This window comes from Miscanthus floridulus, chromosome 4, assembly GCF_019320115.1.
Source record: "Miscanthus floridulus cultivar M001 chromosome 4, ASM1932011v1, whole genome shotgun sequence".
In the NCBI taxonomy this organism is placed as follows: Eukaryota; Viridiplantae; Streptophyta; class Magnoliopsida; order Poales; family Poaceae; genus Miscanthus; species Miscanthus floridulus.
Window position 1 is genome coordinate 11,684,727 of NC_089583.1, and position 144,179 is coordinate 11,828,905.

The window sequence follows — 144,179 nt, forward strand, 5'->3', positions numbered from 1 at the left end:
CACGGCGGGGGAGTCCCGCGCGCATTGGGGCTTTTAAAAAAGGGCCTCGCACTTCTCCCAAATCATAACTAAGTGCTAACACTATTTCCCCCTCTCTCAGATCTTCTCACTTAACCCCCCTTCCTTTCCCTAATTCACTCGCGCACCCCCGGTGGCTCAGTGCACGGCGGCACGGCGGACGACGACACAACACGGTCGCACCAGTCACCTGGGACATGCGCCGGCCCACCTATCGGGTCGGTCACCATCCCCGATCCGAGCGGCTACGCTAAGCGGCAACACGAGGCGGTGGGACTCGCTAGAGCCAACTATGGTAGCACGCAGCCGTCTGCGGTGGTGGCGCAGCTGCCCCGGTGATCCAGAGCACCTAAGAACCTAACTGGCTAGCGAGGAAGCATCAGTAGACTACCGTGGACATAGCCGAGGTGACGGTTGGGGTGGAGGATGGTGGAGGAGGTGTGTCCATGTGTGACCGAGCCATGCGGCGGCGCACCATGGTGGTGCGGTTGCATCAGCGGTGATGGGGAGGCGGCAGCGGTTCCACTGGCGTGCGCAAGGTGGAGAGGGAGGCAAGGCGAAGCTAGTGGTGCAGGTGAATTGGCTCGGGAGGGACGGTAGGAGGGCTGACCTCATCCACGGCCGGACGTGGCCTTATCGGCGCGACGGCGGGAAAAACACCAAATTAGAGCTTGGCGGTGCCTTCTTCATGGCTAGGTGGGGTCGGGCAGTGAGAGAACTTGATGGTGAAGCCACAGACGTGCTGAATTAAATGGAAGTGATCACTTGGTGGCCAATTGGATGACGCGGCTCGACGACGGTAGCAGAGGGAGAGAGAGAGATGGGGCACTATAGGTGGGCTCAGCTCAGGCTTACCTTGGCAGGACACAGTTGGCGTGATCGAGGAGGCGTGCGCACAGATGCTACAAATAGGAGCGCACGTCCACAACTGGCATGGTCCACGCGGTCGTAGTGTCATAAATGGCATGGCGACGGCAAGCTGACCATGTGCACGCGACATCTAACCGGGCCAGCAGCAGGGCAAAGGTACAACGGATAGGCGTGGATATGATGACGATGCGACGACAGTGGTAGTGGTTGCGTCGTGGCACGAGGCGGGTCGGCAGAGCGGCAGCGCGGCGAGGTAGGTGGCTGTGTTGCTCGACCGTGTGAGCAGTGGCAGCAGCTCCACGCGACAGGGCCAGTGGCGGCCAAGATAGGGTAGTCGCAGCCGACCACGTACAACAGCACACGTGTACGCATAGAGGGAGCCGGCGTGGCGATGTCGCGCCCCCGAGGCGTGGTGACCGCGCTCACCCGGTGAACTGACCCGAGAACGTGCTCTGCGTGAAATTTAAAGCGCCTATAATAACTCACCATGCTCAAGATGGCATATGAGGCTACCAAACCGAGGTAAAACATGACACCACCTCCTAACTCGATTTCACAAAATAAATTGTCAAACGTGGCATTGTCTAGCTGTCAACATACTTGAAAATATTCTAAGTCTTTGAGCTGAACTTGATTCCAAGTTGCATTTCTAGGCTATTAGAAATATTAGCTAGCAAGGTTATTTTTCAACAGCAAGTATTTCATTGTCATCTACAAAGTTCATATTCCAAACTTTATTTAAGCGCCACATATATGTTCTATAGCATTTTTGTTCAATAAAAATTGGTTTTCAACCCTACTTGATATACATGAATTATGGAGTAGCTTTTCATTTAACATTTTTATTGATCATTTTAGGTTACAAGAAATTGATCTACACACTTTATCACATGCTTTATCACATAAACATGATGCTCATGACATGTTTTAGTAATTTGTTTAGGGTGTAACACTGAGGGTGTTACAGCACATCACTTACGATTGAACGGAAAACTACATGAGCGGATGCATATAAACTTTGGATAAAGTGTGTTTGGATGTATGGTTCCACTGTAGCTGCTTGCATCCACTCTGCATTTGCATCCCCAGATGTTGCATCCACTCATACGACCATTTGAGCTTCACTACCGAGGTAGATCCAGTGGATGCAGGGTCTATGCGTCAGTCTCACGGGCCAAACAGATTGCATTCGCTCATGTAGGCAACCAAACAACATCTCAATCTTTTTTTGCATCTGCTCATGCAACTTCACCAAACACTATCTTTTCAAAAAATATGGTTCCACTCAGTCGGCATCCCCTGTAGCCATGTTATACAATGCAACCTTCATCCGACAACGTAACACACCCTAGACCAATACAAGTAAGCGCGCCACTCGATTCGCAAAGTTTTTGCACCCCCCCACCCCCACCCCCACCCCCACCCTCGTATTTTCTTTGTATTGTGGCAATAAGATGCTTCTCCTCTTGATGGTACATGAACATATACCATTATACAAAATGGCCACATTCTTCGTTTTCCTAACAAAATAAATAGCCACTTTCCAAGGACCTTTATGCCCTGTTTAGCTAGAAATCCGTGCAACATGTACAATACGTACCACCTTTGTGTCTCTTTTAGATCTCCTCATCAGGAAGGAAGGATGGATGGAGAAATGTTGGTTCATCTTGTGCTGATAGTTTATACGGTGACAACAGAGAAGGGATCCTATGCCCTGGAATTCTGGTATTTCTTGTAATATACTAGCGACATATTCTAGGACAGATGCATCATGCATGCATGGGGCCGGGGCAAGACGGAGAAAGGAGGAAGAGGGGACAAATGGGAAATCAAGCGGGTGATGGTGCGAATTGAAGGAAGGAAGCAACTGCCCACCCACCCTAACAGAGACGTTTGCTAGCACTCGCACTAGCACCGTGATATCTAGTAATGGCGCCGCCCGCTCCCATTCCCATTCTCTCAAGCGGCTCCATGCAAGCATTTCACACATCGGCAGAAATATGTCGCAAGGTGAAAAGGGCTGCAAAATCTATTTTTCAACTAACAATAACAAATTGCAGTAACTTTTGTTTCTTCTCATGGTGAAAAGGTGTAACACCCTAAAATTTGCAATAATTTTGAAATAGGATAAATTGATTTATTATGCATTTTTGTGGGCATTTGAATTTTGGAAAATAATATTTTTTATAAAAATAAAATCAAATATAAGGTCACAATCATGTATGTGCATTCATGCCGCTGCATAATAATTTTTGAGTGGTGTGATTTGAAATCAAATTTCAAATTGCTTTGAATTTGTATTTGGATTTGCTTTGGAAAATTAGAAAAGGAAATAAACGAATTTCCCTTCCTCCTTTCTCCTTTCCCCGTTTTCGGCCTACTGGCCTGCTTCTCCTCCACGCCAGCCTATCTCCTTCGGCCCGTTTCCAGCGCTGGTCGCCTCACTCCCTCCCGCGCCCCACTCCTTCCGCATGGCCCAACAGCGCGCGCCCGGCACAGCCAGACGCCTGCGCCGCGCATCCTCTCTCCGCCCCGCTGATGCACCAGGCCCACCCATCAGGGTTATCCTCTTCCTCGTGTCGTGTCCACCTTAGACACCACCACGCCGACATCACCCGTGTCCGGCTCCGCCACGAGCCCTGTGTCGTGCCTCCCAAGACGTTGGCCCTCATAAATACTGCCCGAGCCACCTCTCTATCCAAACCCCCAAGCAAGCGCCGCCCCGCTCGAGCCGAGTCTGCCAACCCTAGCACCGCCGTAAGCTTGGAAAGCCGTCGCTGTTTCGTCGAGCGTCGCGGCACCCTTCGTTGTTCCCCGCCCATTCCTTTTGGTTTCGGTGAGTTCTCCAACCTCTCCTCTCTCTCCTGGACCTTCCCATTCAAAAAAACGAGCACCGTAGGCCCTAAACCATTGTCTCCAGCGAGCTCATTGCCTCACCGGTCATGGCGCCGCCGCGCTCATCCTGTCTGGCCGGCCGCCGTCGCCTCTCACTCGCCTGAACGAATCTCGGCCGTCTAGATCTAATCCAGCGGTCGTGGATGGATGATACCCCTTCGCTACGAGTTTTGCAAAAACCTCCTTATAATTATTTGAGGCTTAACCCGTAGTCCAAAGCGTTTTTCTAGATTTTGTTTTCTTCTTTTGAAAGCGTACTTTGGTTCGGTTAGATCTAAAATACGTTTTCAGTTATTTACAGTTTTGCCACTAGATTTGTTTAGGCCATAACTTCTTCGTTTTAACTCCGATTTGGTCCATTCAAGTTGCGTTAGGTTCATAATTAAGTATTCTACATGTTCTTACTACTGTTGAACATGTTTTCAACATTTAAAATTTGAGGTTAGATTTAATCTATTATTTTACTAAAGAAAAACTTGTTTAATTCATAACTTCTTCGTTTTAGCTCTGGTTTTTGTGATCTTCGTGTCTGTGTGTTCGTAGCGAGACATAGATTCGTTTTTCAAACTCTTCATCTTGATTTTATGCTGTTGGTGTACTGTTCTAATATATAGCTTTTGTTTGCTATGCATGATTGCTTCTGGATGCTTGTTGCTATGAATATCGAGTATAGACGATGAGCAGTTCGTGGGTGACCAAGAGTATTACTTTGACGTGCCGGATCAGCAGGAGTACTTTGCTCAAGGCAAGTATAGCATGGGATCATCCTTGTTTTCTATTCACTTTAATACATTAAATTCATATTGCATGTGTCGACTTGATAGGGATTCCCTAGAATTGAACTTTTACCTTGTCACCTATGGGATATGCATTGGGTAGCTTTCCTAGTGCTCAATTAAACCATGATCTTATAACTTAACTAATGATATATGCAATAAACATTAAAATATGACTTTTTAGCAACTTGGAAACATGGGGCTAGAGTGTTTAGCTACTTTCTAAATGCTTCAGATTCCTCTCCGTAAGGACTTATCTGTAAGTGATCATCCGAGACTTATATTACAGCTGTGAGGGCTACATGGCTCTGGCTTTAGCTTAGTATGAGGACCTTTTCTAGCTTGTTAGTGGTTACCTTTATTGGCGTAAGAATGGCTTGCTGAATCGGGTATAGGACAGCCTCTACTCTTATGTGTATAGCCACGATGAAATTGTGCCATTCGACAGGGGGGTTCCTATATCTATTTGTCAAGTGAATCTAATGGCCCTAACTTGTTAGATGAACCTTTGAAAGGCTTCATAGTGACCCCTGGCTTCTCACCTTGGAAGTGTTTTGGGAGTTACAAACTTGGGCAGATGGGTATCATGACTCACAGTGAAAGTATACAAGCTCTGCAGAGTGTAAAACTGGTATATCAGCCATGCTCACGGTCACGAGCGGCCTTGGAACCCTTATGGAATAGATGAACACTAAGAATTATCTGTTTATGCTATTCATTACTCATGTTTACATTGATCATGTGTTTAGCATTGGGAATTGAAATAACTTGTTGCTACTCTTAAGCTAAAATTGTGACAACTCAAAGCTGAATGTTGTTAAACCTGTGTCAAGCCTTTTGAGCCTCATGAACCCCATGTTACACTTGTTGAGTACGACATGTAATTACGCTTGTTTATTTTCATTATTTGGATAAAAATCCCGGATGGGTAACAGATGGCTATGGTAATGACGATTTCCCTGAAGATTACTAGACTTGTGGTCAACCAGTTGATGTCCCTGTGATGTGGAGCTTCCATGAGAGATCTTTTCTTATTTCTGCTACATTTATGTGAAGACTCTATCTTATTCGTGATGTAATAAACACTTGTGATGATACTATTCATAATTTGTCGGCTTATGTGTCTGACTGATCTCCGGGCGCACATAAGATTTTGCATCCCATTTTATCCTTAAAATTGCGTGTGATAGATTTATATCAGAGTTGTGTTGACTATAGGACGCAAGCCTAGTTAGCAATGGTCGTTTTAGCTTCTTTTGCTTCACTCATTTCATGCTTTCCATCTCACCGTTGTTATTTGCTAAAGTTCTATGCTTCTTTTGCCTTACTCTATTATAAAAATTATTTCTTCTAATCTAACTAAATATAATTCTGTAGATGCCTCATGCTAGTAAGACTGCCCGCATTAGCACCGGAGAGTACTACCTGCCTTGTGGTTTGTCCATGGAGCCTGAGGAGGAGGAACCCCAGGAACAAGAATTTGATTCGCCAACACCTGTACCTACGCTTGAGCCAGTCTAGGAGGAACCCAAAGAAGTCGAGGTCGTCCAACTGTCTGACGATGATGATGAGGAAGACGTCGTTGAAGAGGATGAGCCGATCCCTCCCCTAGGATGGACGACAAAGGTTTGGTATAAGCCAGGGTGTGAATCATTCGTTTCGCACCACCGACTCATGGGCATTCTCTAGACCTACTACGGTGATTGAGATGTCGCTGTGGAGTACGTCTGCAATGAACATACGCACCCTCTAGAAGACACCTATTGGAAGACCAGGGTGTGCATCTCCATCAAGGATGAACAGAAAGGCACATATCAGCTGGATTCAAACTATGCGCATCATGCTCACTGTGCCACCATGGAGGATAGCATAGAAGATGCAGCCGTTGAAGCTTGCATAGGCCTCCGTGGTCATCGATTCGAGGATATGAAGGATGACCAATATCGATTCCTCCCTCACCAACACCCAAAATTGGGATGGGCGATGATGGACCCGCAGGGCATGGATCCAACAACCCAAGTGATTGTACACTTTGGCTATGAGTCCATAGCAAAGATTCGCCGACTGGAGGATCAGTTGAAGGCACAGTAGAAAACCATCAAGAGACACCAATAGGTGATAGATGAACAAAGGGTGTGCCTCAACCTACCAAAGATGTACAAGGAGCTTCCCCATAAACCTCGCACATAGATGTTGGAGTCCCTTTTATGTAATAAAACTATAGTAGAACGAGTCAAGTTGAGTCTAGTTGAGTCTATTAGTGCGGTGTGAACATTGGTGTGCTTAGTTGATTTGTTATTATGTTTATATGTGAGTTGGATTTTTGTAATGTGTGCTAGAACTTTGTGGGCATGTCCGCAAGTTCCATAGTTAAGAATATTAAAGTTTGGGTCAATAAATAAATAGTTGGGTTTGGTGTATCTTGATCTCTTGGAATCTGTTTTTTTGAGCAGTCTGCCCTTATCTTAATGCCAATTAAAATCTACTTGACCAAAAATTATGAAATTTTTATGGGAATAACTAGACTTAAGTATCTTTCCAATACCTCTGGAATCACTCTCATATCTGATTTGGTTTGTGAGATATCGCTGTTTCAAGATAAAGTTGCTGCACAGTCTGGAATCTAGGAACAGTTTCGGTTGTATCCTATTTTTGAGTAAACTAACGACAGAATCTGGGAATGTGGTCTGAATAAGAGTTGTAGATAATTTCTTAAGATTTCCAACCATATAATGTATGCCTCTTTTGGATATCTGGAACTCGAGATATGACAATTTTACCGAGCTGCTGATGTTGGGACTCGTCCAGAAAATTTTCAGAATGTATTCTAACTTGGAAATTTCTAAATTTTGAATATTTGTGTTGGATGTCAGATGTCCGAAAGAGGAAGAGGCCGAGGTCGTGGAGGTGTTCCCCCCACATCCACCACCACCACCACCGCCGACAATTGAGCAAATTCTAGCAATGCAGACACAACTCATGCAAGCGTTGGTGCAGAATCAGCAGAACCATCCAGTTGTTGGAGCACCGCGTGATAAGCATGGTGAATTCTTGAAGGGCCATCCCCTAGTGTTTTATCATGCCACTGATCCACTGCAAGCATATGATTGGCTTCGTGTAGTGGAAAAGTAACTCAACATAGCACAGTGTGATGATCAACAGAAGGTGTTGTATGCTTCAGGATAGCTCTAGGGAGAAGCTCAAGACTGGTGGGAGTCATTCGAGTATGGACATCCTGCTAATGCTCCTGCTGTCAGCTGATAGGAATTTAGAGAGAATTTTAGATCCTATCACATACCTAAAGGACTGATAGAGCTCAAGCAGGAGGAATTTAGAGCTCTGAAGCAGGGATCTATGTCTGTGGTGGAGTATCATGACAAGTTTGCTTAGCTATCATGTTATGCTCCGAATGAGGTTGTTGATGATGCTGATAAGCAATGCCATTTTCTCAAGGGTTTGTATGATGGTCTGCAACTCCAGGTTATGTCCAATACATACCCCAATTTTAGACGTTGGTGAATCATGCTATTGTTATTGGCAATAAGCGCAAGGAGATGGAGACCAAGAAGAGGAGGTTTCAGGGACAGGCCTCTGGGAGCAATACTCGTTCGCGCACCAACCCTCAGCAAGGTTTCCAGCAGAGGTACCAGGGACCACCCAATCAATGGAATCATGGTCAGTACCCCCAGCGCAACTAGAACTAGCAGCAAAATGCCAATCAACGTCTTTAGCAGCAGAGTGGTCAGCATACACCATGATAGGGAACACCCAACAACACTCTCATGAAGACCAGTGCACCTAGTACCCCCAATGTATGTTATCATTGTGGAGAAGTTGGGCATTATGCTAACCATTGCCCCAGGAAGCAGAATCAACAAACACCCCAAGGTCAGCATAGTAATCAAAAGGGAACGCCGCAGAATCCAGCACCCAACACAGGAAAGGTGAACCATGTGTCTACCGAGACGGTGCTTGCAGAACCAGAAGTCATGCTTGGTATGTTCGATGTCAACTCAACCCCTGCCACTGTTCTTTTTGATTCTAGAGCTTTGCATTCATTTGTATCATAAGCATTTGTTAGAAACCATATCATACCATTATGTGCCATGTAAAATCCTCTATTAGTAAACTCACCAGGAGGTAGTATGCAAGCTTCATATCATTGTCTTCTGACTAGTCTATTCTTAAGGGGGTAGAGTTCAAAGTGAGCCCCATTGTATTGAGAACATCTGGCATTGATGTGATTCTAGGTATGGACTGGATGAAGCAACAACAAGCAGTCATTCAATGTCGGGAGAAGGTAGTTGTTGTGACCACACCGAATGGGGATAGAATCAGTGTTGATGTTGTGGTACAAGCATAACCGATAGCCACAGTGAACCAGCTTGATGATCGCGTCAACAAAGAAGACCTAGTGGTGGATGAATTTTTGGATGTGTTCCCCGATGATTTGCCAGGTATGCCACCTGACCGTGACATTGTGTTTATTATTGAATTATTACCTAGAACTGCACCTATAGCTAAGCATCCACATAGAATGGGGGTTAACAAACTGGAAGAACTTAAGAAACAAATAAAGGAGTTACAGGAGAAAGGTTTCATTCGTCCTAGTTCGTCACCTTGGGGAGCACCGGTTATATTTGTTGACAAGAAAGATGGTACTCAGAGAATGTGTGTTGATTATTAGTCACTCAATGAGGTTACTATCAAGAACAAGTATCCGTTACCTAGAATTAATGATTTGTTTGATCAGTTGAGAGGTGCTTGTGTTTTCTCTAAGATTGATCTTTGTTCTGGTTATCATTAGTTGAAGATTCGTGCAACTGACATACCTAAGACAATTTTTACTACGAGGTATGGTTTGTATGAGTACACCATTATGTCCTTTGGTTTGACCAATGCACATGCATACTTCATGTACTTGATGAATAAGGTGTTCATGGAGTTTTTGGATAAGTTTGTGGTGGTATTCATCGATGATATATTGGTATTCTCCAAAACGGAAGAAGAGCATGTTGAACATCTAAGGTTGGTCTTGTAGAAGCTCAGGGAACACAAGTTGTATGCTAAGTGAAGCAAGTGTGAATTATGGTTGAAGGAAGTTTCTTTCCTAGGCCATGTTGTCTCTAATGGTGGAATCACACTAGATCCAAGCAAGGTGAAAGATGTATTGAATTGGAAACAACCAACTGATGTGGGAGAGATTCGTAGTTTCTTGGGATTGGTTGGATACTACATAAGGTTTATAAAAGGTTTCTCTAAACTTGCCAAGCCTATGATAGCTTTGTTGGAGAAAAATGCTAAGTTTGTGTGGTCCGAGAAGTGTCAGTCTAACTTTGAGGAATTGAAGAAAAGATTGACTACAGCCCTAGTATTGGTTGCCAGATTTGAGCAAGAATTTCTCTATCTATTGTGTTGCATTTCATCAAGGTCTTGGATGTGTTCTTATGCAAGAAGGAAGAGTAGTGGCTTATGCATCCTAATAGTTGAGAAAGCATGAGCTAAACTATTGTACTCATGATTCGGAGTTAGCAGCAGTGGTTCATGCTTTGAAAATATAGAGACACTATCTTATCGAACATAAGAGTGATATTTATACTGATCATAAAAGTCTGAAGTACATTTTCACTCAGATGGATCTAAATATGAGATAGCATCGATGGTTGGAGTTGATTAAGGATTATGATCTAGAAGTACACTATCATCCTGGAAAGTCGAATGTTGTTGCCGATGCTCTTAGCAGGAAGAGTTATGCCAATGAAGTGCAAGTGGCACCTATGTCAAGAGAGTTATGTGCTGAGTTTGAGTGACTAAATTTGGGCTTTGTCACTAATGCAGTGGAGTTGGTGTTGGAGCCTAAACTGGAGCAAGAAATATGTAAAGGATAGTTACAGGATGCGAAGTTGAAAGAGATAGCGGAGAACATAGTGATTGGCAAGGCACTATGTTTCTGTATGGATGATAATGGAACTCTGTGGTTTGGGAAAAGACTATGTGTGCCTAAGAATAAGGCTATACGAGATGCAATTCTTCGTGAGGCACATGAGTCTGCTTATTCTATTCATCCTGGGAGTACCAAGATGTATTTGGATCTGAAGGAGAAGTATTCGTGGTATGGACTTAAAAGAGATGTTGCGGAATATGTTGCTTTATGTGATACATGTCAGAGAGTCAAAGCTGAACATCAAAGACCTATAGGATTGCTACAACCAATGAAGATACCTGAATGGAAGTGGGAAGAAGTTGGTATGGATTTTATAGTTGGGTTACCACGCACTTAGAGGGGCTATGATTCAATATGGGTGACAGTGGATCGGTTAACTAAAGTTGCTCACTTCATACCAGTCAAGACTACTTATAATGGACCGAGGTTAGCCCAATTATATATGGAGAGGATAGTGTGTCTACATAGAGTTCCCAAGCAAATTGTGTCTGACCGAGATACTCAATTTACATCTCATTTTTTATAGCAAGTACATAGTTCGTTGGGAACAAAGTTGAATTTTAGTACAGCATATAATCCTCAGACAGATGGGCAAACTGAGAGGATTAATTAGATATTAGAGGATATGTTGAGAGCTTGTGCATTGCAGTATGGTACAAGTTGGGACAAGTGTTTGCCTTATGCAGAGTTCTCATATAACAACAGTTATCAGAAGAGTCTCAATATGGCACCTTTTGAAGCTTTGTATGGACGAAAGTGTAGAACCCTGTTGTTTTGGAATCAAATGGGAGAAACTCAAGTGTTCAGACTAGATGTTTTAAGAGTCGCAGAAGAGCAAGTAAGGATGATCAGAGATAACTTGAGAGTGGCTCAGTCTCGACAAAAGAGTTATGCCGATACTAGGAGAAGAGAATTGGTTTTCAAAGTACGGGATTATGTTTACTTGAAGGTGTCACCTATGAGAAGTGTGAGAAGGTTTAACATGAAAGGGAAGTTAGCACCAAGGTATATTGGGCCATTCAAGATTTTAGAAAGACGTGGTGAAGTAGCTTATCAGTTGGAATTGCCTGAGAGTTTGTCAAGTGTGCACGATGTGTTCCATGTGTCTCAACTAAAGAAGTGTTTGCATATACCCGAGGAGCAGATAGCGTTAGAGGAGCTTATAGTTAAGGAAGATCTCACTTATGAGGAGTTTCTGGTAAGGATTTTGTAGACAGCAGAAAGAGTTACAAGGAGACGAGTTATAAAGATGTGTAAGGTTTAGTGGAATCGGTACACAAAAGATGAGGCTACTTAGGAAAGAGAAGAGGATCTACGGAAAATATACCCACAATTATTTGAGTAAGCATCGTCCGAATCTCGGGGACGAGATTCATTTTAAGGGGGTAGAATTGTAACACCCTAAAATTTACAATAATTTTGAAATAGGTGAAATTGATTTATTATGCATTTTTGTGGGCATTTGAATTTAGGAAAATAATAATTTTTATAAAAATAAAATCAAATATATGGTCACAATCATGTATGTGCATTCATGCCGCTGCATAATAATTTTCGAGTGGTGTGATTTGAAATCAAATTTCAAATTGCTTTGAATTTGTATTTGGATTTGCTTTCGAAAAATTAGAAAAGAAAAAAAATGAATTTCCCTTCTTCCTTTCTCCTTTCCCCGTTATCGGCTTGCTAGCCTGCTTCTCCTCTGCACCAACCCATCTCCTTTGGCCCATTTCCAGCGCTGGTCGCCTCACTCCCTCTCGCGCCTCGCTCCTTCCGCTCGGCCCAACAGCACGCGCCCGGCCCAGCCAGACGCCCACGCCGCGCGTCCTCTCTCCGCCCCGCTAATGTGCTGGGTCCACCCGCCAGGGTTATCCTCTTCCTCGTGCCGTGTCCACCTCGGACACCACCGTACCAATGTCGCCTGTGTTTGGCTCCGCCACGAGCCCTGTGCCGTGCCTCCCAAGACGCCGCCCTCCAAACACCAGAGCAAGCGCCGCCCCGCTCGAGCCGAGTCAGCCAACCCTAGCACCGCCGCAAGCTTGGAAAGCCATCGCTGTTTTACCGAGCGCTGCGCCGCCCTCCGTTGTTCCCCACCCGTTCCTTTTGGTTTCGGTGAGTTCTCCAACCTCTCCTCTCTCTCCTGGACCTTCCTGTTCGAAAAAACGAGCACCGTAGGCCCTAAACCATTGTCTTCGGTGAGCTCATCGCCTCACCGGTCATGGCGCCACCGCGCCCGTCCTGTGTGGCCGGCCGCCGTTGCCTCTCAGTTGCCCGAACGAATCTCGACCGTCTAGATCTAATCCAGCGGCCGTGGATGGCCGATACCCCTTCGCTGCGAGTTTTGCAAAAAAAACCCTTATAATTATTTGAGGCTTAACCCACAGTCCAAAGCATTTTTCCATATTTTGTTTTCTTCTTTTGAAAGTGTACTTTGGTTCGGTAAGATCTAAAATACGTTTTCAGTTATTTACAGTTTTGCCACTAAATTTGTTTAGGCCATAACTTCTTCGTTTTAACTCCGATTTGGCCCGTTCAAGTTGCGTTAGATTCATAATTAAGTAATATACATGTTCATACTACTGTTGAACATGTTTTCAACTTTTAAAATTTGAGGTTAGATTTAATCTATTATTTTAGTAACTAAAACTTGTTTAATTCATAACTTCTTCGTTTTAGCACCCATTTTTGTGATCTTTGCGTCTGTATGTTCGTAGCGAGACGTAGATTCATTTGTCAAACCTTTCATCTTGATTTTATGCTATTGGTGTACTTTTCTAATCTATAGCTTTTGTTTGCTATGCATGATTGCTTCTGGATGCTTATTGCTGTGAATATCGAGTATAGACAGTGAGCAGTTCGTGGGTGACTAAGAGTATTACTTTGACATGCCGGATCAGCAGGAGTACTTTGCTCAAGGGAAGTATAGCATGGGACCATCCTTGTTTCCTATTCACTTTAATCCATTAAATTTGTCGGTGCAAAAAGTGACCAACATGTAAATATTTATAGTTTTACCGTACGTTGTGATCGGATGTGGCCAAGCACTCAATAACATAGGGTTTATACTGGTTTAGGCAATGTGTCTTATGTCCAGTTTGAGTCGGTCGAAGACTTTATTCCTGAGCCCAGGTGATCAAAGTTTGTTGTGGGGTTACAAACGAGAGGGAGTAAGATGGGGAGTATCAGAGGTCCGGTCGGACTCCGGATCGAAGGGCCAAGAGTGATGGGAGCTCGGACATGCGCTAGGTGTTTGAACATATGCTCTGTATGACTTTAGAGTCAAGCAGAGAGAACCGTATGAATTGTCTAGGTGAATCGTTGGTTGTTCGAATCAATCAATCGATGGTTGTTCGAATCGATCGTTCTTTTGGAGAGAGCACATACCCTTTTATAGATGAAGGGGGTGGCTTTACAAGAGAGAGAGTGTGAGAGAAAGAGAGTGTGTGCGCTACCCAGTCTTGTTGCCTACCCCATCGGGTATAAGGTGGTTTGTTGGCACCTACAATACTGTTGATGGTTGGTTGCATGTGGTTGGTTCCACCGTGACCTTCTGGTATGGCAAATGTCGACGCCTACCATATTGTAAGATAAATGTCGGTGCCCACAACACTATTCATGTTCTGATATGTCTAGAAGGTTGTGGAGCATCCTTCTGACATGGCCTAACAGTACTGTCCTGCAGGTGTGCAGGGTACGGTCTTTGGTATTGTGGTTGACTGGAGCGCCCCGCCATACTTGCTCTGTCCGTTTCCTGGGTTTTCACCGAGTGAGCGTCCCCGGTCAGTCATTCCCTATTAGCTCTAGCCTCCCTGTCAGAGAAGAGCTATAAGTAGAGGTTTGATGTGTTCCCAGTCAGAGAAGCGGGTCAGAGTCGGAAGTGTGAGCCATTCCTCTTCAGCCAGGCCTTTCGGTCGGATAGGCAGGCCGAAGTCAGAAGCGAGCATCATTCCTCCTCGGCCAGGCCTTCTGGTCAGAGAGGTGGGCTAGAGTCAAAAGCGAGCGTCATTCCACCTCGACCATGCCTTCTAGTCAGAGAGGTGGGACCTAGTCAAAAGCGAGCGCCGTTCCTCCTTGGCTAGGCCTTTTGGTCGGAGAGGCGGGCCGAAGTCGAAGGCGGGCGCCATTCTTACTTGGCTAGGCCTTCTGGTCAGAGAGGCAGGCCAGAGTCGGAGGCAAGCATCGTTCCTCCTTGGCCAGACCTTCCAGTCGGAGACTGGATCACCCTTCTGTCCTATCGTTAGGTTTTTGGGCTAGCCCTAGAGTTGCATAACATTCACAACATCATTTGTTGGGCTGATCTTTTGCTAGGAAGTAGGTCCATGAGGGACCCTAGGTTTACAAACCCGACAGGAGCCCCCGAGGCCTCGGGCGATTCGGGTAGAATTGTCTGGGGGATTTTTTTGTCTTGATAGCGGGTGCGTGCGAGCGCACCCACCAGTATAGCCCCTGATCCCTCGGGTAATTCAGGTTGAATCGTCTAGAGGGTTTTTCATTTTGTCAGTGGAGGAATTTTTGGTTTTGACAGTGGGTGCGCGCGAGCGCACCCGTGGGTGTAGCCCCCCGAGCCTACGTCCATCTGGCGAGTCGGTCGAAGGCTGAGCATCTTGGTACTCTTTTCCTAGGGCCATAGACTATCATTCGAGGTGTTCGCCCGAGTTTGTCCTGCTCACGACCTACGTGGTTGGTTGATTTTCCAAATCAGTGTCGGGTGACCTGAGCCCCTAAGCCCCGTTGGGCTCGGTAGGGGTTTGGTCTAGTTCCATGCATTACCCCATCCGCGGTTTCCACAACCAGAGGGGCTGAGCTAACGTTGCTTGCCTTGATGGCTCTAGCGACACACTCGGTGAGCTCGCTAATGAGCACGTTTGAGTGGAATACGGGTCCATCATTCGTGACGGGGTCGGCATAGCCCTCATGTGGCATTCCATGGCTCCTTAACCCATGTCTCAGCAGATGCCCAGGCCATTCCAAAGACTGACCCAGCTGGCCCGCTGGCCTCCCCTCGATGGAGATTCTGTGGGCATGGCTCAAGGTTTAGGATTGAACAAGAAGGTTGAGATGACCTTGTCTGCTTCTAGGTAGATCGAACAAGGGCCGCTAGGGCTCTTCTATGTTTTCTTCGCTGGCTCTATTTGACATGAGGCGGCCTTGAGCCCTTCGTGGGTCAGCCTTCGAACCCCGGTCGGTCGTTGCTCATGTCGAATGAGGCAACTTCCGCTTTGTGATGCAACACAGAGCGTTGTGATGCATTTTAACTACATATGCGATGCTTCGGATGTATGGGATGAATGAATGAATGAATGTTTATGCATTTAGAAAATAAAATAAAGTAAGAGGGATTGGTAGAGTTACCTTGATGACTCGAGTGATAGGCTTGAGGAGTCTTTATCGGCTATGTCTGAATGGGATCCGTGTTCGTCGTTCATGATGGAGTCGGCATTGCCCACATGGGGCGTCCCTCTGCTCCTTACCTATCCCTTGGTGTTTGCCTAAGCCGTCCGATCGACTCAGGAGGCCCTTTGGTCTCTCCTTGGTGGAGATCCCGTTGTTGGGCCCTTCCAAGTCTTGCCTGGGAAGGCGGAGGGCCTCTTGTGTGCGGTTGCGCCTTATTTTCCGCACCCATCATGCGGTAGTGGTGGGCCATGCCTAGGCCATGTCCCATCTAACTAGGTGCCATCTCGTCGGGCAGGGCACATCCCATCGGTTAGGACGCGTCCCACCGCATCCCATCCGCATTGAATGGGGGAAGGGAGAGGGGTTTTCACCCCAATCCATCGCCTTTCCCCAACTGCTACGCCTCCTCCTTAAATAGGGGAAGGGAGAGGGCTTTCGTCCCATTCCTTTGCCTATTCCCCAGCTGCCGCCTCTCCTCCTTCTTCCTTCTCGCTAAGAGTGTTCATGCTATGATGGTTCCTAAGTGAGAGAGGGTAGAGCGAGGGAGAGGAGAACTCATAGATCTGTTTTGTGAATCCAGAGCGCAATGTCGAGCTGAAGGCCATCCACTGTGGACGTGTCGGTGCTGGCCACCTTCACCGGGAAGGGGCTGCTTTCCCTGAAGGAGGTGGTGCACTAGAGGGCTCCTACAGGGGAGGATTTCCTATGACCTCGGGCCGACGAGGTCATCTCCTTCCTCGTGTTCCATGAGTGCAGGTTAGAATACCCCGCTCACTGGTTCAAGCGTGGGTTCCTCAATGAGTGGGGCCTAAAGCTGTAGCACCTCAATCTGATTGGGGTGCTGCACGTCACCAGCTTCGTCACTGTCTACGAGGCCTTCCTCGGGATGGAGCCACACATGGATTTCTTTCAAAGGATTTTCATCGGGCGAGCTTTGTCGGAGGGCAAGCTAGCCAGGACCACGTCGGTTGGGGGCTTCGCCCTATAGAAGAAGCCAAGTGCATCGGTCTCCTACCCCGCATACACCCCCTACGACTCCAATCAGGGGTGGCATGGGGAATGGTTCTACATTAGGAACCTGGTGGAGGCATTGTTCTCGTCGTTCACCGGAAGGAGACCGAAGAGGCGGGAGAGATGGTCATGGGGACCCTGTAGCCGACAGAACAAGCTGGAGATCATCAGGGTAGAGCTCCAGAAGCTATTGTAGCACAGTCTCGATGGGGTGCGGGTGTTCCGCACCTTCTTCCACCATCAGGTCACCCTGCTGGTGGAAAGGACATGGCCGATGTGGCTGTACTCTAGCCCAATGGACCCCGACCGTGTGTCACCGGTGGAGTTGGCGAAGGACAAAGTCTAGAGCCAACTACATCAGGTGCTACAACTAAAAGGCCTGGGTGACCCTTGAAGGAAAGCCCGGACCTCTCCACGCTGGGAAGTTGCCCAATCTGGTATGTTCTCCTTTCCTTATTCTATGTCCCTTTTGATCTCGCTCTCCTGTGACTTGACTTCAAGTCGTCTATTTTGTTGGGACTCATCGGTTATAAATCCCGACCACACCTTCTGAAGGGGCCAGAGGGCATGGCCTGGTAGGTGGCCCTAAAGGAGACGGCAGATGGCAGAAAGAAGAAGAGAGCTGAGAAGGCTCGAAGGAGGCACCGGAAGGAGCAGGACATCGCTTGGTGCATATGGGCTAGGGAAAATAGGAGCGACGTCGAGGCAGAGCTCGAGTTGGAGGATCCCACGGACATTGGTGACAACATGATCTCCTTTGAGGATGAGAGGGGCTGGGAGGTCGTTGCGACCCCAGTGGAGCATCGTGAGCCTACGGCTATATCCGCTGCCGATGGGTGGGAGGCAGAGAGGCGCAGCGATGTTCCCGCGCCAAGGAAGCATGCCGCGAGCTCGGATGCCATCGGTGAGCAGGAGGCAAAGCGAACGCGGTCGCCATGCCCTTTGGAGGCATCACCGGCCTTGTCCCCACCTGGTTTGGGTGTGGTAGGGCAGGCCAGGCAGTCAGAGGAGCGGGCTCACACCCGCACATCTTCAAGGCTGGCACCAACACGTGACTCACAATAGGGGGATGCCCTACTAGCTGCTCCGGTTGATGCGCCCTGAGCTAGAGGTCACGGCGACTCGCGGGCCGCTTGGGAGCTGGCCGGGTCGACTCCCCCCCGGTCGAAGTTAGGGGGCATGGCTCGTGACCTGCGAGTGGCCCTCGTTCGGTGGGCCCATTGCTAGTAGGTCGGGACTTCGGAGCCCTACCGCTTGCATCCCGATATGCTTTCTCTGTTTCTTTTTCGATCTCATAGTTTGAGTTTTTGGAGTGCGACTGACCTATACTTTTTCGACAGTAGCCAGATACTACTGGGGTTGAGCATCGCCCCACCACCTATGTGGGAGGAGTGGAGGCCCACCTTATAGCATGTCATGATGAGCAGCGGGGAGAGTAGGGTGGCGGCGGTGCGACCTTCCCCTCCGAGGGCTGCGCCCTCCCGGCTGGTCGCAAGTACAGCGGCAGCGATGGCGATGGTGTTGGCGGTGATCTCGATGGCGATGGCTGAGGCTAGGTCAGAGGTGACCCTTGCGACCCCTCCCCCAATAGTCATGGTGGAAGAGAGGAGGGAGACCAGGCTCCCTATCTCACCCAGCAGCAGGACGTAAGGCTTGCCCTCCTAGTTGGAGCTATCGGGGTCAAGGAGAGACATGGCTAGGCTAGAGGCAGAACAACCGCCAGTGGGCTACGAGGTCAAGGAGGTGGAGGTCCCCTGCCCTAGTGAGGTAGGCACTAGGGTGGAGCCGCCAGCCATCCAGCCGCCTCAGGAGCTGGCGGTGGTCCGATTATTGGCTGGGCCTTCCAGCGGGTCGGGGGCGACCACCGACCTAGTGTGGCCCTTCCCTGGTGACCTGAGGAAGGTGTGGTTCATCCTTTGGGATGAGCAGGAGGTGCAACTTTGGGATGTTCTTGGGGGGGAGAGGGCTTGCCATGGAGTTTAATCTCACCCAAACTAGGGTGAAGCTCGAGGAGGCTTTGGAGCGGGTCAAGTCCATCCACTAGGCTGTTATGGTCGACCTACCCCACATCATAGAGGTAAGTCTTCCATGTTCATCCTTGATTCCTTGGTCTTTCACCGGTTGTCTCAGCATGCCTGCTTCTTGCTTTGCAGGGCTCGGAGGTGATGTCGAGCCACAAATCCCATTTCCTTTGGGAGGAGCATGCTCGGGAGGCCGCGATGTCATGGTGGGTCACCAAGCTTGAGCGCTAGCTAGATTCCACCCACCACAAGTCCCAAGACTGGGTGGCTGATGCGATGGAGGTGTGGGTGGTGGAACTGCAAGTGGTGGAGCGGGAGACCGCCGCTGAGTAGGGACTTGAGGCGGCGAAGGTCCACCAGGTGGAGACTGAAGCGGCGCTCCAAAAGTCCCTGGCGAAGACCGAGGCGGCACTCCAGAGTTCCCTGGAGGCCTAGAGTTAGAGTGGAAGGCCCGGTCGGAGGTCGACCAGGAAGTGCTCGTGCCCTAGGGTCGGGTGCTTGGGACAGAGGAGGTGAATGCTCAGCTACGCGAGCAGGTGACTCAGTAGGAGGAAAGACTCTGCATCCTCGAGAACACCCGCCTCGGTATGTACCTTTTCTACTTTTGGTTGATGTCTTGGTTTTTTCCTCTAACTTTCTTATGAGCTTGTCATCCTTCTTCCAGAACTGGGCAGAAAGGTTGGTTCTCTAGAGCAGGACTTGGAGACGGCCAAGGCAACGATTGGTCAGAGCACGGAGGTGCTGGCTAAGTCCCTTGAAGAGCGACATGCTCTCAAGGGGGAGCTTGACCAGATCTACAATGTCGCCTAGGTCATTGTCTCGGAAGTGTTCGGGTTGGCGCCAAGCACCAGCATGCCCACCATCCAACTGGTGGAGGTCCCGGACGAAGTTTGGGTGCTTATCTCCGACAAGATGTTCTATGGGACGTCGGTGGTGCTGACTTCGATGGTGACGCACCACCTAGACCTGGACTTCGCTGCCATCTATAATGGGTATGCCAATGGCTGGAGCCCGGACGCCATCCATGCGCTCAGGGAAAGCTTGCTGCCATACGCACAGTTGGTGGCCGAGCAAATCTCCGCGCAATGGGTGATGGAGGCTCGCCGCGTGGGCGCGGCCAAAGGCGTGCATCAAGAAGACATCATCCAGTCTATGGATGGAGTTGAGCCTAGGTTGAAAGCGAATGTCACCCCACCTATGACCAAGCCGAGTGTCGTCCAGCCAAAGAGCGAGCAGCCCCTACCTTCGCCGGTCGCACCATCAGCAGATGCCGCAGAGTGGCCACAGTAGTATTTAGAGTACAAGTAATTAGCACATGTAAAGGATAAGTTCATGGGGGAGTCCCCGTGTAAACATTTTTGTATCCATGAATACATTGACTTTGTTTTGTGATGGAATCACTTTGTGAGGGGAAGCTTTCCCTGTCCGTTCCTTATTTTACCCTAGCATAGCTTTGTTTTTTATTCTTTCTTTTTTGCACCTGCCTGTTTGAACCATAGGCTGCAACATTAAGAACTTAGGCATGGACTGCGAGGCTCAGCCGCTCATAACCATAGGTCATGGCGGGGTGCGATCAGTCAGAGTTTTTAAAGCAAAGTTACATAAGGTAATTAAAGGAACGGACTACCCTTTCGTTCAGGTGAAAAGTATTTACCATATGATAGTAAAAAAAGAGAGGTGGTATTGCACCCCCGTGGAGCCCCCGAGCGACCCAGGCCAAAAGTGTTCGGGCCGAGGTGCTTTGTAGGAGCAAACATTGAATGAAACAAAGCAGTAAGACTGAAATTTTTAGGGGAAGAAATGACATAACTGTTCGATGTTCCAAGTGTTGGTGAGAACATCATCGTTGTTGTCCTTTAGTCAGTAGGTGCCCGGTCATATCACTTCAGTCACCGTATAGGGTCCTTCCCAAGGCGAAGAAAGTTTGGGGTTTTTCTTAGTTGATTGAGTCCTTCGAAGCATGAGGTCTCCGACCTTGAGGATTCTCCCTTTGATTTTCCTCTCATGGTACCTACGGAGAGTCTACTGGTAGCAAGCAGAGCAGATGATGGTCATCTCACGAGCCTCCTCAAGTAGGTCGACTACGTCTTGCTGAGCCTTTGTGGCTCGGTTGCGATCGAAGGCCTTCACTCTTAGGGCTCCATGGTCAAGGCCAGAGGGGAATACTGTTTTAGCTCCATAGGCTAGGAAGAAGGGTGTGAACCCTGTGGATTGGTTTGGGGTCATTCTCAGGCTCCAGAGGATCGCTGGGACCTCTGCAACCCATTGTCCGGCATACTTGTTGAGTCAGTCGAAGATGCGTGGCTTCAGTTCTTGGAGGACAATGCCATTGGCATGCTCGACCTGACCATTAGTACGTGGATGTCCGACCGAGGCTCAATCGATCCTGATGTCGTATCCATCACTAATGTCTAGGAACTTCTTCCCGGTGAAGTTAGTTACGTTGTTAGTGATGATATAGTTAGGAATGCCGAACCGATAGATGATGTTGAGGAAGAACTTGACTGCCTCTTCTGAGTGGATGTTGGTGATGGGCTTTGCCTCTATCCACTTGGTGAATTTGTCGACCGCTATGAGTAGGTGAGTGAAGCCGCCCGGGCCCTTTTTGAGGGGTCCTACCATGTCGAGGCCCTAGACCGTGAATGGCTAGGTGATGGGGATGGTTTGGAGCTCTTGTGTTCGCAAATGAGTTTGTCGAGAGTAGAACTGGCATCCTTCACACCTACAGATGACCTCCTCGGCATCTCATAGCGCAGTGGGCCAGTAAAAACCTTGGTGAAAGGCTTTTCCAACCAGCGACCTTGGGGCCACATGATGTCCATAGATTTCAGCATGGACCTCGAGGAGGAGCTGCTTGCCTTGGTCGGTAGGGACGCACTTCATGAGTACTCCCGATGAACTTCGTTTGTAGAGCTCGTTACCGATCGTGATGAATGTCTTGGCACGTCGATCGATTTGTCATGCTTTAGTCCTTTCTGGTGGGAGAACCTCCTCGAGGAGGTAGGCGAGTAGCGGTGCTCGCCAGTCGGCTTGATTGAGTGCCAACACGGCGACGTCATCATGGAGGTACTAGGGTCAGAGCCCTCGAGCGCTGGGTTGGCATCAGGGTGTGTCTGGATCGGACCTTCTAGGATGTGGGTAGATGGTTCATGAAGGTCATTGATGAAGACCCCATCCAAAGATGGAACCTGCCTGACAGCCAATTTTGTGAGAAAATTGGCGGCATCGTTGTCCTTTCGAGGGACATGGTGTATCTTGATCCCCTGAAATTTGTCCTCGAGCTTACGCACTTCCTGAGAGTATGCTACCATGAGGGGGCTTTTGCAAGAGGACTCCTTCATGACCTGGTCAATGACCAGCTCTGAGTCGTCGTGGATGTAGAGCCACATAGCGTCGAGCTCGATGGCGATGTGTAGTCCATTGATGAGAGCCTCGTATTTCGCAGCATTGTTTGAGGTTAAAAAGTGGAGGAGGATTGTGTAGCAGAGCCTACTCCCATTTGGAGAGATTAGAACCACTCCAACTATAACACCTCGGGTGTTAGCCTTGCATAACTTGACTTGCATAACATGAGCATGATCATCAAGCATTCATAAACCAGCATTTACAATTGAAACATTGGATTGAAACATCTACAACATTTGCTTGTTATCGCATGTTTCTTAAACATATGCAACTTTTCTCGTTATTTCATGTCTCCATGTGTCTATGCATATGATCATGAGTGGACACATGTACTTGGTGGATGTGAGTCACACAAACATGTAGCAACACCTAGGTTAGCAAATAAGACTTTGTTCATGGTCACCTTTCATGAACCAACACTTAAGCTTTCATGTGATTACACTAACTAGCTCTATGAGTGACTACTACATGAAATGATTGAATGACCTTGCAAATTGCTTAAACATGTTTAGAGTATCATTATGAACAACTTTGATATTCATGGTTAGGGGTAAATAGGTCATTAAGCCATGCTTTGATGTGTATCATCATTTAAATGTGACATGTTTGACCAAGTTTGAACTAGGTGTTAGAGACCTTGCATGGAAGAGATCACTAAAGTAAAGTTGTAGTATTTGCTATAAGGAACAACTTTTATTTTTGGGTCATTGACTGATTTAGCTCCTAACATGCTTGAAGTGGGATCACAAAAATCAGCAAAATCAACATTTCAACACTTGTGAAATTTTCTAAGTCCTTGTTCGACTGACAGCCTGACAAACCCATCTTGGTGATGACATTACTCGTTATTGGTTGTGAATTAGAGCATACTCCCTTAACCAAAGTTGAAGCTAGTACATAGGGCTATGATTTTTGTTTAGACGGTTTATGTTTTGGAGCCACGGTTTAGCGGTGAAATGGCCAGGAAAACGCAGTTGTCAGGCTGCTCCTAGCGCGACTGAACCGACTGAATCAGTTGATTCAGTGGCCGACCGTCCACAGGCGCTGCTCGCCACGTGGTGGCCAGTGATGGCCGCGCGCACCATCTGGAGGCTGCACGCCGGTGCACGGCCCGCTCGTCAGGCATTGACGGCCAGCAAGCCACCAGCGATGTGCTTAAGTCACCACCGAGCTGGCCGTTCACTCTCACTCGCCTCCTCGCACTCCTCTGCTCACTATGCTCGCCATCGTCGTCGCAGCCACTCCACCGAGCTCGCCCGCGCTCACCGCCACCCCAGCCTCCAAATCAGCCGCACTCAAGCGTCGCCTCACCCTGCTCCACCCTTCCCGCCTTGCAGCGCCCACAACCACGCTTGGTAAGGCTGCCGCACCGCACACGACCTCGTCGGAGCATCATCGCCGAGCCCCATCACAGTGGCTGGGATGCCTCCGTCCACCATTGGCTGCGATAGCTTGTGATATAGGTTCGCCATGGTCTAGAGATGCTTGTCCAAGCCTTTGTTTGAGCCACCGTAGCTTCCACTGGCGTCTCGCCATCGTCCCGCACCACCGCTCCACCATGAGCGCTGCCACCGTGCATAGCCCCGACGAGAGGTCCCACCGAGTAGCTCAACCAGTGCGCTAGGTCACGTAGGTCACGCGGTGAAGACCTCACCGTCGGCGAACTCGCTGTCGATGAGCCGTGGCCACGCAAGCTTGCGCAAGCACGGCTGCTCTATTTTCGCGTCGCTGACACGTGGGTCCAACTGGCGCGTGGGTCCCTGCTGTCAGCGACCCTTTATTCTAAAGCTAGTTCAAATATTCCAGATTTGAGTGTGTTTTGTAATTTTTAGATCTCTAGTTTGGTAGCTTCAAAAATTGTGAAATAAATTTGGTAGTGTTCCTTAGGAAGTGTAGTATTTAGGAAAAATATGTTCTTGACATTTACAGTAGAAATTTTTGGAGATTTAAATAGAGATTTGAAATATGTTTTTGAATGCATGCAAACTTGTTTATTTTATATCTAGAGTTCCTGTGCTCCAAAAATTATGAAATTTTTGTGGTAAGCTATTCTTGTCATGTATGAACTGTGGTAAAAATTTGAGGATCAGTGCATGTGTAGATCCATAGTTATAGATTTTTCTTTTATAAATAATTAATCCTTGTATGAATTTTTATAAATTATTTATGAATCCAAAATTCATGAAATTTGTTGGAGGTAATCCTAGTACCAGAAGGATGCTAATAAAAATAGGAAATCTATTGCTTGACACTTTTCACTAGGATTTTCTATTTTTGCTATTGTAAGCCTTTGTCTTGTCATTTTTGTATAGAATGTTTTACTGTATAAAATGTCATGAAACTTTTACAGTAGTCTTTTAATAACCTTAGTAAAGCACTGTAAATTTTTTAGAATTTATGAAACACATCTGGTATATGTTTATTATTTAACCTAGATATCTAAATAAAATAATAAAGGTATTTAAATAAATAGTTTGGGCTTCACCATTATATTGTCTTGAATGTATTTGGTATGCTTAAACTGTTGGTAGGCTTTATGTTATCAAACTTTGAGTGATTACATGAAGTAGAAGTATTGTTGCTTTAAATTGCAAATTTAAAAGGGTTTCGGATAGATTATGTAGTTTGATAAGTTGCATGATAGGGATGATGTTTGCTATAAAAATAGTTAATAACAAAGTTGTAGATAATTTGATAAGCTTTCCATAAAGTCTAGGATCACTGCATTTGGATTAGTAGAACTTCAGTTATGAGTGAAACAAGTAGCTACTATTTTGTGATATAGTAGATGCATTGTGGAAATAGTTAATTAAATAATCGAGAAGAGATATGCACCTAGGATCGGAGGAAGAAATAACGTTGTTAACATATATGCATTCATAATACTTATGCCATATTCATGCATCTAGGATCGGAGGAAGAAATAACGTTGTTGGAATTCGAAGAAGCAGAGGAAGGGGACCAGCAGGAGAATCCTCAAGTCGTAGCTCCCGAAGGCGTGGAGCAGAATCCTAAAGAGCTTCCGGAGTGTCCTGACCACCGCCCTACATCTTTTCTGAAAGGCAAGCCCCGGAGCATTCTAAGTCTTCTAGTATTTTACAAATGTTTACTTAAGTACTTATGATTGATGCATTAGGTTATAAGAGTTGAAAGGAACCACTTGGTGCATGTACATTCCTTGTCCAGATATTACACCTTTAACCGGTATAGGTCCAGGATTGAATATATGCTTAGCCATGCTTAGACCAGTAGAAGTCGGGTGATATCCTGTCACCTGTGAGATATAGGTGGATACCGGAGCACGGTTGGCTATATTTGCTATCGTGGAACAGAACCATGGGGTAAAAGAAAATCGAGACCGGGCGGGAAGTCGATAGAGAAGCAACAGGATATGGAGGTCTTGGGTGTGGATCTATCCCCGTCTATGTTGATTAAGGACCGTACCATTATTGACGCTTCTGACAAGATTGAACGCATGCCTCTCACTTAGCTGGCCGGATAACTCGTTCCGACCACGAAGCCGAGTAATTCAACTCAGGCCGGGACCTGTTCTGTTGTGCGCTCCTTCCAGGGAACGATCAGACTGAGCCCAGGGGCAGGCTTGGCCTGAACATCCTGGCATCTGGTGTTCTAGATTGTGCGGCGTGGTATGGACCCACGAAATATAGACCTGAGTTGTACCAAAGGTGACCTAAGGCTATCGTGGCTGGTAGACCTGGGTTTGTGTTAGGAATAAATTCCTAGCTAGTTGAAATTGATTCGAATCGCCGTCTTTCCTGGATAGTGAGAAATTTGGCTAGTCCCAACATCATAGTAACTGTGTTATGAAACATGATGGTTCGGATGAATATGGAATTACAATACCTGCTATGGTTACTATTGTATGCTTTTAAATTGATATACCACATGTTTGGCACAGGATAGTTGCAAATCTAGAAATGGATAGTTATAATTAACTTAATAAAGGAATCATAATTATACAATAAGTCAATTGCCTTTATGCAAAATGTTGTCGAGTTACGTCTACTTATACAGCCTTGCATAATCCTTGGAGTCATTTTATTTCTGGTTCATGATGGGTAAGTCTAGCTAAGTACCTTCTCGTACTCAGGGTTTTATTTCTCATTGTTGCAGATGGCACTGTGTATCATGGTTATTGCAAGAGTTGCTTCTATCCCACCGTGGATGAGGAGTAAGCCTTGGGTAGGCTTCTTTATTAATCCCTATCTTTGCTTTTGTGGACCGTGATCCTATTTGGCACTGTATCAAACTATGTTGGAAACTTTATTTTCGAACTTATTTGCTTCCGCTTTATCTATCAAACTCGGTTTGTAATAACTTTTATTTGTACTCTGATGATAAAATGTATCTATGAACTTTATGTAATATGTGGCATGTATGTTGAATCATGTACGATCTTGGTTGTTGTAAATCATTTATCGAGACCCGTCGTGGTACTCGACGGACTACCGGGTTTATATGGGTTCAAGTATGATAGTGCGACCGCTTGTGGGCTGCCATTGTACTTGTACTCTTATAAATTGGTCGGTTCTGCAACACCAGCCCTTGAGCCAGGTGCCATTATGGACCCATCAAAGTACATCATCCAGTACTCGTGGGTGACATCTAGGGTTAGGTGCTGGACCTCCGTCCATTCGGCAAAAAAATCCATGAGAGCCTGAGACTTAATAGCCGTGCGAGGGATATACCTGATGTCGTGGCCCATTAGCTTGAGTGCCTACTTAGAGATTCATCCCACGGCATCACGGTTGCGGATGATGTCTCCTAGCGGGTATAAAGTGATGACCGAGACTTCGTGCTCGGTGAAATAGTGCAGGAGCTTCTGGGTTGCCATCAGCACGGCATATAGGAGTTTTTGCACCTGGGCGTACCGAACCTTGGGGTTGGTGAGTACCTCCCCGACGAAGTATATGGGTCATTGGACCTTAAGGTGGTGTCCTGGTTCCTCCCTTTCGACGACTAGGGCGGCGCTCACCATATGGTTGCTTGCCGTGACATAGAGGAGGAGGGGTTCTCCCTGTTCAGGAGCGACGAGGATTGGGGCCGACGTCAGTGATGCTTTGAGGCTCTCCAAAGCCTACTGTGCTTCCTCAGTCCAGATAAAAGCATCCATCTTTTTGAGAAGCTTGTAGAGAGGCATCCCTCGTTCGCCGAGCCGGGAGATGAATTGGCTCAGGGCGGCCAAACAACCGGTGAGCCTCTGTACGCCATTAACATTGCGTATGGGGCAAAGTTGGAGATGGCTGTGATTTTTTGGGGTTGGCCTCGATGCCGCATTCGGACATGATGTATCCTAGTAGCTTCCCCTTCGAAACCCCGAGAACACACTTTTCGAGATTCAATTTGATGTTGAACCTTCGAAGGTTCGTGAATATTGCGGCCAAGTTTGTGATCAAGTCACAAGCTTGAGCCGTTTTGACCACTATGTCATCAACATAGATAGTGATTGTTGGTTTTGGCCACTCGACTTGATCAGGTTGATCAAGTGGGTCGATTTGATCAGCGAAGCATTGCTACATGCACCGTTGATAGGTGATGCTAGTGTTCTTCAGACCGAATGGCATGGTTATGTAACAGTATGAACCATACGGGGTGATGAACGAAGTCACGAGCTGGTCGGACCCTTTCATCGTGATCTGGTGATAGCCTAAGTAGGCATCTAGAAAGGAGAGGATTTTGCATCATGAGGTAGAGTCGACTATCTGGTCTATGCGTGGTAAAGGAAAATGGTCCTTCGAACATGCCTTGTTGAGATCAGTATAATCAATGCACATTCTCCATTTCCTGGACTTCTTTTTAACAAGAATAGGATTGGTGAGCCAGTCAAAGTGGTATACCTCCTTGATGAATCCGGCTACTAGGAGTTTGGCGACCTCCTCGCCTATGGCCCTATGCCTCTCATCGTCAAAGTGATGCAGGCATTGCTAGGCAGGCTTTGAGCCCAAGATGAGGCGTAGTGCGTGCTCGGTGACCTCACGCGGTATGTCCGGCATGTTAGAAGGTTTCCATGCAAATACATCATGATTAGTGCGTAGAAAGTCGGCGAGCTCACATTCCTATTTGGCTGGGAGCTAGGTCCCGATCCACACCGTCTTGGTTGGGTCAGTGGGGTCAATCCCCACCGCCTTAGTTTCCTCGAGTGGCGGAAGGCAGTCGAGGAGGTTGGCTTGTTGTAGTCCGGGACTGCTAGGGTCGACAACTCCCTGAGCCATAGGAGCTCGAACGAGTTGATGACGGTAGTGGTGAGCTCGTAATGCTCGTGGTCGCATGTGTAGGCGTGCGAAAAGGTGCTACCCACAGTGATGACACCGTTTGGTCCTAGCATCTTCAACTTCAGGTAGGTGTAGTTGGGAACTACCATGAACTTAGCGTAGCACGGCTGCCCCAAGATGGTGTGGTAATACCCTGGGAAGTCCACCACGTTGAAGGTAAGCACCTTCGAGCGGAAGTTGGCTTGGTCACCAAATGTGACAGGCAGATCGATCTACCTGAGCGGGTATGCCTGAGTCCCCAAGATCACGCCGTATAAGGGAGAGCTCACTTGGTGGAATTTTGATCGGGGGGTGCGCATGGCGTCGAGGGTGTCGACATAGAGAATGTTGGGGCCACTGCCTCCGTCCATCATCACCTTGGTGAGGTGCTTCTTGAGGACGATGGGGTCGACGATGAGCGGGTAGCGACCCGGTCTAGCAACATGAGAAGGGTGGTCCCTCTGATCAAAGGTGATCGGAGATTCCGACCAGCGAAGGAAGGTGGGGACGGCCGTCTTGGCGACACATGCCTCTCTATAGCACACTTTGTGCTGGCACTTGGAGTAGATGGCATCGGATCCCCCAAAGATCATGATGCATCCCTCGGGGTTGGGAAAGTCGTTCCCATCCTTGCTTGCCGCGTCTCCTTGCTTGGCTGCTGCCTCCTTGCCCTTTCCTTCTTTCGGCCCACCAGCCTATTGTAGGAAGCACTTGAGGAGCTCACAGTCCTTGTCGAGGTGCTTGATGGGGTAGGCATGGTTGGTGCATGGACTATCCATGAGCTTATCAAAGTGGTCAAGCTAGCCCTGCTGGGGCTGCTTGCCCACATGATCAGCCGCGGCGACCAACATGGAGTTGGCCAGTCGACGCTGATCCTTCTTATTCTTTTTGCCCCTCTATGTGGAGGGCCCTCATCTTGATCCTCACGCTTGGCCTTGCCCTTGTCCCAGCCTCCGTTGAAGGCCACTCCGACCGCCTCCTCACCTGAGGCATGGTTCGTGGCGATGTCGAGTAGGTCACGGGTGGTACGAGGCTTCAGATAGCTAAGCTTGTGGATTAGGGACTCGTAGGTTGTCCCGAAGAGGAATGCACTGATGATGTCCACATCGACGACATTAGGAAGGGAGTTGCATTATTTTGAGAACCTACGAATGTAATCCCATAGGGACTCCTGGTGGCAGCTCTTGAGGTCCTAGGAGTTTCCAGGGCGGACATATGTCCCCTAGAAATTCCCAACGAAGATCCTCTTGAGGTCCGCCCAGTCGTGGATGGTGTCATGCAGGAGGAATTCAAGCCATGCTTGAACATGTTCCCCCACGTAGATGAGGAGGTATTGAATGATGAAGTGGTCATCATCCACTCCTCCGGTTCGCCTACCAAGACAAAAGTCTTTGAGCCATATACTGGGGTTCGTCTCCCTGGTATACTTAGCGATGTTGGTAGGCGGTCGGAAGCGCTGTGGGAACGGCGCTCTCTAGATGCGTCGGCCAAAGGCCCATAGTCCTGGGCCATCCAGGCTAGGACTTCGATTGTCGGGTCAGCGACCATGCCTGGGGTGTGTCTCGCTGGTCCCCTCGATGGTCCAGCCAGAGCCCAAGTTACCTGCTATCCCCACCGCCCGATGGACGTCATCATCATGCCAGGTCTGACGTTGGTTGTTGATGACGTTGTGAGCATCTCGGTTTGGCCCGAGGCATTCACGCATAGGCGGCCGGTGTGGAGCGAGCGCCGGATTAGGTCATGGCACAGCTATGGCCTCTTGTTCCATGCCTGGCGGCTATAGCGGTGAGCGGATGGAGCTATTCATCTGGTGCGTCCCCACTCCCCTAGTGGGGAGAGAGGCCATGAGTTGGTGTCGCGACGCGGAGCTCTCCGCCTATTGAATGGCGGTGGTTTCCACCAGCGCCTCAAGGTTTTGGTGGACCGCCTTCTGGCTTGCCCGAGCGAACTGTGGGGGATTGTTCCCCCTTCCATGATGTTGCGCTGGACCTAGCGGGCATGACCCTAGGGGCCGCTCACTGGGTTATGCGCACGGGGCATAGTGTGTTGTGCCGAGCGTGTTGACGCAGGTGGTGGTTGATTCTACCGCCTTTGTCGTAGCTCCTCGCCATGCTCCTGCGCACATGCGAGGGCCTCCGTGTGAGGGTCTAGAGGGGTGTGGGTCTATAGAGACTCCGCCACCATCGGTGGCTGTCCTAGGGCATCCGCCATAGCACACTCCTAGGACAAAGGGTGGCTAGGTGCCACGATGTCACCGACGCTAGAGCCGTCGCTCTCAACATCGTCATCCATGAGGTCGTGAAAAGAGGCGGGAGCATAGCCCTCCATCCCCATGAATTTGGATGCGAGATTGGGCGGCGCCAACATTTTTCTGAGCCCTGGGGTGTACGCGTCCGTGGGGGATGCGAGGCCGTAGGGGAACCGGTTGTATGGCGGTCGCGGCAGGGACAACGGGGTCCCTCCGGAGAGTCGGCGGAAAATATGAAAAAGCGCGGGAAACTCTAGCGAGCCAAAGCGAGTCGTATCGCTTGAGCCCGCCATGGCAAAGGTGGCGGAAAGGTGGGCCATCTGATGACCAAAAGTGTGAACATGCGGCATCTTCCCCACGGACGGCGCCAACTGTCGGTGCGAAAAGTGACCAACACGTAAATATTTGTAGTTTTGCCGTACATTGTGATCGGATGTGGCCAAGCACTCAATGACACAGGGTTTATACTAGTTCAGGCAACGTGCCCTACGTCCAGTTTGAGTCGGTCGAAGACTTTATTCCTAAGCCTAGGTGCTCAAAGTTTGTTGTGGGGTTACAAACGAGAGGGAGTAAGATGGGGGGTATCAGAGGTCCGGTCGGACTCTGGACCGAAGGGCCAAGAGTGATGGGAGCTCAGACGTGCGCTAGGTGTTCGAACATATGCTCTGTATGGCTTTAGAGTTCTAGAGCCAAACAGAGAGAACTGTATGAATCATCTAGGCGAATCATTGGTTGTTCGAATCGATCAATCGATGGTTGTTCGAATCGATCGTTCTTTTGGAGAGAGCGCAACCCCTTTTATAGATGAAGGGGATGGCTTTGCAAGAGAGAGAGTGTGAGAGAAAGAGAGTGTGTGCGCTACCCAGTCTTGTTGCCCACGCCGTCGGGTACAAGGTGGTTTGTTGGCGCCTACAATACTGTTGATGGCTGGTTGCATGTGGTTGGTTCCACCGTGATCTTCTGGTATGGCAAATGTCGGCGCCTACCATACTATAGGATAAATGTCGACGCCCACAATACTGTTCATGTTCTAATATGTCAGGAAGGTTGCGGAGCAACCTTCTGACATGGCCTAACAGTACTGTCCTTTAGGTGTACAGGGTATGGTCCTTGGTATTGCGGTTGACTAGAGCACCCCGCCTTACTTGCTTTGTTCGTTTCCTAGGTTTTCACCGAGCGGGCGTCCCCGATCGATCATTCCCCAGTTGGCTCCGGCCTCCGAGTCGGAGAAGAGCTGTAAGCAGAGGTTCGGTGTGTTCCCGATCGGAAAAGCGGGTTGGAGTCAGAAACGGGCGTTGTTCCTCTTCGGCCAGGCCTTCCGGTCAGATAGGCAGACCGGAGTTGGAAGCGAGTGCCGCTCCTACTCGGCTAGGCCTTCCGGTCAGAGAGGCGGGCCGAAGTCAGAAGCGAGCGTCGTTCCTCCTCGGCCAGGCCTTCTGGTCGGAGAGGCGGGCCGAAGTCGAAAGCGAGCGCCGTTCCTCCTTGGCCTGGCCTTCCGGACGGAGAGGCGGGCTGGAGTCAGAAGCGAACATCGTTCCTCCTTGGCCAGGCCTTCTAGTCAGAGAGGTAGGCTGAAGTTAGAGGCGAGCGTCATTCTTCTTTGTCCAGGCCTTCCGGTCGGAGAGGCGGACCAGAGTCGGAGGCAGACCGGAGTCGGAGGCGGGCCAGAGTCAGAGGCGAGTGTCGTTCCTCCTTGGTCAGGCCTTTCGGACGGAGACTGGATCGCCCTTCTGGCCTGTCGTTAGGTTTTTGGGCCAGCCAAGGAGTTGCGCGCCGTTCGTAACATCGTCTACTGGGCCGAGCTTTTGCTGGGAAGCAAGTCCATGAGGGACCCTGGGTTTATGAACCCGATAAAATTCATGTTGCATGTGTCGCCTTGATAGGGATTCCCTATAATTAAACTTTTACCTTGTCACCTATGGGATATGCATTGGGTAGCTTTGCTAGTGCTCAATTAAACCATGATCTTGTAACTTGACTAATGGTATATGCAATAAACATTAAAATATGACTTTTTAGCAACTTGGAAACAGTGGGCTGGAGTGTTTAGCTACTTTCTAAATGCTTCAGATTCCTCTCCCTAAGGACTTATCTATAAGTGATCATCCGGGACTTACAGTACAGCTGTGAGGGCTACATGGCTCTGACTTTAGCTCAGTATGAGGACCTTTTATAGCTTGTTAGTGATTACCTTTATTGGTGTAAGAATGGCTTGCCGAATCGGGTATAGGACAGTCTCTACTCTTATGTGTATAGCCGTGATGGAATTGTGTCATTCGACAGGGGGGTTTCTATATCTGTTTGTTGAGTAAATCTAATGGCCCTAACTTGTTAGATGAACCTTTGAAAGGCTTCATAGTGACCCCTGCCTGCTCACCTTGGAAGTGTTTTGGGAATTGCAAATCCGGGCATATGGGTATCACGACTCATAGTGAAAGTGTACATCCTCTGGAGAGTATAAAACTAGTATATCATCCATGCTCACGGTCACGAACGGCCTTAGAACCTTTATGAAATAGATGAACACTAAGAATTACTTGTTTATGCTATTCATTACTCATATTTACACTGATCATGTGTTTTGCATTGGGAATTGAAACAACTTGTTGCTACTCTTAAGCTAAAATTGTGACAACTAAAAGTTGAATGATGTTAAACCTGTGTCAAGCCTTTTGAGCCTCATGACCCCCATGTTACACTTGTTGAGTACGACATGTACTTACGCTTGTTTATTTTTATTATTTGGATAAAAATCCTGGATGGGTAATAGATGGCTACGGTAATAACGATTTCCCTGAAGATTACTAGACTTGTGGTCAACCAGTTGACGTCCCTGTGATGTGGAGCTTCTGCAAGAGATCTTTTCTTATTTCCGCTACATTTATGTGAAGATTATGTCTTATTCGTGATGTAATAAACACTTGTGATGATACTATTTATAATTTATCGGTTTATGTGTGTGACTGATCTCTGGACGCACATAAGATTTTACATCCCATTTTATCCTTAAAATTGGGTGTGACATAAGGTAACTTGTCAGCCTGGCTTATCAGTCATGGTACAACGTTTTTTCTCTCACAACAAATCAGTGAATAATATTTTTTAGCCTGACTTTTCAGCGAGGCGAACAGGACCGATATGGATTCTTGGATGAACAGATCGAAGCCAGCTTATGCTACATACAAATTTTAAGAAAGGACATCACCAGCCGTGCAAATCTAAATCTTACCTTTCTTTTACTTCTCAATCTTTTTCGAACTTTTGACCACTATAGATGTGAACATTGTATGTGCTCTTGTCGCGTGGAAATAAAAGATATTGCATGCCGGAATTGATGTGAAGAAAACATGTTTATTTGAAGGGAAAGGTTTATGTAATCTCACTTTATACTTTTTTTCTTGTCCTGAATCAAAGAATCGAATCGAGATTCCTAAAAGAATTCTATAATCCTTCTATGAAATTCCTGAGTTCCAAACATTAAGCATGCAGGGCATAACCGTTAAGCATGCAGAAATCCCCCAATGCAGGGCATAACAATGAGACCAAACATTAGTGCATCTCAATGTATTGTTGAAACAAAAAAAAAACATCTTGTTATCTCTCCATATTTATTTGCTCTCGGATTCTCAGTTCATTTAAAATTAAAAAAGTAAAAGGCTTTTATGTGCTCCCAGTCCGAGCATGCACCACCCCCACGTCCTTCTGCTGTGCACACAGCACACGCTCATGCATTGCAAGAGAAAGCTAGCAGCAAGGAATCCATTCCGGTTCACAGAAGTTGCGTGCTACATGACATGCACATGAGTGCTATTATTCTACTGTCAAACCATGATGCTTTAGGTTTTAGCCTCTGGGGAAGCTTTGCAAACACCATCATCAGGCTACCTTGTCAGCTCCATTAGCATCCACTGCTATGCGCTACCACCGTCACTGTACCATCAGCTTTGTCTCACTCACATAGTCACATGAATTGCCTCTGGATTCTTTCCAATAGGACATTTGGTTCTATATATACTGTAGGGTCCAATTAGGGGGGACGTATGGTGGTTGGAAAAATCCAGCAATTATTTATTGTCTGATGGATACAGTCAGTGTGTGGGCACCAAGGTCTAACAAACATCCAAGTCAATGTGGGAACACACCACACATGCTCTGCAGATTCAAAAGTTTTATTTCATAGGGATTCCGAACATCCATGATTTTTTTAAAAAAAAATTGTTTCACAGGGCAAATCTGTTATCTACATGTCTCTGTTATCAAATTTTACAGTGTATTTGTATGTATCTACCTAATAGTTGTGTTCTTTTGGATGTCTTTTGCCTGTGAAGTAAAAGGGTTGGTTGGTGCATGTTTGCCAATTGCCACCTAAGTGAAAGTGATGCCCCCCAATGTCTTCTTAGCTTTGTGTAAAGCAAACCGGTGGAACAAAGCAGGGACAAAAATAAAATAAAAATGAAACCAGTCAAATCAAAGGAATTAAAGCTACAGAGAAGTAGCCCTACCAGTGTGGAACAATTTTGACATGAAGATCTGGCTGATGTAAAATTTCAAGCTATTCGGCCACCCTAGCACCAAAACTTTCAATTTTTCAGGCAACTTGATCAATTGACATTTATAGTTCTTCTAAAACTCTTTTTTTAAGTGGGCACGAAATTAAACAGTGCCCATTCTGAATCTTCTCTGTGTCCCTATTGAAAGCTGGGATAGTCGATCAAATCAGATGCTCTATGTTCAGAACACTAGATAAACTATTCAAATGATTGAAGAAACCACTCTAGCTAAGATCCCAGGGTGGTCAGATGTTGTCATTCCACCGACTCAATTTTATATTCCCACTGATTGTACTGAAAATCATTTCTTTTATGAAAAAGAATGAAATTGCACTGAAAACATTTCTAATAATAAGTAGAAAAAGGTTGCACTGAAAAGTGAAAACGTTAACCTACCAGAAAACAACATGCTGTTACACCCTACCTTTACCAAATCCTCAGACTGAAGCAGAGGGAAAGCACATCATATACATGGAAAAGAATTACTAAACCTACAAAAAAAAAACAACCATTTCCCTGCCTGGTTCCTGCACTGAACTTTTGTATGATTGGGGAGGAAAAGATAGCCCTGAGCTCACATCTCCTTGTCCTTTTGCCAACCTCCAGCTTCCAGCTCAATCCTTGTCGCTTTTTCCTCATGCGTGCAGGCCTCGTTCGCTTCGCTGAAAAAAGCTAAAACACTGTTCTAATTGATTTAGTGTGAGAGAAAAACACTGTTAAAAAAAATAAGCTGAAAAAAGTGGATTATAAGAAAAACGAACGGCACCTCCATTCCAACTGATTTAGTGTGAGAGAAAAACACTGTTAAAAAAAATAAGCTGAAAAAAATGGATTATAAGAGAAGCGAACGGCACCCAGGCCCGTGATGCTCAGCGACAGTAGAGTAGTAGCCGACACACTGCGCATACGATTCCCTCCCTCGGCCTCCCTCCCCCACAAAACCCAAGGGAAAAATAATATGAACTGTAGATGCTGCAGTGCTAGCTCCATTCAGACAGAGAGAGAGAGAGCCCAGTTCATCAGTTGCATTGCATTCATCTGCTGCACATGCTCTCCCAGTCCCCTGCATTGCAAGCTGGCCTCTGCGTTTCATCAGCACTGACAGTGAGTGCTGTGCTGCTCCAGTAGCTGTAACTGTAAGGTAACTGAAGCTCCTGAACTTCTGTTTTTTTGGAATTACTACTACTAGTATTCAGTATTGAGTTAAAAACGGTAATTAGTAGTAGGTAACAGTGCTAACAATAATCTTGCTGCTGAGGCGATGCTTTGGTTTAACCTGACGATGCAATTGCCTGTGCTGTGCAGCCCTGTTTTTTGATTGCCAGTTCCTGAAGAAAGGGAGCAAATCTGGTGTGGTGAGGTTCCTGCAGGGGGAGGAAGAGGCATTAGCATCCAGTGCTTGCTTGCCAGGGGGTGAAAAGAATTGGTGGTCTACCACTCAGATCCATTCCCTGTGCAGGATTGGACATTTCTTTTCTTTCTGGTCGCCAGTAGCTATCTCCAATAACAACTGTGAGTTCCCAGTTCGTTGCTACCTTCATTTTGCTGGCTCCCTGCATTCAGAGCTCAGACGACAGAATTTTTTTTTTTTTTTTGAGGGAAACAGACGACAGAAATATTTTCCTATCTAGATGTGTTCTTGATTAACAAGGCTGGAGATTGATTGCTGGTCTCATTCTCTTCGATTCCAGCTTTAGATCGAAAAAAATCTTTCGCCATTTCTGATCATTTGCTCATCATTTCCGCGCTTGCTGTCCTCCATCAAGCTGCTGTCATCTGTTGCGCAGTAGTAGAAAGCTGGCAATCATCAACGAAGCATCAGAAGATTTCCAAGAAAGAAGAGGAGACGAATTCTTTGTGGCAAGCTAGAGCTAGCAAGCGTAAGTAAGGTCAAAGAATGGCTCGAGGAAGCTGCAGGCATCCTCTGCTCGTCTTGCTGCCGCCATTGCTGCTGCTGCTGCTAGCAATGGTGCCTGGGTCCACGCAGCTGCAGTCGTCGCAGACATGGTCGCTGCTCAAGATCCAGCAGTTGCTCAACTACCCGCCGGTGCTCCGCACCTGGGGCAACAGCACCGACTTCTGCTACGGCGGGGACTACAAGACCGCCTCCGCCTTCGTCGAGTGCTACGGCGACAGCGTGACGCAGCTCCACATCATGGGTCCCGGCGGCGGCCCGCTGCCCAAGACGTTCAGCGTCGACGCCTTCTTCACGACGCTGACGAGGCTTCCCGACCTCCGGGTGCTGACGCTCACCGGCCTCGGCCTCTGGGGCCCGCTGCCGGGGAAGGTGTCGCGGCTGGCGTCGCTGGAGATCGTCAACGTCAGCGGCAACTACCTCTACGGCCACCTCCCGGACGGCCTGTCCCGGCTCGGCAGCCTCCAGACGTTCATCGCCGACGACAACATGCTCTCCGGCGAGCTCCCGGGGTGGCTCGGGAAGCTGCCGTCGCTGGTGGTGCTCAGCCTCCGGAACAACTCGCTGCAGGGAGCGCTGCCAGAGTCCGTCCGGGACATGGGCTCGCTGCGGTCGCTGACGCTCTCGTGCAACAACCTCTCCGGCGCGGTGCCGGACCTGAGCGCGCTGACGAACCTCCAGGTGGTGGACCTCGCCAACAACTCGCTGGGGCCAGCGTTCCCGCGGCTCGGGCGGAAGGTGGCCAGCGTCGTGCTCAGCGGCAACCGCTTCGGCAACGGGCTCCCCGCCGAGGAGGTCGCCTCGTTCTACCTCCTCGAGCGCCTCGACGTGTCGAGGAACCGGTTCGTCGGCCCGTTCCCGCCCGCGCTGCTCGCGCTGCCGCCCATCGAGTACCTCAGCGTCGCCGGGAACCGCCTCACGGGCCTGCTCGCCGCCAACATGTCCTGCGGCGAGAACCTCCGGTTCGTGGACGTGTCATCCAACCTCCTCACGGGGACGCTCCCGTCGTGCCTGACGACGCGAGCCGCCGCCGGTAGCGACGCGGGCAAGAACAACAATAACGACGAGTCCTCCTCCAAGGTGACGCTCCTGGCGGCGTCCAACTGCCTGTCCGGCACTAGCGCCGCCGGCACGCAGCACCCGGCCCTGTTCTGCCAGAACCAGGCGATGGCGGTGGGCATCGTGCCCGTCCAGGCGCGCGGCGGCGGCAAGGCCAAGGCCAAGGCCGGGATCGTGGCCAGCTCCATGGCGGCCGCGCTCGCCATCGCGGCGCTCGCCGGCGTGGCCGCGTTCCTCGCAGCGCGGAAAGCGGCCGTGCGGCGCGCCAAGGCTCGTCCCCCGCGGCGTCTAGTGGAGCACGCCGCGTCGTCCATGTCCATGTCCATCAGCGGCGCGTACCCGTCGCAGCTGTTCGCCAACGCGCGGTACATCTCGCAGACGGTGAAGCTGCAGGGCGCGCTGGGCATCCCGGCGTACCGAAGCTTCTCGCTGGTGGAGCTGGAGGCGGCCACCAACAACTTCGAGGTGTCGCGGCTGATGGGGCAGGACGCGCACGGGCAGATGTACCGCGGCATGCTCAGCAACGGCACGGAGGTGACGATCCGGTCGCTGCGGGTGGCGCGGCGGGGGTCGCAGGCGGCGGCGTTCAACCGGCACGTGGAGATGATCTCCAGGCTGCGGCACCGGCACCTGGTGAGCGCGCTGGGACACTGCTTCGAGTACAACCTCGACGATGCCACCGTCACGCAGCTCTACCTCGTGTTCGAGTACGTGCACAACGGGAACCTCCGGAGCAGGATCTCGCGTGAGTGCCACTGCCGTCGTGTCTTGTTCTTCGGTCGCTCTCGTCGTCGTCGTCGTCGCCGCATCGTCGATGTCCATCCAAGGGATCATACATACATAGCTGACGCTTGTTCTTCGTTGATTCAGAGGGGACCGAAGGGAGGAAGCTCCCCTGGGTGCAGAGGATCTCGGCGGCCATCGGCGTGGCCAAGGGCATCCAGTTCCTGCACGGGGGCATCATGCCGGGCCTCTTCGCCAACAACCTCAAGATCACCAACATCCTCCTGGACCAGAACCTCGTCGCCAAGATCGGCAGCTACAACATCCCCATCCTCGCCGAGACCGCCAAATCCGAGGTAAGTAAAAGCACATTCCTGTCTCTGAACAATGTATGTAGGTATAAAGAGACCACTCGCTGTGGCATGAACTAACGTCGCTTAATTTCGTGCCATCTTTTTTGTAGGGAGGAGGAGGAAGCAAGTATCCATCTGACAGGTACGTACGTAAAGGTTTCTATCGCCAGTTCTGAACATAAACATGATGGATCGATCTTGTTAACGATTGTTCTTTGAAAAAAATAACAATTTTGCAGGGTGCCCAACGGCGACAAGATCGACATCTACGACTTCGGCGTGATCCTGCTGGAGGTCGTAACCGGGAGGCCCATCACGTCCATACACGAGGTGGAGATCATGAAGGAGCAGGTGATGATCACCACATTCACTGGTCAATTGTTCCATGGCCAGCTGACTGAACCACTGAACCTGAACTCGCTCGGCATTGTGTAAATACGTGTGCAGCTGCAGTCGGCGCTGACGTCGGAGAGCCCGGGTCGGCGGCGGGTGCTGGTGGACCAGGCGGTGAGCCGGGCGTGCTCGGACGAGTCGGCGCGGACGGTGATGGAGATCTGCCTGCGCTGCCTGGTCAAGGAGCCCGCGCAGCGGCCGTCCGTGGAGGACGTGCTGTGGAACCTGCAGTTCGCGGCGCAGGTGCAGGACGACTGGCGCGGGGACTCACGGAGCACCACCAGCGAGGAGTCGCCGTTGTCGCCGTCGCAGATCCCCAGGGACCCCATCATCACCAGGACGGACGCCTACGCCTAGCCTATTAGGTGACCGCGATCCTTTCTTCCACTCCTCAAGTTTTCTTCTGTGCTACCTGGAACCATGATCAGCTTAAACAGGCTCTGAAACTGACATTGTATTTTGCGCGTGTTCTTGGACGTTTTTAGGTTGAGATTTGAGACGAAGATGCGGCTGTTGTTGGGCGATCAGGCGGCGAGGCATGAAGCGAGATCTTCCGCTGTGAGGTGAGATTTTGTTGGTCAGCTCGTACTGCTGCGAGGAAGAACGGACGTGACAGAATAACGTGAGGCTTAAGTGTACAGCAGCTGCAGCTGCAGCTGAAGCTGGAACTTGCATATATATTGCTACCACTAGTCTACTAGTACCCCAGGATGTGTACAGGTCCCCTTTGGTTTGGCCTACTAGCACTGGTTTATTGCTTCTTCAAATCCACCTTTTTCTTATTTTCTTATCTGTCCCTCATTGATTCATTCACTATATGGATCGTTTGACTATGTAAGCACAAACTGTATTTGCGTCAACCTTATTAGAGGTTTCAGACTTTCAGTAGGACCAAGCGTGACTTCTCGCAGCACATTTGGCTCTTTGCATTGCAAGATGGCATCACGAGTCAGAAGGCCAAACAGGCACACTGGCAAGTCGAGGATTAGTGAGTGCACTGTGCACTGCTCGCCAACAGTTCAATGCTGCGGCTGTGCCGTTGTCCAGACAGCAATGGCAGACAGCCACCGCAATCCTTAAATCGTGAACGCCAGTGGTCCTCCGGCATGCAGCGCCGACCGCCCATCCTGTCATCATTATGTACGTCTTCGTCCCCATTGCGAGAATCGGGACAGGATCTCATCCTAGCCGTTGATCGTTACCCACCATGATCATGCGATCTTCAAACTTCAGGTGCGGAATGATCAGGACTTCAGGACACCACCTCAAGCAATGGAAAAAATTTGAATCTCATTTCCAGAACGACCTTTGTATAGTGCAGAATGTTGGCCTACGAAAAGACGACATATTCAACAGCTAAGTGTCGCGGAAATGCGTATGTTGCGTTGGATTTGCGGTCATACAAGAAGGGATCGAGTTCGGAACGATGATATACGTGAGAGATTAGGGGTAGCGCCAATTGAAAAAAAGCTTGTCCAACACCGGTTGAGATGATTTGGACATGTGCAACGGAAACCTCCAGATACACCGGTGAGTAATGGAATCCTAAGTCAGGATAGTAACGTGAAGAGAGGCAGAGGAAGACCGAAGTTGACTTGAGTAGAGGCAATAAAAGGAGACTTGAAAGGATGAAATATACCCAAAGACTTAGCCTTAGATAGGAGTGTTTGAAAGACAGCTATTCACGTGCCTGAACCTTGATTGCTTCTGTTGGGTTTCAACTCTAGCCTACCTCAACTTATTTAGAACTTAAAGACTTTGTTGTTGTTGTTCCAGATCGACCTTGTCTGCCTTGCTGCCAACACAAGTGACCCAGAGAGCCGCAAGGCAAACTACCCTGGTCCAAGTTGAGTGTGCTCCATCTGTACCCGCGATAGATGCAGAGCCCACAATGCAAGAGCAACATGATTTCAGGGGTCCATCAAACAAACATTCCCACGCAATATTTTTTGTACATAAGCAGGATCCTTTTAATTCATGAGAAGCATAGGTCAACAACAACCGCTACATTACGACAGGGACAGGCCACCACCATGAGCAACAAGGGCTCTTGATCGGGGCAAAACCATGACGACAGACAGACTATAAACCAATCACTGGAGTTCTTCAATGTTTCGACAAGCCTGGCGAACCAGAAACACAAGGAGTTTTTTTTTCACGATTTCTTATTGTGCCCTTTCGGGCACGATGAGCATCCTCCTGCACTAGTCGGCTGTCCAGCTCTGCTCCACAATCTCGCGGACTTTGCGGTTGTACTCCCGCTTGTTCTCGCTGAACAGTCTTGCGGCTTCTGAGTTTGCAGGGGAGTTTGGGTTTGGATCACACAGCAGGGACTGCAAAGCAAGTTCAGTGCAAGTTAGTTCTAATACAACAACATATTATTGATACAACTTGCAGTCAGAAGTCATCGAAAGATGGAAGTGTGTGAATACTGAATTCTATAACGATAACATAAAAGTCTATCATTAAGATGGCTCTAGTTAACATCCTTCAACCAAGGTTTCAAACACTGCTAACATTCATAAGTATTTCAAACACTGCTATCCAGGACCAACGATTTGCAAACCAAATTAATTTGCAATCATTGTCCTATGCTTCTAGGTCCACAAGATAAAAAAAGGAGGCAGATCCAGTGCCGGAGGCTCCCACATGAATAGGGTCTGGGGAAGGGAAAAACCGAGGCAAGCCTTCCCCCCACAAAATCTGCGGAGAGGCTGCTTCGAACCCGTGACCTGGTGACTCAGTGAGACAGCTCTCACCACTGCACCAGGCCTGCCCTTCAAATTGTTCTAGGTCCACAAGATACCTTCATAATTTTGGGCTGTTAAACTAGTTCCAGCATTCTGTAAATTTTAAGTTAGAGGCAAGAAAACCTTTATCTACCGCATTATTTCACAAGAATAATATATTTTATTTTATATGGAATACCAAATGTTGACCCATGTATCTTCCAACTTTCAGTACATAGGAGGTGAATTATAATGGGTATGAAAGAGCTAATCATGTGCATCATGCAAAATAAACTTGCAACTACTCCCTCCATCCTAATATATAAGGCGTAACCACTTTTTATTCATGTCCCATAATATAAGGCGTGCTCTCTCTAGACGAAGGTACAACGATGCAGTAGTACTAGTGTTGAGAGAGAGAATTAAATACGTTCCTTGGTCTTTGAACTAGGGGTGGTTACACCTTATATATTGGGACGGACGGAGTATATGATAAGAGAAATTGCTGAACTGGAAGTGGAAGCTATAATATAAATACAAGCAGCTAGACAGTTTTCTACGTCTGAGCTATTACGAGAATAGATTTTAACACATTTATAATACTCTAAAACTTGATGCTGTAAAGTTAGCAATTAGCACTACACATGCATTTTTGCACCAAAAGTCCGCTCAGAAGTGCAAGGTACCTGAATAGAAGTCAAAATTGCAGCAACATCATATATAGGACTCCACTGGTTCTGTAGGATATCCAAGCAGATGCTTCCATCAGCATATACTGCATGAATAATAAAATGTTACACCACTTTCCACAAAATCAAAATTGAGATTGATGTTAACATGCACAAAGACAGAAATTGGGGATGAGGGAGTCAGCAAAAAAAAAGGTAGGGAGGGAGAGAGAGATTACTATTTGGATGAAACATCCTAGAGACAAATCGAACAGTTGGTGGCTTGTTTGGGTAATCTTCTGTAAAGTGCAAAGTAAGCTTGAACGTGCCTATAGATGTTACATACAGTCAATAGTTAGTGAACTTTGCAATGCTAACATAATAGCACATAGCCATTTAAAAATCCCAGCATGCTATGGCTAGGGAAACCTCATTGACCTTATTGACACATGAAAATCAATAGAAGTCACGGCCTTAACATACTAGAAAAATAGACATTGAATTTTCAGCACACATTCAAAACGTTTCCCACATGTTTCAAGGTTATGTAAAACGAGTGAAACATCACAGCCGCAGTGTTGAATCAAGAAAAAACATGAACCTAACTGAAAGTCAATAAGAGAGTATCCCAGTATAAAAACAGCTTTCATAACTTCTGAGGATAATCCATTAAATTCAATTTCATTAATCACGTATGTCTCTTTGCGAGTGGTTCTTAACAATATGACACAGCAAAAAAAGGATGTACAAACAATTCCCAGATACAATATACTTTACATATAAAGTAACAGGGTCAGATTGCTGTAGCACAGAGAGAGTATATTAAGACATTAAATCATGCTAGACTAGCTTGCACATATAAACAAGTTGGAGGTTAAAGTTGATTCCTTGTAACCATAAAATGACTAAAGCAGGTGGTAAAGATCTACAAACTCCAGGTTGGAGGTTTAACCATGCAACTCAACCAGGAAATAAATATCGCTTGATCTAGAAAGATCAGTACCAAACCTGATCCGGTAAAGTGACTCTAGTTTTCGCCTGTATAGAATCAGAAACTAATTAAACTACCAAACAGTCCTAGTTTTCTCAAGAAATAAATGGAGACCAGACAATATTCTCATAAACGGACAATTCCTAACACATCTTGAACCTAGAAAAATCTTGGTAAATGAATATAGTTGCTATGTTCGTTGATGTTCGAAAAAGAAAAAGAAAATAACCAGTTCCATCTGGAGTGAGATGATCATATCTGAAAGATTCATTTCAATTTGTCCTCTGAACCATAAATGCTAGAACATTTAGCAGTTTAGCACTATTCATTTGTACTAGCAGTACAGTAACTACAACTCCATTCAGACAGAGCTTTAAGAAGTGATCCTAGGCAGCCCAAAAAGCCACCTAGCCTAACTAATCGATTACTAGGCACTAGGTGCAACCCAGTGCCTGAATAGAGCTAATGCCCCCATTGAAAAAAAGTGGAGGTACTAATGTATGTCACTGAGCAAAAATAAAAGCAGAGAACACAGATGTAACTCAAGCATCCTTCATTCGTGCTTGAGTGCTTGCACTACTTAAGTTATTATGGTCCAGACCCAAAACCTATATATGGTAACCCAGATGCAGTGACTGGACTGTGTGCATGCATGAGTGTAAATGGACCATAGCATTTTCTCTAATAGTCTAGGCAAGCAAAATCTACATCCATGTTTAAAGCCAAACTTCACAGGCCCATATATCATATTAGTTTCACTAGATAAACTCAGTCAACATTTCTAGGTAACAATCTAAGTTACATCATACCATAACAATCTAAGTATGACTTCAATAGAATGTTCAGAGCAATGTTTTTAAGGCGTCGCTTTGGCGTCGCCTAATCGCCAAGGCGCTCCAGGCCAGACGATTTGGCAGACGACTCGCCTCAAATTCGTATGGCGTCCGCCTTAGGCCTGTGGCATCCGGAAAACGTCGCTTTGGCGTCCGATTCTTCCCAGATCGAGCAAGGCGGGCGCCATACGGGATGCTCGCGGTGGGAAAACGCGGGAGCACGGGAGAAAGGATGGGGGAAAAGTGCAGTCCCGCGCGCATGGAGAGAGGAGCGCGGGAGAAATCAGAGAGCAGAGAGAGGAGCGCTCGCGGGGAAGACGGACCTACCTGCTCGCCCGCGTGAACGCGTTCGCCCGCGCCGCCGGGAGAAGCCGCTGCCGGCGAGCCTCCGCCTCAAGAATAGGCTCCTCCTCCCCCTCCCCTCTTCCCCATCCGCGCGAGGAGCAGCCGCCGGCGGGCTGCTGTTTCCCCGCCGCCTCCTCTGGTCCTCCATCGAGCAGGACACGAGCCGCTCCACCTCCCCCTACCCTCTTCCCCATCCGCGCGACAGGCTGCTGTTTCCCCACCTCCTCTGTTCCTCTTCCACTATCGAGAGAGAGAGAGAGAGAGAGAGAGAGAGAGAGAGAGAGAGAGAGAGAGAGGTGGGCGGAGGCGGAGGGAACGGGAGGGAAGAGGCAGAGAGATGGGCAGAGGCGGAAGCTGCGGCGGCGGCGCAATGCAGGAGAGACCGAGAGAGATGAAGACACGCTAGGGCTACTAGGGCGAGGGCCACATGGGCTGCTTGGTGCACGTGGGCTGGGCTTCTTACTCCTCCTTTCTTTTTCTTTTTTTCCTTTCCTTTTTTCTTTATCATCTATATACTGCTCCGAGTTTGCTCAAAAAAATCTATATACTGCTCTGAGCTGCTGTTTTAAAATTTCCTTTAGTTGGTAAGGCGTCGCCTCGCCTAAGCGTAAGGCGGTAGTCACTCGCCACGCCTCGCCTTACCGCCTTGAAAACATTGGTTCAGAGTGCATGCCACCAAGAAGCTAAGGGCAGCTCCAATTAGGAAGGTGCAAGGCTAGCCATAAACAAGGTGTTCTACTAGTTAAACAAGCTTCAGCATATAAATCTGTTAGACAGTACTAAGGTGAGCTCCGGATGTAATAAAAATATATAGTATCCCAACTTTTCTTAACATGGATGGTGGATGGAGAGAGAATGAGTGGTGGTGCATATTATTTTTTTAGTCTTGGCAATAGGTCCAATACTGTCCAACGTATAGCACCTCACTTCTCTCTCATTATAGCACCTCCTTAGCACACACATAAGAGATGCCAAGCACACCATCCAAAATTAGCAACAGGCACCATTTAACATAGCAGATAGAATACTGGAAATCATTACATCAACCAAGCAAGGGTCTCCTAAAGACGATTAGGAAAAAAAGCAAAAAAACAAAGGATACAGAGGCAAAGTGGTATCGGTAACACATGCCTAGCTTAAATATAAGTCTATGTTTCCATGAACTTAAATGGAAAGTAAATGAAAATGAAAAATAACATAAGCATATCTCAGCAGAACCAGATAGCTGTTTTCCAAATAAGAAATGATAAGCAGCTCAATTTATAGTATCACACAAAAAACATGATTGGAAATATACTAAAGCATTGGTCATAAGGGTGGTTCAGGGAGCTATGTGCTGATAAATATGCACAGTAAGCAGGCTACATGCATGATGCAACGATGACAAACACTAATGACAGGGCTAAAGGAGGAACAACAAATCAGTCCACTAGAGGGTCAGGTGTACCTATCTAGGATGCCTTAGTAAATTCATCATTCCAAAAATAATAATAATCCAGTCAAAAGTAGCATTTAAGTCAAAATATGCAGCATAGTTGCACATTGCTACTAGCACACATTAATAAACACCAAAAAGACAAGTCCAACTGGGCCCTTAAATACAAATATAAAGAATGCTCATAAAGAAGTTATTTCCGCCAAAACTATCACCCTTACAATATCCCTTGTTAATTTACACCAAAAAGAGCAATTTTTCACAATAATAATTATTTCACCATGTACCTTTTTTGATGGAAAATAACATTTTCAAATGAGACAGAAGATATCTCTGTACTTTTTAAATTATCAGTCCTACAATGAGGATATTTCCTATGATAGATACGCAAAAATGGATGCCAACTGACATCATGTCACCACATTTTCACTATATCTCAATCGCTCAAGTTTACTTTTTAGTTCAGTTATTGATTACCCCTGTGAGATTAACAAAGTAAATTTAGTGAATGTAAGCTTATGGGAACTAAATTACATATTGAGTGCAGCAATAGCCAAACAGAATTGAGGAAAGGAAGCATTGCCTAAACAGGGGAGAGAAGATACCTTGGCTAGGCTCCAGATTGTAGCTTGCTCAGCCCGGCTTTGGTAGGGTCAAGAAATCAAGGAGTGAAGTAACAACATAGTACTACATCGCAACAAGGAATGCGACAAGCCAGAAGTCCAGAACCCATCACTTTGGCAAGGGCTATGTGTCAAATAATCAATGTAGCAGTATAGTAACAAGGGCCTGGCCACTGCTGGCCACCCCCTAGCTCTGCCATTGAAGTCATTTGTTTCCTACTTAATTCTAATCTATAACAATATAAAAAACAAAGAACAAAGTCTTGCAAGCAGCAGAACACTGAATCAATTATGCAGCATGCTTCTCAGTGCAGACCCAAGGAAACGGTACGAAAGATTTGCTGATATATAGCAAGCAAACATTTCCAAGCAACCCAAGAAATCAAAGAGCATTCATAATTAGGAAACCCAAACTGCAAACTGCTAATATCTACATGGCAGTTTCCGCACACCACAGGTGGAATTGCCTACTTAGTGGGAGCTTTTAGTATACTACACAAAAATTGTCGTTTCCAATTAACAGAAACCAAAACTCTAACAGATTTAACGCTCTATCCTAGTGGGTGTTAATGGTATCGCCATGCAAAATTGGTTGTTTTCTGATTTAACTGAAACCAAATCCATTACGGAATTTCAGCTTGAACCTACAGTTAATCCTTGTTTGGCGGAGTACGGACACATGCTCCAGAGACAAGTTTCAACAGATAGCGCAAATATCACATAATGGAATTCTCAGTTCCTGTGCACAATGAGAAATAAGACAGTATTCATAATTAGGAAATCTAAACCGCGAATTGCTAATATCTACGTGGCAGTTTCCGCACACCACAGGTGGAACTGCGTACATAGTGGGTGCTTTTAGTATACCACGAAAAAAAAATTGACGCTTCCAATTAATAGTAACCAAAACGGTAATGGATTTACAGCTGTATCCTACTGGGTGCTATCGGTACGCCATGCAAAATTTGTCAATTTCTGATTTAACTGAGACCAAAGCCATTACAGAATTTCAGCTCGAACCTACAGTTAACCGACGTTCTGCAGACATAAGACAACTTTCAACAGACAGCTAAAGAATCGCATAACTGAATGCTCCCCCAAGACAGACATGAAAGATTAACCAGCAGGAACAAGCTAAAACAGTCATGGGGTGCCAAATGAGTCTCAGTTCCTGTGACAACCAAATATCTTATACCCCATGAATATCTACGGTTCCACCTGCACGATTCCGAATCAAACTACCTTCAAGCAAGCAAGTAGCAACCACACAACAAGCATCACCAAACGAGCACCAGACCAGATCGGGGGGGGGGGGGGGGGGGGGGGGGGGGGGGGGGGGTCACACCTCCGTCCCACGGCGTATCATCCGGCCTGCGAAACCACACGAACCTCTCATCAGCACAACAAACGCGAGTAAAACGAAAAGGAATAGCTGAGAACCCGTCTCCCTCCACGAGATCCGGAGTCCCTCAATCAAACCCTAGAGCAGGAACGGGATTAACGGACTCCGGGCGGAGAGGGGAGGGGGAAACGAACTCTGCGGGACGAATGATGAGCTACCCAAATATGACGGCGTTCCAGAGCATGATGTTGTTGTCGTGCGGCGCGCCGCTGATCCCGGCGGGCGGGTCCTGCTGCAGGCGCTTGAAGTCCCGCATCAGCCGCTTCCTCGCCGGCGTCGACATCTCGGCCGCCGCCGCAGCCCGGCGCCCTCAAACCCTAGGCTAGGGTTTCGATCTCCGGCAGAACGCTCGCTGCGTCCGCCCGTCCCCCCTTTGGCTGGCTCCTTGACCCCGCGAGGTTGCGTCTGAAATCAGAGAAGCTTCGAGACAGAGAAAGGAAAGGGAGGATGGGGTGCTGGATGGGGGTGGTGGGTGGAATGGGTGCGCGTGAGAAAAGTTTCACGGGTGGGAAAGAGCGGAAGCCGCGACGCCCACGCTGGCGGTGGGCCCTCCCCTCCCCGCGGCCTAGCTTCGTTTCCACGCGCGACACAGCTCGGAGGCGCTGACGCGCGGGCCCCATGCGTCTATGACCCCACCAGCCGACGTACTCGGGAATACGAGCGCCGCACTGCCGTTGCCGTCTGACAGGACAGGTGCAGGACGCGGACCCAGGTGTCAGGGACATTCCTCGTAAATTCGTGTGTGATTTTTTGCACTGATGCGTGGGACCGACATGGAGTATGACGCAACCGCACCCATGCGTCAGTGTCGCGGGGAGGAGAATTTGGCGTCGTTTAAATGCAGGGTAAAGTTTTGAGCTGTCGACGTCGCATAGGGTAAAATAAATTACAGAATTTGTTAATCCGTGGAACAAAATTATTAAGCCTAATTAATTTGTCATTAGTACATACGTTAACGAAGCACAACGTTATCAAATTATAGACTAATTAGGCTTAAAATATTTATCTCGTAAATTAGTCTCAAATTGTGTAATTAGTTATTTTTTAGTCTATATTTAATACTCCATGTATGTGTCAATATTCCTCTAAAGTTTATTCCATATCTCATCGAATGTTTGAGTATTAAATATAGACTAAAAATAACTAATTATACAGTTTACAACTAATTTACGAGACGAATCTTTTAAGCCTAATTAGTCCATAATTTGACAAAGTTGTGCTACAGTAACACATATGCTAATGACATATTAATTAGACTTAATAAATTCGTTAGATTCTATAATTTATTTTTTTTATTAGTATCGAATACCCCATACAACATCCCTATGTGACACCCGAAAACTTTACGCCCTGCAGCCTGTTCGTTTGGCTAGACTTGTTCGTTGCTGGATCGTGAAGAAACATTGCTGACTGATTTAGTGTAAGAAAAAATTACTGTCCTAACTAAAAATTTACAATCGTTTAAAGGAAATAATCCCAGCCGAACAGGCTGCTGGATACCTGATTCGCACCACTTTTCACCCGAATTTACGAGCCGTCTGACAAATTATATGTCAACAAATACTATATTTATAATCATCAGTCATCACTCATCACCTCTCAACACTGACAAATGACAATTCCGGATACTTGCGAACAGAAATGTAAAATCCAACTTGCCAAATGCCAACAGATCCAAACCAAAAAAAAATGTCACCACCACCTTTCCAGCACAATGACTCCATCTAAGAACCATCTCAACAGAGATGTAAATTGCGTGTACTTGTCAACAGTCCCAAAAAAAATTGTCACCACCTTTGCAGCAAAATGACATCATCTCAGAATCACCTCCTAATTGACTTCTGACATACCTCCAGTCGAAAGAAGAATACAACTGAATCAAAGGGTTAGTAGCAGACAGCTGCTGGCCTGCAGCAAACGCCAGTTGCCAAGACACAAGACCACCATGTTTATCGTGACTCGTGAGCTTTTGCAGGGCTGTCTACACATCGATTCAGTAACTGAAACAGTCAACTAGTTACAAACAACATGGCAGGTAAGATGTAAGGAGCATGATGAGATACAGCTAGTTACAGCTCCTCTAAAATTGTTTTTCTTCACATACAGAGTTACAGACGAATTGCCATCGTCATTTACAGAGCAAGAGCTGGCTAACCATGTCAGTTCTGGGTTGGCCTCAGGTTCTTTGCCTAACCCTGCAGACACTGGAATCGCCACCGTCCGAGAGCTGCCCGCAAACGCTCTGGCTCTTCCCAATGCTACTGCACTGGTCCTCACACCCTGTAACAGTTTTCAATATCTCTGACTGGAGAGATGGGCAGTTGTCCTTGAGGTAAATGAAACCGTCAGTCCGCATTACAGCTGCAGAGACATAAGGGTATCTGGAATGGGTTATGGAGCTTTATAAACTTAATTGGACCAGGAGCTGTACAAACATAATTGTGCAAATAATAAAGCAACCAAAAGATCAAACGATGGTATGTTGACTGGAGGCATAATTTTCTTGTATTCAGGGGTAAACCCTGGAACTACCCAATGCTGAAACGGAAAGGTTGGCAATAACAGAATCTCAAGCCCTGACAAAAGTTTTTTTTAAAAAAAATATACTTGTCCACCAACTCATACCTTCTTCATTATGAAACACATCATAACTATTATAATCTAGCAAGCCATATTAGTCCATCTCAAATCTGAACCTGCTAATGACAATATGTTGCAGTCCACAGTCTATCTAATTCAGTTGGGGTCTTGGTTGCCTGCATTAGAGCATATCCAGGCTTTGATAGTGCAGGTCAGCAGTGTTTGGATGCCCGCGCTAGACGTTATGCAGGCTTAGGCCTTAGAGAAGAAAAAGAAGGGTTCATGGCTGCATTGTGTAGTAGTATGCAAAAATGGAACACGCCACCGCCGCCAATGGATGTCGCCCACTGCCATGACCCACGCCCTTCTCCCTGCTCTCCTATGACACCATGACCACACCGCGCCACCACCACCACTGCCAAGGGGCATCCCAACCACACAACCTTCTCCCTGCTCTCCTCCGACACTGCCCTCTCGGCGTACTTCGGACCTGTTTGGTGATGAATGCCTGTCTCCTAACTTGCCTGGCAGGCTATAAACATAACGGTCCCTTCCCACCTGGGCTCGAAGACGGTGGTGGATGCGCTGGACCTGTCCTTACCTTCACCGCCACCGCCACCGCCACCACCTCCGCCTCCACCACCACCGCCACGTTCAGTGCACGGATCTCGCTGTCGCTCCCCCTCCTTATCCTTCACCATGCTGATAAGATCAGCGATCCTACCGTGGCTGCGTAAAGCGTAGGGGTAGGAGATCGGTGGCTGGGGTCGATTCCCCCGGCGGCGAGCAAGAGCTGTGGTGGTGCGGGCACAAGGCGGCGGCACAGCAACGAGCGAACAAGAGAGAGGCGCGTAGGGAAGGCCCTTGAGGCCAGGCAAAGATAATTGCCTTGCTTAATTCATTCCAAAGCTGTTTAGGGGTATTTATCCCTCTCCTAACAAACCGATCAATTAAGATCCTATAATTATGGAAAGAAGCAAAATATCTAGGGAGATCAAATCCTAGGCGCCTAGCGAATGGGCCTGTGGTCCAATGGTAGGGCTGTCCAGTGGGACACTACCCACAAGAGTTCAAACCCTAGTGTCGCACCTTTTTCTGGAATTTTTTCCAGAAATTTTAGGGTATACACGAACGCGTTTGCGTTTGGTGGTACTGCGTGTTTCCCGCGCACTAGAGGCTAGAGAGCCTCCCAATCTCCTCTTTGCGTGTGTACGGACGCGCACGCGCGTGTGGTGAGTGTGGAGTGTGTGGGTTGTGTGCGTCCAAGGTGTACCCGATCAAAAAAAAATATTGGTTGCCTAGCCCCTAACCGCCGGCGTGGCCTAGCCACTAGGTCGGACCTAGAGTTGGTACCATAGTCACAGGGTTCAGGATCGAAGCCACGAACCACGTACCAGGTACGCCGACCCAAATCCAGGTACGGGGACAAGATGGGTCCACATCCCATTTTTGGACGGGTTGCGCACCCATTGTAGCAGAGGTTCAAGAAGGGACAAGTCCCAATCCTATATGGGTCGCAGCCCCCATTGCCGCATGGTTCGAAGACGGCGAGATGCAGATGAAGAAAGACTTATGGATCGGGCTTGAGGTTGTCGCCAACTCGCCAATCTCCGGCGTCGCCGCTGGCCTGGCCATGGCATCGCCGGCATCTCAATCGACGGTCATGACGGAAGCGGGATCGAATTGAGGCCAAGGCGCTCGCTGGACAGCCACCGCACCGGCATCTCCGTCGACGGTCAGGAGGCGGCATCCAATCGTTGTGAATGGCGGACAAGGAATCCCATCGAGGGCTCAAGCCATCGTCACGTTGACATCGCCTCCAGATTCCAGTCCCCTCCGCCATGAGCACAGCATAGGCCCGCAGCGTGTTTTTTCTCTTCTGGATTTTGCAACGACGGACTAAGCAGCTCTCTAATTTTTATTTGTTTTCTAATGACTGTACATGTTGCGCTGTATTTTAGTTTTTGGAGAAAATGTGTCGCATGTGGCGGGAGAATTCCATCCGTAAAAATTTCCTGTGATTTGTTTCCTAATGGGTAGAGTCGCAAAAAAGGAAAAAAGAATCGATTCCAATATGCGGCCCTCGACCCCAGACTTCATACCGGGGTCATAAACCCAAAACCACTAGAGTCGCGACCCACAACTCCATGCTCCATACCAGGGACATCGAACCATAACCTTTAGATTCACGTACCAAATGTTTGGTTCTCGTTCCGCAGAGGCATACCCCCCTTGTACCACATTTTTTTCAATTATCAACCCACGTCTCTCGACCCGATCGACCCAGAATTCTTGTGGCTATGGTTGGTGCGTGATGCGGAGGGTGCAGCGGTGGCAGGCGCAATGGACAGTGCGGTGGTGGTTGTGGTTGGTGCAGCGGCGGCAGAGGGAGAAGTCGTGGTGCCGTACCCGACAACCCGTAGGGAAACCCTGGGGGCATGGCACTGGCCAAGGAAGACGCCTGTTGGCTCGCCACGATCGTCGGGTGGGTGGAGAGATTGGCTAGCTACTGGGCGATGTCGGCCAGGGCCTTTGCAGTGGCCTCCACGGCCAGTGGCGGAACCAGCGGCTGCTCCTTGTCGTCGTCACCCGGCATCTCCAATACCAAATTGATAGGATCAGGGATCCTACCGTGGCTACGTAAGGCGTACGGGTAGGAGATTGGTGGCCGGGGTTGATTCGCCCGTCGGCGAGAAGGAGCCGTGCTGGTGTGGGAGCAAGGCTGCTGCACAGCAACGAGCGAACGAGAGAGACATGCGTAGGGAAAGCCCTTGAGGCCAAGCAAAGATAATTGCCTTGCTTAATTCATTCAAAAACTGTCTAGGGGTATTTATCCCTCTCCTAACAAACCGATCAATCAATCAAGAACCTATAATAATGGAAAGAAGCAAAATATCTAGGGAGATCAAATCATGGGCGCCTAGCCCCTAACCGCCGGCGTGGCATAGCGACTGGGTCGGACCAGGCGTTGGTACATGACGTCGGTCATAACACACGCTCTCCCCGAGCCCACAGTCCTCTGCGTCCCCACGTTGGGCGCACCGCGCGCCTCAGGATGGCACGTGCCGCCACGCTTAACGGCATCCTCAACCTTGTGCACCTCCACCTCATCCACGAGTTCTGGCCCAAATGCGGCTCCGGCTCTCCTCGCTCCTCCATCTCAGGCGGTCCAAGCAATGCCAAAAAGAGGCAGACAGGAGTGGGGGAGGAAGAAGATGGAGGTGACATTTTACTCTTACCAAAAGGGTGGGAAGGTGATCACATACAATACAGGCAACCAAACACCATCCCATTGCATATGTTCATGCTGCCTTAGCCTAGACTGCATTATGCTCAATACAGGCTAGGAGTAGTGCAAGTAACCAATTAGACACTACCTTCTATTCACAATTGAGGCTGCTAATGTACTACGTGCAGAATAAGTAGAGAACCCATGACCCATGTATTGCTATCAGAAGACACTAACACATAACTGCATCTGCATGCTACCTACCGAATTGTTGATAGCTTAAAATCTTAGTAAAAAATGCTAACACAGTCTAGGTCGTTAAAAACTATTGCACCAATATGGCACTCAGGTGACATATACAGCTGATTATATGAATGCCTAGCAAACTGTAACCATGTAGGTGCCTCAAGCAAACTGTATTTAAAAAGCATCTGTAATAGTCGAATGCATATTTCCACAAGAAGTAAAGCCAAAAAGTTTAACTGACCAAGTTCAAGAGAATTTTCTGTGCCAGAATAATGACCAAAAGAAAGAACACGCAGTGCATGGCCATACACTCATACATTACAAAATATTTTTCAACTGACGAGTTCCCGGAGCAAATAACGGGGCCACTTGGATGAAATAATCATAAGCAATATCTGGTATGATAAGTTTAAGTACCTGAAAGATTTTCTGCAGAAAATTTTAGGCAAACAGCTTTAAGCTCCATGGCTCGGTGCCTGTCAGCCAATGCTAGCGTACTTGCAACTGAGGCCACTGATATGCCCTTGCACAGGTAAGACTCACACAGCAATCTTAGCCTTGGTAAGTGATACTTGTCGGCTGCAGCCAACAGCTTAGCTGCCAGAGTATCGAAGATAGAACCATCAGAGCTTGACGCACCCAACTCATTATCATCAACAAGGGTATCTCTATAGATGAAGTGAAGCATTGCCTGCAACAAATATTCACCAAATACTTTCTAGTCACTGTTTTACTAGAAGGATAAACACAATACAAGAACAGCAACGGACCTTGAAAACCTTTGGCTCCATATCATCAATAGAGAACTCTTTTAGTTCATCAGTCTCATTAACTTCACTCTTCTCTCCATCAGATTCATCATCAAAAAATTGAGATTTGAATACATGAGACCGTGCAGCCAACACCAACTTATGGGCATGAAACCTCTCTCCTCCCACATTAAGAATGACATCAACACCCTCCTGACTGTCCAACAGTGAACCAAAATCATAGCCGATGTCTGAGTCTGGAACATGGATAGAGTGTGGTCTGGAGTAATCAATAGTTGACACAACAACTCCCACAGTGCAATTTATCTTCAGACAATCGTCTTTGAGAAAGTCTGATGCTTCAAGGGCAGTTCGCCGAAAGAATCGCTTGTAACCCCTGAAACAAAGAAGGATAGGCGAAAATTCAATTATCTGAGGCCAGTTAGATGTCCTTATTTTATGGAATGGCATACTATTGCAAGAGCAATGATTCCCACAATACAGGTTCCACATGTAAAGAAACATTAAGAAAGCTTCATCCATCTCTCAATTTACATAATAAATGCATCAAAGAGAGTTTAATTTCTGTGATTAGACTGGTTCCACAAACCATACACATCCAAAATAAATGGGCAGATTAAAAAAAAACTGCTGTTTACACTGAATAAAATCATTCAGTGTGCCCATGTAATGAGATGGTTGTCTAACAAACAATACAAAACTCAAATTGTACAAATTAACATAGAATCACTTGTTCTAATAACAGGTTTGTCTACCAACAAACATAACAGAAAGCAACAAAAATAGAATGAACAAACAAACAAAAATTATCAAATCCAGGGATCTAAAAAAATAAATGTATCTAATGCCATATTTCTATCACATGCATACCAGCATCCCCCCATATTCAACCACAAACAAGTTAGGATTGTATCTGCTTCCAGGCAAGATTCAAGACTTGATTCACTGATCGAGAAGGACCACAAAATCAAAGAACTCAACTTATTCAAACAGGAACCAGAAGAAATGTTAGTATGCTTTAGCACAAAGGCACTAAAAAGTTACAGAACCAGTTCACCATTACACAATTACACTGCAAAAATTGACAAACAATAAAAACTGAAAACATACATTCAACAGCAGCATTAACATGCCGGAGTGCTTGACTAACAAAAATCAAACTGCATGAGGCAATCAGGAAGATGTGCACTTTCATCAAGGACTCAATAACCCCATAACACGTATATACAATCTAATTTCAACAGTGGAAATTGGAACTTGTCAGTGCACAAGTATAGTTAACAATGAAGCATACAAAAGAATTCTTGGATGAGAACAAATTGCAACAGAAAATTCATAACCACACACATATGAAAATGGATAAACAATTAGAACATAGCCACACACATCAATTTGTGTGGGGTTGTGTGTGGTGTGTGTTGTAGGGCTCTAACCCCTTCCATTCTTCTTAATATAATGAGGCACAGCTCTCCTGCGTTTTTGAGAAAAAAATTTAATGGGGAATTCATATGACTACCTGAACACCAAGATGAAAACCACCAAATAGACCCTTAATAAGCACACTAAACTCTCAAGTCATATCCACAGTTTCACAGCCACAAACATCAGCATGAAGTCCAACAAGATCATTGGCGTACATTTTGCAACTCAGGCACACACACAAAGCCAATTCAGCACCTCACAACCATGCAAACTGAAACTGATCCAAGAAAAACGATTAGTAGAAAATATCAACAATTCCAATCATAACAGCACTAAACCCATGTTAAAACAACAACATGAATCATAACTGAATATCGTATGGCTATAATTCCACTACAGAATAAACACCTGTGCATGGTTTTTGAGGCGTTGTGGCCATAGTTGTTAAGGCGTCGCTATACCGACGCCATATCGTCGCCATATCGCCGTGGCGTTTTTCTGGCTCTCGCCACGGCGACGCCACGGCTCCGGCATGTATGGCGTCCGCCATAGCGCCGTGGCGTCCCCGTGGCGCCGATTTGGCGTCCTGTGGCGCCTTTGTGCGCTGTGGCGGGCGCAATAGATGGTGAGGGTGAGGGTGAGGCCGTGAGGGTACCTGTATAGGCCGAGTGGCCGATTGGAGCCCTCCGAGACCGAGCCCGAGACGCAACCGCAAGCAGCCCTCCGTCGGCCTCCCCCTTTTGCAGGGGTCGTGCGCCGTCGACGGTCCAGCGGAGGCGGGAGGGGAGAGGGAGGTGCGTACGCAGGGTCGCCAGCCGGTGTGCGGAGGACGGAGGCGAGGGCACCAGGTGACTGGCGAGAGGCGGGAGGAGGAGCCGCTGACGCCGCCGCCGAGCCTGGGACTGCCCCGCCGTCGCTGAGAGCCCGAGCCTGAGCGCCGCCTCCGTCGCCTTCATGCCGAGCGCGAGTGGGGGCGAGTGGGGGACGGAGCAGAAGATGGAGCGTCGCCTTCATGCCGAGCGCGAGTGGGGGAGGGAGTAGAAGATGGAGCGGCGGCGCTGCGAGGAAGATAAGAAACGGCGGCGGCTATCAGGCTGTGTGCCTTAGTGCTAGGGTAAAGACTGCGGCGGTGCGTGGGCTTTTTTAGATGGGCCACTAAATAAAAGCCCATACCATCTCTTTTCTTTTTCATTTCTTTTTTCTTTCTTACATATTTTGACAAATTAGCACATAATCTATATATTTATATATCTACAATAACATATTTACCTGCGATTTCGTGAAGCCACATCGATCTCCATTATCCTCTATTGATCCCCATGTACTTGTAATTAAAATTCCTTGCTACATTTACATTGCTATTTTGATTTGCTAATATTGTAGACTATACCTTTTAAGCTACATTTGCATTACCATTTGTCAATATAATTTCCTAATATCCTAGACTATAATGTATGTATTCGCCACGCCGATGTGTGTATGGCGTCGCCACGCCACGCGCCATAGACGCTGTAAAGGTGTGAAGGTGGTGGGTCGCCGCGCCTCGCCACGCCGCCGTAAAAACTATGGTTGTGGCGAGGCGCGGTGCCCTACCCCCTTCACAACGCCTAGGTGTTTATGGTGGACGCTTAGGCAACGCCATATGCACATTTTAGGCGCCACGAAGGTGGTGTGTAAGCTAGAATTGTAGATACTAGTGCAGCACATACAGACCTTATTTATTCCTAGTGCTTGAGACCAGCACATACTAGCACAGCTAAGGGAGTACTACTAATCAGTAAGTATTATACTAATCAAAGGAAAACTTCTACTTTGTGTTCTGTAAAAGTGTACAGATTAAAGAAAGAACCCAAACAGATATTATACTAATCAAAGAAAGATCCTTGTGCTTTGCGTTACGTAATGCTCAAAGAAAATAACAACCCAAGCACAAGCAGGCATTATTCTACTCCTTAGTATGTGACAGGCCAATAATAAAATATACTCCCTCCGTTCCAAATTATAAGTCGCTTTGACTTTTTTGGTACATCCATTTTGCTATGCATCTAGATATAATAATATGTCTAGATACATAGCAAAATGGATGAACCAATAAAGTCAAAACGACTTATAATTTAAAACGGAGGGAGTAGAAAGCAGCACACAGTATTGAAAGCAGGGTAGATGCACCACAAGTCCATCAATGAGCAAAGCCAGAGCAAACAAATATGAAAAGCGGCAGACAGATGGGAGATTTTGGTGAGACAAAACACAAGAGGAGGCAGGGGACAGAGTTGAAGCAGACAAACAAGTGCGGTGCGGATGGACTTGCGGACGGCGACTCGAAGCGGACGGACAGGTGAGGTGCAGATGGACCTGCGGACGGCGATGGCGACTCGAAGCAGAGAGGAGGCAGGGAGCGTACTAGGCCCAGGTCCGGCCGGTCGACGGAGACGGGGGAGCAGGTGCGGACTGCTGGTGGACTTGCGCAGCCAGGCGGAGATGCAGGGGCGGCCTCATGGAAGATGCGGGCAGCCGCTGGACTCGAGCAGATGAGCAGCAAGCGGAGATGCAGGGCCGCCGCCGCCGCAGCCAAGAGTTCCTGCCCTCAGGCCTACTCTTTTCCTCTCCCTCTCTCTCCGTGAAGCTGCCCGCACACGCGGTAAATGCCGCCAAGCGGGAAATTTTCCACGCAAGAACATATATGCGGTCACTTTCCGCCACGGGTCTTCTGGCTCGGACACGTGCTCAATGTCCCACCCACCCGTGGTCGATTTCCCATCCATTCCCTGCAGAATTGCATCCGGCATCCACTGCGGTACTGTAGGCGTCCGCCCAACGCCATTTGCGCCTAGGCGACGCCTGATCCTATGAGGCGGACGCCATACACGCAGAGGTTGTGGCAACCCCGACACCCAGCACCTCTACCACGCCTTGTCGTCTAGGCGACGCCTCATAAACCATGCACCTGTGGATGCTAAATCGGCAAAACAGGAGCACTCTTGTACTAGTAAGCAATAGCAAATCTAACACAACCAAACCAACCGTAATTGAGTAATATACTTAGCTGTTAATTCTATTGCAGAATAAACATCTCATACTTATAACGAACCAAACACAACCAAATAAGTAGCAGGCAAAATGGGACAGAAGGATCTGCACAGAACTTACCAAGCAAAATGGGACAAAAAAATATCAAATCCAGGGACCTCAAAAACAAATGCATCTAATGCCAGATTTCTATCACATGCATACCAGCATCCCCCCCCCCCCAATTCAACCACAAACAAGGAAGGATTGTAACTGCTTCCAGGCAAGATTCAAGATTTGATTCACTGATCGAGACCACAAAATCAAACAACTCAACTTAATCAAACAGGAACCAGAAGAATGTCAGTATGCTTTAGCACAAAGGCACTAAAAAGTTACAGAACCAGTTCACCATTACACTGCAAAAATTGACAAACAATAAAAACTGAAAACATACATTCAACAGCAGCATTAACATGCCGGAGTGCTTGACTAACAAAAATCAAACTGCATGAGGCAATCAGGAAGATGTGCACTTTCATCAAGGACTCAATAACCCCATAACACGTATATACAATCTAATTTCAACAGGGGAAACTGGAATTCGTCAGTGCACAAGTATAGTTAACAATGAAACATACAAAAGAATTCTTGGATGAGAACAAATTGCAACTGAAAATTCATAACCACACACATATGAAAATGGATAAACAAACAGAACATAGCCACACACATCAATTAATGGGGAATTCATACGACTACCTGAACACCAAGATGAAAACCACCAAATAAACCCTTAAGCACACTAAACTCCCCAAGGAGTCATATCCAAAGTTTCACAGCAACAAACATCAGTATGAAGTCCAACAATATCATTGGAGTACATTCTGCAAATTAGGCGCACACAAGCCAATTCAGCACCTCACAATCATTCAAATCAAAACTGATCCAAAGAGCAATGTACTATTAAAACTAAAGAACAACTACTAGTAGAAAATATCAACATTTCCAGTCATAACAGCACTAAACCCATGTTAACACAACAACATGAACCCTAACTGAATATCGAATGGCTATAATTCCACTATAGAATAAACCTCTGTGGATGCTAAATCGGCACAACAGGAGCACTCTCGTACTAGTAAGTAGTAGCAAACCTAACTCAACCACACCAACCGTAATTGACTAATACTAGGCTATAATTCTAGACAAGAATAAACATTTATGGATGATAAATCGTCTCAGCAGGAACAGCCATACTTATAACGAACCTAACACAACCAAATAAGGAACAAGAAAAAATACATTTATGGATGATAAATCGTCTCAGCAGGAACAGTCTCGTACTTATAACGAACCTAATAACACAACCAAACAAGGAACAAGCAAAAAATGGGACGGGAGGATCTGCACAGAACTTACCACATGGATCCGCGGTACTTGAGGGTGTACGGCCCGGACTCCAGGGAGCGGTCGAAGTGGGAGTGGACCTTGTGCTTGCCCTTGCCGCTCTGGTCAAGGAGCGTGAGCTCGAAGAGCGCGCGGACGTCGGTACCGTCGGAGGCGAGGGCGATGAAGACGGAGACGTAGACGGAGTTGTCCTCGGGGTTCTTCCCGTCGGGGTAGAAGTAGACCGCCCACTGGTACCCGCCCACGGTGAAGGTCTCGCTGGCGATGTGCTTCCCCACGCCCATGCCCTTGGCGAGCGAGTAGCCCTGGATCACGAACCGGTGGGAGCCGTTCACCGTCTCCGTCACGGAGCGCGAGCTGGTGGGGGACGCCGCCATGTCCCGCTGCGAGGGGGCGGCGGCGGTGGGATGCTGAGGAGGAGGGGGCGCCTGAGCCAGTGGCACCGGCGGCGGCGAGGCGCTGCCGGCGTCCTCGTCCATGGGAGGCGCGCGGGCTAGGGTTAGGGTTCGCGACGGGGGAACCGGGGAAGGCGCGGGGATTGGAGAATTCGGGCTCCGCTGCTTTGTTGCTAACTTGCTGCCGTGGTGGCCGTGCCCATTTTTTTGTTTTTTTATTAACGATGCACCGTGCCTCTGAGTTGTGAACCTGTGACGACGACGCTGCCGTGGAGTGTGGACTGTGACTCTGTGAGCCCGTGGCGGTGTGCCCTGTGGAAGGTGAAGGAAATTGCAGTCGTTCGGCTCGGGGTCGGGGCGGACTCGACGCCGGTCGGGCTGGTTGAGAGGTCGGCGAGGGTGGCACGGTTGATCACAGATCTGAAATTTTAGGAGGTGGTCTTCTCCTGTCTCCTCCTTCCTCCCCCATTTGATCCTTAGCTCCTTTTTTAGCACTCCTAGCGGCAAACAAGGTTTGAGACACTGTAAATAAGGGATTGTGGAGATATTGACCCCTATACCCTTATGGCTAGGCTTGGACCGGCCCAGATCAGAGGGTCCGATCCACCAAAGGACAACGCGCGGCCCGGTCAACCTGTTCGGAGTCCCGCGTAAGGAGTCAAGACAGATTTGGCAATTAAGCAAGATCCTGGTCGGTTAGAACAGAAATCCTTATCCGGCCACCTATGGCAATTGTAACTGGCTAGGATTAGTTTCCAGATCTGTAACTCTACTCTCCGGACTATATAAGGCAGGCAGGGGACCCCTCTAAAAAACATCTCTCATTGACATACAGCAATACAATCAGACGCAGGACGTAGGTATTACGCCTTCTTGGCGGCCGAACCTGGATAAAATCACGTGTCTGTCTTGCGTCACCATCTTGTTTGTGGCTTGCGCATTTGTCTGTCGATAATCTACTACCTTGGGCATACCCCTAGGTAGACTGTCGACCATATTTCGTCGACAGTGGCGCGCCAGGTAGGGGGTGTGCGTACTGCTCTTCAAGCAAACAAGATGGTCATCATCTCCGGCTCCATGGCTACGCCGAACGGCCTCACGTTCACCGTCGGCCAGATCACCTGAACCACCGGCTCCAACGACTTCATCGCCATGACCACGGAGGAGGCGTGGATTCAGTCTGCGCCGACCACTGCTTCACCTGCATCGGCTATGGCTTCGACCACGGTGGATACGGCTCTGACCACGGTGGATACGGCTCCGACCACGATGGATCTGGCTCCGACCATGCCTGCATCATCTTCAGCCACGCCGACCACTCGTCGTCCACTTCCCCGCTACAAAGGGAAACAGATCGACAATACCGACCTGCTCGACTCCATCGATCGGGTCGGCACCAAACTCGTCGAAACCCTAGCTCTGGTAAGTGCAATTCAAAGTCGACCTAATGAGCAGGTAAACGCTCCCCACAACAGATCTACCCAACCCGCTCGGGCCGGTCGTCCTGCACGACTTGGTACAGATCTCGTAGTCATATCTACTCCTGAAGGGCGCTCCGCTCGTCGCCGGCCAGCCTCCGCGGTGAAACTCCAGCTTTTGAGTGCGAAGCCTTGACGGAGAACTACTAGGGCCAGCCCTACGGCCTGCGAAACGCTGCCTCCAACTACGCGTATAATATACAGCGCTGCTCAGATCTGTGTCTTGTACATCGACCTCGACCGAAGCCACGCAACTTCATCAACATGATCCGGATTGTGGATAATCAAGAAGGGTCCATCCACATGGTCCAAGAGGGTGACTCCAGCTCCTCATCTGGCATCGCATCTACAGCTCCTCATCTGTGTCTTGTACATCACGACGATGAAGGCATCGAATACGATCTGGATATCCTAGACCACGCTCCGGGGTTCCCACAATTCCTGTCTTTCCCGCCAAGGCGAGGGGATTTGATCAATGTTGTCAGCAATGACGAACCGCCAGCAGTTGGCGAAACAGAACAAGAAAAGATTGCACGCGAGGCACGCAATATTGACCGGTTTAATCGCCGGCAAATCGAAGCTAAAGCAGAAGAGGAGGCACGACACATAAGGGTCCAGCCACGTGACCTCAACAATGCTTTCGATAGGGTGGGGGACAAACAGGTCTTTAGGACTCCAAGCGCCAACGTAGCCGTCGCCATGGCGACAATGCAACGGCTACCCAACACCTTGGAAACCCAGGCAGTTCGCGATGAAATACAAGCCTATCTGACGGCTGCTATGGCCCAGACCGTAGAGATTGTAAATCAAGCCGGGCTCCATCCATCTCAGTCGAGTCAAGCCACAGCCGCTAGTACTCAAGTTGCTCATAGCCACCCAACCAACGTGGCTCGCGCAACAACGACCCATCAGATAACCGTCAAGGTGGAAACGGTGGCCATGATGGTGGTCGGGATGACAACCACCATCGGGTGGATAACCGCCACGACGTCCGGGACGATAACCGCCGAGACAACCGCGACAATCGCCGTGATAATCACGGTCGCAGGGCTAATCTAGATGGCAATCGAGATCGCCGCGATGGCAATAACGATCTCCGCCATTACCTCGGTGGATGTGATCTGCGCGCTCGCATCAACCAGAGAGCCAACAATCGTGCATCCCATGAAAGCTATCGCCGTATGAAATATGACACTGCCCACGGCCCGTCGGGTTTGAAGCAGTTTACTCCACACCTTCGCCAAGTCATATGGCCCAAGAACTTCAAGCTCGAGAAACTTCAGAAGTACGACGGCAAGGAGAACCCCAAATTATGGGTCATGCTCTACGAAACTATGTGTAGATCAGCTATGGCTGACAAGCACGTCATGTCTAACTACTTCCCAGTCGCTGTTGGCCATGCAGGTCACCAATAGCTGGTCAGCTTGCCGGCGAACTACTTTGACTCTTAGCAAGAGCTCAAGCAAGCCTTCATCGACAACTTCATTGCTACTTGCGAGCAACCCGGCAACAAATATGATCTGCAACGGATTCGGGATCGAAAAGATGAGCCACTGCGCGAGTACGTCCGACGTTTCTCGAAGATGCGCATCAAGGTCCCATCAATCTCCGACAATGAGGTAATCGAGGCTTTCATCACTGGCCTCTGCTTCCATGACGCCCTAAGGGACAAGCTCCTCCACAAGAGACCTGAATCGGTCACAGCGCTCCTGACCACCGCTAAGAAATATGCGGACACCGACGACACTAAAAAGATAATTATCGAAGAGGCAGCAAGGGTTCCACGCTTCGACCACCTCCTACACCGCGACGACTACCACGGTAACCATGGTCGGAACGATAATTTTGACCGCCGCAACCAGCGCAACGACTCCCGCGACCATCGCGACCAACATAATCAGCGGCGTAACCGCCTTGATGATTACAGGGGCAAGCGTGCTCGGGAAGACGACGGCGAGGTCAACACTATTAAAAAAGGTGGCGGACGTCGTAACTATGAAGACGACTACGCCAAAGTATTGAAAGGGCCCTGCTAGCTCCATCCTAAGTCAAACCATACCATGGAGAATTGCCGCATTCTTAAGTCTATCTACACGCATCAACAGGCTCCGGATACATCCGACAAGCCTAACGACGTAGGGGAGTAGCACAACAAGGACAACAACGACGAAGACGCAGATCCTCATCACAAGTACGTCAAGCCAACCGATCGCGTGCACACCATCATCGGAGGCAAGGTGTCCATCGAGACCAAACGAGAACGCAAGCTGCTCGCCCGCGCTTGCTTGAACGTGGCCAACACCGACAACCTCCTCACCGATCTGCGGCTCCCTCCGTGGTCTCACCGCGAAATCTCCTTCAGCAGAAAGGACCAATGGGCCATAATACCTGAGCCAGGACGTTTTCCCCTGGTCCTCGATCCTTGCATCAACAAGGTTCAGTTCGATAGAGTACTGATCGACAGCGGCAGCTCCATCGATATACTGTTCAAGAATAGTCTGCCCGCCCTAAAGATAGCCTAGGCGGACCTCAAGCCATACGAGGCACAGTTCTAGGGTGTTCTCCCTGGACAGAGCTCTACACCTCTCGGGCAGATCATGCTACCTATGCAATTTGGGACCCCAGACCACTTTCGCACTGACTACGTCAACTTCGTGGTCGCTGACTTCGATAGCACCTACCATGCTATTCTTGGTCGACCATCGCTCACCAAGTTCATGGCCATACCTCATTACAGGTATCTGGTGCTCAAGATGCCTACCGAGAAAGGAGTTCTAACCCTCCGAGGCAATGTGTACGCAGCTTATACCTACGAGGACGATAGTTTCAAAATAGCAGAGGCTCACGACCTCTCTATTCGTATGGCCGAGACCATGCTCGATGCCAAGAAGACCTCGACCGACCACCTAGAGATCCCAGAGCTCGAAGCTCCATGCAAGAACATCAAGTCCAAGAAGCACAAGGTGATCCAGCTGGTCGACGGTGATCCTAGCAGAACGACCCTTATCGGGGCCAACCTGGATCTCAAATAGGAAGACGCGCTCGTCAGGTTCTTGAGGAGCAACGTGGATGTGTTCGCATGGAAACCTGCTGACATGCCCGGTGTACCTCAGAACTTGATCGAGCACTCCTTGAATGTCAACGGTAAGGCCAAACCTATCAAGCAGAAGCTACGACGGTTCTCACGACAAAAAGGAGGTGATTAGGGTAGAAGTTACACGGCTTTTGGCAGCTGGATTTATCAAAGAAGTGTATCATCCGGAGTGGTTAGCCAACCCGGTTCTTGTACGCAAAAAGAATAATGAATGGAGAATGTGCGTTGATTATACTAATCTCAACAAACACTGCCCTAAGGACCCCTTCGACTTACCTCGCATAGACGAGGTCATAGATTCAACCGCTGGTTATGAGCTGCTTTCCTTTCTCGATTGGTACTCTGGTTATCACCAGATCGCTCTAAAAAAGGACGACTAGATCAAAACATCTTTTATCACGCCTTTCGGCGCTAACTGCTACACAATAATGTCGTTTGGGCTCAAGAACGCTGGGGCTACCTATCAACGTGCTATACAGGCCTGCCTCAAAGACGAGATAAAAGACGACCTCGTCGAGGCTTATGTTGATGATATAGTTGTCAAAAAGAAAGCACATACCCTTGTTGACAACCTGGAGCGCACCTTTGCAGCCCTTAACACATTCCAGTGGAAATTAAACCCAAAAAAGTGCATCTTTGGTGTTCCTTCTGGCATACTACTTGGCAACGTCGTCAGTCATGATGGCATACGCCCTAACCCGGAGAAAGTCAAAGCTGTCTTGGACATGAAGCCGCCCAAAAAGGTGAAGGATATTCAGAAGCTTACCGGATGCATGGCCACCCTCAGCCGTTTCATATCAAGATTAGGCGAAAAAGGATTACCATTCTTCAAACTGCTCAAAGCATCCAAAAAGTTTGAGTGATCGGAGGAAGCAGACGCTGCTTTCACACAGCTGAAAACAATACCTTACGTCACCTCTGGTCCTCACTACTCCAAGAGAAGACGAAACACTCCTGCTTTACATTGCGGCTACTAATCGAGTGGTCTCCACGGTGTGGCAGAACCTCCTAAGTTATTGGGCCCACATGCACCTGTCACTGTCCGACGACCATTGACATTCATGCATATGTTTCCATTAACTTAAAAAGACTGTCGGGTGTCCTCGGGGAACCCCGAATCATCCACGATTTCCGAGCAGGATCACGTTACAGAGTCATTGCAGTATTACAACATTTATTCAAATATCAAAACCAGAGTAAAAACAGCGGAAGTCTTACGATAACATAGTTTACAAACCAGTTGTTTCAAACCTTACAAACTAAGTTCGATAAATATTACAAACCATAGTAGTAGTGGAGTGTTATAATTAACATATACTTAACACACAAGATAAACATCCTGCCCAAGGATCACACATTTACTTCTCGTCGTCAGAACGAACGATAGTCATGCAGCACGATCCAAAACAGATCTGCTCATGAGACTCACCTGCAACAAGGGGTCAACGAACCCTGAGTACAAAGGTACTCAACAAGACTTATCCGAAATATTAACTGATAAACTCAGTAATGCAGGCTCAGGGATTCAAGGTATAGTTTTAACAATGATCAAAGTTCTTTTGCGTAAAAGATCTTTTAACAACATTCTTTATATAGAAAACTTCTCGAGAATTATATACAAAGCTGACACGATCCGCACTGAGATCATGAAACTTCATATCCAACACCTTCACAAGCCTTATTCAAGTTCTGGTTATTAATTCTACGATGATGAACAGTGAGTTGAGTCTCCATAACCGAGGAGCAACGACGATTCGAACCGATTAAAACCCAGCTGGGGATTCCAGACCACACAACATATGCAGGTCCCTGACCTCCATATACCAACCTACCCTCGGATCCTCTAAAACAAGAATGGGTCCGCGCCACCCGAGAACACAGTACTCCACCATTCCAGCCCATGGCCACGTGGGTACACGCTATTCCCGCCATCTCTCCACTCCCAGTGCACGAGTAGCCATTCTCGTAATAGAATTGCCAAGTTCAGGCTTACCGGAGTATGTGGTTAGTACTACAAATTCTCACCTCATACAATTCAACAACGGACATGCCTTAATCGACACAGGCGGAAAGAACCCGCTCACAAGACCTCCATGTCCTGTGGCTCACACACACCGAGTCCGCCCGGTCTAGATTTATTACTCCACATTCCCATATCACATGCTAACATAATTAACCAATGTTCCATTTGTAACTTGCGGGTGGCAGGTAGTCACCCGACTTTCATCGTTCTACGCATAGCTAAGCAAGACTAGGCATATACGAGTTTAAAACTGGTAATATGGTAAATATGGAATAACAAGGGTGGTAATGCACCAATTAGGCTTTTACTTAACTCCTAATCACTTAATGCAGTAACAGAAAGCAAAAGCGAAATTAATTTATAAAACACAAGGTAGGGTTGTATGCATCCGGGGCTTGCCTTCGTTGACGGAAAAGTCCGGTTCCTGCGACGATACACAAGGATTCGATCCGACCTCAACAGACGGATGAACCACTTCAACAGCTTGATTAACTACCATGTTTTCACCTTCGTTCACTACACGTAATAACAATGCCATGTTCAACATGATGCGGAATACTAAATATGATGCTCGATGATGAATACAAAAATTAGCAATTTGAATACAACTTTCCTTCGCGGTACAGTTACAAGTCAAACAAACTAAATCTTTTTCGTAACGCATACATCCACTGCCAAGGATCATTATCAACAAATGACCCAAGGTCATCACTCAATCCAAAATTCCAAACAAAACCTAAATCACTAAAGGTTACTATTTGCTTTTATGAATTAATTATTTAATTCAAAATTATGAAATAAATCAACTTATTCTAATTGAGCCCAAAATTTTAGTACATGTTCATTACATGATAACTAAGTGGCAAAACAAATTTCATAATTTTTGGATAAATAAATAAGCCTAGAAAAATCCTGAAAATCCATTTATGAATAAATTGAGCAATTTTTATCACATTTAAAACTTACTGAAAAACACTATTTCATATTTTTCTTAAATACTATACATCTCAGAGAAGTCACACAAAAATTTTCATAATTTTTGGAGCTCTAAATAAATCTACACAAAAATAACAAAAACAGACACTATTCATTCAAATCTGAAAATAGAAAAATCCATTTGAACGTTGAGTCACTGACATCGGACCCCACCTGTCATCTTCTACCTCCCGCGTGTTGACTACGACGACGACGGCGCTGACCGGCGCAAACTCACCGACGGTGAGTCCAAAGGCGACGATCAAGGTACCAAAATGACCACATCATCACAGCGCATCGACTGAAGGCACTAGCTAGACGAATTACTACGAGTTACGAACTTGGCGTCGGCCATGGCGGACGCGGTGGCACGGCAGTGCTACGCCGGCGAAACGAAGCCAAAAACGGGGAAACAGAGGGCATGGGAAGGTCCAGTAGCTCACCACGAACACGTTCAAGCAATAATTAAGGCTGGAGAAGCAATGGTGAAGCGGGGCGGCGTTTACAGCGATCACGGTGGTGCGAGCAATGACGACGGTGGTGTTCCAGTGACTGTGGTGGACAAAACGAGTAATCAACAAGATATTAAGCACCACGGCATCACCGAGAAGCTGAAACAATGCTTCCCGAGATCAGAAGCTCACCGTAGAGTACTGGCCACGACGGCGCTCGCTCGACGGGGACTCTGCCGGCCGCGAGGAAGAAGAGTGTGGTCAGCGAGTTCCCGGCGAAATCAGCCAACCACAGTTGGCTAGGTGGATGCACAAGAGAAAGACGGAACTGGAACGGTCTTTACCAAGACGACCACGGCTCTAGGGAGACGGTGCGGGCTCGCCGGAGTGGAGCAGCGGCGACGGGAAAAACAGAGAGCGAAGAAAGAAGAACGGCGGCGGCTCCAGAGCTTTATAGGACAGCCAAAGAAGCGCAAGGAAGCCACGACGAAGCCTTCAGCGTGCCAACGCGATGCCCAGACGGCCACGCGCGCGACTGGAAGCAAGCCGAAGCTCACCGGCAGTGTAGCGCAAGCAGTGAACACTGTTCACAGTAATTACAAGTTTGCCATTCACCAAATTTCACAATTTACTCTCAAATTTTCATAACAACTCAAAAATCTCCAAAAATAAAAGTTGTTTAAAATCAAAAGTTCTACAACTTTGCTTTTATAACCATCTCCTAATTCGATCTAGATTTTGAAATGAACTTTTGAATTTGAATAGGGAAATTTACCGAATTACGCCTTTTTGATTTACTCAAAAATTTTCTAAACAACTTCAAAAACTCCAAAAACAAACTTTGTATAACTTGCCAAGCTCTACACTTTTTCTTTTGGGCCCAACCCCAAAATATGCTTAGATTTTGAAATGGATTTTCAGGGTAGGGTTTACATGTTGAAAAGCGGGGTTTTCTCGAAAAATTCAAAACCCAGACAAACTTTGAACTTGAGTCAAACAATACAATTCAACACTCATTACACAATTGTAAACTTGTTTTAGTAAATGCACATCAAAGTTTTCGCCAAATGTCAAATACTTTGCAATGCATATGATGACATGTCAGATTTTAATATTTAAACACCCGAGGTGTTACAATCCTTCCCCCTAAAAGAAATCTCGTCCCGAGATTCAAAGCCATAGGGTAAGTAATGGAAAAGGAAATGTGTCATAAGAACACATACAAAGTCTGTCCATAAAACAGCTGAGGTCCCTTTTACAAAACACAACTTGTACTACCGAGCTCAACTAACATTACTCGATTCTATATTGACGCTAAAATTTCGGGAAACTTTTCTAACAAGTAATCTTCTGATTCCCAAGTAGCTTCCTCTTCTGAATGTTGATTCCATTGTATTTTATAGAACTTGATTGTCCGTCTTCGAGTAACACGATCTCTCTGATCTAACACTCGGATAGGATATTCGGAATAAGTTAAATCCGGTTCTAGTTCCACTACTTCAACTTCAACATTCTGTTCAGGCACTCGGAGACACTTCTTCAATTGAGAAACATGGAACACATCATGCACGGCTGCAAGATGTTCAGGTAATTTCAACCGATATGCCACTTTTCCATACCTCTCCATAATTTGATATGGTCCAATATATCGAGGCGCCAACTTTTCTTTAACACCAAAACAGGTAACTCCCTTCATTGGTGACACTTTCAGATACACAAAATCTCCTTTGGTAAATACCAATGGTCTCCGTCTTCTATCCGCATAACTCTTCTGTCGGGATTGAGCTATCTTCAAATTATTCTGTATTTGCCTAACCTTGTCTTCTGTTTCTTTCACAAGGTCAACTTCAAAGAATCTTCTTTCTCCAGGCTCAGACCAACTCAATGATGTCCTGCATCTACGACCATAGAGTGCTTCAAATGGAGCCATTCTAATGCTTTCCTGATAACTATTGTTGTATGAGAACTCGGCTAAAGGTAAGCATTCATCCCACTTATTGGAATAGTTAAGGACACAACACCTTAACATATCTTCAAGTACTTGATTGACTCTTTCAGTCTGTCCATCAGTCTGCGGATGATAAGCTGTACTGTACAGAAGTTTAGTACCCAATGAAGAATGCAATTGTTTCCAAAAGTTGGAGACAAACTGTGTACCCCTATCTGACACAATAGTCTTGGGTATTCCATGGAGACTCATGATTCTTGCTAAGTACATTTTGGCATATTGGATCGTAGGATATATTGTCTTGACTGGAAGAAAATGCGCTGACTTAGTGAGTTGATCTACAATAACCCATACTGAGTCAAATCCCTTTGATGTTTTGGATAGACCAACAATAAAGTCCATGCTTATGTCCTCCCACTTCCAAGATGGAATAGGTAATGGTTGTAATTCACCAGCAGACCTCAAATGTATAGCTTTCACCTTTTGACAAGTATCACACTTTGCTATGTATCTAGCAATCTCTATTTTCATTTTAGTCCACCAGAATCTTTGCTTCAAGTCATGGTACATCTTGTTACTTCCCGGATGAATGGATAACCTAGTAGCATGTGCCTCATCTAGAATTGACTGCCGCAACTCAGGAACTTTTGGTACCACCAGGCGATCCTTAAACCACAACACATCTTCATTGTCAATACTAAAGCATTCCGCTTTTCCCTTCTTGACTCTTTCCTTGATATGGGCTATACCTTTGTTTTCCTTCTGAGCAGCAATAACTTGATCTCGAGTAGTGGCTTCAACAATTATGTTGGTCAAACTTCCTTGTTGAATTACTTCTACATTCAACTTTTCCATTTCTTGACATAAATTCAAACCCATTGTTCTCACTGTCAGACAATTGCAATAACCTTTGCGACTGAGAGCATCTGCAACCACATTTGCTTTACTAGGGTGATAATGTACTTCCAAATCATAATCCTTAATCAGTTCTAACTATCTTCTTTGTCGCATGTTCAACTCTGACTGAGTAAAGATATACTTTAAGCTTTTATGGTCTGTATACATATGACACGTATTACCAAGCAGGTAATGCCGCCAAATCTTCAGAGCATGAACCACAGCCGCTAACTCCAAGTCATGAGTCGGATAGTGTTCTTCATGTTGCTTAAGTTGCCTGGATGCATAGGCAATGACTCGGCCTTCTTGCATCAACACACATCCAATACCAATACCTGAAGCATCACAATAAACATCAAACGGCTTCTCGATGTCAGGTTGGGCTAATACTGGTGCAGTAGTCAACAGTCTCTGCAGAGTCTGGAAAGCCTCTTCACAATCTGATGACTAGACAAACTTTACTTGGTTCTTCAACAATTCAGTTATGGATTTTGATATCTTTGAGAAATCTGGAATAAACCGACGGTAATATCCCGCCAAACCCAGAAAACTCCGAACTTGATGAACTGTGGTTGGCGGTTTCCAATCAAGCACATCCTTCACTTTGCTTGGATCAACTGCAACTCCTTCGGCTGACAAGACATGTCCAAGAAATTGCACTTCCTTAAGCCAAAAATCACACTTGCTGAACTTGGCATATAGTTGATGTTCTCTCAAATGGGTCAGAACTATTCTGAGATGTTCTGCATGTTCTTTCTTATTCTTGGAATATACTAAAATGTCATCAATAAACACCACTACAAACTTGTCTAGCTCCGACATGAATACTGAGTTCATTAGATACATGAAATGAGCTGGAGCATTTGTCAAACCAAAAGACATTACCAAGTATTCATATAACCCATATCTTGTGGTAAATGCCGTTTTGGGAATATCCTCAGGCTTTATCTTGATTTGGTGATATCCTGATCTCAAATCTATCTTAGAGAAAACTTTGGCTCTGGCCAGTTGATCAAAAAGCAGATCTATCCGAGGTAATAGATACTTATTCTTGATGGTCACTTCATTCAATGGATGATAGTCAACACATAACCTCAGGGTCTCATCTTTCTTTTTCACAAAAATTGCTGGACATCCCCAAGGTGAAGAACTAGGTTGGATAAACCCTTTCTCAATCAATTCTTGTAACTGAGTTTTCAACTCGGCCAATTCCTTAGGTGGCATCCTATAAGCTCTCCGAGAAATCGGAGCTGTTCCAGGTTGTAACTCTATATTGAACTGTACATCCCTATCAGGTGGTAGACCGGGTAAATCTTCAGGAAACACATCCGGAAATTCACACACTACCGGAATATCTCTAATCTCTTTGACAGCAGTTGCACAAATCTTGCTCACTGATCTTCTTAGGGTTGGAAGTTGGATAAGAAGTTGAGAATTACTATCAGGCAAACTCACTCTTAAGGTCCTATTCAAAGCATCTATAACAGCCTTATGCTGATACATCCAATTCATTCCCAAAATTACATCTATATCCTAATCCTTAAGGATAATCATGGTAGTGGGAAAAATATGCCCACCCAGGTTTACGGGTACTTGGTATACCATCTCCTTAGTACACAGACATTCCCCGGGCGACTGTATAAAGAAACTTTCCTTTGTTGCCCCAATTGAAATTTCATGCTTCACGACAAATGTTCTATTGATGAATGAATGCGATGCGCCAGAATCAAAAAGTATAACTGCAGGGTGATTGGCAACAGGAAACATACCCATCATCACTGGCTCCCCTTCTAGAATTTCTCTAGCTTGAATATAGAACACCCGTCCTATCTTCCTCTCATCTTTACCTTTCTGAGCATTCTGATTGGGGTTCTTATTTGGTGTCTGACCCTGTTGTTGATTGGCAGGAGCCTTCTGATAATTTTGATTAGCCTACCTAGGATATGGACATTCTCTAGAGAAATGACCAATTCTACCATAATTGTAACACGGATAGTTGTGACCCTGGGATGTTGGAGCATTGCCACCAGAAGCATTGGTCGACTGTGAACTCGGATAGGTTATAGCAGGACGGACATTTGACTGTTGCCCGGCTTGGAACTGCGGTGGACGATAAGGAGGACGATTATGTTGTACTGGATGATAAATCACCCTCTGCCTCTTTTGATTTCCCCCAAAAGATCCAGACGGCACACTCTTTTTCTTTTTGAGCTCCTTATGCTGCCGATACTTTGATTCTGAAGCAATTGCAATATTTACTGCCTCATGGTAAGTGACATTGGTGCAAGTGGTCATCATAGTCTGCAACTTGGTATTCAGGCCTCTCATAAACCACCTCTTTTTCTTGGCATCGGTATTGACATGTTCGGATGCATATTGGGACAGATGATTAAATCTTCCCACATACTGCATCACGCTTTGATCTCCTTGTTTCAAAGCAAGGAATTCATCTAGCTTCATAGCCATTACTCCTTCAGGGATATAATGGGCTCTGAAGGCCGTACGGAACTCAGCCCAAGTTATTGGAATGCTAGCTGGTTGCATAGCCACTAAGTTTGCCCACCAAGCACTTGCTGCTCCTCTAAGTTGTTGGGCGGCAAACGTAGGTTTCTGATACTCCGTGCATGGGATAAGGTCAAATTTCTGCTCCATGGTTCAAAGCCAGTCATCAGCCTCCAATGGTTCATCTGCCTTAGTAAACACCGGGGGTCTTGTGTCTGTGAAATCAACATATGTAGCCTCTTGTCGGTTATGGTGGCGCCCACGGTTTCTGTACATCTGATTCTGATTACTCTGAGCCATCTCATGAAGCAAACGAGAATTTTCAGCCGTCACATTGACAAGTGCAGTTATAGCATCAGCTAAATTGGTTGGAATTGGTGGCGGATCTGGAATACCGTCCTCATCTTGTGAAGTTCCTGGAATAAACGAACCCCGTGTACGACGCATCTGCTCATAACAAACCAAACTATTTTCACATGTCTTTATTGAATTGTACCAAAGCTTACTCTAGACACATTACATGGAGCTTACTAATGTACAAACAAACCTACGAGTACGAAAATAGAACTACATAACTTAACTAGAGCTACTATTATACAACTCTCCTCCTTTCCTCAATTTCTTCAAACTTCAGGCTCGGTATCCATTCCGGAATTATTACCGCCTTCATCATCACTTTCATCGATCATTACTAATTCTTCAGGATCTTCTTCTTCTTCCTCTCCTGATTCATCATCATCGGCAAGGATGACACCGGGGTCCATGGCATCAGCTTGAGGCTCATGATTCGGATTCAGTAGATTGCTAAGCCTATGAACTTTCTCATGTAGATATGTATTATGTTCTTCTAAATCTTCTACATAGAATTCTAGCTCATGAGTTCTAGCTCTAGCTACATCTTCCCTGTGCCAAGCTTCATTTCTTCCTTCCACCATACGAACTAACATACTTTCGCAGTTCCTATGCGTGGTGGTGAGCTGCCTCAATTGACCCTGTAATTCTCCTATTTGTATAACATCCAAAGCCCTATCTCTAGTAGATTGTGCTAACTCCATAGAAACCCTCAGTACCTCTACCTGGGGATCAGGCCTAGTACTGCTACTGCTAGCACCATCATTTCTAGGGGCAAGTTGGTGACGAGGAACTCCTTTGGGTCTGGTGGACTTACGGGGCGTCATCTTGGCACGAGCCATACTGTAGGAAACCAATTTAATCCAAGTAAGACCATTTGATCAAAATCCAAAGAGTAGCTAAGATGGATTACATTCCTCAAACCAGACTCACTACTTAACTCCAGACTAAGAGGTGAAGGAAGTAACGAGTGAATTATTCATGATGCATGAATCGTTCTTACGAACAAAAACATCAAAGTTTATAATGCATATAAACAACATTTATTTTGTATATAGGGCATAGTAATATTACTACTCCACCACACAAAACATTTTAATCAAATAGGGAATGGTGAGAAAGAAATAAGATAAGTCAGAAGTAATTTGGACCAAATTATCAAGTTAAATTTAGTCATCCCAAATCATTTTGAAGTTTTCGTAAAACAATACAACAAAAACCTTGTAACGATCGTTCTGATACCATTCTGTGGCAGAACCTCCTAAGTTATTGGGCCCACATGCACCTGTCACTGTCCGACGACCATTGACATTTATGCATATGTTTCCATTAACTTAAAAAGACTGTCGGGTGTCCTCGGGGAACCCCGAATCATCCACGATTTCCGAGCAGGATCACGTTACAGAGTCATTGCAGTATTACAATATTTATTCAAATATCAAAACCAGAGTAAAAACAGCGGAAGTCTTACGATAACATAGTTTACAAACCAGTTGTTTCAAACCTTACAAACTAAGTTCGATAAATATTACAAACCATAGTAGTAGTGGAGTGTTATAATTAACATATACTTAACACACAAGATAAACATCCTGCCCAAGGATCACACATTTACTTCTCGTCGTCAGAACGAACGATAGTCATGCAGCACGATCCAAAACAGATCTGCTCATGAGACTCACCTGCAACAAGGGGTCAACGAACCCTGAGTACAAAGGTACTCAACAAGACTTATCCGAAATATTAACTGATAAACTCAGTAATGCAGGCTCAGAGATTCAAGGTATAGTTTTAACAATGATCAAAGTTCTTTTGCGTAAAAGATCTTTTAACAACATTCTTTATATAGAAAACTTCTCGAGAATTATATACAAAGCTGACACGATCCGCACTGAGATCATGAAACTTCATATCCAACACCTTCACAAGCCTTATTCAAGTTCTGGTTATTAATTCTACGATGATGAACAGTGAGTTGAGTCTCCATAACCGAGGAGCAACGACGATTCGAACCGATTAAAACCCAGCTGGGGATTCCAGACCACACGACATATGCAGGTCCCTGACCTCCATATACCAACCTACCCTCGGATCCTCTAAAATAAGAACGGGTCCGCGCCACCTGAGAACACAGTACTCCACCATTCCAGCCCATGGCCACGTGGGTACACGCTATTCCCACCATCTCTCCACTCCCAGTGCGTCAGTAGCCATTCTCGTAATAGAATTGCCAAGTTCAGGCTTACCGGAGTATGTGGTTAGTACTATAAATTCTCACCTCATACAATTCAACAACGGACGTGCCTTAATCGACACCGGCGGAAAGAACCCGCTCACAAGACCTCCATGTCCTGTGGCTCACACACACCGAGTCCGCCCGGTCTAGATTTATTACTCCACATTCCCATATCACATGCTAACATAATTAACCAATGTTCCATTTGTAACTTGCGGGTGGCAGGTAGTCACCCGACTTTCATCGTTCTACGCATAGCTAAGCAAGACTAGGCATATATGAGTTTAAAACTGGTAATATGGTAAATATGGAATAACAAGGGTGGTAATGCACCAATTAGGCTTTTACTTAACTCCTAATCACTTAATGCAGTAACGAAAAGCAAAAGCGAAATTAATTTATAAAACACAAGGTAGGGTTGTATGCATCCGGGGCTTGCCTTCGTTGACGGAAAAGTCCGGTTCCTGCGACGATACACAAGGATTCGATCCGACCTCAACAGACGGATGAACCACTTCAACAGCTTGATTAACTACCATGTTTTTACCTTCGTTCACTACACGTAATAACAATGCCATGTTCAACATGATGCGGAATACTAAATATGATGCTCGATGATGGATACAAAAATTAGTAATTTGAATACAACTTTCCTTCGCGGTACAGTTATAAGTCAAACAAACTAAATCTTTTTCGTAACACATACATCCACTGCCAAGGATCATTATCAACAAATGACCCAAGGTCATCACTCAATCCAAAATTCCAAACAAAACCTAAATCACTAAAGGTTACTATTTGCTTTTATGAATTAATTATTTAATTCAAAATTATGAAATAAATCAACTTATTCTAATTGAGCCCAAAATTTTAGTACATGTTCATTACATGATAACTAAGTAGCAAAACAATTTTCATAATTTTTGGATAAATAAATAAGCCTAGAAAAATCCTGGAAATCCATTTATGAATAAATTGAGCAATTTTTATCACATTTAAAACTTACTGAAAAACACTATTTCATATTTTTCTTAAATACTATACATCTCAGAGAAGTCACACAAAAATTTTCATAATTTTTGGAGCTCTAAATAAATCTACACAAAAATAACAAAAACAGACACTATTCATTCAAATCTGAAAATAGAAAAATCCATTTGAACGCTGAGTCACTGACATCGGACCCCACCTGTCATCTTCTACCTCCTGCGTGTTGACTACGACGACGACGGCGCTGATCGGCGCAAACTCACCGACGGTGAGTCCAAAGGCGACGGTCAAGGTACCAAAATGACCACATCATCACGGCGCATCGACTGAAGGCACTAGCTAGACGAATTACTACGAGTTACGAACTTGGCGTCGGCCATGGCGGACGTGGTGGCACGGCAGTGCTACGCCGGCGAAACGAAGCCAAAAACGGGGAAACAGAGGGCATGGGAAGGTCCAGTAGCTCACCACGAACACGTTCAAGCAAGAATTAAGGCTGGAGAAGCAATGGTGAAGCGGGGCGGCGTTCACAGCGATCACGGCGGTGCGAGCAATGACGACGGCGGTGTTCCAGTGACTGTGGTGGACAAAACGAGTAATCAACAAGATATTAAGCACCACGGCATCACGGAGAAGCTGAAACAATGCTTCCCGAGATCAGAAGCTCACCGTAGAGTACTGGCCACGACGGCGCTCGCTCGACGGGGACTCTACCGGCCACGAGGAAGAAGAGTGTGGTCAGCGAGGTCCCGGCGAAATCAGCCAACCATAATTGGCTAGGTGGATGCGCAAGAGAAAGACGGAACTGGAATGGCCTTTACCAAGACGACCACGGCGCTAGGGAGACGGTGCGGGCTCGCCGGAGTGGAGCAGCGGCGACGGGAAAAACAGAGAGCGAAGAAAGAAGAACGGCGGCGGCTCCAGAGCTTTATAGGACAGCCAAAGAAGCGCAAGGAAGCCACGACGAAGCCTTCAGCGCGCCAACGCGATGCCCAGACGGCCACGCGCGCGACTGGAAGCAAGCCGAAGCTCGCCGGCGGTGTAGAGCAAGCGGTGAACACTGTTCACAGTAATTACAAGTTTGCCATTCGCCAAATTTCACAATTTACACTCAAATTTTCATAACAACTCAAAAATCTCCAAAAATAAAAGTTGTTCAAAATCAAAAGTTCTATAACTTTGCTTTTATAACCATCTCCTAATTCGGTCTAGATTTTAAAATGAACTTTTGAATTTAAATAGGGAAATTTACCGAATTACGCCTTTTTGATTTACTCAAAAATTTTCTAAACAACTTCAAAAACTCCAAAAACAAACTTTGTATAACTTGCCAAGCTCTACACTTTTGCTTTTGGGCCCAACCTCAAAATATGCTTAGATTTTGAAATGGATTTTCAGGGTAGGGTTTACATGTTGAAAAGCGGGGTTTTCTCGAAAAATTCAAAACCCAGACAAACTTTGAACTTGAGTCAAACAATACAATTCAACACTCATTACACAATTGTAAACTTGTTTTAGTAAATGCACATCAAAGTTTTCGCCAAATGTCAAATGCTTTGCAATGCATATGATGACATGTCAGATTTTAATATTTAAACACCCGAGGTGTTACACACGGCCATGGTTAGCCCTGGATAACGAGCCAGCTCGGCTCGTTTGGGCTCGGCTCGTTCTGGCTCGTTAAGATAACGAGCTAGCTCGGCTCGGCTCGTTATCCTAACGAGCTAGAAAGCCAGCTCAGCTCGGCTCGTTAAAAGCTCGAGCTGGCTCGTTAAACTCGCGAGCCAGGTATAAAAAATACACAAAATTTAATATTTGCATTTATCTAAAGTTTGAGAATAATAATAATACAAAAGAAATGCATCTAGACCAGTTACCAGTCAATTTATAGGGTCTAGACCAGTTACCAGTCAATTGTAAAGTGCAAGACATGAAGTAATAGAAAAACTAATACAAGTTTTGATACTTTTTTTCCTGGAAGCTTGGCTCGTTTAGCTCGCGAGCGGCTCGCGAGCTGGCTCAAGTTGGCTCGTTATAGCTAACGAGCTAAAATCTTAGCTCGGCTCGGCTCGTTATCATAATGAGCCGAGCCGAGCCGAGTCGAGCCAGCCACGAGCCGAGCGAGCTAACGAGCTTCGAGTTTTTCGTCCAGCCTTAGCCATGGTGGTCGAGCGCGACGAGCCTGGCCACATCTACAAGGTACAGCGACCAATCTATTTCATTAGTGAGGTACTCAATGAGTCCAAGACCAGGTACCCATAGATTCAGAAGTTGATCTACATCATACTAATAACATCCCAAAAGTTAAAACATTACGACGGATATCGTGTGATGGTCATGACCGAGTACCCTCTACGAGACATCATTAGCAACAAGGATGCGAACGGGTGCATCGTCAAATGGGCAATGGAGCTATGCCCCTTCTCCTTGGAATTCGCAAGCCGTACTACAATCAAGTCTCAGGCACTCGTCGATTTCATCGTCGAGTGGACAGACTTAAGCGCGCCTACCTCTCCGGGGTCCGACAAGTATTGGATGATGTACTTCGATGGCTCTCTCAACATTGACGGCGCAGGAGTAGGAGTCCTTTTTGTGTCACCATCCAAGGAGCAGCTCCGGTACGTCCTCAGAATTTATTTCCCAGCATCTAATAATGCCGCCGAGTACGAAGCATGCCTACATAGTTTGCGCATTGTGGTTGAGCTCGGCGTTAAACGTCTCTATGTCTACGGAGACTTGGCTCTGGTCATCAACTAACTCAACAAGGATTGGGACATGACCAGCAAAAAGATGGATGCATACTGCAAATTGATCAGAAAGCTGGAAGGCAGGTTCTATGGCATCGAGTACATACACGTGGTCTGGGACAAAAATCAAGCAGCGGATGCGCTATCAAAGTTAGGATCATCCCGAGCCAAAGTCCCACATGGTGTATTCGTCCAAGACCTGCTCACGCCTTCCATCGAAGAGGAAGATTCCACGGTCAACAAGCCTCCAGACCAGCAATTGGTGGCTACGGTTCCGGTGTCGAGCACCACCGAGCCGCCTTCGACCACTCATGAGCCTGACTGGAGAATACCTTTCATCAAGTACCTAACAGATGGCAGCGGATACACTGATCGGACAGAAAACGAGCGCCTGATGCGTCGTAGTAAGCAGTACCTGCTCGTCGATGGCAAGTTATGGCACAAGAACGCAAAGGAGGAAATCTTGATGAAGTGTATAACCCAGGAGGATGGCGGACATCTCCTGGACCAAATCCACTCTGGCTCCTGCGACAACCACGCAACCTCAAGAACACTGGTCGGTAAGGCTTTCCGAGCAGGGTTCTATTGGCCGTCAGTAGTAGCCGACGCAGAGAAGCTAGTCCACCACTGTGAGGGTTGTCAGTTCTTCACCAAGAGAATCCACATACCAGCACATGAGATCCAGACAATACCAGCCTCTTGGCCCTTCACATGCTGGGGACTGGATATGATCGGACCCTTCAAACCGGCTCCTGGGAAATTTACATGCGTCTTTGTACTGATCGACAAATTTTCTAAGTGGATAGAATACATGCCTCTGGTATAGGCATCCTCAGAAAAGGCTGTCATGTTCCTCGACCAGGTCATCCATCGTTTCAGCATACCCAACAGCATTATTACTGATCTGGGTACTCAGTTCACCGAGAACGCTTTTTGGGACTTCTGCGATGAAAGGAGCATAGTAGTAAAATACGTCTCGATGGCGCACCCTAGAGCTAATGGGCAAGTCGAGCGGGCAAACGGCATAATCTTGGACGCATTGAAGAAGAGGATGTATAGAGAAAATGACAAAGCTCCCAGAAGATGGCTCAAAGAGTTGCCAGCCGTGGTCTGGGGCATCAGAACTCTGCCTAGTCGTAACACCAGCGTCTCACCATACTTTATGGTTTACGGTGCAGAGGCAGTCCTCCTAGCAGATATAGCTTTCAGATCAGCACGGGTAGAGAACTTCGACGAGGGCAAGGTCAATGAAGTACGAGAGCTAGAAGTGAATAGTGCAGAAGAGAAGCGGCTCGATTCTTGTGTATGTACAGCAAAATACCTTGCTGTTTTGCGCATGTACTACAACAAGAACGTTAAAGAGCGGTTCTTCGTGGTCAGGGACCTGGTCCTAAAGTGGAAGATGAATCAGGCTGGTGTCCATAAACTCGCAACCCCATGGGAGGGGCCCTTCATGATCAAGGAAGTCACACGACCAATGTCTTACAGGTTAGCTCACCTGGACGGTACGGACGTACCAAATTCATGGCATATCGACAAGCTTATGCGTTTCTATGCTTAACTATTGAGATATGTACTCCTCTTGTACTTTCGATTTACTTCAATAAAGCTATTATGATTTCTCCGACCACTCTAATGTGTCACTTCGAATTTTACGGTTATTCTAACTTAGCCAGTGAAAGCCGACCACCATTCCTTCTACGGTTTTCGGAGCAAGCCCTGTCTCCGGTTCCTCCTAATACGTGCATGGGATCCGCTCTCTACGCTATGGGTGATCAGCAGGTCCACCCTAGTTTGACTTGTCTGCATCTACGTGTGCATAGGTCACACACCTCACACTCCAACCACATGGCAAACTAGGGCCGCACAAACTTTTTAGGATGACGTGTCGAGTACAATGGTACAACTAAACAGAACGTTAACATGTTCTCACTTAGTTACACCAACATGAGTTTCAAGCTTAAATATGTTTTATACAAAAGCAAACAAGCTTATGATGATATACAGTTACGTTATTACAAGCTTGCCTGAAGAGGCCCAAGTTTACAATAACATAACTATGTCCTTCTTCTACAGCTCTAGCCTATTCTATTGGCTGGTCAGGGCATGCGACACCCGCTGCTCGCTACTTCTGATATTCTGCTTGAGTCTCGAGGACTCTTGTACTGGTCGAGCTAAAGAGGATGGCCTCGCCGATGCCTGGCTGGTCGAGACTGCAGGTTTTGTCGGTTGGCTCGCAACTGATGGCGTTTCCAACTGACTTGTCGATGGCATACCCTGTACAGGTGTTGTCCCACCTCCACATAGGTTAATGTCGCCAATTATCTTTGAAGATAGGTCCAGCTGGGTCATCCAAAGCTCCTCAGCCTTGTCTGGGTCTACCTCCTTTGGGTACCCAGCCTCTAGGCGTTTGAGGTCGATCAGGGGGTAGTGGGCACGCACCATGCTTAGCATATGTGCACCTGTGTACTCACCCGCCTCCTTCACAAACTCTTGGAACAATCCCCATGCCTTTCGGCACCTCTCGACCAGTCCGAGCTACGACGTCCTTGGCACTTCCTCTGTAAGCGTTGGGTCGATAAGGTCGAGGATGGGCATGATGCCAGTTGCCACCTCCTGGCACCGGTTCTTCCATGTGTCCCGATCCTCAGTGGTCTCTAGGCATCGCGCCTTCCAGCCGTCACAATCTTTCATCATAGCTTCTAGATGTTTCTTAGCATTGACTTTTAAAACTACAAACCACACAAGACATTGAAATGTCACGCCACGACAAGATAAGGCAGGCAACAGAGTGAGCAAGGTGGTCTGGAACACTTACTTTTCAGTTACTCCTTCATCTTAGTTGTGCGGTCCTGGAGTTGAGACTGGTCGCGCGCCAGTTTCTCGTTGTCCTCCTTCAGGCGACCACACTCTACGGCCACACGGCTATTCTCCTCTTGGAGACAGACTACTTCGGCTTCTAAGCCTGCACTACAGTTGTTACTACCAATAATGCAGCAACACGTGTCATGCACTTGCTGTGATAAAATGACAACTTACTTGTTTTTTCCTGCTCTTTGTTACTGAGCTAGACGACTAGGTTCTGGTTTTGTGCCTCTTGTTCTATCCTTTCTTGGTTGGCAGCTTCAATTTGGTGGCGCAAGCATTCCACCTCGGCTGCCAGTTCTCTATTGCTTGCTGTGATCCCCTCAATCTGGTCGAAACACCTTTTTCGGTACCTTGCGGTCTTCATCAAGTCCTGCATGTAAAAAAGCTAAGTCAGAAAAGTCAACTGGATAGCAAGATCAAGTGGTCAAGCCAAACATACCTGGACTTCCGTCACTAGACGTTTTGCCGCTTGTTCAACTTTCATGGTCTCTTCGACCTCTGGGATTTCCTCATGCATAACCCACTGGTCGTTCCGCCAGCGTAACACATATACATGTTGTCGTTTGTCTTGGGGATGGCCAAGGACCTCTTCTACTTCGTCCTCTCCGGCCTCTTATTTAGGAAGCGGCGCTGGTCTAGAGTTTGTAGTATCTGCGATCACTATGGCTTTCCCATGAGCTGTAGCATCGGCAAGCGTGCTCTGTGCCACCTCCGGCCGTTGCTCCTCGGCTTGGTCTGATCCCCTTGGCGCCGAAGTATCCCCTTCAGTAGGGTTAGTGCTCGGAGCACTTGAACTTAGCTTGGCTCCCTGCTCGACCAGCTACTCGGGGACTGTCATCTGGCCGCTCGTCTGCTGAGGTTTCGGCGGATTTTCTTCTATAGGTTCCTCCACGGCTGGTTGCTGGGCAGTTCTCTCCACCATTGCTGGCGAAGCCATGCTGCATCCGACTAGCTGATCGGGATTTTTGGTGGATGTCGACCTAATGTATCAGAGATAAGTCAAGAGGGCAATAGTATTCAAATATAAATTGCAAGCTTACATCAAGGTTACAAATACTTACAGCTTGGAAGCACGGAATGATGTGGCGAAGGTGCATCTCTTCGTCCATGCTTGCTCCACGCGCTCTGTAGGTGTCACCGGGTCTCTTTCCACGACCAGTACCAGCGCCGGGGCTTGGTGCTCGACCCCTTGGCCGCTCGTCCTCTGCGTTGCAGTGGTCGGTGATGCGATCCCTACTGGCACGGAGGAGCCACCCTGCTCCGTCGACTCCAGTTGTCTCCTCCTCTTTCGAGGGATGAGTCGAAAGATGTCTGCATCCTCTGTTTCATCATCTGACAGTGGGAAGATGGCCTGACGACGCTTGCTGGCCATCGGCCGCTTGCCAACAGCTCTGACTGTTGCCTCCTCTCCAACTCCGAGCACCGCCCAGTCGACGTCTTCGATCCTGGTGCTGGTCTAGGTGGTTGGGCCGGCAACTTATGGCCACTCTACGCCAGGGGGTGGAGACACGAACACTACTACTCTATCACGACCATTAATCTGACAAATATACAGGCGATAACATAGTAAGTTTCTGTTACAACGTAACACTACGGGTACAAGGCAGAATGATTTACCTTTGGGGGAGGTCGGGCGAGCTTGAAAGCGTGCTCGATGTCGCCCAATCTGACATAATTTGGATCAGCTAAGTTGAATAGCTCTCCAATCCTAGCTTTGACTTTGATCTTGTCAAGCGCCTCTTTCCTAGTCCTCGTTGGATCTGAGCTACCCTGGTATTCATAGCCATGATGTACCCTCCTCTGACAGGGCTAGATCCTTTGGCTAATGAAGTTCCCAACCACGCTTGGACCATCCAGTTTCTCCCACAGGATCATCCCAAGTAGTTCTGCGATCTGTTCTAAGTGCTCGGGTTTCTCCGACCAGCTGTTCTTCTTCTCCGGGATGAACCCCACGTCGCACAGGGTGATCGTGTTCGGCTCTTCATGGATGTAGAACCACTTCTTGTACCAGTCATCCAGTGATGTGTTCCAAGGGCAGTGCAAGTACTGAGCCTTCATCCCGTCATGCAGATTGAGGTATACGCCTCTGGCTATCTTCGAGCTGCCGCTTCCTTTCTTCCACAGATAGAAAAGATGACGAAAGAGGTCGAAATGGGGTTGGAAGCCACCATATGCTTCATAAAGATGGATGAAGGTGGAGACAAGAAGAATCGAGTTGGGATGCAGATTGCAAATCCCAATCTCGTAATACAAACAGAGCCCCTGAAGGAAAGGGTGCACCGGAACCCCAAAACCCCGCTTGAAGAAATCCTCGAAAACCACAATCTCACCTGGTTGTGGATCGGGGTAGCTTTCTCCTTCTGGCGCACCATCCTACGAGTGCCTTGTTGTGGGGCACTCCCATGGTGACGAGGTCTTCGATGGTCTGCTCGTTGCTCCTTGACTTCCACCACTCCTTCACCATGACTCCGGCTTTCTTCTAGGCGTCTCTCTTCACCATTAATCTATCCTTGCTAAAGGGGTGGATACGGTGGAGGGGTGATTAGTGATGATCTTGGAGGTATAGGGTTTGGCAAGAGGATGAAGAAGGCTGCGGCGGCGAATGGTAATGGGGATCGGTAAAAAATAACTTACCAGTTCTATATTATAAATAACCAAGAGTTTCGCCGTTTTGTCCGCCCGAGATTCTTGGGAGACATGCGCACGCACCGTAGATGGTTGTTTTCACAACCTCGAGATCTACGCCAATAAACGCGCCCCTTCGTTACCAGTGTACGCGCCTCTTCGTTGCTAGTGTGAGAGGGCCCACACTGACGCACCTCCTTATAGGTGCCAAGCGACTGTTTGATAGAAAGGACAAGAAGACAGTGTGACGTGCTATACCCGTCTACTTTTTTGACCAGGCATGTCAGATTGGACTTGACAAAGTAAGAAGATACATAAATACACCAAATAATAATACAAGAGGCGTTCTTTTCTTCGCTGCATGTCTTGTGCTCGGGGACTGCTCTGACCATTATCGTGCTTGGTGACTGCTCTGACCACTGCCGTGCTTGGGGACTGCCCAGACCACTTCTATGCTCGGGGACTGCCCAGACCACTTCCGTGCTCGAGGACTGCTCCGACCACTGCTGTGCTCGGGAACTGTCCCGACCACTGCTCGGAGACTGTTCTCCTCGGCTACATGTGATTTGTACTCACATACAGTTGAGAGACATTTATTTAGACCTTGCTACAAGGCTCATACTTCGCCTTCCAGCAAGCTCGGGGACTATATCGGTACGATGCACCTGCCGGTGCATCTCGTATCACCTGTAAGATGATTGGATTTTTAACTCCAGTGAAAATTCTTTTTGGACCCTGGCACCACGTACCTACGTCACCTACTACCAGGCTCGGGGACTAAGTGGGCACACTTCACCTTGCGGTAAATGTGTTTATTTAATCGACCCCTATGCTTTGACTGATTTGTTAGGATTACTATCGTGCTCGGGAACTGTCCCGACCACTGCTCGGAGACTGTTCTCCTCGGCTACATGTGATTTGTACTCACATACAGTTGAGAGACATTTATTTAGACCTTGCTACAAGGCTCATACTTCGCCTTCCAGCAAGCTCGGGGACTACATCGGTACGATGCAACTGTCGATGCATCTCGTATCGCCTGTAAGACGATTGAATTTTTAACTCCAGTGGAAATTCTTTTTGGACCCTGGCACCATGTGCCTACGTCACCTACTACCAGGCTCGGGGACTAAGTGGGCACACTTCACCTTGTGGTGAATGTGTTTGTTTTTTGACTACTACGCTTATGATGATTAAGGACGCTACGCTTCGAGACGCACTTACATTTCTTTTCAGAGATACAAGTGGGCACACTTCCTAGGATAGAAGTCTTTTTCTTTTTTCTTAAGAGCACCACACATTCTTTGGACAACCTACATCTCCGATTGAATACGGTGGTCAGAGACGTCAAGAACTCAAGCCTCAATGTTCGGAGAAGGTTAAAATGGCGTGTCGCAGCATAATACATGGTGCTCGGGGACTAGCTGTGGGGGTATTGACCCCTATACCCTTATGGCTAGGCTTGGGCCAGCCCAGATCAGAGGGTCCGGTCCACCAAAGGACGACGCGCGGCCCGGCCAACATGTTCGGAGTCCCGCGTAAGAAGTCAAGATAGATTTAGCAATTAAGCAAGATCCTGGTCGGTTAGAATAGAAATCCTTATTCGGCCACCTATGGCAATTGTAACTGGCTAAGATTAGTTTCCAGATCTATAACCCTGCTCTCCGGACTATATAAGGCGGGCAGGGGACCCCTCTAAAAAATATCTCTCATTGATATACAACAATACAATCAGACGTAGGATGTAGGTATTACGCCTTCTTGGTGGTCGAACCTGGATAAAACCACGTGTCTGTCTTGCGTCACCGTCTTGTTTGTGGCTTGCGCATCTGTCTGCCGACAATCTACTACCTTGGGCATACCCCTAGGTAGATTGCCGACCATATTTCGTCAACAGGGATCGACCCGTAGCTCGAGCAGCAAATGCTCCGGGTGGTGGAGCGGCCGGTCGTGGGTTCGAGTTGTGCTCGACTCATGTTTTTCCACCGGGGTTTTTCCCCAATATTTGCAGCCTCTCACACGTGATGCCACAATGGGATCATGACGTACTCGTCGCCTACGAATTCAGAGGATTTCAGTGATCTCAAGAAGGACGCGGTCTTCAGATCTAGGTGTAATTATAGGTTTGTTTGTACACGGGTCGTGTGAGTTGTGTGCGTGTGTTGCGTGGACGTGTGTGTGTACGAACAGATGCTACAGCTGTACCCAGATGAGAGGCAATCAAAAAATACAAGTGTAGTAATACACCATTCGACTGTAACGCACACCATTCGACTGTTGAATGTACAACTTCTGTACAAAATCGATCTTTCTTTTTTAAGCTAGTACCATCCTAGCATTCCTAGCACCATTTTTTTAAACACTGTTAATTAGGGAATTCTAGGGGTGGTGGGGGTGGCGGGGGGGGGGGGGGTGTTTGGTCCAGGATCTGTATCAAGTCAATACTACATTCAAATGATGAAGTAAAAGTAAAATTTGCCTTTCCACTGTACCTTTTTGCACAAAGTTATTTTTTTCTCTTTTATGTTTGCACCAAATTCTTGGCAGTAGATTGCTATGTTTTTTATTACACAGTTCTTGCTGGGTGCTAACTTTGTTTTGTGCAGAAAAACTCTGTTGTCCTTGGGAGCTGTTATTTTGTTGTGCTGTCTTATATTGCAATCTCAAATCCACAGTTGGAGAAGCTATGCTTGATGCTGTTTTTTGGTGTTGCTGTTGCCGCTCCATTGTATGCAACAGCTTTACTGAAAGAGTGTGATCGTTAGAAGTAAGTTATCTCTTGAAAAAGTGTGTATATAGTAAAAGTTCATTATCTCTTTCAGAGAATTCTATCTATTACTGTAAAACCAAACTCTAGCAATTCCATGTGTTGCTATTCAAATAGGCTACAAGTCATATTTCAGTGTCAGAAAATCCCAACAAAATTATTGTATTTGACTAATTTATCTGAGCTTCTAATTGTTCTTGTGGAGATTTAAAATTCGTTTCTCCTTTTTGCCTGATAGCCAAAAGAAATTTGGCACCTTATGTCCATATGCTAAGTTGGAATAATATCATCTACTAAAGGTTTTTAGTTGGTCCCAATAGAAGAACCATAATTTTTTAAAATTATATTTAGGAAACTGAAATATGTTTTATGTCAGTTTGGTGCTTGATTTAGTCTACTGTTAAGATGTGTTCATGAATGCAATCTGTTACATAGATATAAAAGAGTGCACCACCATTTTATCCAAGCAGAAACCTTACCAATTGCATTGCTTGGTGCCTTGGTGTTTTGATTTCTGGATCACACACTTCAACTTTGCTACTCAAAGTACAAGCTAGAATTTAACTATAGCTTTGGCAGCTAAAAAGAATGCAATGACCATGGCACAATTAAACCTGGAAGCTTAATATTTTAATGTAGATAAATTGACATTTACCGGCATTGTGTTCCAAACTCTTTTTACTAGAGTCTGATTGTTTCCAACTTTCGATCTAGTTCCTTGTTAGACTCACCTAGTCATCCAAAACTAGGTTCTGTCGGCCTGTCCTGGCATCTCCAAGCTGATCCTGCTGATCAGAACTTGTGTTCCGTTGTAAAGAAGTGGTTGGTACAGCAAGAAGGAAAACTTGTTTCATGATGTACTTCCTGCTGAGTAGTTTTTATGTAGTTTTGGATGTTTTAGTAACTTGGTTTTAAGGAAAAAAAATTAACTTATCGACTCTTCTATAGAACTGTAGTGGGTAATTGCATGAAATAAAAAATTTCCAATTGGTTCTACAAGATGTAGCTAATGAGGGTGTTCGTTGGTGCATGTCTGGAGCCTATGCTCTTAAGGGCAGCTCCATTGATGAGTTTAAGACAGTGCTAGCAGGGAAGAGAAAAAGGTACAGAGGTGAAATACGTTAGAGTAGGTGGTGCCAAGCTAGAAATCACTAGCACCGGAGCTAAATTAGGCACTAGAGCTAAGAAATAAAAACCTATTTTTTGTCTCTTCACTCCACCTGCCACACCCTCTTGCATATTGAGACGAGATGCCAAAATAACTACAAGGTAATTTCTTTATTGATGCGTGGATCTTCGTATATGGTGCTAAACATTAGAGGAGAACAAGAAAATGGTTACCCTTTTGCACCTCTACATGAAACAAACATTAAAGTTTCCCTAAGAAGATGCTTCTTCAGCTAAGCACAGAGATATGAGTGCTGTTTTAGTGTGCTGTGGTGTGAGCGTTGGGTTCGGGAGTATCTCTCCCTTGTACTAGGAGTAAGCTCTTGTCTCGCCTATGTATTATTTCTCTTCTTATTCTTGGTGCAATGATATGTAGCTCTCCTGCTAAGAAAAAAAATGCATGAAATAAATATCATGCAAAATTAAGTCACTCCGGAACTGAACGTTTTTGTTTCAAATTTGATTTTTTCGTATGTTTTCCGTTATGTTTGCTCTCGAATATCTATCAGATTTAAGAGAGTTGCGGCAAGGAACATATATATGATATACTTTATAAGTTCCAGTAGTTCCTTAAATGTGTGCATGCTCATCCTTTGCCTTTATTAGAATCTAAACTTCTTATTGCATGTTTATTTGTTTATCAAAATTTAGTGTTCATTTTTTAATCTATTTTAGTTTTTCCGATAGGATAAGAATTTGTATTTGTTGGGTATAACCCGTTCGCTGGTCTGAAACTGGCTGAAAAACACTATTTCGGCTGAATTGTTGTGAGAGAAAAACACTGTTCCGGCTGAAAAAAGAAGCCGAACAAGTCGAATATAGGGTAAGCCGAACAGGGCCATTGCCTCTGCGCAGGATCTTGCCTCTGTTTGGAGCTACAAAAGATTCCCTATGCTTTTCTAACTCATATATATGACCTTTGCCTCTGCGCAGGATCTTGCCTCTGTTTTGCAATCTCTTACCTGGTTATTTAGCCTTTGCATAATTGTGAGCTGAACACGTGGATTCTGTCATCTGCAGGTCAAGAGGATGCGGATGCCATGCTGTGCTACCCCCAATGTTGGCCTTCTCTGAACTTATGTGTATTTATGTCTTGGTGCCCTAGCTAAGGGCACAAGGCTTTTGTTTATGTAGTCCTCTTGTGTATATCCTGTGTTAACCTATTTATGCCCTGATTAATCATAATAGTGGTAATGGGCTTCAATAGCTTCGGTAGTAGAGTTAACTTGGCAGTTGTACACAAGTTATTGGTATGTCATCTATTTTACTTTTCAGGAAAAAAATGCTGTCACTTCCAAGTTTTAGGTTCTGGGTGTTGCAATATTATTATCCGCGTTTTCAGTAATTTCACATCATTTGAGTATAATAATCTTGTTTTTGAGTTCTTGACGTGTTCAATAGTGAAAATTAGGCTATGCTCCAATGAAGAGATGGTTGTGCCACTGGCGTGTGGGAGCACTACACATTCCAAGACGTTTGATTTCGGTCGTTGCCTTGCTACCGAGCTGCCAGGACACCATCTAAACAGCCCCTATCTGACACAGCGATTGCAACAACACTGTTGAGTACCTTCGCACGGCGCCAAAATAGTTTGAACATAAATTGGGTGACAGAGGAAGCCAGCAAAGCAGGAATAGGCTTATCTGACACAGCTACTATAACAACACCATTGAGGCAGAAAATAAATTGGATGAGTGCCAGCCAAAAAAAAAAGATTTATGGCTTCATTGCCTCCTGCTCCATTGAAGCGGTGAAACCACAGTCGGCAAAAACTCCACCAAACATGTCCTGACGTGGACCTTTGAAACCTCACTGTTTTGCTTACGTTTTCACCTCTTCTCCAGCAGCATGTAGATGAAGGCAGTTGCAACGTGCTGATATGACAAGTTATATCGTGTGTTTTAAGAAGCTGAATTTGTATATTACAAACAAAAATCATAAATCTATCTCGACACGGAGTAAAAAAGCATAAGGTGTATATATATTTGCGTTATACATTTGTCCATGTATATCGTTATAACTAACCAAACCCCAAAGGTATGTCCGCTTCAAAATTCCGTTCTCAGCGACCCAGTGAGCCAGAGTACCTGAAAATGAAAAAATAACTAGTGGAAACCTACTTCTTTGTAGAAACATGGAAAGTCATCTAAAACATATTTCAATCACTTAAGAAAAAAAAGACTATACCTTGGACATTCACAAGTGAGATATCCACAGCAAGTGAAAAATACTGAACCTTTGAATATCCACAAGTGATATGTTGTCTTATCCATAAGGCTGGAAGAAAAACTCGAAGCTCGTTAGCTCGCTCGGCTCGTGGCTGGCTCGGCTCGGCTCGGCTCGTTAGCTATAACGAGCCAACTCACGAGCCGCTCGCGAGCTAAACGAGCCAAGCTTCTAGGAAAAAAAATATCAAAACTTATATTAGTTTTTGTATTACTTCATGTCTTAATTTACAATTGACTGGTAACTGGTCTAGACCCTATAAATTGACTGGTAACTAGTCTAGATGCATTTCTTTTATATTATTATTATTCTCAAACTTTAGATAAATGCAAATATTATATTTTGTGTATTTTTTATACCTGACTCGCGAGCTTAACGAGCCAGCTCGAGCTTTTAACGAGCCGAGCCGAACTGGCTTTCTGGCTCGTTAAGATAACAAGCCAGAACAAGCCGAGCCGAGCCACCTCGTTATCCAGCCTTACTTATCCACAACAAAATTGAGTTTAATTTCTTTCTCACTCAATCAGAAATCAATCAGTACGGTAGTACAGGTTGCAGCGCAACCACAAGTAGATCAAACTAAGAGAAGCTAAACCACCAAACACACCTACTGAGACAATGAACCCCTTCCCTGATAGCAGGGTGCACAAAACAACAGTCAAAAGTACAATGGCCCCGTTCGCTTGTCTTAAAAATGGTTTGTTCGGCTTCTTTTTTCAGCCGGAACAGTGTTTTTCTCTCACAACAATTCAGCCGGAACAGTGTTTTTCAGCCAGTTTCAGCCAAGTTTCAGACCAGCGAACGGGACCAATAAGAGTAGTAAATGAGGCAAATGTCACATGCCGACTCACTGTTTCTGGGCTCATAGACCTAAATGGAACCACAACAATCCCAACCATAAGCATAAAGATCAGAAGAATGAGACCGCCGTAAAGAACCAAAACAACTGTGTCACTCGAAGAGGTAAAACGTGGATATACCCCCGCTGCAAGAGCCAGTGATGCGCCTAGAACAGGGGGAAGCCGGGCAGCCCATTGATTGACCTATACAAAAATCATGCAAAGGCCCTGTAAGATAGATGTGACTGGATATATTATATATCTCATAAATGAATCACTGACTTTTACACTAGTCCCTCCTTCCCAAAAGAATACAATTCTCCCATTTTAAGAATCCAAATGCTAAGTTTGACCAAATTTATACAAAACATACTAACATTTATGATACAAAATAAATATCATTCGAGGAAGGAATATACTTTCGTAATAAACTAACTTGGAAACTTAGTTAATACTATTCACCGTAAACTTGGTCAAATTTGGATACCTCTAACAGGCACAAATATCATAGTTGTATTTTTTTCAGAGTACTCACAATAATAAACAAGCTTAAGGAGAAAGAGTTTGAGGATTTACCGCGGATCTTCTTGGTACGGCGCGGACCGTGTTGTAGCAGGCTGCGTAGGCCCAGAACCTGCAGCGGCGGCCACAAAGTTCTTGTCTAGTACCTGTCCCAAAATAATTAAAGTTATAATAGCAAATAGAAAAAAAAAACATAAATCCTATCCACGACTCAACTATTCGAATAAATTAAGGGATTACCGCAGGGGGATTCGCTGCAAGTGGGGCCATGAACACCGACCCCCTAACACCTGCAGCAGCTCCTGTCGCGGCTGCAGCCTAGACTTGTAGGAGGTCAGCGCTAGACACCAGTTTGTGTGCCGCAGGTGGCATGAGACAAACGGCAATGTGCACTGCTTTGAGCACTCCTTCTGCAGCAGCAATTTCGGCACGGAAAAGAGGAAGTAGACCAGCGACCATGGGAGGTACTTCACCTGCTCCTGCCCCAACCTCCATCGCTGCCACTACCGCCTCTTCCGCCCGGTGCACCTCTTCTAACACTGCATTTCGTGCGCCCATTGCAGCCGCCTCCGCGATGGAGACAAGAGCTGCACTCTCCTCGTCCTCGAGGCGGTCAGGAAGGAAGGGGGTATTGTCCATCGTCGCCAGAGAGCAGCACCCTAGAACAACATAAGTTTGTTAGTACAAGTCAAATGTAGTAGCTTAAAGCAGCATAAATAATACGCGTAAAGGAGTTTCAAGGCTATGTAAAACGAGTGAAACATCACAGCCGCATGTTGAATCAAGAAAAAACATGAACCTAACTGAAAGTCAATAAGAGGGTATCCCAGTATATAAACAGCTTTCATAACTTCCGAGGATAATAATCCATTAAATTCATATTTGATTAATCATGTATGTCTCATCGCGAGTGGTTCTTAACCATATGACACTGCAACAAAAGGATGTACAAACAATTTCCAGATACAATATGCTTTACATATAAAGTAACAGGGTCAGATTGCTGTAACACAGAGACAGAGTATATTAAGAGATTAAATCATGCTAGACTAACTTGCACATGTAAACAAGTTGGAGGTTAAAGTTGATTCCTTGTAGCCACAAAATGACTAAAGTAGGTGGTGAAGATGTACAAACTCCAGGTTGGAGGTTTAAGCATGCAACTCAACCAGGAAATAAATATCGCTTGATCTAGAAAGATCAGTACCAAACCTGATAGTAAAGTGACTCCAGTTCTCGCCTGTATAGAATCAGAAACTAATTAAACTACCAAAAAGTCCTAGTTCTCAAGAAATAAATGGAGACCAGACAATATTCTCATAAACGGACAATGCCTAACACATCTTGAACCTAGAAAAATCTTGGTAAATGAATATAGTTGCTATGTTCGTTTGATGTTGGAAAAAAAAGAAAATAACCAGTTCCATCTGGAGGTGTGATGATAATATCTGAAATTTTCACTTCAATTTGTCGTCTGAACCATAAATGCGAGAACATTTAGCTCTATTCATTTGTACCAGCAGTACACTAACTACAACTCCATTCAGACAGTCAACATTTCTTCGTGACAATCTAAGTTACATCATATCATATTCTTTTAATGGAATCACATCCTTAAGTATGACTTCAATAGAATGTTCAGAGTGCATGCTACCAAGAAGCTAAGGGCAGCTCCAGAGTATAATTTCTTAACAAGGTGTTCTACTAGTTAAACAAGCTCCAATGTATAAATCTGTTAGTCAGTACTAAGGTGAGCTCTGCATGTAATAAAATATATAGTATCCCAACTTTTCTTAACATGGATGGTGGATGGAGAGAAAATAAGTGGTTGTGGCAACAGGTGCAAGAAGATTCTAAGCTAACACCTACTGCCCAATGTATAGCACCTCACTTCTTCTCTCTCAGCATTGCACCTCCTTAGAACACACATTAGAACAGCCCTAAGCATACAATCCAAAATTAGCAACAGGCACCATTTAACATAGCAGAGAGAATACTGGAAATCATTACATCAACCAAGCAAGTAAGGGTCTCCTAAAGACAACTCCAGAGAAAAGCGAGAAACAAAGGATATAGAGGCGAAGTTGTCGAACGACCAGACAGCAGCTTTTTGGCTCCAGGCGAGCTCTGCTCGATTCTACCCCTTTACCCCTCCTTCCGCCCATCTAACAATCTTCTTGTACCCAAATACTTCCAGAAAGTAGTTTGATTATTGTACTCATGTTGAGTGAAGCAAGTAATCTGGTTGATAACAGATGATTGGGAGCATAAGACAAGACGGGTAAATAGAACCTCACCTTCTCTCAACAATCTGAATCGAGCCCACGGCGATTTGAGGACTCGCTTTAGGGTTTAGCACTGTCCCCTTGTTCTTCGCGGAGATGAAGAAAAGGAACGACGAAGGAGGGCAATTCCACGACCCGTGCCCACCGCGCCAGCGCCGCGCGGTCCTGCCTCCTGCACGATGCCGCGTCGTTGCGAACCGCGAACGCCGCGCCCGCACCAGCGAGTTGCCGCCGCGTGCCGCTGGCTGCAACCCGGCGCCCGCTGTCGCGCGCCTGCGTAGCGGAAGCCGCTCGCCGCGGTGCTTGCCCGGTTGCCCCCTTCGCCTGCGGGCTGCGGCCGGCCGTTGCGCCTTGCAAGTTTGCTCGCGGGCAAGAAAGTTGCGCCGGTTGGGCCGCCTAATTGGGTAATGGGCCGTGCTCGCTTCTGAACCTGGAAAGGTGTTTGGGCCATGCAGCTCTCCAGCTCCAGGCGGTCGATTTCCAGCAGCAAAAAGTCTAATTTACCTCACCTAACGTTCGCGGTAGACTGATTTTTCCTCCATAATCTATAAAACCAGTTTTGATAATAGTTTTCCTAATATGGCACTATATCAGAGGAGGTAAATTGAACTAAGTTAAAAAATCAACGAGGTAAATCATCTAGAAATATCTTTATAAAAATATCTAAAAATTTATTTAAAAATTAAAAAAATCAAAATATATTTTGTATGAAAAAATATAACTAAAAATTGTAAAATTTATTTTAATTTTAGAAAATTCATACAAAATTTGTTTTAGCTCAAAAAATCATGAAAATAGTTTTAGATTTTTTTCTTCTAAAATCATGCTCTATGCTATGGTGCCTACCTTGAAATATCTTGTTCATGTAACTTGGTTCTATATGTACAAGTATCATGACCCATGTGCTCCCATCTAGATTTTCATGCCATGTCACGCTCCATAATTCATTGCACTGAAAAATAACTAAATATATTAAACAAATTGTGCATGTATGCATACATGTGTGTGGTAGGGTGTATGCAGCCACGCAGGCTAACACAGATACTTCAAAAAATTATTTCGGGTAGGGAACTAGTGCCCACTACAGTCAAACGATGCTTTACTACTGTGTAGTTCGGATGATCAATATCGGCTAATTATAATAGATACAAGAGCTTCTACTAGAAAATAAGCACCAAAATAATTCCATCGAGATTCAAACAATTTCAACCTAGGCACCATAACATAGAGCATGACTTCAAAAATTTGGGCACAAGTTTCATAATTTTCTGAGCTAAAATAAAATTTTCTATGAATTTTCAAGATTAAACCAGGTTTTAGGATTTTTAATTACATTATCTTTCCACGTAAAAAATATATGTTTGAATAAAATTTTGAATATTTTAAATTTTAGATATTTTCATAAAAAATATTCCTAGTCCGATTTACCTCCTTAAACTTTCAATTTAGTCCAATTTACCCCTCTCACATGGCGCCACATCAGCAAAAACACTATCAAAATCACCATAGTGCAAAAGTGAACGGTTTTCAAAAGTTTAGGGAGACTAAAAAACTGGTTTTGTAAATCAGGGAGGAAAATCGGACAACCACAATAGTTAAGGGAGATAAATTGGACTTCTTTCATTTCGGCACCCCCGCGGGGCCATGTCGCGAAGCTAATATACCCTTAATTATCATAGTTTTGCGGCAAGGTATGTATAACCACACATGTTAACATAACTTTGGAAAGATTTATGTCCGATAGAGAACTAGCGTCTAATATGGTCCTAATGATGCTTTACCGGTGCTTCTATGTAGTCCAGACGATTAACATCAACTAATTATAATAAATGAAATAAGCACCAAAATGAGTTCATGGAGATTCAAACAATTTCAAGCTATGCACCCTAAAATAGAGCATAATTTTTTGAAAAAAAAACTAAAACTAGTCTCATAATTTTTCAAGGTAAAACAAATTTGCTATGAAATTTCTAGGGTTTTTAATTGCATTATTTTTTCCATGTAAATATATTTGGATAGATTTTTCAAAAATGTTTTTATGAACTTTTGGATATTTTAAAAAATATTTCTAGTCTGATTTGCCTCCTTGAACTTTCAACATAGTCTGATGTACCTCCCTCTAACGTGACGCTACGTTAATAAAACCACTATCAAAATCACCCAAGGTGTAAAAACAAACGATTTCAAATGTTGAGAAAGAGCTTTAAAAAATATAGTCATATAATTTAGGGAGCAAAATCGGATGACCACGATAGTTGAGAGTGGTACATTAGACTTTTTCCTTTGTTTTTTTAATACACTAGTACAAGGACAATTGTATGAAATGAAATAGAGCATATTTAGATCCCATGATATAAACTTTAGCCACTAAACTTTAGACTATTTTAACTCTTGAGATCCCATACAGGAGATCTAAAGTGTTGTCTAAAATTTAGCGAACCTCACAAAAACTTTAGACCACACAGGTGGACTAAAGTGGTCTAAGATTTTAGCCTTTGGATAGTCGATTGGAAAGAAAATATCCTAACCATTTATATCCATAATTGTGAATATGTAATGTATTGTTTATATTTCTGGTAAAGTGGTGTGCTTGTTGTTGTGGGCATGGGCGACCATGGGTACCCGAGTGGACTTATGTTTAGTTACAAAATTGATTTTAGCATGTAGATTTTATTTTCACCTACATGGATTGATTGGGATGGCAAAAACACCTAATGGGTTTGTGCCCATTGCCATCTCTAGTGGCGCTGCAGGGGTACCCTCCTCGTCCTCAACAGCAGATGTGAGCAAGACTAATAATATAGTCGGACGTTGGCTGTAAGTAACTTTGTAGACTATTTCTTAGCCCACCCGTATAGTAGTTAGCTCTTCACTATTAATACATGGCTCACTTGTCTCTCTCACAAGGTTTATGGGTTCTTGTGTCTAAGCCGGTTGTAAGTTTCATGGCCCGCTTCTCCTCTCTTTTCCACATTAGCATTCAGTCTGCTTACAACCTATTTATTATGGGTGTGTTTGATCTCTTGTTCCTGCTCGGCCCGGGCGGCTAGCCTAGCTACGGCCAACTGAAGCCCGGCCCAACTGGCTAGCCTGGCTGCAACTTCATGTGTTTGGTGTTGTGTTCTAGTAGAGCTAGCCCACTTCAGATCGTGTTTGGTTTCCTAGACAAAGAGATATGACCACCCTTGCACTTAAAACTTTGGTAACACTACCCCAAAACTTCCCTTCCTCTTGTCATTGCCTCATTGGCATTTTGTCGAACACATGCTAGGCACGGTGAGACAGAGAAGTGGAGGAGAGATGGCTGCTCTCGCCATCAGCTGTCCGTGCCGTGGCCGGCTACGGCACCATCGGGCCGTATTCCACCGCGGCCTTGGCCATCGCTGAGCTCGAGGCCATCGCGCGCGCGCTCGGCGACTGCTCGGCGCCGCCAATGCGTGGGAGCACGGCGGCTAGTCCTCGGAGAGGGAGTCCGCGGGGAACCCTGCAGTGAGAGCGATGAGGACCTCAGAATCGAGCTCCCGGACGAGGCGGAGGGAGGAGGAGGTGGGGGACGCTAGGGGACGCCGATCAGATGCGCCGCGGTATGGGAGGAGGAGGAAGAGGAGGAGGAGGAGGAACCACGCAGGGCACGGAGGCCGACCGTGGGGATCATTACCGGTGAACTGCTTCTTCCGGCGGTGGCGCTTCCACGCGATGGTGGAGCCATCGACGGCCGCGGTGGCCGACGGCGCGAAGGGAGTCAGGGAGGACATGGGCGCATCGTCCTCTATGGGCTTTGCAGCTGCCACGGAGTCTCCTGCTGCCTCCCCATCCTCCATGGGATTCGCTCGGACACATCTGCACTCCATGGCCATGGCCTCCACCGTGCTCTAGGCCGTCATAGAATGCGCTCCTCCACGAGCAGGGACCATTCGTCGTCGACTGCGGGAGGTGAGAGCAAGGTTTTAAATCTCCCGCTATAGCCTCCGCTATCTCCGGCTATAGCGGTTTAAAAATGATTTAACTAAATTTTTTCATGTGCAAGTTAGCTCTTAGCTGCCGCTATAGCCCGCTATAATCGGCTATAGCCTATTTTAACTAAAAAAAACTAAATGACTTAGCCGGCTATTTAAAACCTTAGGTGAGAGGCCAGGAGGTGACCCAATCCCTCACCCGCTCGCTGCATCAGACCAGGCTGTGAAAAAACGAAATCCAACTCTGTTTTCTAGGAGCCACCCTTTTGGCTACTTTGAGAAGCGTGTGAGCCAGGCTAGGGCGCATGCCAAGGACACCAACACACGGCAACCGCAGCCCAGGGGCGCAGCCGGGCTGCCGCGCCACCATATCAAACACACCCTGTACTTCCGTCTTGGAGTCAGCCCCGTGGTTGGGCCGTAGACCTGGCTATATACGAATACGAAAGGGAAAAAGGGTTCCGATCCGATTGGCAATTTTTACCTCGACTCGGATCGGACAAATTAAATATGGCTATATAAATAAAACCAGAAGAATACGTACATAAAAACAGAATCATAATAACCAGGTAGCTAGGGTTCGGTAGATCATAAATAAACTGCACAGGCGATTGAGTTCTCGAAAGTTTTTGTTGTCCACCCGCCTAAGAAAAGGTTTTTCCATTATATTTCCATGAGGCTTCCGGCCGCTGCCGGCGACGACAATGGCGGCCATCGTCGCCGCCTCCGTTGCCGCCGTTTCTGATTCCGATCACGACATCACGGACAGCCTGTCTCAACCACTGATCCCTCCTCGTCGTCATCAGCTGATGCAGCCACCGGCGGCAGTGTTATTTTAGCCACAGCAGCTGGCGCCTTTGGTGTATCGTCAGCCGCAGTTGGAATACGCCGACATGCCCAAGGAGTGCACAAATTGCTTCATTTACAAGGTACGGTAACGGTACTGTCCAGTTGTCATACTCGATTTTAAGGATAAAATAGGATACAAAATCTTTTATGCGTTCAGATATCAGTCATACACATAAGCCGACAAATTATGAATAGTATCATCATAAGTGTTTATTACATCACGAGTAATAAGACAGAGTCTTGACATAAATATAGCGGAAGTATAAAGAAAAGATCTCTCGTGGAAGCTCTATGTCACAGGGACGTCAACTGGTTGACCACAAGTCTAGTAATCTTCAGGAAAGTCATCATTACCATAGCCATCTGTTACCCATCCGGGATTTTTATCCAAATAATAAAAATAAACAAGCGTAAGTATATGTCGTACTCAACAAGTATAACATGGGGTTCATGAGGCTCAAAAGGCTTGACACAGGTTTAATAACATTCAGCTTTTAGTGATCATAATTTTAGCATAAGAGTAGCAACAAGTTGTTTCAATCCCAAAGTAAAACACATGATCAATATAAACATGAATAATGAATAGCATAAACGGATAATTCTTAGTGATCATCTATTCCGTAAATATTCCAAGGCTGCTCGTGACCGTGAGCAGGGGTCACTATGAAGCCCTTCAAAAATTCGTCTAACAAGTTAGGGCCGCTACGTTTTTGTGGCCTACAAATATAGGGCTCCCCTTCCGACAGGCACAATAACGCGCAGCCTATACACTAACGGACAGACCCCTCTTTCGCCATAAAGGTAACCTTTAATAAGCTAGAAAAGATCCTCATACTGAGCTAAAGCCAGAGCCATATAGCCCTTATAGCTGTACTGTAAGTCTCGAATGATCACTTACAGATAAATCCTTAGAGAGAGGAATATGAAGCATTTAGAAAGTAGTTAAACACTCTAGCCCCCTGTTTTCAAGTTGCTAAAAAGTCATATTTTAATATTTATTGCATATACCATTAGTCAAGTTACAAGATCATGGTTTAGTTGAGCACTAGCAAAGCTACCCAATGCATATCCCATAGGAGACAAGGTATAAGTTCAATTCTAGGAAATTCCTATCAAGGTGACACATGCAACATGAATTTAATGTATTAAAGTTGATAGGAAAATAAGGATGATCCCATGCTATACTTGCCTTGAACAAACTGCTCCTGTTGATCCTGCTCATCAAAGTAATACTCTTGTCCTCCCATGAATTGCTCACCATCTATACTCGATAACCACAACAACATACAAACACCCAGAAGCAATCATGCATAACAAACAAAAACTATAAATTAGAACAGTACACCAATCAACATAAAATCAAGATGAAAAGCTTGTAAAATGAATCTATGTCTCGCTATGATCACACAGACGCGAAGATCACAAAAATCGGAGTTAAAACGAAGAAGTTATGATTTAAACAAGATTTCTTGTAGTAAAATAATAGATTAAATCTAACCTCAAATTTTAAAAGTTGAAAACATAGCTAACAGTAGTATGAACATGTAGTTTATGGAATTACGAACCTAACGCAAGTTGAACGGATCAAATCGGAGTTAAAACAGAGATTTTATGGCTAAAACAAGATTAGTGGCAAAACTGTAAATAGGTGAAAACGTATTTTGGATCTAAACCAAAAAAACTACGCTTTCTAAAGAAGGAAACATATTCTGGGAAGGTGCTATGGACTGCGGGTTAGGTTATTCAAAAGTTGAGGGTCTCTTTAGAAAAACACAGGGACGACGGGTTAAGACTCAAATAATTGTAATGGCCTTTTTTGCAAAAATGCCAACGAAGGGGTATCATTGAATCTGGGTCATTGGATTAGATTCGGGTGGCCGGGATTGAATCAAGCGGGGGAGAGATGACGCCGGCTGGCCGACGGCGAGGTCCGATGGCGGCGCCATGGCCAGAAGCGGCGGCGCTCATGGAAGACGACCTACGGATCATCATTGAACGAAGCAAGAGCACGGGGAGAGAGAGAAGACAATGGCGATCTTGGATTGGTACCTTACCAAGACACGGAGCGGACGGAGGCGGCATGGCGCACGGCGAGGCGGACGACTCGTCGGCGGCTAGGGTTATGCGGCGGTTGCTGCTCAAACGACGACGACGGCCAGCGAAGAAGGTTGGGAACGGGGAGGCGCACCCAGGGCTGCTATTTATGGATGGAGCAGCGTGGGCAGCACACCAACACATGGCGTAGATGGCGCGGACATGGAGCGGCGACGGCGGCGATTGTGTCTGGCTCGGACACGAGCACGAGGTGGAAGACAGTGACCCTGATAGGGCGGGCCCACCTGTCGGCGAGAGGAAGGAGAGGAGAGACGCGGATGGCTGCGCTGGGCCGGCCTGCTTGCTGGGCCGCGGGAGAGGAAGCAGGACGCGCGGGTAAGCGGGCCACGCGGGTAAGCGGCCACACGGGTAAGCCAACCGAGCTGTGGCAGAACCACCCGAAATAGCGTACTTATGGAGGCGCTCGTCTTCCACCAGACACTAAGCACCCCGAAAGCAACTACAACGAGCGGTGTCCGTCGGGCACACCCCAAGGGAGAACCCGAAAGATCCACATTTTTCCCAAGGATCCAATAATGAAAACGAGTTACAATACTTGTCCATTTCATACATCAGAGTTTCTTAAAAAGTACATTATTACAATACCAAATACCAGAGTGCGGAATGATAAACAACGGAATATTAAAAGATAACATCTAGCGATAAGATAATGAGAATTTCGTCTGAGCCCACTAGAAGAATCCTCCACACAAGGTACTCCTCAAGCATCACCTACAACAGGGGTAAATAAACCCTAAGTACATAATGTACTCGCAAGACTTATCCGACCAGTGGGAATACTTTCCTGACTCTAAGGAATATGCTAGGCTTTATGGTTTGCTGGTTCTCTTTTTAGCAAAAAGCAATACTAATAGTAAGTCCTTATTGATACATTATTATCATCAGCCGTATTAAGTTTTTATCTAGGCAATCTATATAAGCTCCTGTTCTACTTTCAAGCAAGAGTTGAGCAATCCATACTGTTCCTTCTCCTTTTTCCACTTACAGTTCTCACTACGGTGCTAAACCACAGACAAGCTGTACCGAATCGCCCGGTGATTCGCGAATCAATGTACCCAGCTGGGTGCTCCGAAGACACACGTCCCGCTTGTACCCCACGCACAAGCAGGACTAACCCACCACTCTTCTGTCCCGGGTATCCAGGTCCCCGTCCAAACTTGGACTCCAAGCCCCCGCCTCTGAATCCCGGACTCAGTGCGGTGCAAGGATCTCCACCACCTCCTCTTCCCATCAGTCGGTCCAAAAAGAGCTGGATCCGCGATAAGAGAGCAGCAAGTCTTCCCTATGCCCATACCCAAGTATGTGCTCGGGACAATAGTCTGTGACTTGCCTAGAGTCATATGCAACGACCAGTCCTTAATCGACACAGACAGGGAAAAAGTGTAACCAGGCCATGTCCTGTTGGCCGCAGGACACAACCCCTCACACCCACCAGTACCAAATCCACATCCCTGTTCGGTCACCATTTTCCTTTCCCTTATTTCATCATGATATCATAGTTTAATCACCTATTTACGAGTAACGGCAGGTTACTCACGCTACCGACATCCTGAGCATAGCAACTACTCGACCTGTACTAGTAGGACTCATGGTGGATATATTTATGCATATAGTTTCCATAAAATGCCTGTAACGTAAATGCAGATCATATAATATATTCAGTGACCATTTAAAAATAGGGGTTATGCACTAGGGCTTGCCTTGGGCAGGTGCCGGGTCAGCAAAGTCAGCACCAACAGGCTCCTAGGCTCCCTCCTGCATGAAGAACTCCTCCTCGTACTCCTCGATCACCTCGTCGTACTCCGGCTCGACGACGGGCACGAAGTCTACCAGCTCATGATCTACATGCATGAAATGATGATGCAATGCTTAGGAATATAACAATAGCAGCTCTCAAATTAAAAGTACATTGATTTAGCTACTAAGCTATGGATATCGACCACGGTACTAGGCTACCTATTGTCACCGATAACCATTTCGAAGTATCATTATTGTTATAGCAACTGCGGCTATTCTTACCCGTAATGCTAGTTTACGCTATATACGATAAAGCAAAGGTAATAGCTACTCTATCTAACAACTCGCTACAAAATTTACAGCAAGTACATGATATCCTAGTGAACCTACTGTAAAATTTTCAAAGCTAAAACTATTACCGATTTGCCACAATAATTCCTACAATTATTAATCTATATAATGCTAAGCTTCCTAATTAAAATTTATAAACCTATCATCATAACAGCTAACTGTAATTTAACTGTACTAATAAGTAGATGGTATTTTTGTGAACCTAACAAACTTGGTTTTACTATTTTAGGACGTCTACACAATTTACTATCATTTATCAAAGTTCAGCGCATAACTAAATTAAATAAGCATTTCTATTTTACTGGAAATCAAGGAAACCGAATCTTAACTTGTGGCCCAACAGCGGCAGCGCGGCCCAGCAGTGCCAGCGCGGGCGCGGCCCAGTGCGGCAGAGGCAGGCAGGCCGAGCGCGGCGCGGCGCGCGGGCGGGCTGGCAGGCGGGTGGCGTGGCGCGCAGCAGCGGCAGTGGGCCAGCAGTGGCCAGCGTGGCGGGGCGCAGGCACGCGATAGCGCGGCCCAGCGCAGCGAGTGCGGGCGTAGGCGGCCAGCGCGGCCCAGCTCGGGCGGTGCGCGCGTGTGGCAGCGGGCTAGCAGCGCGCAGCAGCGGGCGCGGCCCAGCAGGTCGGACGTAGGCAGGCTGTGGGCGCGAGCAGGCCCAGCGGCTGCGGAAGCAGGCCAGCGGCAGCAGCGTAGCAGTGGGCCGAGCGAAGCAGCAAACAGGGCGGACCAAGATGTATTTCAATGTATTTCGGGCTTTATTTTCCTACATAAAAGCGGCCACAAAACATGTGTGACGTAGGGGTGACGTCATGGTGACGTCAACAAGCTAACAACAACAGTACACACCACGCACCTCAGGCTGCACTGCTTTCTTGCTCGGACGCAGTGCCGTGGAGTTCGTCGGCGCTGCTACTAGCTCGATGCAGAAGAGCGCGATGTGAGTATTGCTAACTGGAAAGTGGTGGAGTGCTGCTAGACTACTTTGTAGAGGCAGCCGCGTTCAGAACTTAAAGCGGCCGTGGTGACGAGAAATTGAAGGAAGCCCCGACAACGTACTACAGCATAGTGACGAGTTAGGCACCGTCATGTACTGCACTCGTCCTTCACACGTGCATGATAACAAAGGGTGGGTCATCTCAGTGGTTTGGCCGGCCACCGTCCAAGACAACGTGATGACAAAATTTGCGTGCTTTGTGTGCAACATGAAAAGGAGAGCCAATTGCATGCATGCGTTCATTAGCCTTTTTGTTTAATAAAAATTCGTTTAGGACACCAATAATATAACGTGACATGAAACTTAACATTTATTTCTTCTTTCGGATAAATGTTTCAATGCTGTATATTGATTTATACTCCCAATTACACATATGTACAAACAAGTATGATGCTAATGCAGTATTTTAGCAAAAACATTACAATATAACATCGAGGGTGTTACAAATCTACCCCCTAAAATAAAATCTCGACCCGAGATTTCATGTGCCTAGTGTGAGAAAGAGATAGGGAGTACATTTGGCGTAGAACTAACTATCCGACCCAGAGAGGAGATGGGGGTAATGCTTTGTTAAGTAGCTCTCTTGCTCCCAGGTGGCTTCATCCTCAGAATGGTTTTGCCATTGTACCTTGTAAAACTTTATCACCCTGTTCCTGGTCACTCTCTTCTTCTCATCCAAGATTTTTATAGGATGCTCCACATAAGACAGATCAGGTTGGAGCAGAAGTCCTTCTATTTCCATAGATTCTTCAGGAACTCGTAGGCATTTCTTTAGTTGCGAGACGTGAAATACATTGTGAACTGTCGAGAGAATTTTAGGGAGTTGGAGACGATAAGCAACGGGACCACACTGCTGCAACACCTTGTATGGACCCACATACCGAGGGGCTAACTTGCCATGGACACCAAACCGATGTACCCCTCTCATAGGGGATACCTTGAGATACACATAATCTCCAGCTACAAATTCCAAAAGTCTTCTTCGCTTGTCTACGTAAGCCTTCTGCCGACTCTGAGCTGACTTCAAGTGTTCACGAATTATTTTTACTTTCTCTCGAGCCTCCTTTATGAAATCAGGCCTGAAGTACCCACGATCTCCTACTTCAACCCAGTTTAGTGGCATCCTACACTTCTATCCATATAAAGCTTCAAATGGTGCCATGCGAATACTCTCTTGATAGCTGTTATTATATAAAAATTCTGCTAGCTTCAAACAATGATCCCACTTCTCAGGAAAAGAGATGGTACAAGCCCGTAGCATATCCTCAAGCACCTGGTTCACCCTTTCAGTCTGACCATCAGTCTGTGGGTGGTATGCCGAGCTTCTAAGAAGACGAGTACCCAAACACTCCTGGAGTTTCTCCCAGAAACGAGAGACAAAAACTGACCCTCTATCAGAGATGATGGTGAGAGGAACTCCATGTAGGGTCACAATCCGATCAAAGTATAACTCCGCATACTTCTTTGCATTGTATCTAGTGTCCACCAAAAGGAAGTGGGCAGACTTGGTGAGACGGTCCACAATGACCCAAATAGAATCAAAACCCGTGGAGGTGCGGGGTAAACCCACAATGAAATCTAAGGAAATATCCTCCCATTTCCAAATAGGAATGGGCAAGGGCTTCAGATATCCAGGAGTACGCATATGATCTGCCTTGATTCTACCACAAGTGTCACACTCTGCAATGAACTGGGTGATATCTTGCTTCATGTAAGACCACCAGTACAGTTGGCGTAGATCATGGTACATCTTGTTGCTACCAGGGTGGATAGACAGCTTGGAATGATGGGCTTCTTTTAGAATCTTTCTTTTTAGCTCTTCATTAGACGGAACCACCAGTCTATTCTTGTATCTCATGACTCCCAGCTCATCAATGCAAAAATGAGGTCCACATCCTTCAGCTAGCAACTTCTTGATGTGAGGAATCTCTTCAGGGTCTTCCTTTTGTTCCTGAATAATTTGCTCCAGCAACTCTAAGGTCAATGCAATCTGAGCTAGTACCTCTATGTGGTGAAGTGACAAGGGTATTTCCTCAACCTGATGTGACTTACGACTTAAGGCATCAGCTACCACATTGGCTTTTCCTGGATGATAGTGGACTTCCAAATTATAATCCTTGATCAACTCTAACCATCTTCTTTGCCTCATGTTCAACTCAGACTGAGTGAAAATATACTTAAGGCTCTTGTGGTCAGTGAAGATGTGCACTTTGTTGCCCAACAAATAATGCCTCCAAATCTTCAGAGAGTGAACTACAGCAACTAGCTCTAAATCATGGGTAGGGTAGTTCACCTCGTGCTTCTTCAGTTGGCACGAAGCATAAGCTATCACATGCCTCTCTTGCATAAGCACACACCCCAATCCCGTCTTCGAGGCATCACAGTAAACATCAAAGGGCCTCTCAATATTAGGTTGAGCCAATACAGGAGCAGTGGTCAGAAAAGTCTTCAGGGATTGAAAAGCTTCTTCGCAAGCTGGACTCCAAACAAACTTAGCTTCTTTCTAGAGCAGCTTAGTCATGGACTGGGCTATCTTGGAGAAATCAGGGATGAAACGCCGATAGTATCCAGCTAGCCCAAGGAACTAACGGATCTGGTGTACAGACCTAGGAGACTTCCAATCTAATACATCTTGCACCTTGCTGGGATCCACAGAAATGCCCTCGGGTGTCAACACATGTCCCAAAAACTGTACTCGATCTAACCAAAACTCACACTTGCTGAATTTAGCATACAACTGGTGCTCCCTTAGTCGAGTCAGTATTATCTGGAGGTGACGGGCATGCTCTTCATCATTCTTGGAATAGATTAAGATGTCATCGATGAATACTACCACAAACTTATCCAACTCCGGCATGAAGACTGAGTTCCTTAGGTACATGAAGAAAGCCGAAGCATTGGTGAGACCGAAAGACATCACTAGGTACTCATACAACCCATACCTAGTAGAGAAAGCTGTCCTTGGTATATCTTGTGGCCTGATCTTGATCTGATGGTAGCCTGAGCGGAGATCTATCTTTGAGAACACCTTGGCACCAGCTAACTGATCAAACAAAGTATCTATGCGGGGCAAGGGATACTTGTTCTTAACTGTTACCGCATTGAGGGGGCGGTAATCCACACACATCCGCAGAGTACCATCCTTCTTCTTCACGAAAATCGCTAGACAACCCCATGGTGAAGAACTCGGGCGAATGAAACCCTTGTCCATCAACTCCTCCAGTTGTTTCTTCATTTTTGCCAGTTCTCTCGGAGCCATGCGGTACGAACGCCTAGAGATAGGAGTAGTACTAGGCTCAAGCTCAATGGAGAATTCTACCTCACGGTCTGGTGGTAATCCAGGAAGATCTTCAGGGAAAACATCCAGGAACTCACATACTACTAGAATGGAGGTAAGATCAGGAACGACTTCAGCATGGGCAGCAACAGGTAAGATCGGTTCTGAGGGTATGATGAGAGACATCCTATCCTCATAAGATGGAAGCCGTAACTCTACACTTCTTCTCTTCAAATCCAATACTACCCCATACACCCGCAACCAGTTCATTCTAAGAATAACATCAATGCCTTGCCCAGGCATTATCATGAACTGTAGACAGTAAGTGTGGGTGGCTAATACCAAACTTACAGTATCCGTGCAGGTATTGATGAACATCTGAGAACCCGCAGTACAGATCTTATAGGCATACGGTATAGCCAATAGTGATAAGTTGTGCCGCTCTACAAACCCCATGCTCATAAAGGAATGCGATGCACCAGAATCAAATAACACCAAAGCTAGATGGGATTCGATGGTAAACATACCAGCCATAACTATCTCCTGCTACACAACTTGCTGAGCATCCATGAAATGCACCTGACCAGATCTACTGGGCACCTTCCCCTTGATGAAAGTCCTCTTAATAAGCCTAGAATTTGCAGACGGCTGAGACGACTGAGCTGTCTACTGCTGAGGACACTCCCTAGCATAGTGGCCATCCTTGCCACACTTGAAATAAGCACTAGGCTTGTTCTTGAATCCTTGACGAGGTGGGACCTGCTGTCCCTGAGTCTGCTGGGGCTGCACCTGCTGTTGAGGTGCCTTGTACTGAGTAGCAGAAGTCTGTGATATCTGCTGGGGTGACCGGAATGGAGGCCCGTCGGATGGTTGATAGGACCCCCACCTAATAATTTGCACCTTCTGAGCATGAGGATGGCTGGAGGATCCAGCTGCCACCCACTTCTGCTTCCAATCCGCCTGAGATGCCCGCTAAAAACCCTCAAGAGCAATGGCGGCATTCATCAGTGCCCCAAAGGTCTAATAGTTCCCTAGGTATAGTTTCTCCTGAAGAGCAGGAGTGAGACCACGAAAGAAGCGATCCTTCTTCTTATCATCTGTGTCCACCTGACTACCAGCATACTGAGCCAAGTGGTTAAACTGGGTCACATACTCCATTACCGTCCTGCTCCCCTGACGTAGCTCCATGAACTCGGTTACCTTCTGGTGGATAACACCAGCAGGTATGAAGAACTCACGGAAGGCAGTGGAGAACTCCTGCCATGTTGCCAGGTGATCCGGCAGCTCCACGGCCTGGAAAGTCTCCCACCAGGCACCTACGGACCCCAAAAGCTGCTAGGACGCAAAGTGCACCTTCTGCTCGTTGGCCACTCCGAGCAGTCGAAACTTCTGCTCCAGCGTGCGAAGCCAGTGCTCCGCCTCCAACGGATCGTCCGATGGCATGAACATGGGCGGGTGGGTCTTGAGGAAGTCCTAGTAAGAGGACTGTCCCTTAGGACAGCAAGCACCACCCCCATTCCCACCGTTGCCTCTGGGGCCTCCATGGGCGAGACCCGCGATGGCCTATGCCATAATCTCCATGGCACGAGCTGTCTCCTAACGAGCAGCGGCTGACTCCTGATGAGCAGCCAACAACTCCACCATGACCTTCGCGGCGGACAGCGGCGGAGGCGGTGGTGGCGGTGGAAAAGGATGAGGAACCAAAGGTGGAACCTCCCGAGCTCCCTCGTTGTCACGCTCAAAGGCCCGAGCACTGTCACCATGGCCCTCGTTGGCCGCTCCTGAACTGGTGCTCCCACATCCGGACCTTAGATTCATCTGTAAGAGAGACGAACCATCCATTAGGACACCTTCCCGATCAGGATCCAGGGTTTAAAGAAATGGCAGCACATTTATTAAAGCATTCATTAAGTTAGTTCTACCAATTTACTACTTTCATTATACATGAAGGGGGATTCCTAGTTCAGGTAAGATGCTATTATATGATGCATGCTTCGACCTATACGTTCACTCAGGCCGGAATATAGCGGCGTTCGTAACATTTTCGGCACATCGCACACTCACTTTCCGTATACTAAGCGATTTCTTACGTCACGTAAGTCAGTGTACCTGCAGAAAACTGATTAGATAAAACTAGTGCCGCTATCCTAGATACACCATATAGTTAGGGCATTATACTTATATAACTCACTTAATCGCATCCTATTTTTACAAACTTTTGTTGGTCAAACTTTTAGTCTTGTAAAAGAGTGAGGAAACTCGTGACCATTATTGGCTCTGGTATCAACTGTGGCAGAATCACCCGAAATAGCGTACTTACGGAGGCGCTCGTCTTCCACCAGACACTAAGCACCCCGAAAGCAACTACAACGAGCGGTGTCCGTCGGGCACACCCCGAGGGAGAACTCGAAAGATCCACATTTTTCCCAAGGATCCAATAATGAAAACGAGTTACAATACTTGTCCATTTCATACATCAGAGTTTCTTAAAAAGTACATTATTACAATACCAAATACCAGAGTGCGGAATAATAAACAGCGGAATTTAATTAAACATCTAGCGATAAGGGACGAGGATTCGTCTGAGCCCACCAGAAGAATCCTCCAAACAAGGTACTTCTCATGCATCACCTGCAACAGGGGTAAATAAACCCTGAGTACACAATGTACTCGCAAGACTTATCCGACTAGTGGGAATAATTTCCTGACTCCAAGGAATATGAGAGGCTTTATGGTTTGCTGGTTTTCTTTAGCAAAATAGCACTAACAGTGAGTCCTTATTCATGTCTTATTATAAGCCATATTAAGTTATCATCTAGCCAGTCTATATAAGCACCTGTTCTACTTTCAAGCAAGAGTTGAGCAATCAGTTCCATTCTTCTCCTTTCAACTTCCAGTTCTTACTACGATGCTAGAGTTAAGACAAGCCGTACCGGATCGCTCGACGATTCGCGAATCAATGTACCCAGCTGGGTGCCCCGAAGACACATGCCTCGCTTGTACCCCAGGCACAAGCAGGACTAACCCACCACTCTCCTGTCCCAGGTGTCCAGGTCCCCGTCCAAACTTAGACTCCAAGCCACCGCCTCTGAATCCTGGACTCAGTGCGGTGCAAGGACCTCCACCACCTCCTCTTCCCATCAGTCGGTCCAGAAAGAGCCGGATCCGCGACAAGAGAGCAGCAAGTCTTTCCTGCGCCCATACCCAAGTATGTGCTCGGGACAATAGTCTGTGACTTGCCTAGAGTCATATGCAACGACCAGTCCTTAATCGACACAGACAGGGAAAAAGTGTAACCAGGCCATGTCCTGTTGGCCGCAGGACACAACCCCTCACACCCACCAGTACCAAATCCACATCCCTGTTCGGTCACCATTTTCCTTTCCCTTATTTCATCATGATATCATAGTTTAATCACCTATTTGCGAGTAACGGCAGGTTACTCACGCTACCGACATCCTGAGCATAGCAACTACTCGACCTGTACTAGTAGGACTCATAGGTGGATATATTTATGCATATAGTTTCCATAAAATGCCTGTAACGTAAATGCAGATCATATAATATATATTCAGTGACCATTTAAAAATAGGGGTTATGCACTGGGGCTTGCCTTGGGCAGGTGCCGGGTCAGCAAGGTCAGCACCAACAGGCTCCTAGGGCTCCCTCCTGCGCGAAGAACTCCTCCTCGTACTCCTCGATCACCTCGTCGTACTCTGGCTCGACGACGGGCACAAAGTCTACCAGCTCGTGATCTACATGCATGAAATGATGATGCAATGCTTAGGAATATAACAATAGCAGCTCTCAAATTAAAAGTACATTGATTTAGCTACTAAGCTATGGATATCGACCACGGTACTAGGCTACCTATTGTCACCGATAACCATTTCGAAGTATCATTATTGTTATAGCAACTGCAGGCTATTCTTACCCGTAATGCTAGTTTACGCTATATACGATAAAGCAAAGGTAATAGCTACTCTATCTAACAACTCGCTAAAAAATTTACAGCAAATACATGATATCCTAGTGAACCTACTGTAAAATTTTCAAAGCTAAAACTATTACCGATTTGCCACAATAATTTCTACAATTATTAATCTATATAATGCTAAGCTTCATAATTAAAATTTATGAACCTATCATCATAACAGCTAACTGCAATTTAACTGTACTAATAAGCAGATGGTATTTTTGTGAACCTAACAAACTTGGTTTCACTATTTTAGGATGTCTACACAATTTACTATCATTTATCAAAGTTCAGCGCATAACTAAATTAAATAAGCATTTCTATTTTACTGGAAATCAAGGAAACCGAATCTTAACTTGTGGCCCAACAGCGGCAGCGCGGCCCAGCAGTGCCAGCGCGGGCGCGGCCCAGCGCGGCAGCGAGCGCGCGGCAGCGGCAGGCAGGCCGAGCGCGGCGCGGCGCGCGGGCGGCGCGACGCACAGCAGCAGCAGTGGGCCAGCAGTGGCCAGCGCGGCGGGGCGCAGGCGCGTGGTAGCACGGCCCAGCGCGGCGAGTGCGGGCGTAGGCGGCCAGCGCGGCCCAGCTCGGGCGGTGCGCGCGTGCGGCAGCGGGCTAGCAGCGGCAGCGGGCCAGCAGCGCGCAGCAGCGGGCGCGGCCCAGCAGGTCGGACGCAGGCAGGCCACGGGCGCGAGCAGGCCCAGCGGCTGCGGAAGCAGGCCAGCGGCGGCAGCGCAGCAGTGGGCCGAGCGAAGCAGCAAACAGGCCGGACCAAGATGTATTTCAATGTATTTCGGGCTTTATTTTCCTACATAAAAGCGGCCACAAAACATGTGTGACGTAGGGGTGACGTCATGGTGACGTCAACAAGCTAACAACAACAGTACGTACCACGCACCTCAGGCTGCACTGCTTTCTTGCTCGGACGCAGTGCGGTGGAGTTCGTCGGCGCTGCTACTAGCTCGATGCAGAAGAGCGCGATGTGAGTATTGCTAACTGGAAAGTGGTGGAGTGCTGCTAGACTACTTTGCAGAGGCGACCGCGTTCAGAACTTAAAGCGGCCGTGGTGACGAGAACTTGCATGGAAGCCCCGATATCGTACTACAGCATAGTGACGAGTTAGGCACCGTCATGTACTGCACTCGTCCTTCACACGTGCATGATAACAAAGGGTGGGTCATCTCAGTGGTTTGGCCGGCCACCGTCCAAGACAACGTGATGACAAAATTTGCGTGCTTTGTGTGCAACATGAAAAGGAGAGCCAATTGCATGCATGCGTTCATTAGCTTTTTTGTTTAATAAAAATTCATTTAGGACACCAATAATATAACGTGACATGAAACTTAACATTTATTTCTTGTTTCGGATAAATGTTTCAATGCCGTATATTGATTTATACTCCCAATTACACACATGTACCAACAAGTATGATGCTAATGCAGTGTTTTAGCAAAAACATTACAATATAACACTGAGGGTGTTACACGAGCTGGACTACGGCGGAAGCGGGCCAACGGCCAGGAATCAGAGAGAGGAAGATGGCCTTCGGGCCAAAAGCCAAGGGAGGGAGGGAATTTCCTTTTTCCTTTTTCTTTTCAAAATTTTCAAACCAATTTTGAAATGCAAATTCAAATCAATTTGAAGTTTGATTTCAAACCACACAATACATAAATATTATGCAGCACTATGAATGCACATACATGTAGGTAAACCTTATATTTGATTTTAATTTGATAAAACTTTATTATTTACTACATTGCATGCACACACATAAGCATAATTAAATCAATTTACCTATTTACAAATAATGTAAATTTTAGGGTGTTACACCGGTAGATCATCATCATTATACAAGTGCACAAAAACAAGCTCCCTAGCTGTATGTATGTATATATCTATCTATCACCACGCTAGCTTGCATATAGTATACGTACACCTGATATCACCACGCTAACAAATAGACCTGTGATGTTGGTGTAGATCGTCCATTGCATTCTGGTGCTGGTGTGCGTGGGTGTGACACGCTGATGCTGGTGGCGCGCTTGCCACAGGAGTACAAGGAAGGCGACGGTGGATGGATAATGGTGTGCCCCATCTTCATCGCTGTGCTCGCCGTGCACTGGCTGATGCTGGCCAAGTACGACAAAGAACAGTGCTAAAAGTGGCTCCATGGACACGTGTTTCCCTACCTTGTACTGTACTTATGCGAAGACGGTTAAGATCACACTACAGCAAAAATATGATTTTAGTAGGAGATAAATGAATTTATTTTTAGAGATGATCGTTGGATTTTATTTTTAGAGATGGTCATTTTCAACTACTGTCTCTATAAGTCATCTCGGAGGTAATAACTCAGCAAAGATTGCCTCTAAAATTCAAATTATAGAGACGGGCATCTCTTAAGGCGGTGCATGTAATCCACCCCCACCAAATAACAAAACCTAAGGTATTTTTCTCACTCCGGCTCCTAGTAGAACCTTGTCTCACTTCTACCGTCCCCTTATCTCTCTCTTTCTCGCTCTCTAGTCTCCTCTCCCATGCGCCATTCCACGGTGGATCTTAGCGAGGAGATGACATGGCCGGAATGTTGGAGGCGCTTGGCACACAGAGGCTGATGTGAGGGCATCACAGAGGAGGAGATGGAGCAGTGGCCCTACCATGCCATGGGCCATACGAATGTGCTAGGATTGGGATGTTGTATTTTGCATGTGTTGTCGTGCTGGTTTGTAATTCTCTATCGGCCACATCACACGTTACCTCAAGATGGGCAAATACACCAAGGACATCACTAGCGACGCGTTGGTCGACCTTTCTATGGTGGAGATAACCCGGGCATGCTTGGTTCAATGGTTCTTTCACCAACTTGCCTCACCTCGCTTGGGTGGGCAAGGCTAACCTTGGGTTCCTAATAAGAAAGCCAAATTGGTTCGCCCATGGAAGCAAGGAAAAACCTTGCCCACACGGGCTACAAGGTGATATCACCCACTAAGGACCTGTTTGGTAGGGCTTTTGCCCCAGCTTCCTAAAGCTGTTTTTCAGCTTCTCCTACCAAACATGATGTCCAGATAAAACAACTTCTGCCTAAATGCTGTTTTCAGCTCCTCTCGCAACACAAGAACCGAGGTGAAGGTAAAAATACTAGCTTCTTCCAACTCTTTGTGCTATCTCCCCAAAAAAGTTTCCTAAGCAAATGGTTTTTTAAATACCTTTTAGTTTTATTGGTGAAGCTGCTTTATAGCAAAAAAAAAACTATTTTGCTAGTGAAGCTGAGCTAGTGAAGCTGAGCACGACACCTATCCTCTCACCTCCTCGACACTAGGAATCGGCGCGTGGGGGTGAAGCCTCAACACTCGGCGTAGGGTGGCAAAGGGTAGCCCACCCAGTCATCAGAGCAAGGCTAATAATATAGCCGGTTTGCTGATTGTAAGGTTCTTTACAGTCTTCTCTTAGCCCGCCCATATAGTAACTAGATCTTCATCATTAATACATGATCCACTTGTCTCTCTTACAGATTTTTTTTGTTCTTGTGCTCAAGCCGGCTGTAAGCTTACAACCCGTTTCTCTTCTCTCTTCTCTCCTCTCTCATCTCTCCTCCACCTCAGCATTTAGCCAGCTTACAGCCTGTTATTATACTTGCTCTCACGGAGAAAGGGGAGCGAAAGCGCACGAAACAGATGGCGGTACTGCAGTGCAGTCTAGGTGCTTCAACCCAGGAAGAGCGCACCCACACACATGCCTTCTGTTGTGCCATTCTTTTTCACGCATTTCCCTTAATTTTCTTTCTTTCCTTCTTTCTTTCTCTCTTTTTTATTATTTTTATATTCTTCTTGATTTTGTATGTATCCTCTCCATGGGACACTGCTAGTGGCTAGTGGAACATTGGTTCCAAATAATAAGTGAAACAATAATACAATTTATGAGTACGTTACAAATTTATTACACTTTCTGTTTTGTAGTGAAATTTTAAGATAATCTGCAAACTAAATGTTAAAAATCTATATGGTTTCTCAGTGCATGTTACAGAAGTGTCACTATGCTGGTGTTTTGTACACTGTAATTTTTGTTTGATCAATGGCTCATAATTAAGCTTCAGAATATTGCTACACAATGTATAGATGAACTAGAATAACCAGCTTCATATACGCAAAAAGAGGGTATGTCAGTTAACAATTATGTGTACCACTAATTTGCAAAGTGTAAATTCTGCTGCTTAGTTAGAACTAAGAATTCAATTTGATACGGGGCATAATTTTTCATATACTGAATTATTTTATCAATTGGATTTTTTTATTGCTTTCTTATCTCTCTGTCCTGTGCTTTTTGGTGTTTATTTTTTAAACTCTTTTTTATGTGTTCTTTGCAGGTCAATGATTTCATGCTGATATAAGATAGGGCAAACCATATGGAACAGATTTTTTCATGAAGGGATCTCCAAATAGGCTGCAGTCAAACTTCACTGAAGATTTGGGTCTCAAATTTAACAACGGGATAAACAATAAATTATGCTCTGGCCAAAACCATAATACGATCGGTTTCTACTAATGCTGGTCAACCTGGCTCACTCTCAAAAGAGACTCCCTCTTGAATGACACGCTCAAGCACTTCACACGCTTCAGAGAAACATATCTCATTGCCAAACACCATCTCTCCCTAAATAATATCTGCATAATGTAATAGGGTTACATGACTACAAGAGCTAGTATTAAAAATAGGTATCTGATTAAGTACTGTATGTATATAGTTTGGCACTTTTGGACACAATGGGATGGCCAATACAAGGACGCGCGGCAAAGCTGCGCGGTCTTTTCTAGTTAGTAAATTATTGCAAATAAGCAAATGGAACACTTTTTATATTTCATTAAGGATGAATTTTTTCTATTGAATTTTGAAACACTTTTTACTTGAATCTACAATGTTTTTCTTCTAAACCATAATGCTTTTCTCCTAGACTAGAAACAATTTTCTCTACAACATGTGACGAAGTTCAAATATTTTTCTTCCTAAACATGGACAATGATTTTCGTAAACTAGGAATATCATTCTGCTCAATAAAAAATGATATGGAGTCATTAAAACAATGTTCTAGGTGCTCCAATGAGAACTAGTGAAGAGTACCAAATCCGTCGATCATCAACCTAACCTTTGCTTTATATGGACCACTTCGTTGCCTTGTGCCCATGCACTGTTGTAAGCCATCCCTTGCTTTCAACATGCGAGATAGAGGAACAAAGGGAACACTAAAGGGACCGTGACACTTAAGAAAAGGGTGAATTAGGCAACTTAAGAACTAATGACATTTAAAACCTACTTATCTCAAAACTTATGCAAAATATTATCTGCTAAATGTCCACTAAGGTTTTGCTAAGTGTTGTTATCTCTAACGCAAAAGACTTTTGCGTCCTAGGTTCCAGTTCTATAAACCAACCTAGCAAGCTAGGCCAAGAAAGCTAATCACATAACATAGAAATGCAAGTAAGTGCAGAAACGTAAATGTATTAAAGAATCCAAACTCCCGTGATGATGATTTTTTCTGAGGTATTGAGAAGCTTGCACTACCCCTAGTCCTCGTTGGAGCCCCTCGTAAGGATACCCTCACAAGGGCCAAGCTCCCGATCGGGTAACTCTATGGATAGCCCACGAGACTTTCCCATGCGCAAGTGGGTCTTTATGTGGCCTCTTCCAAACCGCTCCTCACCGTCTTTGCTACCGAGTTTCCAATGAAAACAACGTGGACCTCGATTCCTTGATACAAGCTATGCGGAAACTCCACATGCTAGAGAGTCTCACAAGGCTACAAGCCCTTAGTGTAGAACACTTGATGCACACAAGCACCGATAGCTTAGAGGTATGCGAACTTCACTAAACACTAGACCTAAACCTAGAACGAGCACTAGTGATGGTATAACTAGCCTAAGCACTTCGCAAAGCATTAATGCTAATCACCTAATATTTCCTTATTAAGCACTCTTGGTGGCTAGATAGAGCATTAGATATGAGCCTCAACTCTCTCACAACTTTAGCACACGTAACACCCATGAAATGGCAGCGCAAATGGGTATATATAGCCCAAACCCCAAAACCAGTCATTAGCTTCATATTGCACACTCACAGCAAGTAGTAGAGAGCTCTGGTGCTTGCCACGTAGACTAGTCATTAAGGCGTCCGTTAGAGAGCCTAAACTGCAGTGGTGATGTCCTATGGTCCGTTGGAGATTTCCAACGACCCAGGGAGCTCTTAGTTTGGTGTGCGTGCTCTCTATTCTAAAGCTCCAACGCTAAGCTCTGGTTCCTCCTCGGAGGACTTTGGTGCCCTCTGTTTCTCTCCACCACTCCAACTATGCCTGACCCTAAATTCCAGTGGCTGGTGTACACTCCGGTGCCACCGGAAGTTAGGCTTAGGTACCTTGTCTTCAGCCCTATGTCTGCCCAAACCACCTAAGGTTCGGTGCTCCTCACTGGAGAGCTCCGGCGCACCTCTATAATGCTCTTTAGACTCCATTTCTTCACGTCCTTTTGACTGGCTCGTTCCACTTGACGTCGTAGACTTCTTGCTTGTCCTCTATGGTCTTCATGACAGATCTTTGACCTTTGCTTGGGGTGTTGATCACGTGACCACCATCATAGCAGCGCCCAAGTTCATCATCGCATTCATAGGGCTAAAACCTCACATACTAACAGACAACATTAATCCAATTGATCATGTTATCACTCAATCACCAAAATCACTTAATGACACTAGTTAGGTGCCATTTTCCTTACAACAATCTTCTTCTAAAGGGAAAGTTGTTCTTTTGGTTTTCCAGCCGAAGCAATACTCACAACTCACATTCTTGTTTTCATCATAATCAAGTGGTGTTGCTCTGGCTTGAAATTGTGTGAAGTCCACTAAGCTCCCAAAGACTACACTAGCTTCTATATTGGGATGGCCCCATGTTGAATAATCTCTGGTTTCATTCACCCGATCCCCAAGCGTTGCAATCTCCTGAAGTCTCAATGGCTATATGATTCTCCTTCACGAACAAAAGCAACGATTTGCCAAAGGTAACAATATTGGCCCTCCAAATAAAACCGTATGAAATTGTGCAAAAATAGTATGGTCGCGGAACTTGATCGGGCAACCCATTACTAGAAGCTAAGTTCTTAAGTGTTTTCAAACAAGAACCACCTACCTGTGGATACATTTTTAATATAACAGCATTGCATTATATGCCATGTTTATGCATGCTAACAATGATTGCTGTGCCAGAAGCTTTGGTTACAGAAACCCTTTGTTCCTCTACAGCAGGTCCTTGCGACACCGCTGTTTAGTCCAGGCTTTTCAGTTTACTAATCCTCTTTTGTTTCAGTTTAACATCCATCAATTCACGTTTCAGCATGCCGCGCTTATAAATTCACGTTTCGAGTCCATAAGCAATTCTTGGGTTTATAAAAGCATTACCAACAATATATTTTAAATGTTTGTTATTAAGCTATTAGCCTACACAAATATTAGGTACTTTAAAATGAACCGGTTCTCTGCTCAAGATCGCTACAACATGGTTAAGGTTATATTAGTGCCAAAGCCTAAGCTTCTACCCTTTACGCATGTTTAAATTTAAGTACACGTCAAAATATCTTAATCTTTGCTTTGATTAAGCATATGACTGTATTTGTGTTATCTTTTTTTTTTGCGACTACTATATTGCATTATCTATGCATCAAATTACCCACCTTTCAACAGTGTGGCAAAGTTTCTATATCGCATTACTATTTGTAACAACTCAGGTTATCTTTTCATGACTAACCAGCTCTCCTCAAATGTTCAATCTTCTTGTGGTCAATTTTTCTTCGTGTTTTCTAAGCAAAATGAAAAAAATTACTCCTGCATTGAAGTCGCAAAAGTGACCGAATTTTTGGCAACAAATCTAGTTGCTCTAACAAAAATCGTGCTAGTGGCTTTCATATCCCGAAATGATCATCTGTTATATTAGAATTTTCTTTCTATCTCTAACCTGCAGGGCTCAACCACTCTGAGTATCTCTCACTCTCTCTCAACTAACATGTTTGTATAGAAAAATTGTTTCTCGAATACAGGATTATACCCAACTTATTTCAGTAACATCTAGCATTGGTTTTCATACAATTATTAACCTTCGGTGAATATTTGTTTTCTCTATACCGGTCTTCACAATATTGGCTTTCATCAAAATGATGGATTTCTTCGATCATTGGCATTCGCTATGTATCGGTTCTATGCACATAGGTATTCAAAACTTATTGGTTTTCATAATTATCAAATTTCATTTGACTATCAACCTTCGTGCATCATGATTCCTATAATGATAAGTATCGACCACCGCCTCTACCCTCGCATTCGTTGCATCTCATCTGATTATTTTCCAAGATTCTTACATCTTGCAGCAGTCACTACGACTACAACCATCCAATGATTTACTTTTTTGCTAGCTCAAATCACTTTTACTTATGTTTTCGCACAATTGAGACTCTATTATCACAAGTATTATGCTATTTCTATGGTCTAAAGTTAAAACAATAGCCTGTTTTTGCAAAAAAAGGCGAAAACTAACAATTTTCTCACATTGGATTTTAGTTTGTTTATCAATTTGAAATTCTTTTTAATGCAAATGCATTCATCATGTGCAATATTGCATTCATCCATGGCATTCATTACCACATGAGCACATTGTATTCATGCACCAAATTCGGCGAGCTAACCCATGAAAAAGAGCTAAGTGTTCAAAGAGTACGTTGCCAAAAACGCAAGCAACTGAAGCAAAAAAGAAAAAGGAGCTAGATGCTCAAAGACTTCATGTGTGCTAAACATATGCCCAACTGAAGAAAAATGCGAAAACAAAGAGTTCACTGACTTCACGTTGCCAAAAATGTGAGCAACCGAGGCAAGAAGAAAAAAGAGCTAAGACTTAAAAACCTCATCACCAACATGCAAACCAAGGCCACAACAAAAGCTAAGGCTCAAGCATTTTGCGCCGCCAAAAACATGAGTGCCAAAGTCTAAAAAAGAGCATGGTTCTATGTCTTCATGTTGTTGAAAAATATAGACACGGAAAAATAGAGAGAGATAAAAAAGGAGAGAAGAAGAAGAAGAAAAGGAAAAAACAAAAAGTAAAAAAAAAACAGAAAGGAAAAGAGAGCCTTCACACCTTTGGAGCATTCTCTTTTTTTTTGCATAAGCTTTGCAAACTATGCTTTAGTTTCATATTCTAAGATTTCTAATTTTCATAGGAAAATAAAATTTAAAAGCATCTTTATAATATTAAAGAATGCATATACTACAATTGCATCTCCACCGTGTTGTATGAATCTAGGAAAAAGAAACTTCGCCTACGCCAACATTTTGGCTCAAGGGGCTTCGCCGCCAACTTCGGCTACACCATCAGTTTGATTTGTGGGGTTTACCATCAACTCCATCATCATCAACTTCGCTTATGACTGCAATTCAGCTTGAGGGGCTCACCATCAACATCGGCCTCTTCAACTCCACCTTCACAACCAAATTGGAATGGGGGGAGAGGGTCACCTACATCATCTACGACAACATCCACATTTTTGTCATCTGCCCCAAGTACACCAAGAATCTCTCACAAGCACTAGCCAAGAGAGGCTAGGAAGGATGTGTTGGAGAAGCAATCTGCCCATGGACACAAGCATTTCCTAGCACCCGTGAGTGAGGACTCAAAGACGTCACAAAGGTCACCCACGACTACTACATCTACTTCGGCTACATCAGCTACATCGATGAAGGCTCATCCATGAAGTGAGGCTATCAAGTGCCCAAGGCCATGTGAAGGGTCAAACCACCAAAAGCAAAATAATGATGAATCCATCGAACGATGTTACTAAAGACCAATCAAATACAATGTCATCTCTAGTCATCTTTATATAGCCGAGAGTCGTGTGTGCGCTCTTTTCTCCATATCTTTGTTTCCAATAGGGTTTTTAGAATGAAGTTTTTAGCGAGGCACACACATAGGTTGCAAAGGGCTATCCTCTCAACCTAATTTGAGTTGTAGTTGGGCCACAATTAGTCGTATTAAGCTATTAATTAAGACTTGTTGTTCTTGTCAAAACTAAACAGTTGAGGGGCTACCATTGGGCTCTCTTACACACTAGAGGGGGCTTCTAACATATGTCACATGGCATATGTTAGAAGCCCCCTCTAGTTTGTAAAAGAGCCCAATTGCTAAACCTAAAGGCTTAGTGGTGAGTGTTTAGGGCCTGATTGCAATTTGTAGGGATTAATTTATAATTGCAAGCCACATCAGGAGAAGAAATGAAAACCTCCACCTCCCACCTCCCTTATAAAAGGAGGGGAAGGGGAAGGTAGAGAGGACTCTTACCCAGTCTCTTAATTATTGTTGTCTCTCTCGCTCACTCCTCTCCTCCTCTCTCTTTGTTCATTTCGAGACCACCAACCTCTAACTTCCAACATCATAATATGTGTGGGACTGAAACTACTATATGTGAAACATCCATATAGTACGAATAACCCCGAGGTGCGGAGCCACCCTGACTTCAACTGGGACGTGTTTGTGATGGCGTCCTCGGCGCTCGTTATGCTTTTCTCGCTCGTGTCGCTGTTGCTGTCTCACCTTGGCGTTTATTATTACGATGGCTGGCCAGGCCTCAACCAGTGGCTGCGTTAGTTAGTTTATTAATTTGGCATGGATAGGCGAAGTGATCATAGATCAGTTGGTTAGGTTTGTTGTGCTGGAACCTGCCTATCCGGGTTCAAGTCCTTCACTTGGCACATGTGCTTATATTTTCCTGGATTTATTCTAGTATTTAACGGCGCTATGCTTTCAGTGGTAGACGATGTTGGAGGTGCTTATAAGGGTAGGGTTTGCGTACATGCGTTCATAGGGGTAATTGTGTGTACGTGTTGTGGGCGTCTACATTGTACTGTGTAATTCTAAAAAAATTTGGCATGTATAGGATAATAGAATGTGTGTTATTTTAGGTGAACAAGTATACACATGTAGTAGTAGGTCTCCATCCGTGATATGATACATATGCATGCAATCAACAAGGTGATGGTTGGTTTAACGATTTAAGCCTTTCATCCGTATACATGATATGATACATATGCATCTAATCAACAAGGTACTGTTTGGCTTCACGATTTAAGCCCATCATCCGTAAAATTTGGCATCGATAGGATAATATAATGTGTGTCATTTTAGGTGAACAAGTATACACATGTAGTAGGTCTTCATCCGTTATACGATACATATGCATGCAATCAAAAGGTGCTGTTTGGTTTGACGATTTAAGGTCATCATCCGTTCACAGTATGAATGTATTTACCAATTCACAGTTTACCAACCACCACTTCAAATTAATCCATACAGCGTCTAGAACAGCAATGAGTACAACAAACACAACGACGCATCAATGTGCTATTTGGTTTGACGATTTAAGCCCATCATTCGTTCACAGTATGAATGTATTTACCAATTCACAGTTTACCAACCACCACTTCAAATTAATCCATTCAGTGTCTAGAACAGCAATGAGTACAACAAACACGATGGCGCATCCAATCTTGTATGCTGCAAATTAATCCATACAGCGTCTAGAACTGCAATGAGTACAACAAACACTGTATGCTGGAGAAGCAAATAGTGTGCATAACGCACCGGTAAACAGGCTCAGAGCTATCGTAACAGCTACAAGTGCCGCAAACCTTGCATAACGAGTCATTCCTGTAGTGTATGCCGGAGAACCAAACCGTGTGCATAACGCACCGGTAAAAGCTATCGTAAGAATTACAAGTGCTGCAAACCTTGCATAACAAGTCGTTCCTGTAGTTGTGCCAAGAGAGGTGGCAGCCGGCCCAGATGCTATGGCAAATATTTCCAGAGTAACTCCAACAAAACACACAGAGCTTCACGATATACGATGAGTCCTTGATCAAGTTGTAGATCGCAACGGATGCTGGAAAAGACCCTCCAAAGTCCAAACATTGGCCCAAGTAACGCCGTGTACCTGCTAGGCTGTAAGAAATGAAATCATATCTATCTATACCTAATAATAGAAAGGCAAAATTTTTGCTGTATTTTTTTTCTGCCACTTGCACCCCCAATCACCGGCTCGGTCTTGGTCTCGTTGCCAACAGAGATTAGGAGTAGAGAAGAGAACAAAAAGAAATATAAGGTTCCAGATATAAAGATACTAGAGAGAAAGAAAAGATGGGAGGGCTCTAATTGTTTTTCAAATATATCAGGGTTCCTGATGCAAAATGTCTAGATCCAAGTGAGCCTCTCTTGATGGGCTTTTTTCGACCTGGGTTGAATCCTTACAGTTGGGCCAGCTTTGTTGTGGGCTAAACCAAGCCCATGCAAGTCTTTTTCATTTTCTTTCGTTTTTCTCTTTTTCTATAAAAACAGAGATATTGCAAAATTCGCCAAAATCATAGAAAATCATAAAAATGCCAAACCAATTTTGCGACACAACTAAATATTTCATGAACCAGAAACTTCACAGATTATTATCTAATGAAATCTATACAAATGTATTTATGTAATTCCTGACGAGGACTGCCGTCTGAAAATTCAAGAGAGGTCTCAATCACTGACGGACAGACAAATCCTTGGCACATTGACAACAAAAATTACGGGGGTTGATATGATGCATCAAAAAAGCTACAAAGGTCGATATTGAGTCATAGAAACACATGGATATTATGAAAAATTAAAGTTATGATATACTTATAGCTAAATAATTATGTGCTTTGCAATGAAAGAAAAAATATACCAAGGTGTATTTCAATTTGATATAGGTTTAGTAAGACATTGTTATTTATTGTTACCATTAACTTATATTATGGATGTCACGATCATCATAAAATAAATTATAAAAGGATAAAACATAAGTAGATATGTACCATTCACGTCATCGTTTTGCATGAATGGTTGATAGTTTTTTTTTCCACCTATTACAACGCACGGGCATATTTGCTATAATACTAATGATGTATAATTTCTGCCACTAATAATTTTTTCGTCCAACTTTCTATATGTCCTGTCACCTTCGGTAATCTTTTTTCTATCCATATTTGGTTTCCTTGTTCGTTCAGGGCTTGCTAGTTGCAGGATTTTTTGTCCGGCTTTTCTAGCAGAATTTCATCTAGGATGCAGGGTTCTGGACGCTGACGAGGGTGTGAGCGGTGGAGTCTGTTTGGTACTCGATGATGGAGTTCAATTGCAAGCAGCTTTGTGGATGCCCGAGGAAAACAAAACCGATTTGTTTAATTGCCAATAATGCTGATTTGACCATACACGGTTCAGATGAACGAGAGCACCAAGTAGCATGTACGTGGCGGCCTTGGCTGGCATTCCATCGAGCCCGACTATGTTCAGTTCAGTTTATAGAAAATGGATATGGCCGGTTTGGCTCACGAGATCCTATTAGATTTGGGACTCTTCTACTCAGGAAGTCGAGCCACCCTATAAATATTAGGAGTGACGACCGATTGACAACACATAATCAGATCTATCAAATACATTTACTATTATTTTTCACCATGTCTTCGAATTTACCACTGCTTCTCGTTTGTTGTTGACAATACTCGTTGTTTCAACGATGGCAAAGCCCTAGAGCGGTTAGACCAACTAGAGCAGCCCATAGCTGCCGCACACCCTGACGGGATCCCTCTCGGACGTGTGGAGTTTCGGATCTCAAGAGACCTCTGCGGCGTACTACGTATCGTGCTCCCGACGAGGCTTCTCCAACGATGTGTCCTACTCCTACGTATCGCGCTCATCACCGAGGGCACACGGTGACGTATTCGTGTGCGAACAATATCTTCAGTCTGTTTCTTTTACGTCCGTTTCATGATTTTTTTCTGTTAACTTTCCTTTTGCTAATTATCTCCAGTTTTTTTATCTATATATATATATATATTTGTTATTTTATATATCATCTATACCTTATCTATAGACTCTATATTAAGGAAAATTTCTCTCTATTCACTATTTTATTTTATATATCTATAGCTACACCTTATCTCTATAAAATTTCTCTTCATCCATTTGTTTCGTCCCACCTCCTCTAATTACTTGGACAAATGGATAGTTTCCTTCGTATCACATATGTGACCCTAACTCATGTCCATATTCATACGAGTTAGGACTCATATCTAGCACTGATGCGGATTTCGATTATAATAATATTGGGTCGCACCCTACGTATCTTGTACATGAACCGGACTCAATCATACGAGTTAGAACAACTCGCACATCTAGCGATGATACGGAGTTCTATTCCTATGCGTATTTTGTTCCATTGCAACGAACTCGTATGTTTGCACGTATCGAATCTCGTTGCAATGCACGGGCACGTTTGCTAGTACCTAATAATAAAGAAGCAAAATTTATGTCGTATTTTTTTTTTGTCTCCTTCGAATTCCTTTTCTAGTCTGGGTTCGAATTTCTTTTTCAATTCGGATTGGCCCACCGTTCTGGTCCACTCTCTCCACTCTAGGCCCACTCGCTCGGCAGCCCACTTCAGCCACCAGATCAAGCTGCGCTTGCGTCCGGCCCACCGTCGGGAAAAAAAGCCAAAAATTTTGTGCCACTGGAGGGATTCGAACCGTGGTTTTCTAAACTCAAAATTTGAAGGCCTTACCACCACAGTACACATGCTCATATGAAGGTTAATGAAGTTTCTTTCATTTAGCGGTTCCCACCTTCAAATATATGACAACCTTGTTATGATTGGTAAGACAATAAATAAATAAAACTAGAAAATATGGTATTGCTTGCATATATTATATGTAGTAATGTTGACATACGTTCACAGTTGTTACCCAAACAACAGTTTCTAGAGAACTAAACAGTGTGCGTAATGCAGTAGTAAACAGGATCAACACTATAGTGACCGCTGCAAGTGTAGCGAACCTTGCATAACAATCTGACCCTGCAGTTCTGTCAAGAGAAGTCGTTGCCAATCCAGATATATAGCAAAGATTCCCAAAGTAACTCCTTCAAAGACACAAATCCACAAATCTTCACAATATCTGACGAGGCCCTTACCAAATTGTAAATCACAACAGATGCCGGAAAAGACCCACCAAACATCAGCCAAGTAAAGCTGTGTACCTAGTAAGCTGCAAGAAATGAAATCATATAAGAAATATAAAACATAAAGTGTAACGGACAATAATCATAAAACATAAAAGAAAAATAACAAAAATAAAATATAAGTTATACTCACTTCATCCATAAAAGATGCAATTCTCGTTTTTCGATAAGTCTCGGTAATCATAGCATCCAGACGCCGCAATAACAAAAATAAAATATAAGTTATAATCACTTCATCCATAAAAGATGCAATTCTTGTTTTCGATAAGTCTCGGTAATCATAGCATCCAGACTCCGCGCCCTTCCCAGACCCGCCCCCACGGGAATAGAACGGATCCCGCCCGCCCCCTCCATCACCTTGTACCCCCACTGCACCCCCTGTCCCCAAGAGTACAAAAACACTTCAAAGCGCAACATCGCAAAACATATGGAAAAACTATGTACTGCAACATTATAATATAAATATTGCAACATGGAAAAAATATGTAGCGCAACATAAAAAAACATGTACTGCAACATCGAAAAATATGTACTGCAACATCGCAAAAACATGTACTGCAACATCACAAAAACATGTACTACAACATCGAAAAATATGTACTGCAACATAAAAAATCATGTGCTGCAACATCAAAAATTATGTCTTGCAATATCAAAAATTATGTGCTGCAACATCGAAAAATATATAATACAACGTCTCAAATAGTAGTACTACAACATCACAAAAATCAAACCATGAAACATGGGAATGGAAACATTCAAAAATCATCTGTTGCAATAACCCAAAAATCTCATTGCAACATTAAAAAATCATCTGTTTCAACATCCAAAAAACCCCATTGCAACAAGGAGAAACAGCAAAAAAAAAGGACGTACAAACAACAAGAGGATGGGTTTGAGGTGCAGGTAGGGCTGGATATCGAGCGAGCTCGGCTCAGCTCGGTCTAGCTCGAGCTAGCTCGTTAGGCTAACGAGCCAGCTCGGCTCGGCTCGTTAATATTACGAGCTAGAGGGGCAGCTTAGCTCGGCTCGTTCGTGAGCTTGAGCTGGCTCGTTTAGCTCGTGAGCTACTTAAAAAAATAGGACACAAATGTTTATAATGTTGATGCTACATCAATTCCAGAAGGTGGTGTCCATCATTATGCAATTATATATGATTAATATATATCAGATTTATCAAAAGTATCAACCATGAGATTGTTCCTCACCTCCCAGTATTTATCAAATTTATCTAACATTGCAACTGCCATATATTTCGCAAATATGCATCATTTGATTTCTTTGCCTTTATCAATGCAATCTAGGATTGACCGGTTGTCTTAGTGCTGTGGGCTTGGTTGGGCCTCCCACATGGACCCTGGATTCATGGTCGTGGGCCGCTAGGCCTCAGCTTGTTTCAGTTCATGAGCAGCCCGCGAGCTAGCTCGTTAAAACTACGAGCTAGAGTTCTAGCTTAGCTCGTTAAAAATTAAAATGAGCCGAGCCGAGCCGGCCACGAGTCGAGCGAGTTGGCGAGTCACGAGTATTTTGTCTAGCTCTGGCCCATCACCTTCGAGCTCGCCCGGAGGGAGGAGGGAATAGGACCCCAGATCTCGCCGGAACCCTAGCCACCGCCACATCCCTCAGATCCAGAGAAGGAGCAGGAGGAGGAGGACGAGGACGAGGACGAGAATGAGGGCTCAGATCTAGAGAAGGAGGAGGAGGAGGAGGGCTCAGATCTAGAGAAAGACCGACCTACCTCGTTGGAGCCGCCACCGTCGTCCTCTTCTCGGGTGGGGGAGCGGGAGCCAGGACGCTGGGGGGCACGGGGGCGCATGGAGGTCGCGGAGGGGGAGGGAGGGAGGGAGCGCCGGCGGGCTGGCGGGGCGACAGCGAGGTGGCGCGCGGTGTCCGTCCCGACATGTCGGCGGGGCGGTAGTAGAACCGGAAGAGCGCGCAAGCGCTGTGGGAGTGGACGGTCAAGAGGATAAGGATGAGTGCAGGAGCAGCGTGCGGCACGGTTGCGGTTGGTTCGGCGTTCCCGTAGTCGTTCGTGTGCTGGTCCGTCCGGACGGGAGCCCGCCCGCCGTATATCGTTATGGTTTAAAGTTTGACAAAAAAAATGCTAGCATTTATCGTACAAAACAAGTACCTCTAAATTAATTATGAAATATATTTTCGTAGTAAACCTAGTTAGAGACATAAATTTTAAAACTATTCACTATAAGATCAGAGTTAAGCTAGTTTTACTTGCACAAATACCATAGTTGCATTCTTTTGTAGACTTAGTGTGTTTAGAGTATCCAGTGTAGAGAGCTCCCGCTCTGTGCGGGGTCTGGGGAAGGGTGTTAGTGGCAAGCCTTACCCTCGGCTGTGCAATGCGAGGAGACCGCGACTCGAACCCAGGACCTTCCGGTCATAGACGATAAAACTCTACCGCTTGCACCAGGCCCACCCTTCATCCAAAGCCGAGCTCCTAGGGGCCCTATCCTTTTCCGGCACCCCCATGCATGGACAAATCGCCGCCACCACCTCTGGCCTCTGAGCTCTCTGGCTCTGGCGCCTTTTGACGACAAGCGCATTCCTTCTAAGGAGACGGCAGTTGCCAAGAAGTACTATACGCTGCGCTCTTATTGCCGCACCCATGGACTCTGTGACCGTTGTGCTGAAAAATGGTCACCGGGCCACAAATGTTCATCCACTATCCAACTGCACATCATCCAAGAATTGCTAGAATTATTCAGTTTACTGCGTGACGATTCTATGTTAGCACAATCAACCAATCATCCTGCTTCTAGCACCCCTGATTCTCAGGTCTTCTTGGCTCTCTCTAATGATGCAATTATTGGTTCCTCTCGTCCACAAACAATGCAATTCAATGGCATCATTCAGTCCCACAACATGCTAATATTGGTCGACTCGAACAATACACACTCCTTCCTTTGTCATTCCTTGGCTGCCAAGCTATCAGGGGTTGTACCATTACCGGTTTCTCTCAAGGTTCAAGTTGCCAATGGCGCTTTGTTGGAGTGTAATTAATACCTCCAAGCAGCTTCCTGGTCCACTTTTGCTCAGATCTTAAGATATTGCCCTTACAACACTATGACCTCATATTGGTCATGGATTGGCTCGAGTGTTTCAGTCCTATGCACATCCACTGACAGCACAATTGGATGTCTATTTCATACCAGGGGTCTTCTCTTCGGAGGTTTTACATGGACTGCTCCCTGTGTCAACTGATGGTCTAGTGGTTCACATTTGCCTATTTCTGATGAACGTGCCACATCATGCGTTATCCCCCAATATCACTGCACTTCTGATGGGAGTTTGCTTGCCACAACAAGCGCTACCCCCCAACATCACTACACTTTTGCTCCCATCTGATACATAGGACAATCTCCTGAATTTGTAATGTGTTTATTTGCTAGGATAACATGTCATGGAATACAACCATTAAAAACTCGGCATCCAAAATTTTTTATCTTGCTCAAAATTGAAAAATTCCATAACCGTCGCCACATCGAAATTGAGCCTGTTCCACCCGCTGCTAGAATGCTATTCTTGTTTTTCGATAAGTCTCAATAATCCTAGCGTTCGGACGCCGCGCCCTTCCCAGACCCGCCCCCGCGGGAATAGAACGGAACACCGCTCAAACCCGCCTGCCCCCCGCGGGAATAGAACGGATCCCGCCCGACCCCCATATCACCTTGTTCCCCCACCGCACCCCCTGTCCCCAAGAGTACAAAAACACTTCAAAGTGCAACATCGCAAAACATATGGAAAAACTATGTACTGCAACATTAGAATATAAACATTGCAACATGGAAAAAAATATGTAGTGCAATATCAAAAAACATGTACTGCAACATCGAAAAATTTGTACTGCAACATCGCAAAAACATGTATTGCAACATCAAAAAATATGTACTGCAACATAAAAAAACATGTCCTGCAACATCGAAAATTATGTGCTGCAACATCGAAAAATATGTAATGCAACATCTCAAATAGTAGAACTACAACATCGCAAAAATCAAACCATGAAACATGGGAATGGAAATATTCAAAAATCATCTGTTGCAACAACCCAAAATTTCCATTGCAACATTCGAAAATCATCTGTTGCAACATCCAAAAAAAACCTATTGCAACACGGAGAAACAGCAAAAAAGGACGTACAAACAACGAGATGATGGGTTTGAGGTGCAGGTAGGGCTGGATATCGAGCGAGCTCGGCTTGGCTCGGTCTAGTTCGAGCTCGCTCGTTAGGCTAACGAGCCAACTCAGCTCATCTCGTTAATATTATGAGCTATAGGGGTAGCTTAGCTCAGCTCGTTCGTGAGCTCAAGCTGGCTCGTTTAGCTCGCAAGCTACTAAAAAAATAGGACACACAGTGTTGGTGCGAAAAGTGACCAACAAGTAAATACTTGTCGTTTTGCAGTACGTTGTGATCGGACGTGGTCTAGCACTCAATGACACAGGGTTTATACTAGTTCAGGCAACGTGCCCTATGTCCAGTTTGAGTCGGTTGATGACTTTATTCCTGAGCCCATGTGCTCGAAGTTTATTGTGGGGTTACAAACGAGTGGGAATAAGAAGGGGGGTGTCGAAGGTCCGGTCGAACTCTGAACCGAAGGGCCAAGAGTGACGGGAGCTCCAACGTGCGCTAAGTATTCGAACGTATGCTTTGTGTAGCTTTAGAGCTCTAGAGCCGTGGAGCTTTTCGAGCACTTAGAATGTCCAAAGCTTAGCAGAGAGAGTCAGAATGAACCGTCCTCCTTTTAGGAGGGAGCGCATCCCCGTTTATAGATGAAGGGGACGACCTTACAAGTTAGGAGAGAGAGAGAGAGAGCATGTGTGTTTTCTAGTCTTGTTGCCTACGTCGTTGGGTACAAGACAGTTTGTCGGCGCCCATAATACTGTTGACGTCCAGATGCATATGACATGCTCCATCATGTTCTTCTGGTATGGTAAATGTCGGCGCCCGCAACACTGTTTGTGTTCTGACATGTCTAGAAGGCTGCAAAGTACCCTTCTGGCATGGCCTAACAGTACTGTCCTACAGGTGTGCAGGGTACAGTCCTCGGTATTATGGTTTGACTTGAGCGCCTTACCTTATTTGCTCCGCCTGATTTCTTGGGTCCTCACCGAGCGGGTGTCCCCGGTCGGTCGTTCTCAGTTGGCTCCGACCGCGCCGGTCAAAGAAGAGCCGTAAGCAGAGGTTCGGTGTATTCTCAATCGGAAAAGCAGGTTGGAGTTGGAAGCAAGCGTCGTCCCCTCCTTGGCCAGGCCTTCCGGTCAGAGACTGGGTCGCTCTTCCGGCCTATCATTAGGTATCTGGGCTGGCCCAGGAGTTGCGCATCATTTGTAATGCCGTCTATTGGGCCGAGCTTTTTCTGGGAAGCGGGGCCATTAGGGACCTCGGGTTTATGAACCCGACAGGAGCCCCTAAGCCCCCGGACGATTCAGGTAGAATTGTTTGAGGGATTTTTTGTTTTGCCAGCAGGTGCGCATGAGTGCACCCAGTGGGTGTAGCCCTCGAGCCCCCGGGCGATTTGGGTAGAATCGTCTGGGGGATTTTTCGACTTGCCAGCGGGTGTGCACGAGCGTACCCAGTGGGTGTAGCCCCCAAGCCTATGTCCGACTTGGTGAGTCGGTTGGAGGCTGAGTATCTTGGTACTTTTCCTAGGGCAATAGACTCCTGTGTTTCTATTGGTTGGGGTGTTCACCCGTGTTTGTCTCGCCCATGACCTGCGTGATCAGTTGGATTCCTGAGTTGGCGTCGGGTGACCCGAGCCCTTGAGCCCCGTTGGGTTTGGCAGGGGTTGGTCTAGTTCCGTGCGTTTCCCCATCCGTGATTTCCACAACCAAAGGGGCTGAGCTAACGTCGTTTGCCTCAATGGCTCGAGTGATGCCCTCGGTGAGCTCACTAACGGGGTCAACATAGCCCTTATATGGCATTTCACTGCTCCTTAATCTGCCTCCTGATAGATGCTCGGGTCATTTTAGAGACCGACTCAGGTGGCCCGCTGGCCTCCCCTCGATGGAGGTTCTGTGGGCATGGCTCAAGGTTCGGATTGAATGAGAAGGTCGAGATGACCCTGTCTGCTTCTGAGCATATCGGGTGAGGGCCGCTGGGGCTCATCTGTGATTTCTCCCCTAGCTATGTTTGACATGAGGCAGCCTCGAGCCCTTCGTGGGTCGGCCTTCGAACCCCGGTCGGTCGTTGCTCATATTGAATGAGGTAACTACCGCTTCGTGACGCAACACGAAGCATTGTGATGCATTAGTTGTATATGCAATGCTTTGGATGTATAGGATGAATGAATGATCGTATGAATGGATGTGTGAATGCGTGTATGAGAAAGGATGAATGAATGATCATGCATTAGAAAATAAAGTAAGAAGGTTTGGTAAAGTTACCTTGATGACTCGAGTGGCTAGTTTGAGGAGCTCTTATCGGATATGTTCGAATGGGATCCGATCCATCATTCGTGATAGAGTCAGCGTAGCCCACATGGGGCAACCCACTGCTCCTTACCTATCTCTCGGTAGTCGCCTGAGCTGTTCAATCAACTCAGGCAACCCGTTGGTCTCTCCTCGATGGAGATCCTATTGGTGGGCCCTTCCAAACCCTACCTGAAAAGGTGAAGGGTCGTTTGCATGTGGTTGTGCCTTGTTTCCTACGCCTGAGTTATGGTTGTGGTGGGCCCTACCTAGTCCCACATCTTGTTTTAACCGGGTGATGTTTCGTTGGGTAGGGTGTGTCCCATCAGTCAGGACGCATCCCACCGTATGCCTATCCACATTAAATAGGGGAAGGCAAAGGGTTTTCGTCTCATTCCTTTGCCTTTCTCCACCTACCACCTCTCCTCCTTCCTTCTCGCAAGCCCGTTCGTGCGCCGCGGTGGTTTCTAGGAGCGAGAGGGTAAAGCAAAGGAGAGGAAAACTCATAGATCCGTTCATGAATCCAGAGTGCGATGTCAAACTAGAGGCCATCCAACGTAGATGAGGCAGTGCTGGCCGCCTTCACGAAGAAGGGGCTACTCTTGCTGAAGGAGGTGACGCATTGGAGGGCTCCTACACTGAGGAAGCTATTCCATGACCTCGAGCTGACAAGGTTGTCTCCTTCCTTGCCTTCCACAAGCGTGGGCTAGGATATCCTACGCACTAGTTCTTGTGTGGGCTCCTCAACGAGTGGGTCCTGGAGCTACAGCACCTCAATCCAACTGGGGTGCTGCATGTTGCTAGTTTCGTCAGTCTGCGAGGCCTTCCTCGAGATGGAGCCGCACGTGGACCTCTTCCGGTGGATCTTCACTAGGCGAGCCTTGTTGGAGGGGAAGCCACCTAGAACCGCGCCAGTTGGGGGCTTCGCTTTGCAGAAGAAGCCAAGACCATCAGGCTCCTACCCCACGTACTCCCCCTATGACTCCAATAGGGGGTGGCATGGGGAGTGGTTCTACATTAGGAACCCAGCGGAGGTACCATTCTTGCCGTTCACCGGAAGAAGGCCAGAGAGGCGAGAGAGCTAGTTGTGGGGTCTCTCTAGTCAGTAGAACAAACTGGAGGTCATCGAGGCAGAGCTCTAGAAGCTGGTGCATCACAGCCTCAATGGGCTGCGGGTGTTCCACACCTTCTTCCACTATCGAGTTGCCCCGCTGGTGGAGTGGAGGTGGCCAATGTGGGCCTACTATGGCCCAATAGATCCCGACCGTGCGTCATCGGAGGAGTTGGCAAAGGATGAGGTCTAGAGCCAACTTGACCGAGTGCTGCAACTAAGGGATAAGGAGTCCCTTGAAGGAAAGCCCAGACCTCTCCATGCTATGAAACTGTCCAATCTGGTACGCTCCCCTCTTCTTATTCCATGACCTTTTTTCTCTTGCTCTCCTTTGTTTTGACTTTGAGTCATCCATTTTGTAGGGACTCACCGGTTATGAATCCCAACTGCATCTTCTGAGGGGGTCGGAGGGCGCAGCTCGACAAGCTGCCCTAAAAGAGGCAGCAGTCGCTAAGAAGAAGAGAGCTAAGAAGGCTCGAAGGAGGCATGAGAAGGAGAAGGAGATCGCATGGCGGGTGCGGGCCAGTGAAAATAGGAGCGACGTGGAGGTAGAGCTCGAGTCAGAGGAGCCCATAGAGATGGGTGGCGACGCGAGCACCTCCGAGGATGATGGAGACTGGGGCATCATTGTGACCTCGGTGGAGCATCATGAGCCTACGACCATGTCTGTCAGTGGTGACCAGGACGCGGAGAGGCACGGTGATGTTCCTGTGTCAAGGAAGCATGCTGTGAGCTCGGACGCTGCCATCGAGCGAGAGGCGAAGCGAGCGCGGTCGCCGCGCCCTTCGGAGGTGTCGTTGGCTCCGCACCCTCCTGCTCTGAGCATGGTGGGGCGTGCTAGCTGGTTGAAGGAGCATGCCTGTACCCCCGCATCTTTAGGGTTAGCGCATGCGTGCGGGCCACAACAAGGAGATGCCCTATCAGTTGCTCTAGTGGGTGCGCCGTAAACCAGCAGTCGCGGCCATTCGCAGGCCGATTAGAACCGACTGGATTGACTCCTCCCTTGATTGATACGAGGAGGCATGGGGCGTGACCTATGAGCGGTCCTCGTCCAGCGGGCTCGTCACTAGTGGGTCAGGGCTTCAAGGCCCTGCCACTTTCATCCAAGTATGCATCTATGTTCTTTTTCGATCTCATAGTTGAGTTTTTTAGCACAACTGACCTGTACTTATTTGATAGCAGCCAGGGACTAATGGGACTAGGCATCGCCCTGCCTCCCATGTGGGAGGAGTGGAGACCTAGCCTACAGTGAGTCATGACAAGCGGTGGGGAAAGCAGACTGGCGGCAATGCGACCTTCCCTTCTAGGGGTTGCGCCTCCCCTACCAATCGCGAGTATGGCAGTAGTGGTGGTGGTGATGGCAGTGATCCCCATGGTGATAGTAGAGGTTGGGTCAAAGGTGACCCTTGTGATCCCTCCCCCAACAGCCACGGTGGAAAAGAGGAGGAAAACTAGGCTCCCTGCCTTGCCTGGTGGAGGAACACACGGCTCGCCCTCCTGGTCGGAGCTAGAGAGGTCAGGAGGGGACATGGCTAGGCCAGAGGCAGAACATCCACTGATGGGCCATGGAGTTGAGATAGTGGAGATCCCTGGCTCCAGCGAGGTAGGCACTAGGGTGGAGCCACCAACAATCCCGCCGTCGTAGGAGTTAGCAATGGTCCGGTCGTCACACGATATTGCGATGGCTGGACCTTCTAGTGGGTTGGGGGTGACCCACGAGCTGGTGTGTCCCTACCCTAGTTCATCCTTCGCAACGAGGAGGAGGTGATGCTCTGGCACTTGCTGGAGGAGAGATGACTATTAATGGAGTCTGATCTTGCCCAAACCAAGGCGAAGCTCAAGGAGGCCTTGGAGCAGGTTGAGCTCATCCATTAGGCGGTCTCAGTCAACCTGTCGTGCATCACTGAGCTAAGCTTTCTATGTTTTAGTGTTTTTCCTCGACTCCTTGGTCTTCCACTAGTTGTCTTAGCATGCTTGCTTCTCACTTTACAGGAGTTAGAGGCGACATCGATCCGCGAGTCCTGTTTCCTTCGGGAGGAACACGGTCGAATGGAACGGGAAGCCATGATGTCACGATGGGTCAATGAGCTTGAGTGCCAACTAAAATCCACCCGCTATGAGTCCCAAGACCGGGCGGCCAAGGCAATGGGAGCATGGGCAGTAGAACTGCTCATGACGGAATGAGCGACTGCTGCCGAGCGGGGACTCGACATAGTGAAGGTCCACCTGGTGGAGACTGAGGTGGCACTCCAGAAGTCCTTGGATGCTCTGGAGATGTAGCAGAAGGCCTGGTCGGAGGTTGATTCAGAAGTGCTCATGCTTCGGGGGCAGGTGCTTGGGGTGGAGGAGTCGAACGCTCGACTACTCGAGAAGGTGACCCGGCAGAAGGAAGGACTCTCCATCCTCAAAAACACTCGCCTCGGTATGTACCTATTCTGCCTTTGCTTCTGAACACCTGCCTTGGTTTTTCCTTTCCTTTGCTTTTGAACTTGTCATCCTTTTTCCTAGAACTGGGCAGAAAAATTGGTTCTCTGGAGCGGGAGCTGGAGATAGCCAAGGCGGCAATCGGTCAGAGCGCAGAGGCACTAGCTAAGTCCCTCAAAGAGCAACATGCTCTCGAGGGGGAGCTCGACTAGATCCACAATGTTGCCTAGGTGGTTGTCTCCGAGGTGTTTGGGTCAGCGCTGAGCACCAGCACGCCCGCCATCCAACTGGCGGAGGTCTCGAACGAAGTTCGGGCGCTTATCTCCGATGGGATGTTCTATGGGACGTCAGGGGTGCTGACCTCAGTGGCGACGCATCACCCAGACATGGACTTTGCCGCCATCTATAGAGGGTATGTCGATGGCTAGAGCACAGATGCCATCCATGCGCTCGGCGAGAGCTTGGTGCCATACGCACAAATGGTTGCCGAGCAAGTCTCCATGCAGTGGGTGATGGAGGCTCGCCATGCTAGAGTGGCTGAAGGCATGCGTCAAGAAGATGTCATCTAGCCTATGGATGAAGTGGAGACCAGGTCAAGAGCGAGCGTCATCTCGCCTCTGACTGAGCTGAATGTCGTCTCGTTGGAAGGCGAGTAGCCCTTATCCTCATCGACCGAGCTATCAGCCGATGCCGCCCAGCGGCCATAATAGAATTTAGGGTGGAAACAGTTAGTACATGTAAAAGTTAAGTTCATGGGGAAGCCCCCATGTGAACAGTTTTTAATATCCATGAATACTTTAATTTTGTTTTGTGATGGAATCACTTCGTAAGGGGAAGCTTGTCCCATCCGTTCCTTGTTTTTAACCTAGCATAGCTTTGTTTTTTCTCCTTTCTTTTTTGCACCTGCCCGTTTGACCCATAGGATGCAACCTTAAGAACCCAAGCGTGGCTCGTGAGGCTCAGCTGCTTGTAACCATAGGTCATGGCGGGGTGTGATCGGTCAAGAGTTTAAAACATAAGTTTCATAGGGTAATTAAAGGAACGGACTACCCTTTCGTTTGGATGAAAAAGTATTACTATATGATAGAAAAAAGAGGGGTGGTATCGCACCCTCATGGAGGCCCTGATCGACCCAGGCCAAGAGTGCTCAGGCTAGGGTGCTTGTAGGAGCAAATGTTGAATGAAGAAAAAATGGTAAGACCAAGTTTTAGGGGAAGAAATGATGTAACTATTCGATGTTCGATGTGTTAGTGAGAACCTTGCCGTTGTCGTCCTTCAGTCGGTAGGTGCCCGATTAGATCACCTTGGTCACCATATAGGGTCCTTCCCATGGCAGAGAGAGTTTATGTTTCTCCTTGGTTGATTAGGTTCTTCGAAGCACGAGATTACTGATCTCGAGGATCCCCCCTCTGATTTTTCTTTCATGGTACATGCGGAGAGTTTGTTGGTAGTGAGCGGAGTGGATGATGGTCATCTCATGAGTTTCCTCGAGAAGGTCGACCGCATCCTACTGAGCCTTCATGGCTTGGTCTTGGTCAAAGGCCTTCACTCTTGGGGCGCTATGGTCGAGGTCGGAGGGCAATACTGCTTCAGCTCTGTAGGCCAGGAAGAAGGGTGTGAACCCTGTGGATCGGTTCGGGGTCATTCTCAGGCTCTAGAGGATCACTGGGACCTCTACAACCCATTGCCCGGCATACTTATTGAGTCAGTCGAAGATGCATGGTCTGACCATTAGTACATGGATGTCTGACCGAGGCCCAGTCGATCCTAATGCCATATCCATCACAGAAGTCCAGGAACTTCTTCCCAGTGAAGTTAGTTCCGTGGTTAGTGATGATACAGTTAGGAACACCAAAATGGTAGATGATGTCAAGGAAGAACTTGATCGCCTCTTTTGAGCGAATGTTGGTAATGGGCTTTGCCTCTATCCACTTGGTGAATTTGTCCACCGCTATGAGTAGGTGAGTGAATCCACTAGGGCCCTTTTTGAGGGTTCCTAACATGTTGAGGCCCCAGACCACGAATGGCCAGGTGATGGGGATGGTTTGGAGCTCGTATGCTAGCAAATGAGTTTGTCGAGCATAGAACTAGCATCCCTCACACCTATGGACGACCTCCTCTGCATCTCGCAGCGTAGTGGGCCAGTAAAAACCTTGGCAAAAGGCTTTTCCGACCAACGACCTTGAGGCCACATGATGTCCGTAGATTCCAACATGGACCTCAAGGAGGAGCAGTTTCCCTTGGTTAGTAGAGACGCACTTCATGAGTACTCCCGACGGACTCTGCTTGTAAAGTTTGTTACCAAATGCGACAAACGTCTTAGTGCGTTGAGCGATTCATCGTGCTTCAGTCCTTTCTAGTGGGAGAATCTCCTCGAGGAGGTAGGTGAGTAGCGGTGCTCTCTAGTTGGCTTGATTAAGTGCTACCACGATGACATTGATGGGCAACATTGTCATGGAGGCACCGAGGTCAGAGCCCCTGAGTGCTAGATTGGCATCGGGGTGCATCTAGATTGGACCTTCCAGGATGCGGGTAGACGGCCCCGATCCCCTAGAATTTTATCTTCGAGCTTGCGTACCTCTTGGTAGTATGCTACCATGAGGGGGCTTTTGCAGGAGGATTCCTTCATGACTTGGTCGATGACCAACTCTGAGTCACCATGGATGTATAGTCACGTAGCGCCGAGCTCGATGTTGATGCACAGTCCATTGATGAGGGCCTCGTATTCTGTAGCATTGTTTGAGGTCGAGAAATGGAGGCGAATCATGTAGCGAAGCCTGCTCCTATCCGAGGAGATCAGAACCACTCTAGCCCCCGAGTTGGGCGCCATTACGAACCCATCAAAGTACATCATTCAGTACTCGTGGGTGACATCTAGGGTTGGGAGCTGGACCTCCGTCCATTCAATGACAAAGTCCATGAGAGCCTAAGACTTGATAGCGATGTGGGGGATATACCTAATGTTGTGGCCCATTAGCTCAAGTGCCCACTTGGAGATTTGTCCCGCGGTGTCGTGGTTGTAGATGATGTCTCCTAGTGGGTATGAAGTGATGATCAAGACTTCATGGTCGGTGAAGTAGTGTAGGAGCTTCTAGGTCGCCATCAGCACAGCGTATAGAAGTTTCTACACCTAGGGGTACTGAACCTTGGCGTCAGTGAGTACCTCCCCGATGAAGTATATGGGTTGTTGGACCTTAAGGTGGTGTCCTAGCTCCTCCCTTTCGACGACTAGGGTGGCGCTCACCACATGGTTGCTTGCCACGACATAGAGGAGGAGGGGTTCTCCCCGTTTGGGAGCGATGAGGATTGGGACCGACATCAGTGGCATTTTGAGGCTCTCTAAAGCCTATTGTGCTTCCTTGGTCCAGATGAACACATCTATCTTTTTGAGAAGCTTGTAGAGAGGCATCCACCGCTCGCCCACCAGGAGATGAACCGGCTCAGGGTGGCCAAATAGTCGGTGATCCTTTGTATGCCCTTGACATTGCATATAGGGCCCATGTTGGAGATGGCTGTGATTTTTTAGGGTTGGCCTTGATGCCATGTTCGGACATGATGTATCCAAGCAGCTTCCCCTTTGGAACCTTGAAAACACATTTTTTGGGATTCAATTTGATGTTGAACCTTTGGAGGTTTGCAAACATTGTGGCCAAGTTCATGATCAGGTCACAAGCTTGAGCCGTTTTGACCACTATGTCATAAACATAGACGGCGATTGTTGGTTTTGGCTGCTCGATTTGGTCAGGCTGGTCAGGCGGGTTGATTTGGTCGGCGAAGCATTGCTGCATGCACCATTGATAGGTGGTGCTAGCGTTCTTCAAACCAAAAGGCATGATTACGTAGTAGTACGAACCATACGGGGTGATGAATGAAGTTGCGAGCTGGTCGAACTCTGTCATCGTGATATGGTGGTAGCCTGAGTAGGCATCCAGAAAGGAGAGGATTTCGCATCCTGAGGTGGAGTTGACTATTTGGTCTATGCGTGGCATAGGAAAATGGTCATTCGGACATGCCTTGTTGAGGCTAGTATAATCAACGCGCATTCTCCATTTCCTAGTCTTTTTTTAACAAGAATAGGATTGGCAAGCCAGTCGAAGTGGTATACCTCCTTGATGAATCCAGCTGCCAGGAGTTTGGTGATCTCCTCACCTATGGCCCTACGCCTCTCATCGTCAAAGCAACACAGTCATTGCTTGGCAGGCTTTGAGCCTGGGATGAGGCGTAATGCATGCTCAGCGACCTCCCACGGTATGCCTGGCATGTCAGAAGGTTTCCATGTGAAGACATCATGATTGGTGCATAGAAAGTCAGCGAGCTTGCATTCCTATTTGGCCGGGAGCTTGGCCCTAATCCACACCATCTTTTTGGGTTGGTGGGGTCGATCCCACCGCCTTAGTTTCCTCGGTTGGGCGGAAGGCAATCGAGGAGGTTGGCTTGTTGTAGTCTAGGACTATCGGAGTCAATGAATTTCTAAGCTGAGGGAGCTCGGCTGAGTTGATGACGGCAGTGGCGAGCTCGTAATGCTTGCGATCGCACATGTAGGCGTGCGAAAAGGTGCTATCCATAGTGATGACGCCATTTGGTCCCAACATCTTCACCTTGAGGTAGGTGTAGTTAGGGATCGCCATGAACTTGGCATAGCATGGCCACCCCAAGATGGTGTGGTAGGACCCTAGGAATTCCACCACATCGAAGGTGAGGACCTCCAAGCGGAAGCTGGCTCAGTCACCAAACATGATGGGTAGGTCAATCTACCTGAGCAAGTATGCCTACATCCCTAGGATCACACCATGGAAGGGAGAGCTCACCGGGCGGAGCTTCGACCGGGGGATGCACATGGAGTCGAGGGTGTCGACGTAGAGAATGTTGAGGCCACTACCTCCATCCATCAGCACCTTGGTGAGGCGCTTCTTGTGGACAATGGGGTCAACGATGAGCGGGTA

At 46.4% G+C, this 144,179-nt stretch overlaps 3 protein-coding genes and 1 long non-coding RNA gene across 7 annotated transcripts; 1 reads left to right on the plus strand and 3 right to left on the minus strand.

Annotated features, from left to right (window-relative positions):
* The first annotated feature begins 36,260 nt into the window (after positions 1–36,260).
* On the plus strand, positions 36,261–41,082 carry LOC136549423 (probable inactive leucine-rich repeat receptor-like protein kinase At3g03770). Of its 3 annotated transcripts, none has more exons than XM_066540694.1 (8): positions 36,261–36,542; positions 36,707–36,913; positions 37,008–39,120; positions 39,246–39,454; positions 39,562–39,593; positions 39,691–39,802; positions 39,899–40,209; positions 40,330–41,082. In XM_066540694.1, the coding sequence occupies exons 3-7, from the start codon at positions 37,299–37,301 to the stop codon at positions 40,199–40,201; spliced, it is 2,478 nt and encodes an 825-aa protein (XP_066396791.1). In that variant the 5' UTR covers positions 36,261–36,542; positions 36,707–36,913; positions 37,008–37,298; the 3' UTR covers positions 40,202–40,209; positions 40,330–41,082. The 3 variants fall into 3 exon arrangements, with proteins under 3 accessions (XP_066396791.1, XP_066396790.1, XP_066396792.1); XM_066540693.1 differs by having other exon boundaries at positions 37,168–39,120; XM_066540695.1 differs by having other exon boundaries at positions 37,189–39,120.
* A 707-nt stretch (positions 41,083–41,789) lies between these two features.
* Positions 41,790–49,335, minus strand: LOC136549424 (ubiquitin-conjugating enzyme E2 2-like). The gene is made up of 5 exons (XM_066540696.1): positions 49,029–49,335; positions 48,814–48,839; positions 43,481–43,570; positions 43,260–43,348; positions 41,790–42,177 (listed from the first exon to the last, which is right to left on the minus strand). Exons 1-5 carry the CDS (start codon positions 49,151–49,153, stop codon positions 42,049–42,051), a joined length of 459 nt encoding a protein of 152 aa, XP_066396793.1. The 5' UTR covers positions 49,154–49,335; the 3' UTR covers positions 41,790–42,048.
* Positions 49,336–50,818: 1,483 nt separating this feature from the next.
* Positions 50,819–62,139, minus strand: LOC136549425 (BTB/POZ and MATH domain-containing protein 5-like). Of its 2 annotated transcripts, none has more exons than XM_066540697.1 (4): positions 61,549–62,138; positions 55,696–56,071; positions 55,343–55,616; positions 50,819–51,231 (listed from the first exon to the last, which is right to left on the minus strand). In XM_066540697.1, exons 1-4 carry the CDS (start codon positions 62,013–62,015, stop codon positions 51,047–51,049), a joined length of 1,302 nt encoding a protein of 433 aa, XP_066396794.1. In that variant the 5' UTR covers positions 62,016–62,138; the 3' UTR covers positions 50,819–51,046. The 2 variants fall into 2 exon arrangements, with proteins under 2 accessions (XP_066396794.1, XP_066396795.1); XM_066540698.1 differs by having other exon boundaries at positions 51,121–51,251; positions 61,549–62,139.
* A 31,757-nt stretch (positions 62,140–93,896) lies between these two features.
* LOC136550938 (uncharacterized) lies at positions 93,897–97,401 on the minus strand. The gene is made up of 4 exons (XR_010782406.1): positions 96,936–97,401; positions 94,879–95,297; positions 94,693–94,784; positions 93,897–94,320 (listed from the first exon to the last, which is right to left on the minus strand). It is a non-coding gene; the product is annotated as an uncharacterized lncRNA (long non-coding RNA).
* Positions 97,402–144,179: the final 46,778 nt, after the last annotated feature.

What these genes read in the sequence shown, in the direction of transcription:
- LOC136549423 (XM_066540694.1), top strand. Translation starts at nt 37,299, where the DNA reads ATGGCTCGAGGAAGCTGCAGGCATCCTCTGCTCGTCTTGCTGCCGCCA. An exon ending in AGCAAGTATCCATCTGACAG is followed by an intron (nt 39,594 to 39,690) that starts GTACGTACGTAA and finishes ACAATTTTGCAG; the next exon opens with GGTGCCCAACGGCGACAAGA. An exon ending in TGGAGATCATGAAGGAGCAG is followed by an intron (nt 39,803 to 39,898) that starts GTGATGATCACC and finishes ATACGTGTGCAG; the next exon opens with CTGCAGTCGGCGCTGACGTC.
- LOC136549424 (XM_066540696.1), bottom strand. Translation starts at nt 49,153, where the DNA reads ATGTCGACGCCGGCGAGGAAGCGGCTGATGCGGGACTTCAAGCGCCTG. An exon ending in TGGAACGCCGTCATATTTGG is followed by an intron (nt 48,840 to 49,028) that starts GTAGCTCATCAT and finishes GTGGTTTCGCAG; the next exon opens with GCCGGATGATACGCCGTGGG. An exon ending in TGATACGCCGTGGGACGGAG is followed by an intron (nt 43,571 to 48,813) that starts GTGTGACCCCCC and finishes TAACATCTATAG; the next exon opens with GCACGTTCAAGCTTACTTTG.
- LOC136549425 (XM_066540697.1), bottom strand. Translation starts at nt 62,015, where the DNA reads ATGGACGAGGACGCCGGCAGCGCCTCGCCGCCGCCGGTGCCACTGGCT. An exon ending in AAGTACCGCGGATCCATGTG is followed by an intron (nt 56,072 to 61,548) that starts GTAAGTTCTGTG and finishes TCTTTGTTTCAG; the next exon opens with GGGTTACAAGCGATTCTTTC. An exon ending in TTCTGCAGAAAATCTTTCAG is followed by an intron (nt 51,232 to 55,342) that starts GTACTTAAACTT and finishes ATGTCTCTGCAG; the next exon opens with CTGTAATGCGGACTGACGGT.